The 144179-nt window shown below is 38.4% G+C and overlaps 3 long non-coding RNA genes and 1 pseudogene across 3 annotated transcripts; 2 read left to right on the top strand and 2 right to left on the bottom strand.

Moving 5' to 3' along the window:
- The first annotated feature begins 54721 nt into the window (after positions 1-54721).
- LOC143660780 (uncharacterized) lies at positions 54722-69500 on the top strand. Its single transcript, XR_013164247.1, has 3 exons — positions 54722-54752; positions 55857-55927; positions 69439-69500. It is a non-coding gene; the product is annotated as an uncharacterized LOC143660780 (long non-coding RNA).
- Positions 69501-77271: 7771 nt separating this feature from the next.
- LOC143660786 (uncharacterized) lies at positions 77272-83968 on the bottom strand. Its single transcript, XR_013164253.1, has 2 exons — positions 83900-83968; positions 77272-77671 (listed from the first exon to the last, which is right to left on the bottom strand). It is a non-coding gene; the product is annotated as an uncharacterized LOC143660786 (long non-coding RNA).
- Positions 83969-84081: 113 nt separating this feature from the next.
- Positions 84082-92168, top strand: LOC143660791 (uncharacterized). The gene is made up of 2 exons (XR_013164254.1): positions 84082-84220; positions 91636-92168. It is a non-coding gene; the product is annotated as an uncharacterized LOC143660791 (long non-coding RNA).
- A 48900-nt stretch (positions 92169-141068) lies between these two features.
- Positions 141069-141389, bottom strand: LOC143660796 (protein LLP homolog pseudogene; annotated as a pseudogene).
- Between the last annotated feature and the right edge of the window lie 2790 nt (positions 141390-144179).

Consider the following 144179-nt stretch of genomic DNA (forward strand, 5'->3'; position numbering starts at 1 on the left):
AGGCTATGGTAGTGTGCTTAACTCAGCGCCCTGAAGTATGGCTTCAAGGGACTGTGTAATAAAAGCTGTGTGTTGGGGATCTCAGGTCAACATATTGATATAGAACATTCGAGAAACTCAGAAGGGTCTGCAGTACCACTGAAAGCCATGGTGAGGCCAGTAAAGCCAGGGATAGTAGGACATGATCAAACAGAGAGGGATCACAGGCTGTACCAATAGCAGCAGATGCCTACAAAAAGATCAGTGATGTATTCTGTGACCTGGTGGTTCCTAGGCCAGAGAGCAGCCAAGAGTAGTCACCCCTCAGCAGAAAAAGCCAAGGACCATCCCAAGTGTGAATCTGGGGACACTGCTCTCCTAGGGCATCGTGAAACCATGCAAACTCCATCACCTTTTCAGAAATCCACAGGCTTTCTCAGAGAGGAGGTGGGCAGGAGAGCAATCTGAAGAAATGAGACTTTGACCTAAAAGAAACTAAACATTTACCCAAATAGACTATTTAAATTATTGTATTAGGCTAAACTTATGAGGTTGAACATAAAGAATAATGTCTTTCCTCACCTGGGAATAATAAGGAAAATCTGGCCAGTTACAGAAAAAACAAACTGTATTTTTCTGGCATATCTGCATTATAATGTTAAAAACTGAAATGACAAGTCCCAAGGAATATGTATCTCTGTGGACTAAAGGAAAAGAGTGCTTGGCAAATTAACCACCTTGTGCCTATCCTAACATCTTTCTTTAAAGAAAGGTAGAGACAATATCTTAGCATACAGCTGTATTATTTCTGGGATAGGCATGGACAGCAGAAATAATTCCAATTTCTTAACCATCTCCATTATTAATTTTCTTTAAAATGTCTGAAAATAACTGTATACTCGTGGAAAACAAATCATCTGCCTTCCAGTCAAGCCACTCAGTCCTTGCTTACGCCGTTCATTCAGAGCTTCCCTGTAAACTAAAGTATATTGGCAAAAGGGTGAAAATGATTATTTTAAGTTCCCAAGGGCTGCAGGATTTTACATATACAATCAAAAACTTGTTAAGAGGTGGGGCCCAGGATTCTGACCACTTAGTTCATTCATTCATTCCTATTTTGAGGAGAATGACCACTTAGTTCATTCATTCATTCCTATTTTGAGGAGAAAATAGTATATTCCAAAGAGTTGGGGTGAAAATGTATAAGAAATGATCTCATACTCTTGAAAGGTATTCATTCTAGGATTAAATTTTGGTTACAGGTATGCAACCAAAAACCTTAAAAGTTTTGGCATAAAAACCCAAGCATTTATTTTTCCTCACCAGTGAATCCAGAGGTGTGCAGTTGCTATCATTGGCTCCACACCTTCGAGTTCAGAATAGAAGTCTGTGCCATTCTCCTGGCCTTTTCGTCCTCATGATTTCCTGACAGATGGTACAGCTCCAGTTCTACTCATTGTCTATATTCCAGCCTGGAAGAAAGAAGAAGAGGGTAGTGTTTATTCCATGGAAAAGATTTTTTTTTTCAGAAATCCACACCTAATTTCTGCTTATAGCTCATCTGCCAGAGCTGTGTCACATCACTTATCATCAGCTGCAAGGAAGACTGTGAAATGCGGTAGTTTTTGCTTCTTTTATTTTGTTTTAAGCTGGGCACATTGCAATCGCCAACAAAATCATGACTGCCTGGGAAGAAGTGGAGGATGGATGTCAGGTAGGCATTTGGTTGTTACCCAAGTAACTTAAAACCCATGGAATATGTTATCGGTTCTGTCTAATTTTGTTTCTGAGGGCTATGGAAGATTCAGTCAGTGCACATATGCCCAAATGCAGGCTCTTTTTAAATCAAGAGTCACTGCTGGTGGATTCTGACTTTCCTAGATCATTATCTAAATATCTAACAGAAGAACGTTGAGAACTCTACATGTGTTTAGTTAAGGATGTTTGTTACATTGTGTTAATGAAGGGCCAGACAGTGGTTCTCTCCTTAAATTGCTGGTGTTGGTGGAGGTTTTTTACCTGTGCATAACTGAAACAGATTATGTTTTAAAACTTCACCTATCTGTATGCAGGCCACTGCTTTGAAAAAAAAAGAACAACTCGGTATTTTGTTTCTGTTTTACTATATATATTATTTATTTTCTCTGTCCTGATCCAAATGTAAAGCAGCACAAACATTATTTTCAAAGGCATGTGCTTATTAATGATACTTTGCAAATTATAAACCAGCTGATTACATTTCAAAACTCTGTATTTTATATTCTCCCCTCACCAAATCACCATATCAACAACTTAGCACTTTCTATTTTATGGTGCCCTTTTAAGCCAAAAAATGGCTTCAAAGTGAAAAATAGTTATTGAGGTTTTTTTTTTTTTTAACCAGCTTCAGCCTGTTCCTGCTGTAGCATTTGATGATCCAGCAAATGTGGGATTAAAACCAGAAGAAAGCAAGGATGGAGAGAAAAGGACACGAAGGGCTCTGACTGATAGTTAAGAAAGTGCAAAATCTCAGTAAAATCCATACTCATCTAGAGAATGGTCATAAAAACTCCCCCTTCCATCCATCCATCTATCCATTTATCTATCTGTTCAACAGACGTTTATTGGAGGGTAAACATTAATGAATAAGATGTAATGTTTTCGAAGAGTCTAATTCCAAATAGGGAAAATGACATAAACACACATTGCTTTTATAGAAGAAAGAGATTATTCCAGTTGGGGAAAGGGGTGAATGGCAGGGTTGAGGTGGGAGCATGGCCAGGGAAGACTTACCAGTGAGAGAAGCACCTAAGTTTAAACGTGAAATATTTTAACATATGGAGAGTGGTGGGGAGGTGGAGAGGATATTTATATTTTGGTCAGAGAGAGCAGCATGAATAAATGTCCCAAAAGATATGGTATTACACGGTATTATGGACTAATTAATTTGTCATGAGCAAAGACCTTATTAAGGGGAGTAATTTGACATAATTTATATTTACTACTTTCTTAGAAAAATCTTCCCTATCTCCAAGGTATTTGGATTCCCTTGCTCTGTCCTCCCACAAAGTCCTGTGCTTCCTCCAGTCACTAAAATATGGCTTAATAGTCTGATTGAGGCAGCGTTTAATGAGCTGCAAGTTACAATCTGAAAAACATTTTTATTTTTAGTCATTTCTTTTATCATTAATATTCATTTAGGCTTACTTACCATTTATTCTTTCTTGAGCTTTTCATTCCTTCTTGGATAACTGAGCTTCCATCTGGGATCATTTTCCTTCTGCTTGAAGAATTCCATCAAGTATTTCTTTAGCTTTCAGTTTTTTGTTTGTCTGAAAATATTTTGCTTTCATCTTCGTTTTAGAAGGATATTTTCCCAGATAAGGAATTCTAGATTGGCAGTTATTTTCTTTCAGCACTTCAAAGATGTCATTCCATTTTCTTCTGGTATCCATCATTTCTGTTGAAAAATGTGAAAAGTCAGCTGTTGGCCTCTTGTTATTCCTTTTAAGGTAATATATCTTTTTCCTTTGAGGGTTTTAAAGATATTCTCTTTGTTTTTGGCTTTTAGTAGGTTGACTATGATGTATGTAAGCATGGTTTTCTCTGTAGTTATCCTTCTTGTGGTACCACATGCCTCTCAGATTCCTGGTGTCTTTCATCAGTTTTGCAAAATTCTTGGCCAGTCACTTCTCTTTCCTAAAGGGGAACTTCAGTTACACACGTTAGGTCTCTTCTCTGTGTTTCACATGTCTCATGACATTTTCTATATTTTTTCTCCTTTTGTCTCTCTGGGTATCAATCTGGATATTCTTATTCAGATCATTAATATTGTTTTCTGCTACGTCTATGAGGTTAATCCTATTTATTGTAGTTTAAATTATTGTTACTGTATTTTAAAGTTCTGTCATTTCAATTGGATGCATTTTATAGAGTCTAATGCTGGTGAAATTCTCAACCTTTTAATCTCTTTTCTTGAAAGTATTAATGGTCTTTGTTTTTGAATCTGTGTTTGATAACTTCAGTATCTAGATCATTCACTGGTCTATTTTCATTGCCTATTTTTGTTCTTGGGCTTCAGTCATTTGATTCTTTGTACTGGTATCCCTATTAATTTTGGATTATTGTCAGATATTATGTATGAAAAATTGTAGGGGGATGTTAATTTCTTCCAATGAAATTTTCTTTTTGTAGACTGATATAGCACAAGCATGTTATCTTGATTCAGTGAGGGACCAAACTGATTTGAAGCTATTTCAGGGTTTGTGAAAATTGGTTTACTTATAATTTGTGACTATTGCTAAGGCATAGGTGTCTAAGACCTTAAATGAAATCCTATGGGTATTTACCAGGCCTTACTACCTTGACAAGCTCTAAACTATAACTATTGTCTCCCTATCACTCATGTCTAGGTCAGAGACTGGCAAATGCTTTAGGGTAAACCGCTGGCAGGATGTTGAACTTATTTTTCTCCAGACTATTGCTCTATTATATAGTGACTGTCTTTGTAGCGCTGAGGCTAATTTTTGAACTCTCAGCCAGTAAGAGGTATACAGACTTTAGAGCATCACTTTGTCTGGCTTTGATGCCCTGAGCTGTGACTCAGCAACCACTCCAGAAAGCAGAGGAGCAAATATGGACTAACTGCATTGCATTTTTCTTCTCTCTGGATCTTTAGCTCCTGACTTCTTTTGTTGCTCTAAAACACCTTCAAACCCACAATTAAGATTTGTTTGCTAAATAATTGTAAATGTGAGTGGATGAGCTAGCATACCCTTTAGAGCTAGAAAAGGAAAAAATGGCTGCTGATATCAAATGCTATGGCATTTGGCATCCTGTGCTTCCATTCTTTACTACTGGGGTGTTCTGATCAGTAAAACACCTTTACCATTCAACAGTGTTCCTAACACCTCTTGAGGTGGCTCCCATGCAACCTGAAAGAAATGAATAAAAGTTTATGCATTAGAATTCCTTTCTTTAAATTCTTTCTAATGTTTTTATTTAAAGAAAGTAATAAACGTATTGAGTTATTAGTTCAAAAAATAGGAATAAATAAGCAAAACACAATTATGGGGGCATGGCCAAGATGGTGGACTCCACATCCCCCCCCCCCCCTTTGCTCCACAGAAGCTATGAACAACAGGCAGAAGCATCTTTTTCAAAGCCCCAGAAATCAATTAAAGGACTACAGTGACAGGGTAAGTGCTGAATCAAGAAGGCTACATAAAAGCAGTAGGAACTTACTGTGCCCCAGCTGGCCCCTTCCCAACCTCTCACTAGCTTGGCCTGGCTCCCAGTGCAGATCCCTGGACTTGGTCCTGGAAGGAGTAAAGTAACCTTGTGCTCTACTGTATGTTCATATGGTGAGTCTGGCCCAATCTGTCTGGTATTGGCATGAGGGACTCACCATCCCAACACTTGCCCTGCATGAAGAAGTCAGCTCACTGAGCTATTCTACAAAATTCTCTGAGAGAGAAGTCAAGTAGTACTGCCTGGAGCAAAGGACTGCTGGCCCTAGGACAGAGTGCAGTGCCCAGGACTGTGAGAAAACTGTTTCCTAGGGAAGAGGGGATACTCAGAACTATGTAAATGGGAGAATTCCTAGGACCACATATGCATGTTCAAGACTTGTACAGAAAGGATCAGAGAGGTCTAGTATGTCTTACCTCTAGCTATTTTCTAAACTCATTATATGGATAAGCCCTGAAGGAGAGCACCTGTCAAGGTCAGTCCACAAAGACTGGGAGGGGTGTTGTCTTTTTTCCTTTTCCATCATCCTCTTCTTTTTTGTGAGCTCTTAGTGTTTGAGGAAAGCTCTGTCATAACACCAACTGGTTCAAGCTTAAGGAACAGATGTTTCAGAGTCCAAATTGCAGTGATAACACATTAAATATAAAAATGTCCAGGTTAGAACAAAAAAGTTACAGACCTACAAAGAAACAGGAAGTGATGTTTCAGGCAAAGGAGAAGATTAAAGCATTAGGAGCCATCAATTGGGGGACCACACCTGGAACATACCAGATAAAGACTTAAAGAAAAAAAAAAGGTCCTAAATATGTTCAAAGAGCTAAAGGAAAACATGGGCAAAGAACTAAAGGAAATTGGGTAAACAATAGATGAACACAGAACTATAACAAAAGAGATGGAAATTATGAAAAGAAACCAAACAGAGCTGAAGACCACAATAAGAGAAATAAAAAATTCCCTGGAAGTGTTCAAGAGCAGATTGGAGCTGGCAGAAGGAAGAGAACTTGAAGATCCAGAAGAGGACCAAAAGAAAGTATAAAGAAAAGTAAACAGAGCCTAAGGAACCTGTGAGACACCATCCAGCATATCAATGTATGCATTCTGAGAGTCCCAGAAGAAGAGAGACAAGCTCAGAAAGAATATTCAAAGAGATAATGGCTGAAAAATCCCAAACTTTACAAAAGACGGTAATATACACATCCAGGATACTCAATGAACTTGAAACAGAACAAATACAAATAGACTCATGCCATGGCATGTTATAATCAAACTATCAAATGCCAAAGATAAAAAGAAAATTCAGAAAACCTCAAGAGAGAAGCAGCATGCCATGTACAAAGGAACCTGAATAAGATTGTTGATTTTGGAAACCATCGTTCAAGAAGACAGTGAGGTGACATATTTAAAGTATTTAAAGCACAAAATTTCCAACCAAGAATTCTATATTTGGAAAAACTGTCTTCTTAAAATGAGTGAGATAAACAAAATAACCCAGATAAACAAAAGCTGAGAGAGTTTGTTACCACTAGACCGGCCCTACAAGAGATGCTAAATAGAGATTCTCAGGTTGAAAGGAAAGGACACTAGACAATAGATTGAACCCACAAAAAGAAATAAAGATCTCCAGTGAGAATAATGACATGGGTAAATATTAATGCTAATACTATTGTATTTTTCCTCTGTAACTCCACTTTGTATTTTCTACAAGATCTAAATGACAAACACAAAAAAGTAATGATAAATCAATGGTTTTGGATTCAGAATGTATAATCATGTAATTTATGAAAAGAACCACATAAAGGTGGAGGGACAGAGGGGTATAGGAACATATTTTAGGAATATGTTTTGTGTATACTATTGAAATTAAGTTGGTATCAAGGCCAATGAGTATGTTATAGATTTAGGATGTTAAATTTAAGCCCCATGGTGACTACAGAGAAAATACCAGAGAATATGCCAGTTCATAGAGACAGAAATTAGAGTACAGTTTGCCAAGGGCAGGGGATAGGGTACTAGGGAGTTAATGTATAATGGGTGTAGGGTTTCTGTTTGGGGAATAGGAAAGTTTCAGGGATTGAAGATAGTGAAGGTACTGCAACGTTGTGAATATGATTCATCCCACTGAATGGCAGGCTTGGGGTGGCTGAGATGAGAAAATGTATGTTTTATGTATGTTCCCACATTGAAAAAAAGACAGAGCAACTAAAGAGACATTGACAATTAAATACCATATATGGTCCTGGATGGAATCTAGCAAGGGAGGGGAAAAGGCTCAAAAGGAGACATTATTGGCACACATATAAAGATTGCATATAGACTATAAGATTTCTCTCTATGTTAAATTTCTTGTACTCAGTAACTGCACTGAAGTATTTAAGGAGTGTGATGTATATAACCTACTCCCAAGTGCTCAGGAAATGGTTTGATAGATCAATCAATCAACAGATAGAATGATACGGCAAATGTGGATCTGGGTATCCGGAGGGGCAGGGATGTGCTGGAGTTCTCACAGTATAGTTTATATTATTTTTCTAACTATACCGTATATTTGAAAGTAGTTGAGAATCTAGAAAATAGCACAATTGTGGTAACGAGAAAAATGAGGTTCTTCAATTTGGGATATTTTCCTTTTTCTGAAAAAGTAGATCCTATTGCTTTTAGTATCCTTCTTTGAATATAAAAGGCATGAGTTCTTATTAATTTTTTTTTTTTTAACATGGGCAGGCACCAGGAATCGAACCCAGGTCCTCTGGCATGGCAGGCAAGCATCCTTGCCTGCTGAGCCACTGTGGCCCACCCCTTATTAATTTTTAAAAGCTAGGAATTTCTGAGTTTTTATATGAAAATTCCTGAGACTTCTGCCAACTTAACTAGCACATCTAAAGTTGCAATTTATTTGGAGAATATATTTGCTACAGGCTGTTTAAACTTTTAAACAATTTTCCATCACTCTCCCATGTTGGTAGCATTCTATTTTGATCCCAAGCACTATTGCCTCAAGCAGATATGAACACAAATTCAGTTGGGCATCATTTAACATTCAGTGCTTTCTTGAAATGGTTTTATTATTCTTATAAACTATCCTGAAATGGAGATAATAATGGTTTAATTCAGCCTTGTCACTTGCTATAAACACCAGCTGCTGTAGTTGTAGATATTCCCACATGGGGAATTTTTACCAACTGTTAGAAAAATATCTTAAAAAGCACACAAAGCAATCTGGAAGTATAAAGCAAAACCACAGAATGCCTATAAAAAGGCAGAAATTTTAGGCCATCTATAGGTCACAATTTCTACTTGTTTCTGTTTCATAACTTTGGATCTTTAGTTTCTCTCTTTTTTTTAAATATCAAAATAATATTTAAACCTGGAGAACCAGACTAAAGCACAGGAGGCGAGGCTTAGAAATAACCTACATATTTCCAGGGGGAGTCAAAGATAGTTTTCAAATTTTATTACCTATGTCAAAGAATCCTCTAATGTTATATTTCTACTGATATGTAACAATAGTAAGACAGTATAAACTAAGACATAAATAAGTTTTCAATATACCTTTTGCATTTGGTTTATCTAGAATGCTAACCTAAAAAAACATGATCATAACAGTTTTCTCTTAACATATCTTATTTCCCCTCCCTCAAATATTCTTTTCCCACTCTCTGGATTCCTTATTCCATGAATGGTTCATCATTTACCCATCTTTTCAGGCCAGAAATCTAACAGTCATCCTTAACTTGCTTTGCCTCACTTCTCCCAACATATCAGCCACCAAATCCTGTTAATCTACCTTGTAAGCATCCTCTACTTCTCTATTCCCATAGCCTAAGCCATCATCTTCCAAGGATAATCACTGTAGACTGCTGCCTCGACTCCTGCTCAGTGAGTCTTTTAATGAAAAAATCCTCTCCTTAAAATACTCCAATGTATCCCCCACCCCATCGCATCTGCATAACCACCCCAAATCCTTAACGTGGCCTTTTGGGATCCAGCAGAGTTGCCGCTTCATCTTCACTTCATATTCAGTTCCTCTCTTTCAGTTCTGGCCTAGTTGTCCCTCACCTGTGCTTTCACCTCACCCTTTACTTATACCGCATTGCCGCCTGTTCTCTGGCAGGTGTCCTTCACTAGACAGAAAGTTCCATGATGCCGGGAGGTGTGTCTAATTTGTTAGTGATTTTATCCCTACTGCTGAGCACAATGCTTAGCATATCCTGGGTGCTCAGTGAAATTTGTTGAGTGCCTTTTATTATTGCTTAAGTTCTTGTATCTTATTTACCTATCATGACTTAATTTTCCCACCAAAATAAAAAAATATGATCCAAAAAAATATATATGAACATCCTCATGGAGAAAATTGAGTAAATTCTTGAAAACTGGGACTGTCTGAAACAACCAGGGGCATATTGGAGCCATACTTCTATCTATTTTTAAAAATTGTGATGAGGATAATGCTGAGTCCCATTCTAGAGCACCTTGAACTCTGACTTGCCGCCAACTCCAAGAAACAAACCAGACTTGCAACTGAATCCACACAAAGGTGTGGAAAACTTGAGTGTGGGGAGGAACCAGTTGCTGCAGTCTGTGTTCTGCCATATACATCAGAGGGATTCTGGACAAGTCACTGCTCGTCTCTCGACCCTGTTTACTCCTTCTGTAACAGGAGAATGGCGTTGATTATCAAAGCACATTTCATGAAACACTGGCACCAAGGGATGTTTTTAGGGAAAATGTTTGCACGAGCACATACATTTGGAAAATGTTGTCTTCAACCTTCAAGAAATCACTTTATTAGCACATTAAAGGTTCTCAAAATTTCTGCTGGTGAGCTACCTGTAAAAGCATGTACCTACCTTTTCTGCCAGATGCCTAATAACAACACTTATGACATGCTTTTGAAAGCACCGGATCATGTAATCTTTAATACCAACTTAATTTTTCTGTAGATATGAAAATCTATCAGGGTACCGGATGGTGGAACATGCTGGGAGAATGCGAGCATTTTAACTTCATGTTATATTGATATAAAAGTGACATGGGCAGAAATGTTAGCGGGGACATTGCTACACATTTCAAAGAAGTATTATTGGTACTGGAAATGCCTGAGAGACCATTAAAATAGAAGAATTGCTAGTGTTGGTGGTAGATGGGTGGCGAGATGGAGGAAAATGAGAGACATTTTTCCCAAGGTTACACGAGCATCAATAAAGATGTAAGTTAGGATATGGACTCACATTTTGGGAGGCCCCTATTGTTTCTGAAGCCTGAGCTATGAAATAACTCGGTGATATATCTGAAAGAGGGAGAAATGAGCAAGTGAGTTCGATCGGAGGGGATAGTAAAGAATGTAGAGAATGTTGTATATTCTTCCAGCTGGTGTGAAAAAGGCTTGGAGTTATTTAAACGTATAGACATTTACACAATGTTAATGATGATTGTGTAAATTATTACCCTCAAAACACCAATAAATTTCAACTCCAAATTGGGCTGGTGGCGCTCTGTCCAAAGAGCAAAGTTAGGATAGACAAATCCTAAAATCCTAAAAACCACGGAACATACCCTCTCTATAAAATTATATTTTGATCTATTTCTTTTCATTTTTTTTAATAATAGAAAATTTGAGACATGCCCAACAGAAGAGATAAGAATGCAATAAACTTCCTTTTACCCACAGCAACTTCATAGCCATCAAGAGAGGGCTGATTTTTTTTTTTTTTTAACATAGGCAGGCATCGGAAATCGAACCCGGGTCCTTTGGCATGGCAAGCAAGCATTCTTGCCTGCTGAGCCACCGTAGCCCACCCAGAGGGCTGATCTTGTTCATCTATTATACCATCCCTGGAAGATTTTAAAGCATATTTTGAGCATTATATGATGTTAACAGGAAATACTTCAATATGTATCTCTAAGAGATAAGCAATTTTTATAAAATATGTAAACTAACTCCATTATTATAATATTTTAAAATTAATAATTCCTTTATATTATCTAGTACCCAGTATATAAATCCTGTTATTGCCTCATAAATGTCCTTTCACAGGTGTTTTGTTTCAATCAGAATTCAAACAATGTGTATACATTGCACTTAGTTGATAATTTTCTTCCTTCTGTTTAAATTTTTAGTCATTCCCACTAAAAAAAAAAATTTTGTTTTCTTTGCCATTTATTTGTTGTAGAAATCAGATCATTTTTTCGGGTAGAATTTCCCACATTCTGGATTTCATTGACTACATTCCTGTTAATAGATCTTGAAGTTAATAGAAGCTTCAGAAAAACTGTTTTCAAAAAATTCTTCTCTCACTATATAATTTGTCCAATTGTTTTCATCTCCCTGGATTTTGGGTTCCTTTTCTGAAAAAATGGCCCTTGCCCAAGGGAGCAAAAGGTTGGAGGTGGGATCTTCGTGAGAACCTACATGATAATACCCCTACCAGCTCACACTTTCCGCCATTGATTACATTAGACTTGGTCCCAGATTACATTTTTCTATTAATTATACAATAAAATTTTTTTCTGAGCCAATTAATGATGGGCAGGGTAATAGAACTTAACTATTCCTAATTTTGATTGTCTAAATGAGAAGTTGTTTATACAGGCAAGAGAGATATTGCTGAAAATTAAACATGGGGTGGAAGACTTTGATTTAAAGATAAGCCCAAAGACATGCTACTCCACAACCCCTTCCTGGAGAACCTGAATCTCAAAATGTCATGAATCAAAGTGGCTTTTGAATCCAACCCAAGTTTATAAAGTTATTGAGAGAATAGAGACTAGAATCCAGATTTCCCGCTACTTTTAGCCAGTACTTTTTCTTTATGTTCTTACTTTATTTTTTTCTGATACACATGATAAAAAATCAGAAATTTGAGATAATAAATAAGTAGATTTTAAAAATATACCCATGTCATGAGCCAAAATTTATGTTTTATTTGCATCTAGTTTTTCCCTGTATTTTTTTCTTTGCATACATGAGAATGTATTTGTTATACAATTTTGTATTCCATTTTTTCTTACCACAAAATTTTTCCTGGTCTTTAAGTATTCTTGCATCATTTTAAATGACTTCATAGTATCTTGTCATATGTTTGTCTCATAATTACTTATTCCTTAATGTTAAATCAGTCATTTTCCTACCAATCAATAATACTATACTCTCCATGAGATTAAGCATTATGAATATGATCATTATTAGATGTGTAAATTAGTGCTAAATGGTAATTAAAACTTTTATTTGGGATGTTCGGATGTTACAGTATCATCTGATCCACATTATGCCATTTTACTTTCTGTTCATCATGGTTCCCTTTGTACAAAATATTAGTGTGCATGGATTTATTTATATGTATCATTTTAGCAATTGCCAAGGACTGTGATACCAGAATACACGAAAGCATTGTCTCTTTCCTTGGGGATAATTATCAAAAGAGGAAACTAGGGGTTGAGTCCTTAAATGGTAGGTAAAATAGAACCAGAATAGGGGATTTTGCATAGAAATCTTGAAAGATAAAAAGGGAGTGGGGGAAAAGTAAACCCTGAACTTAAAATTCTACTCCTGCATCTCTTAGGAGCTGAGGGAGAGAGGCTCATGCTATGTCATTTGCCATGAAGTTGTTATGGATAGATAAGCTGCACATATAATCATATAATTCTGTGGATGAAGGAGCAGGTTTGAGAAAGATCTATTCTGCCTAGTAATTTTTAAAAATTTCTGAAATATTTCATTCCAAAACAAATATCCAATTTATTGTGCAGGAATTGAATCTTGGATTAGAGGAGCAGACACAGAGAAAAGAAAAAATAAAGCCCTAGTGTGTATCTATGTTATCTGACGCAAAACAAAATGAATTTTTAAACATCTCCATGAAACTGGAAAAGCTAAAGCTCTTTAAAACCTTCTGATGAGGAAGGAATAAGCAGCTGCAAATATCATTCTTTTAAGGTACATAAACTCTTCTCTTCATTTCATGTGCTGTATGTATAGATTTATTTCATTGAACATAAAAAAAAGAGCACAGATTAATACTAATCTTGGTCCATCTAATCATTTTCCTCTTAAATTCATAAAATTCCCAGTTGCAAATTCTTTTTTCCAGGGTGCTCCCCGGGTAAAATAAAACTTATTATAAGTATAGGAAAAGAGAACTTTGTTTTCTTCTTCATCTTCACTGGAAGATTGTACTGTGTATATAAGGTGTTTAATGGGAAACACTGTATCAGTGAGTTCTATTGCAAATATATTTTCATTAGTCCTTAATCTAATATGATTTTAACACATTGTAAATTTATTTTGTATAATTCATACAATTTAAAAAATATTCGAGCACTTGACAGAAAATACTGCACTGTGTAAAATTATACCTTCAAAATGATGCAATAAATAAAATAATTTTCTGGTTAAAAATGTAAGGAAGAAGATTGAACCTTATTTTTATATAATTCAAGTTAAAGAATATCCTTAATGATTCTATTGACTACAGAGAAAGGTTAAGGGCTGGGAAGCAACCAGGAGTTTGACAAAATTGTAACACACCAACAAAAGTTCTAAAGCTAATGCTAGATTCTAACATAGAATTTACTTTTAATATATTTAAACATTGAAAACTTGCAATTTATAGGTTAATACATCATTTGAAAATTCCTCCCTTAATCTTCAGTAATCCGACAACTCCCCTTTCCCTTTTTTGAGGACAGGCAAGATCCTGTGCTAAACACTGATGATGAAGAGGCCACCACACCTTGTGGGTTTTATGTAAGATGTTAACTTCGGGGGAAGTGGGAGCAAGACAAATAGAGAAAAATTGTTTTATTTTGGGGGGGGAGGGGCTTTTATAAAAAGGGAATTTATTAAGTTGCAAGATTACAGTCCTAAATCTGTGAAAATGTCCAAATTAAAGCAAAGTTATAGAAATTTCCATTCTAAGGCATCCAGGAAAGATACCTTGGTTCAAGAAAGCCAGTGACGTTTAGGGGTTCTCTTTCAACAGGAAAGGCACATGGTGAACACGGCGACCATCTGCTAGCTTTATCTCCAGGCTTTTTGAAGCTCCCCCCGGGAGCGTTTTCCTTCTTTGTCTCCAAATGTCTCTAGCTGCGTGGGCTCTAAAGCTTTTTCCAAAATGGTTCCCTCTTTAAGGGCTCCAGTAAGCAACCTCACCTTGCATGGGTATAAATGCATCTCCATGGGCATCATCTAATCAAAAGTTACCACCCACAATTGACTGGGTCACATCTCCATGGAAACAATTTTAAAGCTGCCACCCAGCAATATTAAAGGAGGATTAAAGAATGTGGCTTTTCTGGGAAGCACAAAAGATTCAGTCTGGCTCATTCCACCCTTTGGATCCCCAAAAGACATGTTCTTTCCAAATGCAAAATTCATTCTTTCCATAACAATATCAGAAAGCCTTAAACCATTTTGATAACAATACAAATACAATACAAAGTCAGAAACAGTACAAAATCTCATCAAAGTTAGTTATAGTTGTGGTCTGTCCTAAGGCAAAATTCTTCTCTGACGCTGGATGAGTAAAACTCAGAACAGGTTATTTCTTGCCAACATAAAAAGATGGGACAGTCATAGGATAAATACCCCCATTTCCATAGGGGGAAGTTGGAAGTAACACAGGGATCACCAGACCCAAGCAGTTTAGAAAACCTGCAGAACAAAGACTATTAGATTTCAAACTCTGACAGTCATATATCTTTGGAGCTTTAGAAAGCAGGAGTCCTACCATTTCCAAGGGCTACACAGTAGCCTGCCTCTCTCTGAATACAACTTGGGGGACATTAGAGAGACCACCTTTTTCTCAACTCTACCATTTCTAAGCATTGGGGCTGCACCTGGGCTCTCTGCAATCTCCGGGGCACATGCTTAACCCTTCCAGGTGGTGGCAGCCAGGTTCTACCCAATTCCCAAGGAATGTGCTCCACCCTCTCCAAGGTCTGAGGCAGCACAATTCTTCCACTGCAAAGAGATGGAAGGTCCACCCTCTGCCTTTGGGGCAAATTCACCCTCTCCAAATACTTGGGTTGATTTGCTCTTCTGGTCCGAGGTTTCTTGACTTCAGACCTTAGTCTCCCTGGGTCTTCGTCTGAAGACATTCTACATTCACTTTGACCCTTTTCTGAGACTCTTACTTCAGACTTGCAGCAGTTCCATTTATAACGATCCCACAACACTCTTGTTGGCTTTCTATGCAATATGCTCGGATCATGCCCATCAGACAAAAGGAGTTTCCACAAATCCTTCCTGGATAACTTCATCTCCAATCTTGTTTTTTTCTGAAATGGCTAAATGGTTCCACATTTGGTTAAATCTTCATGTGGGGCACTATTCCTTTTCTGGAAGCACAGAATTTTCCAGACCATCAATTTTTGGTTTCTTTATACCCAAGAGTTCAGTTCTCAGCTTATCTCTTTCCTGTCTCATTTCACTATAAACTTCAAGGAGAAACCAGGCCACACTTTCCACATTTAATTTGGAAATCTCTTATGCTGAATATCCAAATTCATGGCTTTTAAAATCTGCTTTCCAGCCATAGCCACTAGTCAATTTTGCAAGAGTATCTGCCATTTTAAAACAGGATCGCCTTCCTTCCAGTTTGCACAACACATGCCTCATTTCTGTCTAAGGCCTTGTCATAGTCATCTTCAGAGCCCACATTTCTACCAACAGTCTCTTCAAAGCATTCTACGCTTTCTCTATCAAGTCTTTCAGAATCTTCCCCTTATTCATTTAAAAAGCTGTTTCAACATGTTTGGTATTTGCAAACCACAGCAGCACCCCACTTCTCTGGTACCAAAGTCTGTTCTAGTTTGCAAGCTGCTGGAAGGCAATATACCAGAAAAGGAACAGCTTTTAAAAGGGGGAATTTAAAAAATTGCAAGTTTATGGTTCTAAGGCTGTGAAAAATGTCCAAATTAAAGCGAGACTATAGAAATGTCCAATCTAAGCCATCCAGGGAAAGATGCCTTGGTTCAAGAAGGCCTATGACATTCAGAGTTTCTCTCTCAACTGAAAAGGTACATGGTGAACGTGAAGGTCTATTAGTTTTCTCTCCAGGCTTCTTGTTTCATGAAGCTCTGCTGGGGGCATTTTCCTTCTTCATCTCCAAAGGTCTCTGGCTTCAAGGGCTGTCTGTAATACATTTTTTGCAATTTTTTTTGCAAGCCTATGTGATAGGACCCCCAAGATTGTGGGGCTTTTGTTTGTTTGTTTGTTTGTTTTGAACTTTGCTCCAGAAAGAATTGGCTGCGCCCCTCTTATTAAGCTTTGCTTTGGCACTACCTTGATGCAAACCCGGGTCTTCACCCTACCAGCCTAGCTTGACACTCTCTTCTTAGCCTTGGCACCATGTGGGCCCGCTAGCCCAAAACCTCAGCTTGGTCTTCACACGTGACTCCACCCTCAGAGTGAGGCTGGGGCACCCCATGTTAGTGTGGCCCCTCCTCTGGAGTTTCTCCCCAGAGTCTTCGTCAGATGAACTGTGCCAGAGCCCTCAGTTCCAGTGCTGTCCTCTGACATACCTTGTGCGGATGTCTCGTCACTTCATCTGTTTGATTTCATCCGTTTTCTTACTCTCATGGTACTGAAGGGTTAAAAGGTATGGGCAGTTCTCTATAACATATCCTCCTTTACTGATTCTAAACATAAGGCTAAATCTTGATGAAAAACAAATATATTTTCTTTTTAAATGGGAAAGGGGTAATGTGGGTTCTCTGTGTTCATCCCTTAATGTAATATTTAAGAGTTGGGAAGGTACTGTGGACCTGGAGGAAACTGCTGCTGATGGCCTCATTTTCTCAACAAAGGAGGAAATAAATGTTGCATAATGGGTTTGATATGGGCCTTTTGTAGCACTCTGTGGAGCTTGGGTAAAGGAGAAATGCTTCCTTGAGAATTATGTTTCAAGAGACAGGTAAACTAATTTAAATAAGAAACTCTTTTCTAAATGAATTAATAGAATATCACGGCTCTGAATATAAAGATCTGTGTATAAAGTCATCACTTCATCTTTATTTTAATATTGGTACAGCTATTCTGGACTCTGTCTCTACTCATGGGTACACAGAAAGTAAAGTGAGTGGTCTGAGAACAACTGTATGGGCTGAGGGTTTCCAATTTTACGTGTGACCAACTATTATTTCAGAAATTCTCAGGAAATTCCAGGAGTGCTGGGAATGGAGAATATTCCAAAAACACCAATGTAGCATAGAAATAATTACCTGAGGACCTAACAAAAAAAAGGTTAGGCTATCCTATGTATTATAGATTGACATGGATTAATTTCTAGATTAGACAACTCTTAGAGGTATAAGAGTTGCCAGAACTATTAAACATATAGTCATCTTGATTTTTCTTCTTTATATCAGGAATATGTTCCTAAGAGTGGCAGGCATATCATGTTTATTTGTTTTACTCCCTATGCCCAATGTTTTTTGAGCCCTGATCCTTACATGTTGTAGATATCTAATACGTCTTTACTGAATGAATGAATGATACTTTACACACAGTTTCTCAGATATCCAACTTGAGAGAAGGGAGGGTGATGGTGCTGAAGGGGATATATTACTCTTCCTTCACTTTCGGCCTCCACAGTTGCAATGCCATCTTTGGGCAGCCCTTACAAGTAAGGCTACTTAGCTCTCAGAATGGATTTAACCTTCACTATAGCTATCTGATCCTTCCCTTAAGTGGGGGCTGGGGTTATGGGGCAGGCTCTGGCAATGCTTAGAATCTTAGGATTGGGGTTCTATGTGGGAAAAGGCAGGCCAGCCTGAACTACAGGTCCAGGAATGCAGAGGAATTCGCTGCTTCCTGAGTAACGAAGGAGAGGAAAGTTTGAAAAGATCCAAATGTGCCAAGTTCAAGGGTTTTTTGGAAAGAAAGAATAAAATTTGAAAGTAAGGACTGACAAAGTTGACAACAGAGAACAGGTTAGATATAGCTAGGATTCTAAAGAGGTCTTCACAGGGAATGGTGCATATGAGCATAGAAATATTTTCTAGAGCTCAGGGCCTGTGGATGGGGAGATGTTATTAAGGTGTGAGCCAAGTTTAATAGTTCTTGAGCAAAGAAAGGCAGAAACTCAACTGTAGATCCCTTTTTACTAGAAATAGTCTCTAACATATTCATTCAAGAAACATTTATTGAATTTGTAATAGGAACTAGACAATGTGTTAGGAACTAGGAATATAATGCCAAAAATACAGACAATGGCTCTAGTCTAAATTTGGAGGGAGTGTCAGGAAAGGTTTCTATGAGGAAACGACATTTAAACTGAGACTTGAAGAACCAGTTGTTTGTGGAAGGCATGTATTCCATGTAGCGGAAAGAACACTTGAGGATAGAAAGAGAGCGGAGCTTAAAGAAACCAAGTAAATAAGGCACATGATAGGTGAGGAAACTTGGTGGGCGTAGGGAACACAGATCATACAAGGTCTTGTAGGTATATTCAAAATCTTAGTTTTATTCAAAGATCTGTGTACAGTTATTGAAGGGTTTAAAATGTTTTGAGAAATAAAGATGTAATTAGATCTGCAATTAGACCTGAGACTGTTATCTAGAGAATGGATTGGAGGAGTAAAGGAAATATGTCAGAACCAATTGGGAATTTGTTTCAGCGGTCTAGGGGAGAGATACTAGCAAAATACCATTTTCATATTGTCAAAGACAAAAAGGTTTGCGCACAGTAAGCATTGGTGACAGAGTTCATCTGGAAACTTGGCCAACCTCAGTACACTTCTAGCTGTAGCTCCAGCATGTCTAGCTCTCAGAGTTTACCTTAGAGAGACACCCAGATATTATATAGAGATATTGATACAAAGATTTTTATTAGAACTGGATATGGCATGAATGTCTAGCAATATAGTAATGGTTAAATATGGGATGGTACTCTCAAACAGTGAAATTCCATGCAGTTTTTGGGAAAACAAGTCCAAGAAATATTGTTCACTTTAAAAAAAAAAAAAACAAGCTATAAAATAATATGCTATGATCCAATTTGTATATCAGTAAAAGTCATATCAACACACACATACAGGTTCATATATGCATAATTTTCAGAAAGTAAGACTTTAGATAGGTTAAAAAAAGAAATTAAAAACGATTTTTAATCCTGCTGTACTATTTGAACTTTTTAACAATAATCATTTATAAGAAAATCTAATGAAAATTTAAAAATGTGTGGAATATGAACATGGTCTTATCATAAATCTATCTATTTCCCAAGAAGTTTTTAAAGCATTTACAATTAATTCTGCTCCCTATATGCAAATCAGTACTGTATCTGGAATAATCAAGCTAGGGATTGAATGTTGGTTTCTGTGACTTCACTTATTGGAATTGCAATATTTCAGAAGAATGGCATCTTAGATAAATTAAAATTTACACCACATCTCTTGCAATGTGTTCTAGCTAGATTTCAACATGGCAGAAACTAAAAACACTTTAAGATCAAATGTTTTTTCTCATAAATATATGTATGTCATTCTACCTTTCAAAACTAAAAGATATACAAATATAAAAAAAAATCCCTCAATATAAAAGGAGACAATACTAAAGACACATTTGTGCTTTGTTCTTCCCAAAGATGAAAGAACATAAGGATAGTATAACTTGAATCTGGTCAATATCCACAGAGGATCAGACAATCTTTTAAATCCCTTCCAGATCAAACATCAATGGAATCCAAACAATGACTTTTCAAGTGGAAGAAAATATCAGACTGAGAAATTGACACAGCCCCATAATTCAGGCTGTGAAGGAAATTTGACCAGACCTGAAAGAGATTATGCTGAGGGCAAAATAGAATGTCTTATGAGCCTCCCCAAATAAATTTCTTAAGACTAGACCTACCTCTTTTCAATTACTATTGTTCTTCACCTTTTAAAGAGTGATAAAACATAATTATTGAATATTACAAGATAGAGTAACGTTTGGGGAGGACTACACGATTGTGCCATATAACCACAACTGGTTTCCCAAATTCCTGAAAATTTAATGCTTAGTTCTCACAGGCCAGTCTGAGCTGAGTCCAGCATAACACTGGGTTCTTCCCCCTTGCCTATCTCCTTTTTCCTGGTTTCAAAACTACTTTTCCAGTCCAAATCACTTCTGTTACATTTTTTGTTTGTTTGCATGGGCAGGCATCGAGAATCGAACCTGGGTCGCCAGCATGGCAGGCGAGAACTCTGCCTGCTGAGCCACCGTGGCCCACCTTCTGTTACACAGTTTGGAAAATACAGTAGAGGGTAAGCAAATAGCGATACAAGCAAACATTTTTTAATTATTCCCCCATACCTTCCAGGAGAAGTTTTTAATTTTATTTTATTACTTTATTTATTCATTTATTCTTATTAGAGAAGTTGCGGGTTTACAGAATACTTCTGCATATAATATGGGATTCCCAAATATCAACCTATTACACCTTGCGTTGGTGTGGTAAATTTGTTACAATTTATGAATGCACATTTTAATAATTATACTATTTCTATAATTGTAACTATTAACCTTAGTTAACTTCGGTTTAAGGTAGGGTTCATTGTCTAGTGCAATTCCATTGATTTTTTTTCTCCAGTTTGTATTTAATTGAGATATAATCATCCAGCATATAGTCAGTGGTTCACAGTATCATCACAAAACTGTGCAATTGTAAATCATTACAATTAATTTTTGAACATTTTCACCACTATAAAAACAATAAAAATAAGAATAATAAACATAAAAGTAAAAAAGAATAGCCGAAACATCCGATACCCCTTTCCTTCCATATTACTTATTTAATTTTTGCTTTGTGTTTTCTTACTCAGCTGTCTATCCACTGGATAAAGGGAGTGCCATTCACAAGGTTATCACACTCACATGTTCCAACCTTAAAGCTCTATAGTTATTCAATCATCCATTGATTTTTTTGAAGTTTTTTTCTATTACCGTATATACAACCTAACATTTCCCCTTTTAGCCATATTCATCTAAATATTTCAGTGTTGTTAGAGAAATTCATTTTAAGAATTTTCTATCACATTTCTCTCAACATGACAATGATAAGTGCTTTGTAGCATCATTAATAATACGAATAATAACAATAACAATATTGGGCACCACATCCTTCTCTTGTACCAACCACTGTTCTGAGGGATTTACATGTCTTAGCCTGTTTAATATTCACAGCAGCTCTTTGAGGTAAGAACAATTAGCATTCTTATTTTACATATGGGAAAATTGAGGCAGAGATAGAAGAAGTCATTTTCCCAAGGCCATTAAGCTAACAAGTGTCAGATTTTGGCTTTAAATTTCATCAAATGGCCACAGAGCCCATGTTCTTAAGCATCATCCTTCTGGGAAATCTCAACACAATTACAATGAATTTTAAAGCTCCTTTTAAATTCTTGTGATGAAAACTATCTTTTTTATCACTAAGCCTTTAAAATGTTTAATGGTATTTTGAATTTAACATCTAATTTTGGATTAAAATCATTTATATTTAATAATAATAATAATATAATAATAACAGTCATCAACTGTTGAGTGATTACTATGAACAAGAAAATGTGACAGGTCATTAGAATGACAGCTCAGTGAGGGCAGGGGCTTGTCTGGCTGGTTCACTGCTTAATCTTGAATACTTATGCATGACATACAGAAGGCATGTATGTCAACAAGCAAGTAAATGCTTGTTAATTAAAAGAATGAACAAATGCATGCTTTACATGCATTTTTTTCCTTTTAATCCTCAATATTCTCCTGAAGAAGGTATTATTAACATCGTTGCAAATGAGAAAACTTAAGATATTGGCCCAAGATTACATAGATAGTAATAATCCAGGATTCAAATACAGGTCTATCTGATTCCAATGCTTCTGCTTTTAATTAACACATCATGCAGTCATGTATCTATATAGCAAGATATAAATACATAAGGAAACAGTATATCAGAGTCTTTTTGTAAGTTTAGTACTATGACAGCTGCTTCAGTTGTAGCATTCAGGAAATGTTTAGATAAGAATTCTTCAAAGTACAGGTGGTCTCTTAGAGAAGTCTCATTGTAATTAAACAAGTTCCTTGTCCTTCTACCCTACTTCTGAATATGTTAGAGGCTATGAAGACAGAGTTGAGAGTTTATTAATCCTAATAAACTCAGCAAATGTCGATGAGATCAGATCATTTTGGGTACAAAGACATTTACAGGAATTATCTGTCCAGTTTGTATGTTCCAGTGATTCATTGAATTTTTCAGATATCTTATTTACTAATGATATTTCCTGAATTGTTTCCACTGCAGGTGAAATCTGTGAGCCTCCACCGTACCATTTTGTTCTCATGTGTTTTGGATGAGCTCAGTACATAGTTAAATTAAGTGGCTACCATTAAAATTCTCAAATATGGCTCTTTAGTCACACCCATTCATTTCACCTGCACCCACATAATTATATAAGTAATGGACACATTGATCCTTTAATTGTGACAGGTTAATTATTTTAAATGCAAGCATATTTTAAACTTATGGGAGAAGCAATTTCTCTAAGATTTTTCTTTTTTTACCAGAAATAATTATAAGGAAGAAGCGTACATGTGTGAATGCAAGGAGATGACAGATTGGAAAGAGAAAAGAGATGAAAGAGGCCAGAGGAGTGGAAACACAAAACGATGACCACTATTATATATGTTGACTTGTTGGAAAATAGAATCATGGATCCTAGAGTTGGAAGGGATCTCAAAGGACCCCTGGAGCAGAGCTGAACCTTCAGACAGGAATCAATATGCTCATTTCACAGATGAGGCAAGGAATCTCAGAAATGTGACTTCACCTGCCTAAGGCCAATAGCTAATAGGTGGTAGAGATGGCAAAGAAGTAATTATAGCAATTTCTCTTGCATTGCCCTTTCCCTTAAACTAGGCTGAAAACCTTCAGCATTATGTTATGGATTTATATTTTGGAAATTAAAAAAAGTTCCCTGTAAAAGAGTCCTAAGGAGTCAGCTACAGAGAAGCTCCCAGGTGGTTCTATTGGGAAGGGACTTTTTACTTCAAGATGCTGAAGAACCCTATGAGTATGTTTTCCATCCACTTTCAAACCTCTCTTCCCCAATAGTTGAATAGAATATAGGGATACAAGAAAAACCAATAAAGCTAGCTCAGAAAAGGAAATTTTTTGAGTGTGATGAATCTATGTCATGCATGGCTCAGGAAGGATGGGGTACTAATTTGACACCAATGAAGTGCAACAAACTCAGATGATGTAGCAAATCCAATATAAAATGGCAATGGACTCAGAGTTAAAAATAAATGGGGTAGCAGATGGGTAAAAATATTGATAGAAAAAGGTCCTCAAAAACATCATAATCTCATAGACTATTGTTCCCCTCTAGATCTCAGGTGGGAATCAGGAAAATGCATATTTGACAAACATACTAGGTAAATCTAATATGGCTAATCATTGGTTTCTATGAATTAGGACAGTGTTTTTTGAGAAATTCTATGAATTAGGACAGTGTTTCTCAAACTCTGATGAGTATACAAATCACTTGGGGATTATGTCACATGCCAATTCTGATTTAGTACAGCTGGGTAAAGCCTGAGAGTCTGCACTTGTAACAAGCTGTCAGGTGAAGCCTGTGCTGCTGGTTTGTGGAGCACACTTATAATACCAAGTATGCCATTTGGAAGGATTATGTACCCTAGAAAAGCCATGTTTTAACCCTGATCCATCTTGTGGAAGCAGCCGTTTCTTTTAATCCCTATTCAGCACTGTAGGTTGGAAACTTGATTAGATTATCTCCACGGAGGTAATCCAATTGTGGGTATTAACCTTTGATTAGAGGGAGATATGACTCCACTCATTCCTGGTGGGTCTTGATTACTTTACTGGAATCCTTTAAAAGAGGAAATATTTTTTGGAAAGAGCAGCAGAAGCAGCAGAACCTTGACAGCCTACACTGCCAGAGAGCTTTAGAGATGAAGAAAAAAAATGCCCCCGGGGGAGTTTCATGAGACAAGAGGCCTGGAGAGAAACCTAGCAGATGTTGCTGCGTTTGCCATGTGCCTTTCCAGTTGAGAGAGAAACCCTGAACGTCATCGGCCTTCTGGAACCAAGGTATCTTTCCCTGGATGCCTTAGATTAGACATTTCTATAGCCTTTGACTCGGACATTTTCACAGCTTTAGAACTATAAACTTGCAGCTTAATAATTCCCCTTTTTAAAAGCTGTTCCATTTCTGGTGTATCACATTCTGGCAGCTTGCAAACCAAAGCAGCAAGGAACTAGAATACTGATATTTAATCAAGTCAAGTTAGTATTGTTCAACATAGGAAGGATTGATGGCAATTCAATAGGTCAATCAAAAATGTCTTTCTAGTATGAAAATTATTTTCCTTTCACATATCTGTGCATCTGGTGAAAAAAAGAACAATGAAATTAATGTTAATGATATCAAGTTTTTTTGTTAACTGTTTTATTTTTAAACCAGTTAGTATTGTCTATAATATTATAGTATTGTCTATAATAACAATATTTATAAAAATAAATTTGAGTTTTAATCCTGACTCTGACCCCAGCTGTGCAAAACTTCCATCAGTAACACTTTAAAAATTAGAATTTAGAAGACTTCCAATACAATAAAATTGCCACAAGCTGTAGCCGAACATCAATGTTAGCCTGTCATTATGGGCTGTGTCATTTCTGGCTTAAATATCACCTCTTCTGTTCCCTCATAGAACCATATCAAAGTGCAACTACATAGAAGTAATGGCATTTCAATTTATTAAAAATATGTAAATAACTTTTGTTAGTAATGTAACTCAAATAAAATTGAGACCCCCCTGGCTCTTTCTCTGCATGGAATCACATTCAGCAAAAATCAGTCTGACATTCAGAAGAATTGAGAAACAATTTAATTCCCCACTTCACTTCAAAAAATAACCTATATTCAGGATTTATTAAAAATAACCTTCAAATAAGTCCTTGATCCTTATCACATACTTTCAATTTTTCCCAAACGTGACCAGATTTTCCCAACTATCTTTCCTTTTTTATGCCAGCAACTGCCACCAACTCAGACCGATGAACTCTTTTTCTCTCTTTCCCTTCTGCTTTCTGGTTCAACTTTTTCTCATGTAGGTAATTTTTTCTCTTATTAATTTTTAATCTCCCTTTTACCTGCATCCTGGGGGTGGGGTAGGGGTGTTCCAGAAGCTTTGGGGTTTCCAAAAGCTGACACAGAGAGCAAGAAGTCTTTGTTCTTAGAAATGGGGAAGAGGAGAGGGAGCAGCACTACAAAGCTTACATTTTAATTTCTTTTGTTCTTGTTATAGTAACAAATTATTTGTCTAGTACCTTGCAAGTGATCTTGACACATGGCTTGGGAACTGTCATGCTAGATCCCACTGCCATGTAAATCTTCTACAACTCTAAGGCAGTGAGAAAACCCAATGTAAATGTTTGCATTTCTCCAACCAGGTAGTTTCCAATACTCTTTAGGGAGATCAACAGTTTCCTGATCTATCAATTCACTCACTCCACACCCCACAACTCCCCCAAGACCCCCAAATTCTTAAGACAACTTTCAAAACTTGCCTAATTTTGATCTACTTTGAACTAAAGACATGCCATTCAAAACTTTTACTTTGTGAAAAAGGTCAATGACTCAATCTTTTATTTTTAGTCCATCAGCAAAAAGAATGATCCCTTTAGTTTGGAGCTGACATGACATGCCCATTGAGTAATAGTAGCAGTTGGGACCTAAACTGGAATAGTATTATTAATTTTGAAATCAGGTAATTATCCTGTTAATAAATGGGATTATTAAGAATATATTATTGGTGATTTAGCTCAATTATAAAAATGATGCATGGCTTAACATATGAATACATAAACCAGAAATTATTACTTAATGTTTCACTTAAAATTTCATAGGACTAACCAATATATAAATCATTCAATTTAATCAGTAAGGCAGACTCTCTTTATGAAATGTACACATGAAGGATTAACTAGAAATTACTATTTTAAAAGTCCAGTTCATTGTACGATAGAATTCCAGACTGAGTTTTTGATGGAAAAGTAATGCTGGCCACAAAACTTGCTTTGCAGACTTTTTACAGAAAGTTTGTTTAAAAATTCTTGAGGTTAACTGAATTGGGCACATTTCCAATAATTCTGGAGATGTGGCCCCTCTGACAGTCTGACCACTTAATCTAAACCACTTAAAAGACAGTGTTTAACAATTGTACTTTTACAAAATAATTTCAATTTTGCAATCTCTGGCCAGATTTAGAGGTATTTTTAATTCTAAAGTAGATTTTCATTCATCTCAGTAAGGGATAAACATTTACTTAAGAGCTCTGATTAGATTCAAATTTTGGAATCAGAATTTTTGAAAAGTGTAATTGCGTGTTGACTTAATTATTGTGGCTATATTCAGAGGAGAATCTGTTGTGTACATAAGCATTTTTGATCTGTGATTAATCTACATTCCCTGGATGTTATTCCCATAAGAACAGATGAATATGTACCTTCATTTAACAGCCACAGTAGCTCAGTTTTCTAAGAGACAACCACAGGGAAGACAGATGTGGAACAAGAGAACTCAGACCCAAAGAGCTGATGCAGAATCTTCCCCAGCAATAGAACCCTTCTTTTGAATCAGGCTTTTAACTCTCCCATTTTGGGTTTGCTAAACCCTATTTGCTCTAGAAGGGCATTCATAAGCCCCACCATGGGGAAAGGGATTACTATAAAACATGCTCCGTTGGACCATATATGGAACCAACTGTGAACACTTTCAAATAAGCAGATGAAATGGCAAAAATGGAGTCTCTAGGAACCTAATAATAGGCTGTCTTAAATAGGTGGGAGGGTGAAAAATCGAAGTTACAAAAGTAAACAACCATATGCTTAACACCTCACTATAAGATAAGCACATAGGTGAGAATGGTGGTTCTAAATCCTGGTAGCTATGCCCTAAGGAACGTAGAAAATATCCGATGTCCACACCCTACCTCTGGAGATGGCAGTGCGATAGGTCTGGGTGGGACCCAGACATCAGTGCATTGAAGGAGCTCCCCAGGTTCATTCTGACCTAGAGGCACGTGTGAGGAACCCTGGAGCAGAAAAATGACATTCATGAAGGAATGCTCCTCTGGCCTAAGAAGAGATATCCTGAGTAACTAGCATTTAATTGGAAGGCCGTAAAATGAGAAAAATACAAATTCAAGGCAAACTGAATTTTCCACATAGTGTCATTCATGCATTCATTTGCTCATTGAAGAACCTGCATCATGAAGATGTTGTGTGCTAGACCCCGGGCTAGGATCTGGGTGATAAGAACTTCAATAGGGCTGAGCTGCTGGCTTTTAGGGACTCTATAGTGTATAGATAGATACATAGACAACTGCAATAAGAGAAGCCAAGTTTTTCTTTTAAGAAAACATTTATTGAGCACTTATTATGTGCACAAGCCAGATATGTATATATGATTTTGAAAAACAATCTTACAATAACCCTCTAAGGTAAATATTATCCAACAATTAGTACATGATGGAGTTGGTATCCCAACCCAGGCAATCTGACCTTGGCATCTGTCCTCTTAAGATACTCTAATTCCAGAAATCCTTAAGAAAGTTCAACAGAGGAAGCATCAAGTATACCCCCACAAAGATTGTAAAATTAACTGTTCAAATCCTTGTGCATTCCTAGATGTTAGGCCACTGAGTAAGGTATCTGAGGACCACAAAAAAGTTCTGTGCACTTTGGGTATGACTATGCTAAGCCTCAAAAGCACGACAGGGAAACTGTCCTTTCAATGGGCAAGACTTGAGCTGTTTTTTGGGCACATAAAGCCTTATGGAGTTATATAACATTAAAGTTGTAAAAGACCTTGGGGATGATCTCATCTAAGTCCCTCCTCTTGATATGAACAGACTGAGGCCAGAGGTTAAATGAGTTGCTTAAGATTACTCAGCGAGCTAGCAGCGCTGGAGCAAGAACTCCAGTATTTTTCTTGGGTTTCTCTTAACAACTTGATGCTCATGGGAGGAGCCCTCTAGTGGCCACTTTGCACATGCCCACCCCACCTCCCTGGGGAGAGGTGATCGTATCAAGGATAGGAGTGACCCCCTGGTTCAATCAGAGTCTGGTTCCTGAAAATTTGGAAGTCCAGGCCAAAGAGAGATGTTTTTCCCCTCAATTTTTTTTTGGAGAAGCTGTATTTGTATAAAATATAAGCTCAGAAGTTACCCTTTGGGGATTTCCACAACAGGGAAAGCAGAACGAGAGTGATGCTAGCTGCTGTAACAGATCATCCCTGAAACCTCAATAACTTGACAGAATAGAATGGAATGTAAAAGAATTGAATTTTATTTTTCGATCATATCAAGTCCACGGTGGGGAGTGGAAAGGAGTTCATAGCAGGGGGAGGGCATGCAGGCATTGGGGGCCCAAGCTCCTTTCATCCTGCAGCTTCAGTTGTCTTCATCCTGCCAGCACAGATGGTGGGAGAGGGCAGAGAATAGCATGGGAGCTTCTTATGGGCCCGGCTTGGGAATGGTGGCCAATATTTGGCCACATGGCCACACCCATTCCTGGAAATGCAGTGTAGGTGTTTCAGAAGGAAAGGATAATGGGTTTACTGAATAACCAGCCCGTGCCTGTCACATAGAGGAAGCCAGTGACCAGAAAACAAGAAAAATGAACAGACGGGCTGAAAGGAAGAGAGGCAAGCAGGAGAGAAAATCCTGATGGCTTTCCATGTTCTGGTGTCAGTCCACTCCTGAGGCCCCACTCCATCCCTGCACCTGGGTTCCACAGACCCTCCTTTGTCCTTATGACTCCCCTGTGCTGCTTAAATGAGCTCATGTTGACCTCTATAGTTTATAAGCAAGAGAGTTCTGGCAAATATTCCCACTCAGGAGAATTATAGCAGTTTGGAAGATGCATATGTCTTCAAAATCTCCCACCCCAACTCTAGGAATGTGCTGTGAGTTTCATTTACTTATACCCATTTCCATAAAGACACTGGCAGCCTCAGCCTGGAGATCAGTATTTACAATTGTTCTAGACCCCTTCATACAGAAGCTGAAGCTGAAGTCAGCATGAAAAAAAGCAAACCAAGAGAATGAGCAAGCTGTGCCAAAAAGAGTTGGTTATTATAGCACACACATTGATTTATAGGTTCAGTTTGTCTTTACCTAAATGTCTAGTTATTTAACAGCTGTTATGAATCAGCCGGATAGAGGATTAAGGAGGGATGGGGGTGGAGGGGAGAAGCAGGTGAAAAAATGCTTTAATCTTATGCTACAATAGGGGAACAAGTTGGGTCAGGTCTCATCTAGCAATTTTGGTTCCCTCTGATGCTTCTTAAAGGGGATCATTGTTCATCTGGAAGGCGAAACAGCCTAACCCAGACCACAGGGCTGTGTTCACGTTAACCCTGCCAGGGAGGGAACTGGGCGATGCTGGGTTTGGGTTGTACATCACTGTATCACCAAATGGCTGAAACATCTGGCCCAATTAAAATAGTTCCAACTCATTTCGGCTTTAAATAGACAACTTACTCCAGAAGTTTGGATGCAGCATGAGGATTTGACAAGACATAATGTAAGGTGGCATATAGGTTACAAAACAAAAATCAAGGGAGAATTTGGTCAAGGTGTTTCCATAGCTGATTGTGTTCACTCCCAACACTAGAGTCATGAATAGTCAGAAAGAATTGACCAAATGGAGCTATCTCTTTGTAAGGATTTCTTTTACCCAACAGTTTATGAAGACGAGATAGGACTTGTTAAGAATGTCTGAAACTCTCTTAGATGAAACCAAGGCAAAGTTTTAAATCTCTGTGTGTTCTGCACACTGAGGAGAATATAAACTGGGTGCGCAGATGACTCTGTGATTTCACTGCTAGGATGGAGCCTGACAGGTCTGCCCTGGAGAAAAGATGCTGTGCCGGTCCCTAAGGGATGCCCAGCTGTGCATCCCGACTTGCTCGTGCCTTACTTAACTTGGTCTGTGCTCAGATGTTTGTGTCTCAGTCGAACCTTCAAGTAAGCATTAAACTTTCTCACAATACTACATCTTAATTCTTTCTTACTTGAGTCCTTTGATAGGTTTTCTTTCCCTTTGAAATGCTCTGTGAATCCCTACTTGGCTGTCTTACCTGAACTTTCTGAGCTGTAAACTGTGTCCCCTTTGGAGGCTGCCCACTCTCTGTGAATCAGGCCCTTCTATATGTGATTGTGAAGGAGGAAGATTTTAAATGCCACCCCTCCTCCAACACAACACACACTGCAGTAGTTTTGTTCTACCTAGAAGCCCCCCCTAAATTGGATACACCCCACCCTCGGCTCCTCACTACAACACAAGAGGCCTGTGGTGGCAAATATTTAATCACTTTTTACCAAGCGTTGAGCAGGACAAGTGTTTCAGAACAGCGTATTTAAAAAAGAGGAATACAACTACCACCCTGACATTATTACCACCACCTTTATCTGCTACATTTCAGAAGTCTCTTTACAACTAGCCAATAAAGCCATTTGCTAAAATGTTCCTATTTGCATTCTCCCAATGAGAAACCCAAGGCCTGAGAAGTGAGTGATTTTCCCAAAGCAGACACCCCACAAATCTTCTCATGCTTAGGCCCATGGCTCCTCCTTCCAGTCACCATGCCTCCACATATGGAAGGAGAGTAGCAGTCTCAGCCTTAGGAGTAGGCACTTCAAGAAGCCACCCCAAGGCCTTGGGTCTCTGAGGGAAAGAGTATGCTCATGCAGAAACATCATAAACAACAGCTGCACCTCCAATTCGGTTGTTCTCTCAAACTACAGGACCTTTGAACAGGCTGTTTTCTCTACACGGACAACTTTTCAACCCTTGTTCCCTTAAATTGGTTCACTTTCATTCTTTCTTCAAATCTCAGCACATTTAATTCCTTTTCTGACCTACTGATTAGTCTGATATGCAGCAATATCCTTTCACAGCATCAATATTCTTTCATAGCCCTATGACTCTTTTTTTTTTTTTTGGCATGGGCAGGCTCCAGGAATTGAATCTGGGTCTCCAGCATGGCAGGCGAGAATTCTGCCACTGAGCCACTGTTGTACCGCCCCATAGCACTATGACTCTTGTAATTATTTGTCCTATTCTTTTTTATTATTATCTCTCCCCTCACCAGACCACGAGACCCATAAGGGCAGGGACCGTGATTTTACTTAGCGGATACCCTATGTTAGAACTGTGTTAGAGGTATAGTAAAAGCTCAATAGATATTTTTAAATGAATGCATAAATAATTGTTTTTAGATGGGTGATATAAAGTGATTACTAACTCAGACAGAAGCACCCAGGCAAATTACATTCTGTTAAAGATTTTCACAGTGTGAATACATAGAAAAAAGGGTGCGACCAAAAAATATTTCTCACCTTGTTGCTGTTCAGTCAAAATGTTATCCCAGGTAAAGGAAGGGCGGAGGTTGGGGTGAGCTGAGGATGATTTTCCAAGGCAAGCCCCAGCACAGAGAGTCCTGCTGAGACCAGAGGGGTGCACAGGCTTCCCTCCAGCCTCCGGCATCTACGAAACCCATTAAAAAGCCTTTATTAGGCACCATGATGTCTCTTGTCTTCCGAAAGTATCTTTTTTTTTTTTATTAGAGCTAGCTGGCTAGAATATTGTTTGTGGTTTGCGCCTCCAAAGGGTGATTTGGAAATTGAATTTTTGATAATTAAACAATATTTTAAATATACTAGGGGAGTACATCTTAACTTGGGACTCTTGAAAAATGTTCACATAGTCTTTGCATCCATATGGCCATATCTCAAATGTGGTTTATGTATAAATATCTGTATTTTCGTTTTCTGGAAAGAGAGTGCTGGAGCTTAGATCTCAAAGGGATTGATAATGTCAAAGAGATTAAGAATCATTATTAGGGGATCATACTGGAAATCCTGTGGCAAATTCAATGGTAAAGCAAGGACTAATTTATCTATTACATATATATTTGTGTATTATTTTATATAGCGTCCTTAGAATCATTCTAACAATACAATATGTAGACATGTAGACATATTCATAGCTCCATGGAACTTGTATGTGCAGGGAAATAAAATAAGTCTGAGCGCTTTTCACAGGAAGTTTTTTTTATAGAAACCAGAATCCATGTGGTCTTTTTACACATCATCTTCTTATTGATGGCCCCCAAAGACATGAAATGGGAGGAAATTCTTCAGCAAGGAGGTAGTATTTGTGCTGTATCTGGAAGGAGGAAAGTCCATCAAGAGGTGAAATGGAGGAAGTGGATTTTGGAAAGCAGGATCAACATGTGTAAATGGGCCTAGAGAAAAGTGAGCGTTTGGGAATGAAAGATGTGTAGTACCTAGCGCCAGGGACGAGGTCCAAGAGAGAATAGAGGGCTGTTATTTATAACAGGACTTGGCAGCCATGAAAAAGACTTTTGCGTTTTATTTGAGGACATGGAGAGTCTTATAAAAATGTAGAAGGAAGTGACTTGATTAGATCTTGTTGGAGGAAGATCATTCTGGCCGTGGTTCAGACGGTGAGGAAAAGGGAATCAGCCTAGTATGAGAATGGCAAGTTAAATGGCTTTTACAAGAAGAGTAAGGTGAGAGATAATTGGGGGTAATAAAAGAAATGATGGAGAGAATGAAAAATTGGGGCTAAAATTTAAGAGAGAAATTCTAAAAGAACATTGACATACTTTGGTGCCGACTGAAGGGTTGAAAGGAGAGGAAGGAACTAAGGATAAGCTGAATATTTCACTGAAAGTCATAATGTTTCTACAGTCATTCTGTCATTACCACTATAAACACAACTATTAACCTCCATTAAATTTAATTTGACTACATTATCTGAATCTGATGACCACTTCTAATTTAACATGCTAGCATGTTAAGATATAAGGAAAAATAATTAAAAAAATGTTAGGTACTCTGAAAATTTCAATCATTGCAAAATCAGAAAAGAGTGTGAAAAATAGCCAAATGAGGTATTTTGAAAAAAGCAAGTTTATTTGCTCTGCAATAAGATACCTAGGAAAACATTTATAACGGAATTTATTTTGTGTTTGTTGTACCATCTAATGTGTGGTGGTTAAATGTGAAACCAATGGAATGAAAAGGCTGACTGATTTTGGAGCAGTTTGTATTAGAAGCAGTCCTTTAAAATAAGAAGTGATCATATTTTGATTAATTTAACATTCAACTTGTCTATAAGCTAGTACATCATGCAGAATGTGACATATTTTAATCAAGTTAAACTCAAGCTGCTACCAAGATTGAGGCAAAATTGTCAAATAAAAATTATAGCCAAAAATTAAACACATGGTGAACTTATTGAAGGAATAAACAAGAAAGAAATAAATTTGTTGAAAAATGAAACTCTTATCTAGAGGCAGTGAGAAAGTTAGAGGAAAATAAACTACAAATATGGCATCAGGCAGTGGTTTTCAATCCTGGCTGCACTTGGAGAACTTTTAAAAAGCACCAGTACATTAAGAAAATGAAAAGTAAAAGCTAGACTGGAAAAAATATTTATAGTGCAAAAGACTTTTATCCAGAATATAAAAACTTCTACAAACAAATAACAAAAAGACACCAGAAAAACAATTTTTTTTTAAAATGGACAAAAGACTTGGATACTTCACAAGAGAAGTATCATGAATAGCCAATTAGCACATGAAAAGAGCAATTAAAAGTAAAACCACTCTGAGGTACCATTTCATACCAGTTAAAATGGCAAAAAGTAAAAAGCAACTACACTAGTCAACAAAAGAACACGGAGAGGCTGTAACCCTAATGCATTGCTGGTGAGAGTGTAAACGTGTCTGCCAGTTTCTTAAGTTAAACCTTTGCCTCCTTATGATCTAGCAATTCCTCTCCTAAGTGTATATCCACGAGAAATGAATGCATGTGCCCTCAGAAAGATGCACAGAAAAATGTATAGAAACTTATTCATAATAGCCCCAAACTGAAAACAACAGATTTTGCCATTGATAGGAGAATGGATTAAATAGTGATATGTTCAGACAGTGCTATACTATTTAGCAATTAAAAAGTGAACAAGAATGCAACAAAATGGATGAATCTAAAATATGGAAATGAAAGAAGGCAGACACACAAAAATACATACTGCATGTTGCCATTTATATGAAGTCCAAGACCAGGAAAAACTTATTTATGGTGAAAAAAAAAAAAGAATTATGGCAGCTTATGGAGGATGAGGATTGACTGGAAGGGGGATCAGAGCTTTCTCGGGTGATGAAAATGGTTTATATCCTATAGGGGTGGTAGTTATGTCGGTGAACATATTTGTCAAAACTCACTGAATTGTTTTGATTGGTGTGTTTCATTGTGTATAAATTTTACCTCAATTGAAAAAGAAATCCAGTGGGTAATCCAGGAACATTTTAGATGTGGGTGTCTGAATGAAGTGTATAGTCACTTTTTTTTTTTTTTCCCATATGGACAGCTCAACAACAACAAAAATACCAATGGCCAGGCTTCTCCTCACATCAGTTAAGTCAGACTTCCAGTTCCTGGAAGTGGGGCCCAGGAACAGGTCTTTTCTTAAAAGCTCTCCTGATGATTCTACTCTGCTGCCAGGCCTGAGAACCACTGGTATAATGTCATTTATTTGAGAACCACTTAAATAGATCAATAGCTAGACAGATCAGTAGAAAAGGTACATAATTTAATAAGCTGTTTATATAATTTAATAAAATATTTATGCAATTTCCATGCTTAGAAATGAAGAATTGAATGGTCAAATTAAATAAAACAGAACCAGGGGGTACAAGGGTAGTTCAGTGGTAGAATTCTCACCTGCCATGCGAGAGGCCCAGCTTTGATTCCCGGCTCATGCACTCTCCCCCCTCAAAAAATCAACAAATGGTGCCAAATGAAATGTGACACGCCCCCCACAGCATTAAAAAAAAAGACAACCATTGCTCACTATGTTTGATTTTGTATATCCTGTTGGAAAAACCACATGTGAACTCACTAAAATAATGAATTTGCTTTTGCATTCCAATCTAGGTTCTGATTCAACAACTTATTCCAATTTCTGAGCTGGAGATGACTCAGAGGCTTTTAACTGAGATGAATAAAGCACATCTTTTTTTTTTTTTTTTTTTTTTTGCATGGGCAGGCACCGGGAATCGAACCCCGGTCTCTGGCATGGAAGGCAAGAACTCTGCCTGCTGAGCCACCATGGCCCACCCAAGCACATCTTTTAAAACATGCTCAGTCACAGCTAGTGTCCAGTGTTCAGGGGCATTCACAGGTGAGTTCTCCTGAACTCAGATGGTCTTTACAGAGTGCAGTGGAAACATGTTCAACATTATAAGACACAAGGCTTCAATAGTAAAATATAATTTCGTTGGTAACAACACAAAACACATCGGTTTCCTCCTTGGAAGAAAATTAATTTATATGGTAGTTGAAAGGTTTGGTTTTACTTGTCTTTTTCACATGGAGTAAACTGAAATGTATCAAAAATTCACCCACATTTTCCCTCAGTAAACACAAGACCAATTAAAAAATTCAAATTGGGGTTTGTAGTATTTTTGGTTGTACTGTTCTAATAATTTCTCAAGGTCAGTAGAATCTTCCAATTTTTAGAACTGTGAATCCATATAAATAAATCATATAGCCATAATTACTAGTAGGTATATTCCAGTAAAAAAAATCATAAGCATTATGTTTTGGGTTTTGTTTGGTTTTTTTTTTTGCATTAAAATTTTTTTTCAACTTTTTTTCTTTTGTGAAAAATAACATACATTCAAAAAAGCAATAAATTTCAAGCACATTGCAGCAATTAGGTGTAGAAAAGATTTCAGAGTTTGGTGTGGGGTGCCATTCCACAATTTTGAACATTATGTTTTTGCATTGTTGATTTATATGGCAAACGAAAAGAAAAAGATCTGCAATACTACCACCCTACAGCTAGGAGATCTCTCTAACATATACCCCACTTCTGCCTGCAATGCTCACTGAGTTTGTTACTCAAAGAGGCCCATGGGCTATTCACCATTTCCCATGCTGTTTGCACTGGCTAATGAAGAATTGTAAATAGGCCTTTTCCCCAGAAATACCATTGGCTAAAGAGAGCTGCTTCTCTGATTTAGAACAACTCTGCAGGGCCAGCCCAGCATCAGTGTTTCCCACAGGACTCACTGCGGCCTTTGATAGTCCTGAATCACAGACCCACTGCCCCCTCTGCTCATTTCTGTTTCTTACTCCCAAGAGTACGTCCACTGAACACCTAGCGTGCACTGCTGTTTCATTCCCATGATGTCCAACCTAGAATATCAACGTTCAGTGGACATTGAATTTTAGAAACTTCGTTCAGCACTTTTCATGTTGACAATTTAGTGTCTAAATTCACTAAATGTTCAGTATTCTCCCTTACTTTTCCTGTGACGGTAGGTGTGGTTATTTTTTACTTCTATCCATACCCAATGAGATCTTATTTTAGTGTCTTACACGTCAAGGCTATTTCCACATGCTCAGTGGCAGAGTCATTGCTAAACTAGAGAAACCACCATTCCTAAACAAGCCACTAACCCCCATTTGATCCACCATAGAATATAGTTGCTGTTCTTGTAAGCATTTTCCTCACTGAAGGGAGAGGTATCCAAATCAATCTTTTAGGGTTGAATCAATTATATTCCTGAATCATTGTAATAAAAAATTGCTAAACATTCATGTCTCTTTCTCACCTTAAAATGTTTGGGTTACATTGACTAAGAGGTTTTCACCTTGAATTTTCTAAACTGTCATGTGAATAACCGTTCTTCTTCTCAATGCATATTTGTTAAGGCCCAGATTAGAATAAAAAGATTCTTACTCATGTTGCTTTAATTAAAAAAAAGTCTGAATACCTAAATGTCCAGGCACAAGTTGGTACTGCCTAGAACAAGTCTGCTGTATATAATGGCATTTCTCATGAGTAAGTGTGCACTCTATAACTCATTGAGAAAACATTTGGCTGACTCAGCCCTACCTTTTGGCTAACAGAATTAGAAAGATAAAAACTGCAATAACTTCTGAGTCATCAGCTCATGGAGAAGTATGTTCTTCAATGAAGAGAAAAATAATTCCTATGGAGACCTTTTGATAATTTTTAAGCCCTGTGGAATTCCCAGACAGTCCAGATCAATTCCTGGATGTTGGAAATTAGCAGTGTCAGTTATAGACCACAAGTGCAAAAGAGCCAGTATCCTTTATTTTGATTTGATGATGGACAACACGCCTTTTCTCTCCCTCTCCTCTACTGACCTCCACCAAACACATACATGTGGATGCACACTAAATCCTATTCCTCAAAGTTACCTGTCAAATAAAGTTGAACTTCAGGTATAAAAACAAGCAAGCAATTTAAAAAGCCACCTAATATCAAAAGGCAACGCTGAATAACCCAAAGGGAAAAGGGAAACCAGGTCAACTGAGTTTATGACACATGCTCTATAACCCTGAGTCTTCCTGGTTGCATGGTCGGCAGGTCCCTGGATGAGAAGCTGCTGTTGGCTGAGATGGTCACTCTTGCTGTACATTAGTGCACATGGCTTACAGCCAGTCATGGGGCCACACGGACTCCCTGCCAGACTGGACCTCCCAAAGGCCCAGAGTCATCCCATCCAGGCTTTGACTATGAAAACATCCAGGATAAGTGAGAGAAGGGAGAACTTTTCATTTGACTTTTTTTTTTTCTCCTTAGGGGAGGTTCAGTAACCTGTACAACTCTTCATTTTATTTTTCCATTCTCTTTTTTAAAAAACGAGCAATAGGGATTAAATGCCTATTTATAGGCCAGATGCTGATTTAAGCTGGGGATGGATACAGGGTCAGTGGAGCTCAGCTCCAAGAACATTCCATATGCTTTAGTGAATTAGCCACCAATTAACCCTTCATTTATAGGGGTCCAAACAAAAATCCATCCTGGTCCTAGGGAAGCAGGCCAAACATGAGAAAACAGGGAGACTTGGGAAAGGGGGACCCTGGAGGGTACCAGGACCATCTTAAGGTGGCCGCCACCATGCAGCTTCACTGTCACAATGTGGTAATGCAGATTTGGCGCTGTCAAATTTTTCAAATTTTCTGGGAAATTAGAAACCCATATGTGTTTGTATAAAATAGCTTGGTTTTAAATGTTTGCAATGAATTGATTTTTTTAAGACCACCGTGCCTACCAACTGAACCTGTCAACCAAAGTCTCCACAGTGGCTGCAAGGCTCCACCATCAGGCCCTTGGGACCTTTCTGACCTCCTCTCTACATCTCTCCAGTCGCTGCTTGTCTCTTATTCACTCTGTCATCAGTGCACTGGCCCAACTGTTCCTTTTTAATTAATTTATTTTTAATGGATATAATTAGACTATGAAAAACAAAATAATTTGTCCCTAAATTTTCCCCAAGCAGCAAAAATAGCACAATCACTTCTGCTACTGTTACTTCTACCAATCCTGTCCCCTACCCAACCACGCCACTATTATTGTATGTGCAACTATTACTTTTAGTCCATTATGCCATTAATTGATTAACTTTACTATATCAGACAATATAGTATGATGCATATGACATTAATATCCTATTGTACAGTGCAATTATGGCCCCTTCTTAATGCAGCTCAGATGGTTTATATAACCATCACTGCTAATGAGTGAAATACTCAAGAACTCAAATCCATGACTGCTTATTCCCAAAGTATATATAATTTTCATAAAAACAGTCTCAAAATTGTAGCCATGGTAATGCCTCGTGCATATATTATAACAGGGTTTCCCCTATTCAACAGAGGTTTTTTTTTTGGTTTCAATATTACTTATTTTATTGTTTACAAACACTCCCCTTTGTCTCCTCCCCCATATGTCCTCTCCTGTAATAACCTCCAATCTGCTTTCTAACTCTATGAATTTCCTATTTCTAAACATCTATTATAAGTGATATCATACAATTTTTGTGCTTATGTGTCTTGCTTATTTCACTGAGCATAAAGTTTTCAAAGTTTTTCCATATTGCAGCATGTATCATAACTTCTTTTTTTTTTTATTATGGCAGAATAATAGTCTACCATAGACATGTACCATATTTTGTTTATCCATTCATTTGTTGATGGATACTTGGGTTGTTTGGCTGTTGTGAATAATGCTGCTCTGAACGTTCTCTTCAAGTATTGGCTGTTCTCACTCTCTTTGGGTATATACCCAGAAGTAAGATTGCTGGGTTAAATGGTAATTCCATATCTAACTACTTTCCACAGTGACTGCACCATTTTACTTTCTCACCAGTAATGTGCTAGATTCCAATTTCTCCACCATCTGTTCCTTGAACATACAATGACCTCTCCTGAAGTAGTTTTCCTCACCTGGAAGGCCTTTCCCTAAACAGTCACTTAGCTCACATCTTCACTTCCTTCAGGATTTTCTTTAAATGTCCCTTTCTCAGTGAAACCTTCTCTAACAACCTTATTTTGAGTCACATCCCTTCCCCTCACTCCCTTTCCTGTTTGATTTTGTGTTAAAGCCCAGACACACTTTATTTATTTGATTTTTTTTCTGTCTTCCCCAAAATGGAGTATAAACTTCTCCAGGGCAGAGACTTTGGTATGTTGCCCATGCCCATATCCCCAGTGCCTGGAACAGAGTCTGTCACAGTAGAAACTTGATAAATGTTTTTTGAATGAGTGAATGAATTTGCAGTTCATCTGCGGTCTGTGCACTGGGCTTCAAAATTGTGATTTCTGATTTACGCTAAAAATCTTATGGCACAATCCAAAGGAAGAAGAGATGAGGTTTGTGCACTGAACATCTGAATCTCTCACTTTCTGAGAAAGCCAAATAGTCAAATGACATCATCCATAATCTCTCAGAGTATTTCTTTCAGTTTGCACACAGAAGTAAAGCATATCCAAGAATATCAAATTTATTAACCCCATGTATTTTACTCACTCCATTTTGATTAGATGTTTACCCAGTAATGTCAAGGTCTTCGAGTTTAAGCTACTCACACTGGGTCTCCTTACCTACCATGTTGAGCTTCAGAAAAGTGGTGCCTAATATTAAGCATATTTCTTTTGCTAGTTTGGGAAATGAGAACAAAATAAATATAAATGAGGAGTGAACAAAGATTAAGCCTGAGCCCAGGGGAAAAAGCGAATTAAGTTCACAAAGATGACATTTCCTCTGAAAGCCTTATCTTGCCTCTTTGCTTTAGCCTGTATGATTCAAAATTTTGGATGCTGTTATCAAGAATTCAGCTTATAACTACCTTTCTTTCCTTCTATTCTTTGCTCAGAAAAGGTTCAGACAGGGCAATTAAGTTAAAAAATAAAATTCAGGTTGCGTGTGCTCACATTCTGTGATATAAGAACAGGCTTAACAACTAAAACTTTTAAATCTAAACGTGATCTGTATCCATAATGGGATGAAGGGCAGAGAGCAGATGGATATGTACTTAATTTCTATTATACTAGGGATGCCTTGAGGTTGAAGTATTTTTAATAGGAACAAATAAATGAAATATGCTTCATCCCTGGATACATTTTAAGGTTCATTGCCACAAGAAGTGGCACACAAACTAAATACAAGTAGTTTGATAAAGATGAGTTCATAGATGGAAATAGCTCCTTACTAATTTTATGGAAGGCAAATTATTTACATTCTTTGCCCTTTTGAAGGATGTACTGGGCAGCATTTGGTCAAGAAAACAGAAACCTCTTTAGCCATTTCAATCAGGTAGGAATATAATTTAGGGAATTACAAAACATTGGAAGGTGGGAAAATCAGGGAAACAACCAATGAAGTTAGGAACATCAGGAAGTTCTGGAGTTGGAGAAAACCTCCACCGGTTATTTCAGCCCCCTACAGCACCAAAGAGGGTGAATTGCAGGATTCCAGGAGCCACTGGCTAACCCTCAGGTCAGTTATCTGCCGAAGACCCTGTATCTGCCCACCCGCCTGCTCCAGCCGGTGCCGTCTCCTCCACCTCCCAAATCTCATGTGATTGCCCCTTATTGGAGGTGCCTACACCAGAGCAAGAAGTCTAGGAAATAGAGTCTTCAGGCTTCTAAACCCTATTGCTCCGGAAAGCTAGAAGGCAGCCAGAAGCAACGCTGAGATACCAACAATTTGGTCTAACAGTGAAGTCAGTGGGAACAGCTTTTTACTAAAATGTATTGATTTATAAAAATGAATTGATTCTTTTTAACCGTTAATTCTGTCGAAAGGTCATGCTGTACTTATACATCTCTCAGTTAGCAATCCCGCTAAGAGTGGGGTAGAGCTGAACAAAGGCTTTGGAAATCAGGAGAAAAGTAGTTGATTTACATCAAGCAGACTCAAATGTCAACCAGGCTGAGGCCTGATTCATCTGGGGGAAATTTCTATTAAAATATAGACTAGCAATTTCCTCTTCCATGATGTTGAAACCCTCCTCTCCTGTAACTCAGTTTCCTACACCAACGGGCCTGTTGCCACAGAGGTTAGGGTAGTCACGGGAAGGAAACGCTTGCTCACCTTGGCTGTGTTTGGAATAACGACTCACTGCAATCAGGTGACTCACTCTGCCTGTGTGTCAGCGGGGAGCTTGCTTCCCACCTCCCGCCGCCCCTTGCTTGCTCTGCTGCTCTTGGCTGGAGAGACCTCCCACCAGCAAGCCTGGGTCTGTGCGGCCTGGCACATGCGTCTTCCTAAAGGATGAGGCTTCCGGAGGTGGGTTGCTCTGCAGGTTGGAACCTGAAGGTGGCCACCAATTTGCATGTGATTAGAAGTCAAGGATCTGGGCTTCCACCTCCGCTCCTAAACGACACAAAGGGAAATGGGAGCATTTATTTCCCTACTCCTGTTAACGCTAAATGTATAACCTGAAAGTGTACAAGTACCGGTCTTCGTTGGTTTTACAGGAAAGATTGCTGCCAGGGGAATTCCGGAAGCTATCAGTTTCGTTTTGGTGAACTCAACAGTGTTTAGTATAGAGCAGGGCAGATCGTAGGTGCTCAGAAAGTATTTATTTCCTGATGAATATGCCACTCTGGATACAGAAACCCAGCTTAGGGTAAATAACTTTGCTTTAGGGATTCCTAGATGGGATGGACCCACAACTTCCTTTAATAAAATCCACTACCAGATTCAATATTGAGAAGAACGTGGATATAGAAGAAGAAGGGACTTTGCAACTACAAAGATGAGTTTGAGATTAGGGACCCTTGGCGAATCACTTAAGTCCTTATCAAATAGATGTATAATGATGCTAAAGGGATTTGGAGTCAGATTGGCCTGTGTTAAAAATCTCGAGGACCACTTACCAGCCATATGTCCATGGGTGGTTTAGTTCTCTAACCTTCAATTTTCTTATGTAGAATCAGAATATATAATCATCATCATAATAATGATAAGAGAAATCTTCCTGTAAAGCTTGTTGCAAGGATTAAATACAATGATACAAGCACTGTTCTAAACACAGAGTCTAGTACACAACATGCATTTAAGAAATCATAGTTATTCCCTGAATGTGCTTCCTTATCTAGAAAGAGGGAAGGATTAAAAAAAATATGCCATATTCTGCTGTAAGGGAATGTTCCAGATCAGATGAAGTAATATACGGAGAAAGTGCTTCTCAAGTGTGATTTATTAGCACCATCTAACTCCCTCTTGGCAATGAGCCCATTCCCTCTTTTACCAGAGTCTGAATGTGGGCTTGTTTCTATCTTTTCGAATAGTTTTTGACAATTTGCGAATGTATTTTACAGACCAGTGCCCAGAACGTCGATAGCACATGACTATTTCCATTAGCAATGAGTATAACAACCTGCATGGGTTTGAGGAACATAATCCTCAGGTATGTGGCCATTGAATGTTCACATCCCAGCTTTCCCCAAGTCGTGGATATTTAGGGGCACTGCAATCTATCACTGGCAGGTCTGGCTCAATCAACAGTGGGATGGTCCTAGGACTGACACCTATTCGAACCAGAGCCCTCCAGGTCTGTATAAGCAGATCGAATGCTCTGCCCTTGTTAGAGCAAAGCTTCTCCTGCCACACCTTTCCTTTTCAGGCAGCCAGTTAGCCTTTTCTGCCCTGCCCTGCTAAGAAGCAATGCTTCTGGGGAATTTGGAGAAGGAGTTGGTGTGAATGGGTTTATGTATTACCCAGATTGCCTCACTATTACTCAGACTATTGGAAAATTTCCAATCACTTCTACTCCTTTTTTCCCAGCTACCTAGGGATTTAGACTGACATCTGCTATTAAAAACTATCTGGAAAGAGCATGCCTAAGTGTTAGCTTTCGTTCAACAAACATTAGATGGAAACCATTAGTAACAAGGGGGTGTGAAATAGAAGAAAAGTCTCCTGGCTTCAGCAAGAGATTGATTTAGATTTAACCCAACTCTGCCACTATTGGCTATATGTCCCTGGGCATGTTAATTCACCTCAGAGACTCAGTTACTTATTTATAAAATAAATAGTGTGTATTTGTGTGTCTGTACATGTGCATTTTGTATATGTGCACATACATTAAAGATTCTTGACTTTATTTTCATTTTATAGATTCTTAAAGAAGGATTAGGACATATGAGAAAAGAAAAAGAAAAGTTAGATTTTACTCGATGTCTTGCTAAAACAATTTAGGGAAGCTAAACATAATAGCAGAACAAACAAAGCTAAATTATCCTACTATAACCAGCTGGATGTATTTTACGCATTATATCGTGGATCTACAAGACTTAGAAAATTGCTCACATTAATACCTACTAATGCAAGCTATTCATTATCTCTGATAATGAGCTACCTTTTTAAAAGTTATTATTATTTTTTTTTAGCTATCTGGAAATATCGGCAGCTATATGGAGGGAATTTATGTTTGGTGAGCTGTCCTAATTAAAATTCCAGCAATGGCCTTAGCTGTAGCAATACAGGCAATGTGACAAGGAGAGTGCTAGATATTGGATAGTTAATCAATAAAGATACCTGATGTAGGTTTGTATCTCAGACCCCTAAGTTTTGTGGTAAGTTTTATTTCCCTGCCTTTCCTAGGTAATTACACTGAATTTCCATATCACTTGACTGTGTAGATATGGTGAAGATTTTTAGTTCATGTTTAGTATTTTAAAAGGCTGACTTGCATAATTGGTATTCTGCCTTAAAATATCTATGATTTGCTTAACTGAATAATTTGCCTGAACTTGTCTTTTGGGGCTTCTTAGGTGAGTTGATATTTACCATTCATGACTCTGGTACTTTATGAACCTGCCTAGAAATACACCCTTTTTAAAGTCCATCCTCCCTCCCTCCCTTCCTTCCTTCCTTTCACAGTTTTTTTTTTTTTTTTCATAAAATCGTATAATGCTGGACCCAGATAGGACCATAGCAATGGTAACTACTACAGTGTTTCTCACTCTTCATTCATTTCCATACTACCTTCATGGTTTTTACCATATCCAGTTACTTAATAGTTTTCTTTAAATACAATTCTTAAAAAAATCCTTAAATATTCACTGAAGGTACATTCAAAGCAACTATTTTGAAAAATCATGGATTTAGTAAGCTAATTTTATCCTGGTAAACAATAAAAGGAACACATAAATAAAGAAACTGCATCCATGGATCACTTACGAATCCTCTCTTGTCTCATTGAGCTTTGGAAAAGACTGCTCTAGTCCAGGTGCCAGATGAGAATGCTGAGGCGCAGAGAAGTGGAAGGCTGTTTTCTAGAGGCACATAGCCACGCAGGGACACAACCAGCAGCTGAAAACTTTTCAGATCTTTTCAGACTCTTCAATCCAGGCCTTTTCCCACTGCACCACCTTGACCTATATTAATTACCTTAAGGCAGGGCTGTACGAAATAATCACCAATAAAATGTCACAGAAAAACCAGCAGTAGCAAAGCCAAAAGCAGCCCATCTTCCTCCTTGATTGTCCTCTAATAATTCTCAGGCCATCAAGGACCACACATGCTTCAAGGCAGTGGTCCTCAAACAAGGGGATTCACAAAAGATTTTCCAAGGACATGGACAGTGTGAAGGACGTTTCCAGAGCCCCGGCTGCCCGCTGAAGTATTCTCCAGGAAAGGGCCTGTGGTTAAGGCACTGCCATTTGTCATGGCCCTTCTGCCATGTTGTAGAAGAAAGTCACACTCTTCATCCATCCATCGTCTTCTGAAGCATTGCTCCAGAGCGAGAAAAAACTTCAGCAGTCAGCACAAACACTGGGATAATGCAAAATACTATACCATGCTGGTGTAGGTATGAAAGAATGTCATGTCTGGGTGACAAATCACGCATGTGTCTAATCCCTTGCTTTCCACAGAATTGAAGGAGGCCTAAACAAATTTTCAGCCAATTGATCTTTAAGCATTGTTTTGCATGGTAGGTCACTATGTCATTTTGGTATGAGACTTGGACATAGGTCCAAGAATTAAGTGTCATAACTATAATAAAAAGTGTTCCATCCCACCTAAAAATAAGACTTTTTAGCACATACCTCAATGAAAATGATAAACAAGAATGTAATTAATGCTAAAGCCTTACTCGTGATAGCAATAGGTGATTTTCATAGTAGAACCATGGTGGGCAATCCCAGACTCTATCCATCTCATTAAGAGATACAATTCCAATAAAAGTTAACTTTTTAAACATTACTTTTAATTTAATACATATTTAACAATATTTTAATATAACTATATTAAATATAATTCAATACCTTTTATAAAACATTTACTAATAATTTATAATTTTAATATAACTCAAGAGAAATTTTTTAGCATTTTTGAAAATCAAGTTAGTTTATATTTTTGCAATAAAGAAGCATAATAAGGTGATTAATAGAAGACTTTTGAGAATAAAATCATATTATAAGAATACAATTATATGACATTAGGATAAAACCTAATGAGGAAAAGAAATGAAAACTTGAGCTCAAGGAAAAAAGGAGAAAAAAAGTAAAAGGAAAGGTATACAATTTTTAATTGTTAAAGAAGGGCTTGCTTTTCATGAACTGTCATTTATTTGGATGGACAATGGTAAGGAATCAAATCACTCTGGTATTTATATTCCATAAGATGTATTTAAAAGATTATATAACAATTTTACTTTATTTTTATTTTTTGTTAGAGAAATTGTGGGTTCACAGAGCTATCATGCATAAAATACAGGATTCCTATATACCTGCCCATCATCAAAACTTGCATTGGTGAGGAAAATTTGTTACAATTGATGACAGCACTTTTTCTGGTAATTCTACTATTTTTTTAAACAATAGTTACATATGTTATGATTGATGAAAGATTATCAAAGTAGTACTATAAACTTCTGTCCAGAGTTCATGCAGGGGAATTTTTCCCCCTTGTTCCCAACTTATTATTATTATTCTTATTTCATTCATGTCTTTATTTTATGACTCATCTAAACAATTTTATTTCAAAATGTCAAATATTTACAATAAGCGGGAAACTATGTGATTTACAATTTGTGTATTTTGACTAGTTTCAGGTGTGAACCTAGGCGACAGTGTACATGGATTTTGAAAATGCTACAAGCAGAAAGCTTGAACACCATTGCTTTTAGGATTGGAATCGATTTCCTGGCTGTACGGTAGGCCGTGGAGCTGCCTGAGCTGGCCTCCCAGGAACGACCGTGCTACTGTCCAAAGGAGCAGGTTATGATCTGGAGGCTACCAGGGTTCCCCGGGAAAGACAGGGATGGAGTTGCAGACGTCAGGAGCCAGGTGAGCGGGGGTGCTGGCGGCCTTTGTGCTGCTCGGTCTGAAGTTTACAGGACAATCCAGAATCTGTTAGCAACACTGCACTGATTATAAAAAAATCTCCTTCAGCCACCCCTGTCCAATACCCCTGTATTTATCACATAAAATGGTTTTTGTCTGCTCTTTCTTATGTTAGAAAAATGATTTGAATAACAAAAACAGCAGCATGCATTAAAATGTATGCATATATAATACAAATGTGCATGTTTTAAAGTGTGTAAATATGACAATGTACAGTTATTCATAAACTTGAAGGTTTAAATTTGGTGTTGAAGTTCATGCTGAAGTTGCCTTTAAAGAAGGTTAATTCAGATCATAGCACCTCATCCTAATAATGTATATATCTAGTTCTTACAACCAGTGCTTCTCTCCCAGGGAAATAAAAATTATTTTAGCTCTATTCCAGCATCATATTTTTTTACCACCAAAAGTTTATAATTAGAGGAGATACATAAACTTTCCTTTAGGTTTCTTTTCTAATTTTTATGCTTTTTTGGGTAAAAAATTTTAAAAAATAGAGGAAAAGTAAAATGTCCCCATCTATTTAAAATGATGGGCTTTTAAATAGTTAAAAGGTATAAAAATCACTAAAAATGATCTTAATCAAATGGATATTATTCTGATTGAGTTAATAAAAACATTTCAATTCGATTATAGGATAGAGGTTGTGTTTACTTTTACCTTCAGAGCATTATGAAATATGTTTTATTCTGTCCTGTCACTCTTGGTTATGTCCACAGTAGTTGGCCCCTCTCTTTCTCTGACATCATTTATCTGCACGTTGGGAGAAATAGAACAAAAAATGCCCAAAACTAACACTTCATCAGCATATTTACCAAGTCCTACAAAGCTGAGAATCTGAAATTCAATACAATGTCAAAGCCAATACTCTCTTTAGTAATGTCCTCTTATCCTCAATAATCATAATTTTGCCATATACCACTCTGCATCTTCTACTCCTGAAACATTTTAAGAAGCCACAGAAATTATCATTATCTAAAAATCAAATAAGGGCAACTACTTCAATGTAAGAAAAAGTTGCATCTGTGCCAGATTTCTAAGGGAGTAAAAACACCATATTGCTCGAAAAATCAGAAACTTGAGAAATTCTCCTGATCAATTATGCTAAAGTACATCATATTTAAATATGAATTACTTTTGCAAAGTGAAACAAGTTTGCAAACCCCGTTGAAAAAAATTGCCAGACAAGCCTCTGAGAATTTTATTTATACTACCTACCTGGAAGATTTTTTTGAAAAACTGCATCCAACATTTTTACTGGTGCTATGAAGAAGAAATACTCCAAGACTTGCTCTGATCCATCTTGAAAAAATTCACAGGATTCATCCAAGGAATACAACAGAAAATCTTAGTGGAGAAGATGGACAGATAGGATAACATATTTTGGATTTAATCTTAGAAGAGGTGCAGCATGGTTGTCAAGTAATTTACTCAAGAGGAAGGAAGAGAAAAGTTACATCTTGCCACTTCCATAAAAATCATGCAGTGTTTCATGCTTCATTCAGTATATATAGTATATTTTGCTATGATAGTTCCAAGTTGATTAAGGTTTAATCACAACTGAGTAAGCAAGCAGGCATGAAAGCCAGAAAGAATAAGTTGTAATTGTTACTCCCTTATGCGTATCTTTACAATATTTAGGGATTTAGACTCACATTTGTGCTCTCCGCAGTTAATCTTACTGTACCTTTTCTATGGAAGGTATTTAACTTGAGATGCACAATAGAGAAACTGAAAGTGCAGAAAATATTAATTTTTATGGCCGCTCGGTTACTATCCAGTACTCTGCTAAGGTTTTCACATCAGCGAAGAAAGCCGAAGTCCCCAGATGTGTCTGGGAGAACAACTTTCTCTACCTCACACACCTTTCTCAGGACCTTAAGTCTGCTCTTAGCTTTGCTCTGAAATCAAAACCTTTGTTGCAGCTCCCTGGGGAAGAGAGGCAGGAAAGCTCTTCCTGTACCTGCTCCCCTCTCTGCACATTCAACCAGCCCAGTAACCCTCAGCTCCCCTGCACGGCCAGATACGAGCTCCTCATTGCCGGTTCGGGCAAGTCGGTCTTCAACCCATGGCTTGGCAGGCTGCAGGACAGGAGAATTTAACAAATAAAACTCTTACACTTCGCAATGGAATACTGTCTTTGAATATGAATATGAATTAGCTGAATCATTTGGATGTTTTGAATAAGTAAACAAAACACCTGCTTAAATATCTGTTTAAATATTAGCAATGAAAACAAAATATTTTTTTACCTAGTTATATCCAGGGAAAGAAGAAAACAGCGCATCCTCAGTACATTTTGACGTTGCATGTCAGATTTCAAAAAACTTTTGAATAAAACACCCAAATATGTGGTGTTTTGTTTTGGTTTGTTTCAAATACAATAAAATGATGCTCCAAAATGTTGTTTAGTTCCACAGCATAATAATAATCCAAGAGTGACCTTGGGGTACGTCCTGGGGACAGGAGGAAATGCACAGGAACACTTACATACAAAGCACACTGCTAAGAGCACAGAGCTGAGTTTTCTGTCAGATCTCTTGACTGCTCCAAACTCCTCATTGATCTTGCCTTACCAATCATGGAAAATGGGAGAAAGGGAAATTTCGCCTTTTGTAAAACAGCACAGTGTAAGACCTTTGTATGTTGTGCTGGTTTGAAAGGAAGTATGCCCCCTAAGAAAAGCCATGTTTTAATATAAATCTCATTTCTTAAAGTTAGAATAATCCCTATTCAATACTGTATATTTGAAACTGTAATGAGATCATCTCCCTGGTTGATGTGATTTAGTTAAGAATGGTTGTTAAACTGGATTAGGGGATGACATGTCTCCACCCATTTGAGTGGGTCTTGATTAGTTTCTGAAGTCCTATAAAAGAGGAAACACTTTGGAGATTCAGAGAGACTCAGAGAGAGCAGAGAATGCTGCAGCACCATGAAGCAGAGAGTCCACCAGCCAGCGACCTTTGGAGATGAAGAAGGAAAACGCCTCCTGGGGAGCTTCATGAAACAGGAAGCCAGGAGACCAAGCTAGCAGATGATACCGTATTCGCCATGTGCCTGTCCAGCCGAGAGAGAAGCCCTGACTGTGTTTGCCATGTGTCTTCTCACTTGAGAGAGAAACCCTGAACTTCATCGGCCTTCTTGAACCAAGGTATCTTTCCCTGGATGCCTTTGATTAGACATTTCTATAGACTTGTTTTAATTGGGACATTTTCTCAGCTTTAGAACTGTAAACGAGCAACTTATTAAATTCCCCTTTTGAAAAGCCATTCCATTTCTGGTATATTGCATTCTGGCAGCTAGCAAACTAGAACAGATTTACATGTGTTAGTTAGATTCAGTTGTCAATTTGGCCAGGTAAGCATACCTAATCTTGTTGCTGCGGACATAAGCCAATGGTACGTGAACCTCATCTGTTGCCAATTACATCTGCAGTCGGCTAGGAGGCGTATCTGCTGCAATGAGAGACGTTTGACTTAATTGGCTGGTGCTTAAATGAGAGAACGCAATGTAGCACAGCCTAAATAGCTTGTCGTTCCTCATCTCAGCACTAGCAGCTCAGCCCAGGCCTTTGGAGATGCAGAAAGAAATCACCCCGGGGAAAGTTGTTGGAACCCAGGGACCTGGAGAGAAAACCAGCAGAGACCATCCTGTGCCTTCCACTTAAGAAAGAACCTCAGTGGAAAGTTAGCTGCGTTTCCTCTGAAGAACCAACAAAATAAATCCCCTTTTATTAAAAGCCAATCCGTCTCTGGTGTGTTGCATTTCCAGCAGCTAGCAAACTAGAACATATGTTTAAGCGTAAACAAGATTTGACCAGTGATAAAGGAGAAAACCTGACTCCGAAAACTAAATTCAGCAGTTGACAATTTAAAAAACATACAATACATAAAGCCTACATGCCTTTTTCACTCTTGGTGAGTACGTAATTATCACATTGATGTCTTCATATATTGTACATGACAATATCTTCTTTAGGTATTATTATATTTAATAAATGTCCTTGAAGGGATTTTCTAAAAGGGTGGTTGCTGCCCAAGTCCGGTTAATTATATGTTTAAGATTCTCTTTGAAAACGCTTTTCAGTGTAGGAAGAAAACAACCCATTGGATGGAATGCCGTTGCCCTTGGTTACCCCTCTTTGGTGAGTACTCCGCCTGGGTCATTCTCTCTGCCTCTCATGCCGTCTTCCTATGCAGTCAATGTGCGGGAAATACACTGACCAGTCTAAGGCTTTCAAACACAAAGCCCTGAACTAAAAGCAGCAGGGTAAAATAAGAAAATCACTTCAAAAGGTTTCATTATTCATCAATTAAAAGAAATGGGTTGGGTTTGAAACCTGATGAGGAAGTTTCCTAATTAATTTTAATCACCTACATGCTTGTTACATTGTACAATTATTTTATTTTTAAGAACTTTTTCACAAAGTGTGGAGAGAATGAATATCTGGGGTTCTGGTTGCCAATTTGGGTAATTCACACACTTTTTAGTGCTAAATCTGAAGTAGTGTTAGTCTGCAACTTTGGATTTGGACATCTATTCCTTTTACAATTTAGAAAAATGACATTAAGTTAGAAGGAAAATGGTGTCATAAGGTAAGGCACATATTATATTTCCATCTCTTCTATCCCCTCTGGCCATGATGCCCCAATGCCTGTAGCATTATGGGGACCTAGAGACAAAGGAGGCATCAGAAATCCTCTTGAGCTGCTCCTTCCCTTTGTAGGTGAGCAAATTGAAGCCCAAGGAGCCAGTATGGGTTAGCACAAGGGCATGAGGTTTTTAGTTTGTTTTTGTTTTTTTGCATGGGCAGGCACTGGGAATTGAACCCGAGTCTCTGGCATGGCAGGTGAGAATTCTGCCATTGAACCACCGCTGCACTGCCCAGGGCATGAGGTTTTGAGTCAAACAGAGCTCTGAATTCTGCCTCAGGAACCCTGTGAACTTGGAGAAGTTGCTTAAACTTTCTAAGTCTTAGTGTTCTCCTTTGTGGAATAAGAATAATAACACTTACCTGCTAAGAATGCCCTGGAGCATTTAATTTAAATGTTATATTTGAATGCCTGGCAATCAGTTTACACTTAGTACTTTTTAGTCCTTGTCCCTTTTCAAGATAGCAAAATAAATTAGTGGCAGAAACCTGCCCTAGCTTTGAGAAAAAAAAAAGCAGACTTTTTAGCACACAATAGAAATTTTATGCTATTTCTATCACAACTTGCTGATGAGTGCCCTGTCCATTATTCTAATAGTTCTTTATGTAGGCCTTTTGAACTTGGTTTTTCTGTTAAAAACTTTCCTTCTTCAGTTGTTTCTTGGTTCCCTTCCATTGTCTCAGGGCATAGTAACACTTTCTATCTCCTTGCTCAAGGCCACAGGTCTGCGAGCTAGAATCCTGTAGGTCGAATCCCAGCCTCTGACTGTTTGTGTATGGCTGGTGAGCTAAGAAGAGGTTCAACCATTTTTAAATGGTAAAAAAAAAAAAAATTATAAGAAGAATATTATTTGCAATGTATGAAAATTATGTGAAATCCAAATTTCACTGTCCCTCACTCAAGTCTTATTGGCATATGCTTATCAGCTTTATGTCTGGATTGCAGCTGCTTTTGCACTACAGTGCTAGAGTTTAGCAGTTGTGAGAGGGACAGAATACCCTGAAAAGCTTAAAGTCTTTACTTTCTGGCCCTTTACAGAAAAATGGTGCTGACCCTCTTGAAAGCCGGACTCTCAGAAGCCAGCGCTCTTTCTCCTTTAAACTAGTCTTGTCCATTGTACTCTATATTCCTCCAATCTGCCCAAGTCTCTTCGTTTCTGCTGCCACCATCCTAGACAAGCTGCTACCGTACGTCACACACACTAGTGTGACAGCCTCCTAAATCGTCTCCTAATGTGTACCATAACCCTGCCAATCTAGTCCTCGCACCAAAAAAAAAAAAAAAAAAAAAAATGAAATGTGGTCCTACCAATTGTCTGTTTAATATCCTTGAATTCTTTCTCGTTGCTTTAAGAATAAAGTCCAAAATTCTTAACATGGCCTTCAGTGGTCCACATGATCTGGCCCCTGTCCACCACCCCTGCAGCCTTTGCAGCTTTGCCCTTCTCTCCCAGCATCCAATCACACTGGGTTTTCTTTGTCCCTGCAGTGCACCACGCCGGTTCCTGCTCAAAGTCTTAGACATACTGTTCTTAACCGTAACCACTTTACTCACCCCCTCGTTGCTAGCTACTCTTATTCACCCTTCAAATCTAGCTTAAATATGACTTCTTCATAGAAGCCTTTTCTGATTCTATACCGAACACCATTGCCCTTTGTTGTTTCTGTTGTACTCAATGCTATTCTCTCCTGACGTTTATCACCGTTTCTAATTAAACAATTAATCAATGTCTGCTCCCCCACCCCCATCTCCTCTATCCCATCCCACCAAAGACTATAAGAGTCAATAGAGTAAGGATGGTGGGTTTCCTACTAATCAAAATATTTCTAAGTATTTCTCAACGCTGGGCCTGGCACATAGTAAGTACTTAATAAGTACTTGTTGACAGAAAAAATACTCCTTCGATTGAAACCACCTATACTCCGATCTTCCCAACTTTTTCTTTAGGAAATAGCTCTTTCCCACTTTCACGTTACACTGTAAGCCTTATGAGAGTAGCACTAAGCCTATTTTCCTATGGGCTCATTCACTGTCCTATATCTAGTACATGGCGCATAGTCAGTTCTCAATAAATATTTGTTGAATCAGTGCATTAATGAAATTCCCCTTCACTTGCACGCCTCATAAAAGGGGTATATTAGTCAGAGTTCTCCAGTGAAATAGAACCAGCAGGATATTGGTTCTCCTAGTATATACAAATATATGTTATGAGATTTATTATAGGAACTGATTCACATGCCTATGGAGATTTGCAAGTCCAAATTCCATAGGACAGACAGAAAACTGGGAGCTCCAATGAAGTTTTGATGAATTCCCCAGGGGAAGTTGGCTGGCTGAATCAGAGAGAGAAATTCTTTCTGACTGCTGAAATAATCAGTTCTCTCTTTGAGGCCTTCAGCTGATTGGATGGGACTTTTCTTATTGCAGCAGACATTCTTCTTTGTTGATTTTAGATGTAATCAGTCATAGACACCATCAACTAAATAATGATTTAAATCCATGCAATGCCTTCACAGTAGCAATCAGGCCAGTGTTTGCTTGACCAATCATCTGGGTACCATAATCTAGTCAAGATGACACGTGAATTTAACCATCAAAGGGGTCATATTTTTAGTGTCCCACTGCTGACTCAAGACAAATTTTCCACCATGGTCTCAGTAACTTCCCCTCTTCTAAAGTATAATTCAATGTAAATATTTAAATTTTGAAGAGAGCTGAAATACAATTAATTCAACCCTCTTCCATTACACCAACAGATTGACTTTGATGCTACTGCTTGTGCTATTTTCTACCTACCCTCACCACAGCCATGTTTTGGCCCATGCTCCACTGCCTTCTGCATTATGGTGTGCGTGTTCAAGAGCAGAAGGTCGAATTATTCCTATACCTCTGTTTTGGGCATATTTTCAATATTGTTCTATGTAAAGTCTCTCTCTAATTTCTTTTTCCTATTTTTATCCTCAATTACTTCAGGACATAATGCACAGTCCTTTCTGCCATCTCATTTCTAGTCATCAGTGCCTATGACATCATCATCCATGATGCTGACTGTTCTGAGTGTCTGGTCTCATTGTTCATTGCCATCCCGACAGCAGTAACATGGCTCCACCTCAGAGGTCTCAGGCTCTTAAATTTCCCTCTCTGATTGTAGCCTTCTGTTCTTTCTTCTGTGCAATTCCTTCTCTGTGGTCTGCTCTTTATCCTCATTATAATTTTTCTCTTGAACTCTTTAAAGATCTCTTAATACACTAGTCTTGTGGGGCTCTTACAGCTCATCCAGCATGGTCACTTTTGGTCAGCATGTCAACATGGTAGCCATGACAATATCAGTCACCAGCCCTGGGGAAATTCATATTGTTTTCCCTCTCTACCCTCAATCCCAGGAAACGGAGACTTGGTTTATTACAAGTTCATGCTCCCTTACCTCAGCCGGGCTCTCCCTACTGCTCCTCAAGGGTATGGTGCACCATTCATTCTACTCCTGGTGCTGAGCAGTTCAACTGAACTTTCTCCCTGAGAAAGCTCCTGAACCCATGGTCCCAACAGATTCCGCGACTCCAACTTTGCTTAGAAACTGCAGGTCTTCAGGAGCTGCTTAAACATCCCCCTTTTCCCACTCAAATCTCTTTGGCTCTGTATTTTCCTTTTGCCTCTGTCTACCTCCACTACCATTTCTGACAAATTAAAGCCCTTCTTCTCCCTATGTGTCCTCTGTGTTCCTATACACAACCATTTCTAGGACTTTTCTCTAACACCTACCTCTTCAGATTTGACTTCTCCCCAGCTCTTTCTCCTTGCCTGACACATTGTTAAGTCTTGCCTAATCTACGATGACTTTCCTCAAATATTTTATCTTCAAAAGTTACTATTTCATATTTTCCTGTCTAATGTATTAAAAGAGCCTCTATTTCTCACTACCGGCTCACTCTTGACCACTACATGTTGGAGTTCAGCTTCAACTGCTTTCTGAAACTGTTCTAAGAGGAGCTGATCTCTACTCTTAGCTCATATCCCGCTCAGCCTGCCTGCAGTATTGGACACCACGATTACCTCCCTGTCCTTAATGTTTTCACCTGCCTCAGTGTGAATGACGCTGATTCTGTTTCTGACCCACTGACCACTTTTTGTCACCTCATAGTTCTCCTGTGGCCAAGTACCCTGTCTTACTTAACATCATAGGTGTTTGTTTGCCTTTCCTCATAAACCCATGGCTTTTGCAGGTTGTAAACTTTGTGAGCAGAGCTGTGCTTATTCTCCTTCAGCAGACAGAACCACAAGAGAGATAAAATAGGTAAGTTTGCCATAATATTTATTTCATTGCATGACAGAGTGGGGTTCTAGCCTTTTTAAAAGCGGGAAAGCCTTGTGGCACAGCTTCAGCATGGCATCTTATTCAAAGAAATAATTGGGCATAAATAATTACTGGAATCAATTCCAATTTGTACTGCAGACTGTGAGGAAAAAAAAAAGCCCAGGGATTTTATTTTTAATATGTAGCAGAAATTCTTTAAATCCTCTTTGCTATTTTCACTCTTAAAACCTTTTCCAAAATGGCAGCTGCTCATGAAATCACTCTCATATCCACCACCACCTTCATTATCCTTCTCCAGAACCCTCCCTCAGCTTAGCCTATGTTGTTCCCAACCTTCTCCGTCCTCTCTCTGCCTCTCACCTCAAAGCCTACTACCTTCTCTTATTTAGGCATTCTCTGAACATTTCATGGTGATCTTATTTGTTCGCTATGTGAGCTGCCCCCAACCACTCATTATCCCAATATGTATGAAAAGAGTCTATGAGTATCTAAGCCATTTTATTTCTACCTAAATCTATCTATCTATCTATCTATCTATCTATCTATCTATCTATCTATCTATCTATCTATCTATCTATCTATCCTCATCCTGGAACCTCATTCTGGAGGCTTCTTTATTCTCCAGAAACTTGTGACAAATTTGCTTCTAAAGTGTCAGTGGGCCCTTCACTAGGACTTCGTTTTTTTTTAAGTTTAATGTATATGAGCAACACTGTTCAGAGAAATGAGCAGGCAGAGGACAAGAAGCAGAACTGAAGGTCCACAAATACATCAAAAGGAGATTTCCATGGTGTGCTTTTTTGTCCAGCACATAAAATATGTATGTCCCCTAGAAAAGCCATGTTTTAATCTAAATCCCATTTCATAAAGGCAGAATAATTCCTATTCAGTACTGTACATTTGAAACTGTAATCAGATCATCTCCCTGGAAACATGATTTAATCAAGAGTGGTTGTTAAGCTGCATTAGGTGACGCCATGTCTCCACCCACTTAGGTGGGTCTTGATTAGTTTCTGGAGTCCTATAAAAGAGGAAACATTTTGGAGAAAGAAAGAGATTCAGAGAGAGCAGAGCAGAATGACATAGCCACGAGACACACAGTCCACCAGCCAGCAACCTTTGGAGATGAAGAAGGAAAATGCCTCCTGGGGAGCTTCATGAAACAGGAAGCCAGGAGAACAAACTAGCAGATCATGCCATGTTTGCCATGTGCCCTTCCAGCTGAGAGAGGAACCCTGATCATGTTCACCATGTGCCTTCTCACTTGAGAGAGAAACCCTGAACTTCATTGGTTTCTTGAACCAAGGTATCTTTCCCTGGATGCCTTAGATCGGACATTTCTATAGACTTGTTTTAATTGGGACATTTTCTTGGCCTTGGAACTGTAAACTAGCATCCGATTAAATTCCCCTTTTAAAAAAAGCCATTCTGTTTCTGATATATTGCATTCTGGCAGCTAGCAGACTAGAACACATGGGGACAACAGTGATCAACAAGTAAAGTGAATAACTGAGAGACGAATTTATGTATACAGGTATGCCACTATACGCTGTGAAGTGTGTGATAAGAAATGCATTAATAATAAAATGCTGTTTTCAAAAGTCTTATTTTTATTTCTTATAAATTAGAAAAAACTTAAGGTTATCTTTCTTACGACATCACTTATACTCAGTTGCATTCCACTGTGTTTTCTTTGGAAGAGAAATAGGCTGTCTGGGAAATAAAGCTATTAAACTGAGTACTTGGTACAACACATTGCCTGTCTTAAATCTGCTGAAGTCTATACAGTTGTTATAAATGCAAGAAAACGTAAATACAGGGCTCTGTATGATAGAGTTTGATATTTGTTAGTAAGGCAGGGCTAGAGGAAAGAATTGGACTAGCACACACCTCTCTCTTTTGAGGGGGAAACAAATTGTCAGGGCATCTGACTCACGTTCTCATTCTTCTCATACCACACCCTAACCATAGGCATATGAGCCTCGAGTTAAGGCATGGGGAAACAAACCACATCCTTTTAATTTTCTGTCTTTCTTCCTGACCAAACAAAACAGAGGTCCCGCTAGGGGCACGGTGAGGTGACCCTCCAGGCAGTGGACCAAAGCCAGACAGTGGAATCAGACAACTTCTTCGGTCAGATCTCAGGATCTAAAGTGCATCTGAGCCCAGACTAATTCCAGGCGGCATTCAGCTGAATCTCACTAAGTCCAGGATTTGTTGTTCAGTTGGATGGATATTTTCCAAAGATCACCTTGAGTGCCTTTGCCCAAGGCCCCAACTGCTCTCTATAGTCGACAACAGAATAAAAATGGAAGTAGCTAGCTTTAGGGTTTCTTCTCATGGGCAGCACCAGGAATCGAACCTGGGTCTCCAGTATGGCAGGCGAGAGCTCTACCGCTGAGCCGCCGTGGCCTGCCCACTACTTATTTTTAATTATTGCATTTAATTAATATTTGTTTTCAACAGAGGTCATATACAATAAGAAGAAAAAATGAAAATATGAGATAATCAACAAGGGTAAGGAGAAGATTGCAAATGTGATAACCATAAGAACTAATATAATTGCCAGATTAGCTCTAAAATGAGACTCAGATATTCTTGGCAGCTGAGACGAAAAGAGAACCACTATGAAGCCACATGCTTGCACCATACACAAAAGTTAATTTGAGATGAATCAAGCAAACTAAAAATATTAGGCTTTATAGGAAAAGAAAACATGGGATGTGATCTGGAAGTAGGCAAAGATTTCTTAGGCAGGACAAAGAAAATACTAACCGGAAAAAATATATATGCTTAAAGATATTTTATTAAAAAAAAACAAAAACAAAAAAATTGCTCTTGAAAAAACTCCTTTTAGATCACGAAAAGGCACAAACTATGAGAAATACTCACATTATATTTATCTAATAAAAACCTTAAAACCAGAATAAAGGATCCATACTACTCAATACTAAAAAAGGCAAACAGCCCCAAATTTTTAAAAGTGGACCAAAAACTTGAACAAAAAAGGAAGGTATATGAATGTCTATGAAGCATATGAAAAGCACTCAACATCATTAGTCATCAAGAAATTGCAAATCAAACCACACAGAGATACCGATACCATTATATACCTACTGAAATTAAAAAATTTGACACCATAAAATGATGGGGAGGATTAGAAGCTCTCATATATTGCTGATGGGTGTGTGAAATGATACATCCACTTTAGGAAGCATTAAACATACCTCCCACCTGATCTACCAACATACTTATATAAGAATGTTCATAGCAGCTTTAGTCAAAATAGCCAAAAGTCAGAGTCAACCAAATTATTCATTAAGAGAAGGATCAATAAGCGAATTTGTAGTTTATTCATACCATAGAATACTACCCAGTATAAGAGAAACAAACTACTGATACATACAGTAATGAATCTCACAAACATGCTGAGCTAAAGAAGTGAGGAGACACAAGAGAGTACGTATTCTCTGTTTCCCTTTATATGAAGTTCTACAACAAGAAAAAAATATTTTTTGGTGAAATATATCAGAATAGTAGTTTCCTGGTGGAGAGAGGGGAGATTAACCTGGAAGGGACATGAAAGAACGTTCTGGGGTGATGGAAATATTCTATATCATATAGGAGTTTGTCTTTTCTAATTACATAACATAAATTTGCGCAGATCTTAAGTGTTCAGTGTGATGAATTTTGACAAATGCACATGCCCACATAATCCAAAGTTTTTACTCAGCTATTCAATTGTTGAAATGAACAAGGTCCTCAACTACAGTTTCAAAACAAATCATAGAACAGATTTTATGTGTCTAAAGAACCACAGAGCTCTTATACATCTCCTGTCCTGGCCATTTTTTGTTCAGTTTTCAGCACATCCTGGAGGCACAACGATACCTTCTTTTAGGGTCCCTTCTTGGTTTCCTAATCTGTAGACTCTTGATCTCACCTTGAGCACCTGCAGGCTCTGCTCCATTGTGTGTCTGGGGACCGACAGCCACAACATCACCTGGAAGCTTGTTAGAAGTGAAAATTCCCAGGCTCCACTCTGGCCCTACTAAATCAGAATATCTTGGGGCTGGGGTCCAGGAATCTGTGTTTTAAGGAGCCCTCCAAGTACTGCAATGCCCATTAAAGTTTGAGAAGTGCTGCTGTATTTTAATCTGAGTGCTGTGTTAGGGAAAAGAACTCTGGGGGCAACAGCAAACCACCAGCAAAGTGTTGCAGCCTCAAGTCCTAAATAAATAAGTGAGCAAACCCTTGACTAGGAAGAACCACTTCGGAGCCAGCTGGCAGCCCCTGGGCAAGCACGAGTGTCTGGGCACAGGGAGTCCACTGTGTGACTGCCAGGACCTACCTCTCAGAAAAGCACCAGGGCTGGCCAAGAAACAAATGCCATTTCTTTCATTTCTCTCTTCTTTTTCCTGACCCAGTGGCATTGGTGACCTTCCTGCCAGATTGCATTACACGCAGGAAAGAAGGTCTAGTGTCTAGATTTGGTTCCTTAAGGGAAAAATGAATTGCTTCAGCTGGTGGAATATGTGCTTTCGAAAGGGCAAAGGGACTAGATGGCAGGAAAGCCTGAATGAGCAGCACTCACTTTGAAAGCTTTGGGTCAGAAAACTGAATAAGAAATGCCCAAGGCAGGTCGTTCACCTTGCTGGGATTTATGGTACAGGCAGGAATATTTGGAGGAAACTTAGAACCTGCCCAGGTCCTGCACCAGCCTACACATAGACCTGGAGATTTATGACTTACTTACTGCTTGGTGGTAGCCACATACCACATGTATATTAGGTTCACCAAGCTAGATCCGTATTTCCCAAATGTGGACCCAGTACATTCTCTTGATTCTTTTAACGTCTCATACCCTTTTGCATACTCAAGGCAGATGCCAGAGAAAATGGTTAAGACGCCTCAAAACATCATAAATACGTATGTGGGAATATGAAATTGCATGAGAAATGCCACCTCTCTCATAGGGTTGATAACATAAATATCACCTATTCTTCACTTGCATTGAAATAATCAACTGAGACTTCAAATAGATTGAGGGAATAAATACAAAAAAAATTTGATCTCATTTAAAATAGATCTTAAAAATAAAAGGTGAACAGTTAAGGGAAAATCAATCAGACTGAGCATTGAATCTCAGTTTAGCCGCTTCTTAGCTAAGTAGCCTTGGATAAGTTACTTACATTTTCTGAGCTTCATTTTCTCCATTTATAAAATAAAAAAATCCTCTCCCAGTTGTGTGAGGATTAAAGAATAAAATATATATAAAGTACACAGTATAGTACTGACTCCTGGCAACTATTCAATAAATAGAGAAAATAATGATGATAACAAAAGGTGAAATAAGTGACATTAGTTTGGAATGCAGAGAAGATAAATATTTATGGATACATAATTCATTTATGTAACTACATTTTATTTTTAAGAGCACCTTCTAGGAAGATGTAGGAAGGTAATAAAAGGGAATCCTATTTAATTTCCCAATACATTGCATTTTGGGTAACCAGGGAAAAATCACAGTCAAGTATTAATAAGCAAACTTACTTAAAATGATTGCAATCAGGGTAGAAGGAAAATAATAGAGCTTCTGCTTAAAAGATTTAAAATTGAAAACAGTTTCATTCACAAACAAGCCTTTATTAAGTTTGAGTTATTTTCAGTAGACAATTCCATGTGCCTATGGACCTTTTCACATTAAAAAAGACATTGGATAGACTTCATTTTTGCTGTTTTCATATATTTTCTCATTAATCAAAAGGTGAATTCGTAATTGCTTTTTTTGGTTACATTGTGTCAAATTTTTGCCTAGAGTCTGGGTTGCAGTACCCATAAGATGCTCCATCTTCCTCATCAATTTAGAGGTTTCAGTCACAAACAGAATTAACATGAAACATGAATAACTAGTATTAGTGCTTCTCCATATTTTGAAATATTCTCCATGTTTAACATAAAAGTACCTACCTAAATGAAATTAATATTTAAATAAAAATTAATTTGAACCCAGAGATATAAACAGCAAGAGCTCTTTGTTTGGTCTTTGCAATTGTTAAGAAAGAAAATGCTCAATTCCCACAACTCAGAGCCAGACCAAAAACCAACTTGGATGTGTGATCTATTATGATAAGGAGAAGTCTCTGATTACAGCTCTTACAAAACTTCAATTTTTTTCACCACAACAAGCATCACTTTTGACAGTTCTGTTCCAGAGAAGACAGAAGCTCTTACAAATTTGCTATCATTTTATCAGCCTCATTCTCTGCTTTGGAGGTCAGAGGTCCAGAGGTTATGAAGTTGGTGTGAATCTTTTAATGAGGTCCAGAGAGAGAATCTATCCTTACCTTCAGAGAAAAGCTAAGGGGGAATTTACTGCTTTTAAATATCTGGAGGATTTGTCTATTTTTCCCTATGAGACAATTGGTACAGTAGAAATTATTTTGGATTTGACATTATAAGTCATTGGTTCAAGTTCCAGATCTTTTTTTTTTTGCTAGTTTCTTGAACCCAGATGAAGTGTCTGAGTTTAAATTTCATTCGATAAAGTAGGTCATAGCAGGATCTAGTACCACTTTTAGATCTTGCATTTTGAAAGGCTCTGCTCTAGCCTTCCTGTGGTTGTGTCCTTTCTCACAAGGCTAATAGTTACAGGTACCAAAGAAAGCTGGGTCCACACAGACCCGATGCCTCCCTCTTCTAGACCATGATCTGATCCCCAGGTACCCAGAGTTCTCTGTCCCATATGGACCTGGCCGTCATCCAGAGCTGCACAGGCATCTTCCCTGGTCCATCCTCCTGAGGATACACTGCACTTCTAATGGACACACCCCAGGCCAAGGGAGTGGTAAACGGGATCTACTTGCATGGGATCCCACCTATACAACATCCCACCTATATCCCTTATGGTATAGTTCATAGCAGGGGATGGGAAGAGAAAGGAGGTAGGCTGGGACTGCCCATTTGTGTTCTTGCCTGAGGCTTCACAAGTGTATATGGACAGGTCTAGCATATCAGTCATTCTTATTATATGGTTCATTCCAAAATTAGATACTGAAAAGCCATCCTTTGTCAGATAGAGTGCTAGGTTCCATTGACACAGAGGTAAAAACGATTGTGCCTTAGAAACAGTCATAACCTAACAGGAGAAGCCCATAACTAAACACATGCTTTCAGTACCATATGTAAAGGACTATAAATCCCCACCTTTTTCTTGCCCTCTGCATCTGTTCAAATGACAATGGATTGCTGATTAACTTCAGACTCCAGTCATTGGAACCAATATTGATTGAGGTCCTTCTGGGTGGCAAAAGAGTTCCATGAGGAGAAGGTAGATAAACAAATTAGTATTACTTTGTGGACATGCCATGGGGCACAATTGTCTTTCCCATTCGGTCTGGAGGTGACATAGCAGAGAAGTCAAAAGCCCAACTCCAAAGTCATGGACACTGGGTTTGAATCCCTCTCTGCAATCCACTATGGATATGACTTCCGGCTAATAACTTCTCTAAGCTCAGTTTATTGATTTTTTAAATGGGAATAATGCTCTCTTCCTTCTATATAAAATGGAGTTACAAATGAAATAAAATTTGTAAAATACTTAGCATAGGATCTGGTATGTAGTAAACATTCTGGAATTAGTTTGTATTTAAAAACTGAAGATGTCAGATTTATATACCATTTCTTCATACACACAGAAGGTAAATTTTCTATAACTACTACCTTCTATTTTCCAATAGCTAGTGCAAAACAAAACATGATATAAGCTAAAGAAGCAGTTTCCAGATTTTACTTTCCTAGCTCTATTAGTACCACCTTCTTTGAGGATGGGGATTGGGTCTCATCTGTGTTTATTTTCTTCATAACTAGCCTGGATCCTGACACAGTATGTATTGATTCAATGGATACATGAATTAAAGAGAGATGGAAAAAATATTTTCAACATCACATTCAGTATGAGTTATTACCTACATTAAACTGGAAACGAGGCGGTGATTAGAAGTTCTCTAACTGTATATACAATAGAAGCTTTACCCCCGGAGTTAATAAACCAGAGCAATCTGAAGTCTATCCAAGAATATTTCTTAGTTGACTATTCCAGACAGAAAATTCCAATGAAGAACATTGGCAATGAATGTGTTTCTGTTTATTTCTGTATGTTGTCTTCATATACTCAGCTTCCATGGGGTCAATGAGAATTCTCTAAGAAACAGCATTTAACTGAGTTATCAGTTGAATATTTATTAAAAATATGACTAGGTGACATACTTTGCACATTTTTCTGAAGTATAGGTGTGGAAAATAAAAAGACACAAGACATAAAAATAGAAACTTCTTTTCAAGTGATTGTTTTCTTTCCCTCTCCATCCCATGGGAACATATTCCTGAAATATACTAAAAATCAATAAGAAAAGATAAACCAATATTCAAAATTAACCTTTATGTGTAACTTTTTAGTAGAAAAGCCAACTGAGTAGACTAGCTCACTTTTTTAAAATTTATTTTATTTTATTTTTTTAAATACCAAAAAACACCTAACAAATGCAAACTTTCCTATTTTGATCATTCCCTTCTACATGTATAATCAGTAATTCACAATATCACATAGTTGCATATTCATCATCACGATCATTTCTTGGAACATTTGCATCTATTCAGAAAAAGAAATAAAACGAAAACAGAAAAAAAATTTATACATATCATACTCCCCACCCCTCCCTTTCATTGATCACAGCATTTCAAACTGAATTTATTTTAACATCTGTTCCCCCATTACTTATTTTTATTCCATATGTTCTACTCATCTGTTGACAAGGTAGATAAAAGGAGCATCAGACACAAGGCCTTCACAATCACACAGTCACATTGTGAAAGCTGTATCATTATACAATCATCTTCAAGAAACATGGCTGCTGGAACACAGTTCTGCATTTTCAGGTAGTTCCCTCCAACCTCTCCATTACATCTTGAATAACAAGGTGATATCTACTTAATGCATAAAAATAGCCTCCAGGATAACCTCTTGACTCTGTTTGGAATCTCTCAGTCATTGACACTTTGTCTCATTTCACTCTTCCCCCTTTTGGTCGAGAAGGTTTTCTCAATCCCTTGATGCTGAGTCTCAGCTCAATCTAGGATTTCTGTCCCATGTTGCCAGGAAGGTCCACACCCCTGGGATCATGTCCCACTTAGACAGGGGGAGGGTGGTGAGTTTACTTGTGCTGGCTGGAGAGAGAGGCCACATCTGAGCAACAAAAGAGGTTCTCTTGGGGGTGACTCTTAGGTCTAATTTTAAGTAGGCTTGACCTATCCTTTGTGGGATTAAGTTTCATATGAACAAACCCCAAGACTGGGGGCTCAGCCTATAGCTTTGGTTGTCCCCACTGCTTGTAAGAATATCAAGAATTCAACTTGGGGAAGTTGAATTTTCCTGTTCTCACCATTCCCCGAAGGGGACTTTGCAAATACTTTTTTATTCACTGTTCAAATCACTCTGGGATTTATCGGGGCATTACTCTGGACAAACCCACAAAATCTCATGTCCTACTCAAGGCTCCATGTACTTATGGTGTTCAATTAAGCTGTCTACATAAGTTATATTAGGAAATGCACTAGTCAAAATATAAATTTTGTAACGAATAAATATTTTTTGCTTTAGTCTCACACATAAGTTGAAATTTTAAAGTATTAATTGCCATCTATTTTCAGCACCCTGCAGTAATGATATTCCTTTGTTCTCCCTCATGCAAAAACATTTTAAAAATTTGTACATTTAAACTAGCTCACTTGTATATCAGGTTAGGAAATCTGATAATGTCCCAACTTGGTTTGGTATAAAATTCCTGAGTCACACTTTTATTTTTCCTTTAGAGAGATGTAGATGTTACTCTGTGGTCTTTTAGCATTGATGTTTACCCAAGAAAAGTCTGAAAATAATGAGATTTTAACTTTTTGATGGTAAACAATGGTAGGTTTTATTTTTTCTTTCCCTTGCTTAGATGCTTGTAGATTTCTTTGTTTACTTGTAAGGCTTAAATTTTGTCATATTCTGGCATTGTTTTTATGTTATTAATTTTTCAGTTGATTAGTTTGTGATATAAATGAATATGAGGGGAACCTGAATCGAAGCTGGAGGCAAAGTAGTATATAAATAGCGTTGCAAGCTTGGAGATGGGGCCAAAGTGTGGGCGAGGTTGTTTGTTTTAACCTTATACAGTTTGTATACAGGTCTGTAGAAAGTGGTGTAAGTTCCAAACTATGCCTTGGGGAATGGACAGGCGAGTACTTGAGGCTAGCAGGGAAGTGCCTGGGAAGTAAGCGGACCCAAAAGGAGCCAGCGGGCAAAGCAGGACTCACAGGGTTGAGGAGCGGATGAGCCTCAGACCAGCGGGCCTTGGCATGCAAAGAATCAAGAGGCATCAGCAGGGCATTCTAGGTCTCAGTGGTAGATAGCTTCTGAAAAGTGCCTGAATTGCACTTCCTGGAGGTCTGGGTGGATATATGAAATAGGTGGGAGGCAAGGCAGATTTGGGTAAACACTAGGAAAAAGGGCAAAATTCTAGCTGAGACACCTGTGAAACTAGTGCCCTGAAGATGTTGGGTTTCAGGTCCCAGAATAATACCAAATCATTCTGATTGATAAGAAAGGAGCTCAGGCCTCAGCGGTGTAGTCGACAAATGGCTGATTTTCATGCCTAGCCTGAGGGAGGGAAAAACTGATGAACCACTTAGTGTAAAGAGTGGCAATTGAGGACAGTTTTTAAGTGCTGCCCTTAGAGTGGGCTTCGTGCTAAAGCGTCCTTATGTGCCTTACTGTGTAATCTTCACAACCCTGCATGAGGTGGGGATCATAATCCAAATTTAGAGATAAAAAACAATGGATTTCTTTTTTTTTTAAGATTGAACAACTTGTGAAAGTTATCACATAATCTAGTACAGGCTTATTTCTTGTCATTTGCTGCTCTGGCTAAGGATATTTTCACTTTTTGATGGTTTTATAAATATTTTAATGGAATTTCTCTAGAAGAGAGTTACTGTCTTCACGGAAGTCTCCCGTATATGTTTGGCCATGCCTGCAGTGATGTCATCCTGGCTATCTGAACCAGCATTTCTTGAACTTCAATGTATATAAGACACACCTGGGGAACTTATTAAGATCGCAGATTCCAGAGTTTCCCCAGAATTCACGTAGGTCTGGGATGAGGCCCAGGGACTGTATTTTAAACACACATCAGAGGTGAACTCATGTGCAAATACTACATGACTTTGCTTTGAGATAAACTATAATAAAACAATATTTGATTAAATATGTGATTAAAGGGGGAAATGTTAGATTGCACATATGGTAATAAAATAAAAAAAATCAATGGAACTTTGCAAACACTGAAACTTAATGGAGGTAAAAATGACATAGAAAGTAGCATTTGCTGTCACATTTAGCAATGGCCCCTCTTAAGTAAAATAAAATGGCTGCCTGCATTGCATTTTCTTAGGAGAGGTCCCCCACCCCCTTTTCAAGAGGGGCTTTTCCAGAAGACACTAACAATTGGCCTGCAGAGATTTTTCCAAGAAAGTGGAACGCTCCCTGGAGGCTTGCTGATAAGCAACACCTGGCGATAAAACTAGTTTCATTCCTGTAAAGATAGGTTATCAGAATGGACTAGCATATCTTAGTAATCAACATATACCTTCTCCCCATTTTGTAAGACTCCCCTTTGTAAAATGGTAACTTAATGTCAGCCAATCAAAACATTTCCTCCCTGCTTCTGCCTTGGCCCCGCATAACTGCCTTTTCCACTCCCTCCATTGAGCTCCCTTCTACTTCCTGAACGGGATGCTGCCTGATTCCTGAAGTTCTCAATAAAGCTGTGAGATCCTAAATTGCATGAAAAAATTTTCTTTTACCATCCCTATTCCTCCAGAATTTTTTATTACAGAATGGAAGGAATGATCACAGAACTGCCCTTGCTGCCCCTCGGGAGCTCAGGTAGGGGAGGATGTGAAAGCTGGTGAGTTGTAGGGCAAGGGAGAGTCTTGGGACGCTCTTACACGATGCTGCTTTGACTGGCAAACAATGAATCACAAGGTCAAAGTGAAAGTGTCTGGAATTTCTCCAAAGCACAACAGATAGAGGCTAACTTGAACTGGGAATATCTTTTAGCAAATTTATCTGTTTGTATTTTGTTTTTATTTTCTTATAAATCTGGGGTTAATGATAACTACTTATTAGCTTAAATAAAAACCTGGTTGTTTGTTAGGCATTTCCTTATTTTGAAATAATGAGTAATACTGGATTCATACCAGAATATGTTTATAAATTATTAAATATTTTATTTACACTAAAAGTATTTAAATTGATGATAGGAGTAGATGGCTAAATTAATACATTTCCCAACAGTGATGTCTTGTTTCTAGATACGAACCCAATCTTTTCAGGTGGACATTTCATACTTGTGCAGGCACCACAAACCCAGGCAACCTCACTTGTCCTAATAGACTCCTTCCTAAAAACTTACCGAAAGATGTTCTTCTAGAAACCCAATCATGTTGAAAACTTGCCATTTATGATAATTATATCATTGTTTTTCCTATGGAAAAAAATACCCAGTCACTAATTAATCCATCTTGGCAAATCTGGACTTAATTATATTTGTATGCATTTATGCAAATTTTGGCAGCATTTGGAACCTTACAGAATGAATGAGGACAGATAAAAAGCATCTTTGGAATGAAGAATTTTATAACAAGGAAAAATATCACATGGGACATTTTATTTGAATAAGCAACACTAAAAATAAGCACTCTTAACTTTGCAATACATTGATATTTACAAGGAGAAGACAGCTAGTACAGTCATAACGGCAAAATATAAAAATCAGTACAATACAAATTTTATATGTTTCTCATGATGGAAGACTGTACTATTATCTACAGACCAGAGCAATCCCACGGAAAAGAATACAGCCGAGAGTGCCAGGTGTCAAATTAATGAAGGACTTGAACCATCAAAGAAGGTAGGTTCCATGCATCTGGCTTTTCTTTCACAGAAACTGGCAAAACATCACTAGTTCTAATCCTACAACTGCAGAAGTTTAAAACAGGTTGAGGCAATGATATTTTATAGTCTAGCATGTAAAGAAAAACAATCATAGGTATGATATAATTGCAGGGGTAATAAAACATAAACACCATTAATGCATTAATTTTATATTTGGGTTTTTCTTTTTTCCATGGTTGGCTTACCAACTTGCAAATTCAAGTTTTTTTCATTACAAAATCATTTACATATTTTGTCATTTGTCCATCTTAATACAAACACATTGGATTTGATCATTTTTACTGGAGATTGGTATAATTGAAAATTACAGAGGATTTACAAAGGTTTTTATCAAACCTGGAGAGGGAGGGGGTGGTGCACTGGGATGTGAATAGCTGTCCTTCGGACTTCTTAGATACCTGTAAATTAATACATTCCTTCTTGTCCTCCTGAGGCCATCACTATGTTCTTTTTTTCAACTTCTATTGAAGGGCAGGCTTATTGGAAGACCACCGTGTGATCTTGGCAAGTGATTTATTAAACTCTCTAAGATTCAGTTTCCTTGCTTCTGAAATGAAGATAATAATACCTGCTTCAGAGGATTATTTAAAAGAGAAAAGACCATTCAGAAGTACTTCACACGGTTCAGGACTCAATAAATGATTGCTATCATTTTAATGCTGAAAGAGAAACGAGAGTCAGAAAGAGGTGCCTCGCTTTGATTCTGTTTTTGCAGCTCCTAGTTAATGTGGTTAGGAGCCAGCTCTTCAAAGTAAGGTTGGCTCACAGGTTCATGACATCAGCTACAGTAACAAAATGAGCTCAATCAATGGATGAGCTCAGTCATCGGATACCGATTGGAAACTACATCTCCTGTGGGGAGATGTTAAGTGTTTTCTCTGTATTTAAATAGAAGTAGGTGCTCTAATAAGAATGTCAAATAAGGTATGTATGTTATGTTAAGAATTTGTCTATAACTTTTTCTGTAACTGAGGGATACAAATAAATCTTGAGGGGCCACAGTAAAGAAGCTCCATGCTCCTGATGTACAATTATGCCAAGGCTGTAGGATGGGCCATTCTAATGCTTCTTAATTATAGGGTAGTCACACTGGGTAGTCCCAGCTCTTTGCCTCTGACCCTCCTCTCCCACCTTCAGAAATGGGCTCCACTTCACTTAAAGACTGAAAGCTGATTCATTCTTACTGTGGTCTTTGAGATACCACAGATTAACACAGATCAAGTTTAATCCTGTAAAATGCTTCATTAAAAAAACAGTCATGTGGTCAAATATGTTTCAAAAAGGTTCCATATTACAGCCTCTCTTTTGGATCTTCACACTCCATAGTAGAGTATTAAAGGCTTTGAGAGGTTCTGTTTAATCCAATTTTCCCGATATTATTTGATCTCCTTAATTGTTTCACATAACTTTATTTGATATCCAGCATAACTGTTGTCCTGCAGAGCAAACTTTGGGAAACACTAATTTAGATATAACTCCCTTGCTGTCAGAGAGGTTAAATTGTTTTTAAAACAAAGATATTATTATACCTAATTGTGTTTGAATAAATCTCTTGCAATTTTACTCACTTGAGCATTTTCCTTTCCTGGCTTCTTGTCTGTTTATCTTGGGACCCATATATCAAATGTTAGTATCTCAAATTTCCTTGAGATTAGATGAGGGAAAATAGGAGATAAAATCTTAAAATAGAGGAAGAGACCCTGATAGGATTGAAATTTTAAATATTATATATGTGCAAATATTGCTTATGCATTAGGCATAAAAGAGCATGAATCCTCCATGTACAGACCTTCCAACCGCTATGCATTGTACAAAAGGCAACCTGAGTATGAAGAATGAAAAGTCCCCACATAATCGTTCTTTAAATTCTGTGTTGGTGGAGAATCCATAAATAGCAGGGTTGTCTGAAGATCCACAATTAGCACCCTGATAATGTCAAATTTTATAGTGAATTTGGACAAGATCTGTATTCTGTTTCTCAGAAACAACTTTCAGGAACTGCCCTATATTAGCCACTTACAATTTACCCATAGATGCTACCTACTTGATGAAGACACTCATTCTTCCATCTCCTTTCAAAATGGGATATTGTATTAATTTTCCTCTGATGCTTGAGCTAAGAAGGGGCAAATTTTCCTGCTTGTCTGTACAAAATAAAGGGAAGTTCCATAGAAGTTGGTATGTGAGATAAGAGATCCCAAACTCAACACAAATTTTCATGTGGTGTCTAATGATCTAAGATGTTTCAAACGAATGCTAAAGAATCCTAAGGTAGAAAAAATATATACCAAGTCAAATTTTAAGGGATAATACAAGGGAATCAAGCAAATCCTGTTTAAATTTTTCCCCCGAGCTTCTCTGGTTTCTGACCACTTTATACCTCAGAAAAGAAGAGGGCAAAAAAAGAATTCCAGGGGAATTAACTCATAACATTCTTGAGCATTAACAGTGCATGAAACAAGACTCTCTGGAATGAGGTATCAGCTACATGTTAGCTGAACAATTTAGTAACATATCCGTTAGAACAAAGTTCAGGCAGTCTCCAAGCTGATACATTTAAAAAATGTGGCACACAATCCATCAGCTCATTTTCTAATCAAGTGATCAGAATGAAAGGTATATTCAGTTGCAGGAAGACCAAATGCAAATATGTGCACATATGAAAATATGTATGTAGCTTGTTTTTCCTGGTGTCAAAGAAACAGATGTTTTTCTTTCAACATATATTTTCAATTTCTGAGCTTTCGTCTTGGTATCTGGGCTATGATAAAATCATATTAGATGATGTATTAAGTTCTTTCCATGTTAAATTATTCCATTTTTATAACTTTATTTTCTATCCTTGTTCCCTCTTCATTGGAAAAGTAGTCATTGCCAAACACCAACGTACAGACTGGCTGCAACGAAGTCTTCTGGTGAGCATTGTAAAAAAAAACTATTGATTCTTAGGCTCCATCTCCAGAGATTCTGATTCAATAGGTCTGGAGTAAGGTTCAAAGCATTTTTCCAAAAACTCTCCAAGTGATACTCATTCTAACATGCAGCCGGGTTTGAGAACTACTGACCTAGAGTTATAGTGTTTTCATTTGGAGCCCATTGCTAAATATCTCTGAATCACTGAAGATGCTCTCAGTGCTAATAACAGAAAAACCGACTGATTTATACAAAAAGGAAATTTATACTCTCAAATAATTGGAAACTTGAGATGGAGTATCTTTCGTGTTTTGGTTCCACTTTTTTCTGATTCTCTTGGCAACTCTGCCTGCCTCTGTGAGGGGTTTTAAACCTCAGACTTTTAATAAGTCACTTTGTCCCTTGTGTTTATTTTGGAGGAGGAAAGAAAGCTTTTCAAGAGCCTCCCTTCATCCTTTCCCCTTGCCTTTTCTTGGCCAAAATTGGATCACATACTCATTTGGAAACCAGAAGTCATGGTATTACCAAGTTCAATGATTCCCAGCCTTGGTTGCACATTTGAATCACATGGGGATATTTTAAAAATTATGAATATCTAGATCTAACCCCCAGAAATTTTTATTTACTTAGTTGGGGTGTGGCCAAGGCATCCAGTGCTTTTAGTTTCCCAGGAAAGTCTAATGTACAGCCGAGTTTGGAACCTCTGTTAGATTAATTGTGTAGGGATGGAATACTGCTGAGGAGTCATCTACCATGACCACTAAAATCCCTTCAAATCCTTTAAGCAAAAGAACCTGTATTTTATGCTGGTGCTGCAGCCACTTAGAAAGATTCCAGACTTACCCAAGGTAAGAAGAACTGTAGGTGCCAGAGACACTTTTGACTCTCAGACAAGTATGCTTTCTGCCATGAAACGCCTACTTCTGCGAGTGGATGTGTAAAGGATAGGTCATGCAGAAAGCCTGGCAGCTTATCCTTGGTGTCTCCAACACCATTTACGTTTAAATGATGTCAGGGAGAACTTGCTATAGCCAGTATGGGGAAAGCAAAAAACAAAATAAATGGATATAATCAAAAGGAGTCAAACCACAAGGATGATGAAGGCAGATTAAAATCATAGGAAACTTTCACTTTCTGTTGAGGAACTATACCCCTTGTTAGCCTCACTAACAGCATGCTCTTTGATATGCATGGGGGAAAATTCTCCTTCTTTTAGAAAATATATTCTAAATCTCTTGTGGTGAAACAGGATGGTGCTATGGAAGGAAGAGACCTCTGTGAAGTGGGAAGGGAAAGATTAGATTTTTGACATGGTCTTTAAGATACGTACTTTCCCAAAAATAGTCATAGAATTTAGCAAACTGGCTTCTAACCAAGAGAAAATCATTCTGAGTTATTTACAAGCCTGAGATCACCAAGTGGATTTTCATAACTATACATTCACATTATGTTTACAACTTCGGATTTTTTTATCTTGCATTTTATAACTATTCATGTTCTCATGAATGTAAATCAAATGCCTTTCTTGATCTCTTAACTAGCAAAGACTGTCTTTGTTTGGGATTCATATAATCAAAATGCTGAAAATTATTTAGATTTAATAAAAAAAGAGAGATGTTAGAAATTCCTTAGATTAGAGTGATTTCAGCAAAGGAGTTATGAGTAAATTCTAGAAAAGAAAGAAAAAGAAATAAGATGACTACGAACTGATTAACTTATTAATAAAAATCCCTATATTAAATCTAAAACATACCCCCTTAAAACTTGAAGATGGTTTGGTGCCTCTAAATAAAATACTCTTATGTATTTAATGTTTCATATCTGATTTTTTGTTACCTTAAAGAGTTGATGCAGACTGAATATACAGTTTTGAGAATAGTTTAGATAAATTCATGATAGCTCCACTATTGGTCATTAGAGATGTTTAAAGAACTACTGTCATTACGAGGGACTTTTATTCTTTTCAAAATGTATATCATAGTGCCACTGTCAGAACCAAAAGGCTCAGTGGGCAAATGATACTCTTTTCTTTTAATTGGAGAAGTTGTAGGTTTACAGAAAAGTCATGCATAAAATACAGAGTTGTCATATATCTCCTTATTATTAACGTATTGCACTAATGTGCCATATTTGTTGCAATTCATAAAGAATATTTTTGTAATTGTACTATTAACTGTATTTATACCATTAACCATAGGTCATCATTTACAATAGAGTTCACTCTTTGTGTTGTACATTTCTATATGGTTTTTTTCTTTTTATTCCAGAAATATATACATCCTAAAATTTCCCCTTTTACCCACAATTCACATATAATATTCAGTGTTGTTAATTACATGCACAATGTTGTGCTACTATCACCACCGCCTATTACCAGACTTTAAAGTCAACCCAAACAGCTTGGGTTATCTCAAGCATTAACTCCCCATCCCTTACCTCTAACGTGGTCCCTGGTAACCTATGCTCTAGATTATGACTCTTTAACTCTATGAGTTCACTTATTCTAATTGCTTCATATCAGTAAGATCATACAATATTTGTCCTTTTGTGCCTGGCTTATTTCTCTTAACACATGTATCAAAACTTTGTTCCTTTTGTCCCGATGCCTGACCATGCAAAAAAACAAAACAAAACAAAACAAAACAAAAAAATGCAAAAAACTTTGTTCCTTTTAATGACTGAATAATACTCCATTGTATGCATATACCACATTTTATTTATCCATTCATCAGTTGATGGACACCTGTGTGGCTTCCATCTTTTGACAATTGTCAACAATGCTACTATGAATGTCGATGTGAAAATATCTGTTGGAGTCCCTATTTTCAATTCTTTTGGGTATATACTTAGAAGAGAGATTGCCAGGTCACATGGTAATTCTAAACTTAACTTTCTGGAGACCTGTCAAAATGTTTTCCATGGCAGCTGTGCCATGTTACTGTCCCACCAACAAATGAATGAGGGTATTATTTTCTAATTCTTAGAATCCTTTTTTTCTCTATGCTGTGTGGTGGGGGTCACATTACATTCTTTTCCATGTGAATATTCCATCATTGCAGTACCATTTTTTTGGAGTGCATAGACCAGGGATCAAACCTGGGTCTCCCACATGGCAGGCAAGAATGCTTACCCTGAACTACCCATGCACCCCCTTAATTCTTACATTCTTGAGGTATTCACTGATGGTCCCATGTTGAAAGCAATGTTTCCTAGAAAGGAAACCATTGACATTTGTTACCCCATCACATACTCATTCAAAACGTAACTAACATTAGCGGAGCACCAATCATGGATGCACTGGAGATACTGAGAATAGTTACTGTATTAGTTTGTTAAGGTGACAGAATGCAGTATACCAGAAATGGAACAGCTTTTAAAGAGAGAAGTTAATAAGTTTACAGTTCTAAGGCCATGAAAATGTCCAAATTAAGGCATCAACAAGAGATTACCTTCACTCAAGAAAGGCTGATGCCATCTGGAACATCTCTGTTAGCTGGGAAGGCATGTGCTTGGCATCTGCTGGTCCCTTGGTCCTGGGCTCTGTTGCTTTCAGCCTCTGTTTCCTGTGGGGGTTCCTGACTTGGCTTCTCTGGGCCTTCGCTTAGCTCTTCTGGGGCACAACTCTGGGTCCTGGCTTACTTAACATTTCATGGGAAGGCACATGGTGATGTCTGCTGGGCTTGTCCTATGTGTAGACATTTACTGTCTCTGTTGGCACTCCAAGCATCTCTAAACATCTGTGTCTCTGTCAGCTCTGAAGCAACTATTCTCCAAGTGTCAGCATGTGATGCATCTCTGTTGGCTCTGGGCTTTCTCCAAAATGTTTCCTCTTTTGAAGTATCCCAGTAAACTAATCAACGCCCATCTTGAATAGGCAGATTCACATCTCCATCAAATCAAAAGGTCACACCCACAATTGGGCGTGCCACATTTCCATGGAGATAATCAATAAAAAGTTTCTGCCCTACAGTGTTAAATCAGAATTAAAAGAAATAGTTGCCCCCACAAGATTGGATCAGGATTAAACCATGGCTTTTCTGGGGTATGTACTAGTTTCAAACAAACACAGATCCTGAGCCCAATATTGGGCTTTGGAGATAATGAGATTAGAAACACAGTCTCCAAACTTAAGAACATCCTTTCTAGGGGAAAGATAGTTAAGAAAATTATCCATGGCAATTCAGTGTGTTACATTTCATAAGATGGGTGAGCATGGGATGCTTCAGCCTAGGAGGTTGGGGTAGGGTGGGGAACGAAGAACTTTGTGGAGGGTATGATGATTGCATATGAATTAAGCAGGCAGTGAAAGGAGAAAAAGACATTTTGGTAAGAGGAGGTGTCTTAATTTGCCAAGCTTCACTGACAAATACCACATACTGGTTGGCTTAACAACAGGAATTTGTCCTACAGTTTTGAAAGCTAGAAGTCTAAAATTAAGGTATCAACAAGACTATTTTTTTATTCCCAAAGTTTGTAGCATGCTGGTGTTGCTTGCTTCAATCCTTCGAATTCCTTGACCTGCAGTCACATGATGATATCTTGACCTCTGTTCCTTTCAGTTCAGGCTGGCAGTGCGTCTGCTCATACGAAATTACAAATCCATATTGGTTTTGTGTGTGGTTTTGTGTGTGGTCGAACCATCAGACAAAAGAATCTCCTTAGCAAAAGCTGTTGAAGTAAGCCCTTGCATGAGGTGCCGTTCTCTGGGAATTCATCCCCCAGGAGCTCAGGGAGGTCCCTGATCGAGCTATTCCTGGTTTATCAGAGCTGTCTGGATAGGATAAGAATTTTTCAAATCATCAATAGCTAATTCCTTTGTTCTTAAGAGTTCAGTTCTCAGTTTAGCCCTTTCCTCTTGCAACAAGAAGGAATCAGGCCACATCTTCCACACTTAGCTTGAAAATCTCCACAGCTAAATATCCAAGTTCAGTGCTTACAAGTTCTGACTTCTATCCCATATCAGAACATATTTTTGCCAAGTTCTCTGCCACTTTCTAATAAGGATTGTACTTTCTCCAGTTTCCAATACATATTCATCATTTCTTCCTACGGCCTCACCAGAAGTACATTTAGTGCCTATATTTATCTAATATTTGGCTTACTGTGAATTATATATTCTCTAAGATGAAAGAAACTTTCTCCACAGTGCTCACTTATTTTTGAGCTCTCACCAAAAATGAGATATCCGTACCTTAATATCCATAACACTACCAAATTCTTCCAGCATCTACCCATTATTTAATTCCAAAGCTACTTCCACATTTGTAGGTATGTGCAATAGCAACACTCCACTTTCTGATACCAAAGAGTGTCTGGATTTGCCAGGCTGCTATGAAAAATTCCACACAGTGCATCACCTTAAATGACAGAATTTATTGGTTCATGGTTTCAGAGGCAGAGGTTCCAAACCTTGGTATTAGCAGCGCCATGCTTTCTCTCAGGGTTGGTAGTGTTCTGGTGTTGTCAGTCCTGTCACATGGTGATGTCCTTGGTTTCTTCTTGTAGCTTTCTCTGATTTCTCTTTATCTATATTTCTCAGTAATAGGGATTAAGGTCCACCCTGCTTCAGTTGGGCTATACCCACTAGGATCTTAGAAGGTCCTATTCACAAATGAGTCTACACCCGAAGTGATAATACATCTTCAAAGGGTTCTATTTGCTCATGACCTTGCACCCACAGGAATGTGGATTAAGATTATGGACATGTCTTTGTTGGGGTACAAAATTCAATCGACCACAGGAGGGAACATTATCTGTAAGAGAAATATAAATAGTTAAGCTTCGGGTGGAGATAAAATAACTGGGGCAGGGATGAAAAAAGCATTAGATGGGAGCCACATCAGAAAAGCCTTATAAGCCACAGAATATTTTACCTTGAAAGTGGGATCTAGAGCTTTTTACATCAGACTTCTCTTAGTTTCCCCATTTATTATGATCAAAGAGCTTAGTTTAAAAGATGTTATAGTGGAAGCACAGATGTTCCTCTTGTACACAATCATACGAGCCTGCATGTACTGAAAGTAAGGCAGAAGTGATGGGAAAGACACCTTTAATTGAGTTTTTACTGTTCGATTGTACTGTATTAGGTGCCTACACACATTATTTCTATTACCCACAGTAACCTTGCATTAAGGATTACTCCCATTTTACAGATGATGATTGAGGTACAGAGAGTTTAAATATTCCCATTGAAGGTTTACATGACCCTGGCTTCTTCTGGTGGGATGTGGGATGGAAGGCAGAATGCATTAAACTGAATCATAAAAAAAAATGCAAGGTTTTATGGTTTGTTTGTTTATGGTACATTTCTGATATGAAAAAATAATGCAAGAGAATGCTTTACCAGTGACGTACACACAGTTCAATTATCTGCAATTCAGCAAATGAATAAATGAGTCATTCTTACTCCCTTTCCCAGGCTAGAATAGAAAAAACCTTCTTAATATTTTAAAATGATGAAGGTGTCAACTTGGGATTTACCCTTTCTCCTTTTCCCATATCAGTTAATGGCACATTGGTCCCGCATCTGTTTACTCTTTAAACTGGATGATTACAATTAGAATCTTCCAGTTACTACACAGGGGGCAAATACCTTTGTTATATCATCATATAAAGCTTTGCTCTAGTAACATCTTTATAGCAGATGCATGAATGAATCGCCCAGTGTTCCCTAGGATCTTTCTGATATGACAGTTGTGCAGATTAAGTGAGAAAATATGTTTAAAGCACTTAGCACTGCATCTGACACATAGTAAATCTATAATATGTGACAGCTACTATTGTTGAGGCCCAATCAAGATATCTTCCAACTCTACCACCTCCCCTCCCCCACCTGAACACATACATACAAAGGTGTTTCATTTTAAAATAGAACCACTCAGTACATTCACTGGGTTCACAGTTGGAAGAATGAAAGGATCACACCCACAGTTTGGGCTCATCAAGACAAAATCTGTTAATAACTGAACAATAAATTTTCAATGCTCTATAAGAGAGATAGCAGTCCATATAATCTCTGATTATCCATAAATCCTCCCTTTGGTTAATAAAAGTAGTTGAACCTCAGACTCATTTCCAGATAAGGATTCCAAAACACCAAGAAGTTATATAATTTAGTCCAGGACCATAGCAATGATTGTGGGTCATTGGTCAATCTTCCTAACATACAGATCTGAGATCATCACTCACATGCTCAAATGCTTTAGATTCTCTAATGCTTATTGAATACAGTTCACTATTCTTAAACTGGCATACAAATGTCTTTAAAATTCAGCCCCAAGTTCTCTTTATAGGCTTGCATATCACCACTCTCTTCCAAGTAGCCCGAATTCAACCAAACTCAACTGTTGCCATTCCCTGTATAATCTCCACAATACAATATTTTGACACTGTTACTCATTTAATTTCCTCTGCTTGAGGTACCCTTTCCTTTCTAAATCATACCCATTTTCCAAGTTCTAGTTCCAATGTCATCTTCAGCAGAAAACTTAATATACCCAGTTGGAAGTGATCACGGTGATATAAATTCCCACAGTAGATTTCTCTATATCTCTTTTGGCAAAAGGATCTCAAAGTGGCTGGGTAGTCGCTTAAAGTTTAAAGGAAATACTCTGTGTCTACTAATGGGCACACTCTCCCTCTGGAACTGGCCCTCCAGACCAGCAGAGCCCAGAGTTGCAAGGTCAGGAAGTATAAATTACCCATGAGAATTTATAATGGTAATGAGAACCCTTCTACTTCGACACCTTCATTTACTGTTTGGAACACAACACAATATACAGGGTATTGATTTGAGGACAAACTATGTCCTGAAGCATAGCACCCATTCTTGGGTGTTATGTTCTCTAAGCTTGTGCTTAAGCTATGCCTTCAGTAGACCATTCCAGTGTTCTATCTGGTTGGCTGATTCTGGGTGGTGCAGATATGAAAGGAGCAGGGAGTTCCACGGTCATATGCCCATCACCGCACCTCTTTTGCTGTTAAGTGGTTTCTTGATTTAACGTGATGTTGTGGAAGATCCTCTACCGAATAATCCATGTACTTTCAATTACTGGTGCTGACCAAGACCATGTAATCATATTAGACCAGTAGAAGCCCTTCAAGGTAGTCTGTATTATTTCACAGGGCCTCATTCTTTGATAATTTCCTTGCTTTCTGGCACACCGTTATGTTTTAGGCTTGTCTTAAAACTTCCCCAGCCTCAACTCTAGAATCTCACTTAAATGTTAATTTAAAATTTTTGCCTTAGAAACTTTTTTTGCGCCATGAAAATTGTATTGTACACATTAAGGACTAAATATGTTGAGGGCCAAAAGTGTCCTTGACATCTCAGAGGACATTTTTTTCCCCATATCTACCTAGAGCCTAGGAAAAGACGATTTGCTGTTTGCCCATTCTGTGGAGATTTTCATTTAGTTTAGGCCATCCTTTTTATTACTGTGTAGTCAGTAGTGTACTGATAAATATTTACCAAATAACTGTGTGAGGAAAAAAAAGGGCCTTGATTTATAGCCCATGAGGATTTCTATGGTATAAATATCCCCACCATGGCTCATTTCCAGCCTCCAATATGAAATTAATCAGCTTGCAAAATTCCTGGAAACTTGCCATGATGAGCCTCCTGAACTTGACTTTATGTGGGTAAGTCACTAAAGTTATCTACTGTACAGCACCTCATGGTATGGATTAAGATCCATCCTTCCTGCTAGTTTCCAAGAGTGGAAGCTCCAGTCACAGAGCTCTATAATCCCCTTAGCACAGTTGGCAGTTTCAGTGCTCATTTCCCTTGACCCACTGGTGTTTTGGTTTTATTCTTAGCCTCAGATGATTGAGTCTTACCTTTTTCCATTCTCTTTCATTGGTTTAAAATTATGCATGTGGGTGTATTCCCATATCTCCATCCCCAGCATCACTAAATGCTTTGTACTTGGAGGATTTCAGGATTTTAAGTTCTTTTTGCTAGACCTGGCTGCCTTTAAATAACTTTCTTACAAAGTACTAATCCATAGAAATCCTAATCATGTTTTAGGCAATAATTTTAAAATATTTACCGATTGAACACATGGAGAAGTATCAATCAAAATGCTTTCTTCCATGTACCTTAACACCTGATTCTTAAAAGAATGCAAAGCATTTGTATTTAGCACCTTGCCTAAAATAAAAACACTTCAAAATATTAACATTATTATTCATGAATGGGTCTATAAGGTGCATAATAAGCTCCACATACAGTCTGAATGAGTGGTTTCAAACTTCCTCTGTTGAGCTCTTAGAGTCCCATTAATTTATTTCAGGGAATCTACAAAGGGACAAGGGGGATTGAATAGGCTCTATTTCAACTTTAACTTGCTTGAGATTTTTACTCCGATATTGGACTCCGATATTCCAAATTGTTTAAAGACCAGTTCCCTGGTGTTCTAGTTTGCTAGCTGCCAGAATACAATATACCAGAAATGGAATGGCTTTTAAAAAGGAGAATTTAATAAGTTACTAGTTTACAATTCTAAGGCCAAGAAAATGTCCCAATTAAAATAAGTCTATAGAAATGTCCAATCTAAGGCATCCAGGGAACGATACCTTGGTTCAAGAAGGCCAATGAAGTTCAGTGTTTCTCTCTTAAATGAGAAGGCACATTTAACAGTCAGGGTTTCTCTCTCATCTGGAAAGGCATGTGGTGAACACAGTGTCATCTGAGAGCTTTCTCCCCTGGCTTCCTGTTTCATGAAGTTCCCCGGGAGACATTTGCCTTCTTCATCTCCAAAGGTCACTGGCTGGTGGACTCTCTGCTTCTTGTGGCTATGTCATTCTGCTCTCTCAGAATCTCCCACATTTTACAAAATGTTTTCTCTTTTATAGGATTCCAGTAAACTAATCAAGACCTACCCAAATGGGTGGAGATATGTCTCCACCTAATCCAGTTTAACAACTACTCTTGATTGAGTCACATCTCCAGGGAGATGATCTGATTACAGTTTCAAACATACAGTACTGAAAAGGGATTAGAAGAAACGGCTGCCTGTACAAAATGGGATTAGGATTAAAACATGGCTTTTCTAGGATACATACATCATTTCAAACCAGCACACCTGGCTATTAAAAGTTTGAAAACTTCTCTTTTCATTTCATACACCATGTCTAGAGGCTCAGAGATATAGTGCCTAATAGAATTTAAGGCATGGCATAAAGAAATTGAGTTCCTCAGTTGGGTCTATATTTATTCACTTGCTCAAAGGTCATCCCACCAAACAGGAGAGAGGCAGGAAGAGCTGGCAGGAAGAACAGTAGAAAGTGGCAAAATATTTCTGGGTTCTTAGAATACTTGAAACTTTTGGATGCTGTTGTTGACAATCTGGTGCCTCATAAATCTTTTCTAAATCAGCTGAGAAGCATTTTGCCTATCTCATTTTCCTTGTTGACCTTCTTTGGAGTCACTGGCAAACTGAGACTTCATCAAAGGGAAGATAACATTATGGTAACCATTTGCAGGAGAGAAAGGGAGAAAAGAGAAAAATGGAGAGAAAGGGAGAAAAGAGAAATCCACAAGCACCTCAGATAAGCATTGACCAAATGCCTTCCAACCACTTAAGTAGCCCCTTCTCCCTGAAGTGCCTATAGATTATTATTATTATTGTTATCTTGAGTAGAGGAGTATATTTTCCAAGGCCCCAGCATTTTTTATTTTGAGTGGAATCAAGCTTACAATTAGAAAATGGGATTCGGTTGGGGTGATTTTAAACCAAAGCTCTGGTCGTCTTGTCTCCTGTAGGACATCTTAAGGCCCACTGTTGCAGCATGATTGGTAAGTGATATAATCTCCTAATGTTCCCTCTTTGCCCAACTTCTCTACACTTTCATTCTTATTGCTATTACCCTATCCAGGACTTTAGAAGATGTTTTTCCTCAAACATTTGGCACAGCTATCCTGCTATTTATACCAAAACTTACTCTTTTCAGTCCCATCAACTCAAAAGCAGTGAGAAGAATTACACAGCAAGGGGTACAATCATTTGGAAAAAGAGAAATAAATATACATGTGCTATGGGTTGAATGATGTCCCCATTAAAAAGATGTTGGAGTTCTAATTCCCAATGCTCCTTGGAATGTGACTTTATTTAGAAATTCGTTGTCATGGGTGGAATTAATTAAATTAAGGTAAGGTCATATGGGAGACAGATGGACCCCTAGTCCGACATGACTGGTATGCTTATAAGAAAAGGAAAAAATACAAACACAAGAGAGAAGACCACCATGTGAAGACAGAGGCACAGAGACTGGAGTTATGCTGCTACAGCCAAGGAACCCCCAAGATCAACCAGACGGTAGAAGAGGCAAGGAAGGATTCTCCCCCACAGGCTTCTGAGGGAGCATGGCTTTGCTGGCACCTTGATTTCTGGTCTAGCTTCCAGAACATGAGACAACAAATTTCTATTGTTTTAAGCCACCTAGTTTGTGGTACTTTGTTTCAGCAGTTCTAGGAAACTAAAACAACTTGTATGTAAGGAATTGGTATCTAAGGAATTGGTATCTGCTAAAAGTAGGGGTAACTACCACCATCATCTGAAAGTAGGAAGTGAGTTTTTCCTTTTCAGTACTGATGTTGGCCACTAAGCATCCTCCAGGTGCCAAAGCCAGAAAACTGCAAGTCCTCATTGCCTTCTTCCTCTCCCTTTCCTCCAGCATTTTATTGGGTGCCAGGTCCAATGCACTCTGCTTTGAAATATCTCCCAAACCCATCTGCTCTTCTCCTCCCTCACAGCTCTTTTCTTAGTTCAGCACCCCATTCACACAAGTTCTCTCTCTCTCTCAAGCTATTTCCACAGTTTCCTAAATCAAATCCTTCTCTGCTGTCTTTTCTCTACTTATTGTCCATATTGTCTTTGGAGTGAATTTTATTACTTATCACTCTTTCCCAAATACTCCAATGAGTCCGCAGTGACTTTCCCTGAGGATATGGTGCAACCCCGTCAGTAGGACATGTGTACCTGAATAACCTGGACTCTGTTCATATTTCCAAATACATCTCCTTTCACTTCCCCTATATACCCCATGCACCAGCCTTATGGGATTATGAGCTATTGCTTCCCAAAATTCTATGTCATCACAAACTACTCCCTCTGTTTGGAATCTCCTGTTTTATCCAACCCCCATATTTCTATTCATTCAAGTCTTGGCTCTTGAAGAATGTATGATAAGTGATAAGAAAATCTTTTCTTCTATCTCCTCCTGTACCCTCCCACCTACAGGTCCTTCTGCTCTCTGTGTTGTGCCAGATACTAGACCAGTGCTGTTAATGGAAACGTAATGTGAGCCCTATACATATTTTAAAATTTTCTGCATGCTACTTTTAAAAAGTTAGAAGAAACAGATTAATTTTATTAATGCATTAATAATATATTATATTAATCCAGTGTCTCCCTATTATCATGTTAACATGTAATCAATAAGATTATTAGAGAGATATTTTACATTTTTTCATATTAAGCCTTTGAAATCCCCTGTGTATTTAATATTCATAGCATACCTCAATTCAGTCCAGTCACATTTTAAGTGCCTCATAGCCACACATGGCTCTTAGTTTGCTGCCTAAGAATCTAGCAAACACTAGTGAGGGGAAGGGAAAGTGAGGGGTGATACAGGTTACTGCCAAGAATTCACACTCGCTGGCCCACATTTCTCCCTATGCTTTGACTTTCTAAACTAAGCGTGAGACTACCTAGAAGGGGTGAAGGTGAATGGAGGGGAAGGGGGGAAATACAGAATAAAATAAAGGTTACTATCTCTAAACTTTATCTTACCAAATGTACTTTAGTGACTAGTGCTACTGTACAGAGATGAACAATTAATAAGGTTTAAACTTTGTTATAATTATAACTAAAATCTCTGGTCATACAATCATATTTCTCATTTGAGATTCATTTCTTCATTATATGCCTCCAGACTTATAATGTATGAGTTTCTAGAAAAAGACAAAGAAGCTCTTAATCTAGTATAACTCTGACAACATAAACCTTCTTAGATCAAGAAGAAACAACTGTAGAAAGAGACAATTTTATTTATAAAATGTCAATGTTTATTAAAAAAACACTGAAAAATAGTATCTCTCATGAGTATTTCTCTAAATACTTTCCAAGACTTACTTTTAGAAGTTATACGTTGCTATTTTAAAAGACTCAAGAAAACTGAAATGGAATCCATTTGACCTGAGAAGCCCAAACCTCATTTTATGTTTCTTTCATACTCTTGCCTTTCCAACATTTCCTTTGTGGCACTCTATGTCAAAAGAGAAATTAATTCATACATTTGAAACCCTGAGAAGCACTTCAAAGCATACTTGGCACAGAGTAAGTACCCAACCTTAGCCAAGTGCTTCTCAGACATTATCTTTTTAAATTGCTACAACAATCCCACGAGGTAGTAGTATTAGTATCCATCCCCACTTCATAGAAGAGGAAGCCAAGGCTCAGAAAGAATTAGTCCATGGACATACAGCAGGTAAATGCAGGAAGCAGTGATCAATACCATGTAGCCTGACTCTAAAGTTCATGCTCTCCACCATTAAGCTCAACATTCTCCTTGGCCTTTATAACCCTAAAGTGCAAAAGGCAGAGAACACTTACCAACTCAACCTACTCAGCAGCTCTTGAATACCACCAGCTGAATATCTTTGATTAGCACAAATTGGTGGAACTGTTTCTTGATAAATGCATCTTGTTTGCTGGGTGTGATGGTTAGTTTCATGTGTCAGCTTGGCCAGGTGATGGTGCCCAGTTGTCTGGTCAAGCAAGCATTGACTGAACCGTTACTGCGAAGATATTTCATAGTTGGTTAATAAACCAGAAGTTTGGTTTATTAAAATCATCAGTCAGTTGATTGTATCTGTGGCTGATTACATCTATGATCAATTAAGGGGAGTGTCTTCCACAACTGGGGATCCAATCAGTTGAATTTAATCCAATCAGTTGAGGACTTTTCAAAGAAAGGTGATAACTTCAGCAGTCAAGAGAGAATTTTCATCTCTACTTCAGCCAACCAGCCTCTCTTGTGAAATTCATTGAACACCTTCATTGTTGTTGCCAGCCTGTGGAATTTGGACTTGTGCATTGCCAAGTTGCGTGCGACACTTTTTATAAAATCTCATATTTACAGCTATCTCTTGTTGGCTCTGTTTCCCTAGAGAGCCCTGCTTAATTCACTGGGTATGCTATTTTAATTTCCTTGCTGATGAAAAGGTCAGAAAATTCAGACTGACTTCTACTTTTAGTAATAATAACAACCTCATTCAGGCTAACCCTTTCATCCAATGGAATAGTAAACAGACAAAAACAAAACAAAACAAGCTGTATCCACTCATAGCAACATGGATGAACTGCTCAAACATAAAGTTGAGTAAAAGGAGTCAGACTTTATATAGTATTATAAGAATATATATAGTATTGCTCTATTTACATGTAAGCAAATTCAGGAATATATGTTTAGATAAGAAAACAGTAAAGAAAAGCAAGGACTTGACTATCAAAAAGTTATGGTTGTAATTCTCTTCAGGGGAGAGATAAGCTATCATGACTGGGAAGGGATCCAAAGGGGAAGTGGCAACTTTCTATTTCTTGAGCTGCGTAGTGGTTATTCAGGTGTTTGCGTTATAATAATTCATTAAGCTGACATTTAAGCTTTCTCTGGTTGTGTTATATTTAACACACACACAACAATGGAAAGAAAGTCAGGAAAGTGTTATAAATAATAGGAGTGAAGAATGCCACAATAGTGATGACATCACTACTATATCATGGTGAATAATATGAAAGTCTGAATAATAGTTTCTCAATGTGTGGTTGGGGTGAGGGTGGGGAGAGGTGCTCCTGCAGCAGACACACCAAGGGAACTTTTAAAGGTGCGAGTTCTCATGACTTCTCCCTCCTAGATCCTCCTTCACTCATTCAACAGCATTTATGGAGCACCTGCTATGCACCGAGCCCTGAAGTGCTGAGGGCACGACACCGAATGCTACAGACAAACCCATGTTCTCATGGATCGCAGTCTGGTAGGGCTGCAACAAAACCCAGAAATCTGTATCTTTACAAGATTCCTGTGTTAGGCTTAACCTGAGAACAGCTGGCCTGAGTGCTAGGCTTTCCTTAAATCTTTCAAACCACACTTTCAGAAAAACTCATAGGAATGAAGTTCAAATTTAAAGAAAGTTAATCCCTAGCACACCACAGGGAAGCCCAAACATTTTCATATAAATAGAAATTCTTTAGCCAACACAGGTCAAAAGAATAAAGATGTCTCGGGGAACACAATTTCTTTTCTAAATATCTTTCAAACTTTCAGTTCCCCCTCCCACATCTCCATCGTATGTCTTTTCAGCTTTAAAATTATTCCACTACCAGCCCCCATCGTTCTCGTCCCATTTTTTTCCCTAAACATAAATGAGACTTTGTAAACCAGTGAGTCATTAAAGGAGTAGTAAAGAAACTTCCCCGGTTTTATTTTAATTCTTTCTCCAGGACTGGGCTTGGACACCTGTAATTTCGTCTAGGTGGTCCGTGATCTTCTTGAATTCCTGAGAACAGCAATGCTCCTGTTCTCTCGTGAAGGGTCTAAGTGATGTTGAACCAACCAAACAACACCAACCAAAATGCACAAAGATATGAAGTGCTTCACTTAAAGTTCCTCATTCACCGCAAAGTGAAAAACTTCCTTGACATAAAATAGAACTGGTTTGGACTGGCGGGCCGCGGTGGCTCAGCGGGCAAAGTGCTTGCCTGCTATGCCGGAGGACCTCGGTTCGATTCCCGGCCCCAGCCCATGTAACGAAAACGGAGAAACAAAATACAATAAAACAAGAAAATGTTTAAAAGATGTTTCCCTTTCTTCCTCTCTTCCTTCCTTCTATCCTTCCTTCCTTCTCTCTGTAAAAAAAAAAAAAAAAAAAAAAAAAAAAAAAAAATAGAACTGAATGCAATCTGTGGATTTCAGGCCCTACCTCCCTTATCCAGAGAAAGCTGTTGATAGTTAGAGAAGACACATGTGATCCTGCCTGACGTCATCCTACTAATGGCAGAGCTGGAACGAAAACATTGATTCATTCCTTCATTCCTTCCTTCTTTTCACTATGTCAGGCAATTGTCTAGGCCCTGGAAATATAGCTATAAGCAAAGCAAACAAAACCACTGGCCTAATGATGCTTACTAGGAGTATTAGGAGGGAAAGGGGGAGAAGAATGACAGATAATAAATACATAAGCAGATTATTTAGGAAATTAGAATATAAAATTTTGTAATTGAAAGTTGTATGGGTTTTCACAATATGCCTAATGTCTTATATTCTCCATTATAGTATCATACAGAATAGTTTCACCACCCTAAAAATTGTACTGTGCTTCTCATATCCAACCCTCCTCACCTCCAACCCCCAAATGTCTGGCAACCACTGATCTGCTTACTGTCTCTATAGTTTTATCGTTACCAGAATGTCATGTAGTTGGTATCAAACAGCATGTAGCTTTCCAGAAGGACACATTTCACTTAGCAATATGTATTTAAGATTCATCCATGTCTTTATGTGAATTAATAATACATTACTTTTTATTGTTCAATAATATTCCATTGCATGGTTGTATCAGCATTTTTATCCATTCACATATTGAAGGGCATCTTGTTTACTTCTGATTTCTGATGGTTATGAATAAAGCTGCTATAAATATTTGCATGTCAGTTTTTGTGTGTGCTTAAGTTTTCAAATCTGTTGGGTAAATACCTAGGAGCATAATTGCTGGATTGGATGGTAAGACTATATTTAGCTCTGTAAGAAACTGCCAAACCATTCTCCGAAGTGTCTGTACCATCTGGCATTCCCACCTGCAGTGAACATGAGTTCCTGTTGCTCTGCATCCAACAAGCTCTTAAGACTCCGATTAAGCACCACTTCCCTTGAGAAGTGTTCTCCCTCACTCCTATAAAGTTGGATGCTCGAGATTGAGCTGAGCTGTTATATTACTCTGTGCTCTATTCATCTATTCCAGCATTGTAGGATGGTAAAATAAACAAATTAAATATGCCATAAGGCTAAATACAAGATGATAGCACAAACATTTTAAAAAGAATTTGATATTAGATATATATTTAAAATATCAAAGTAGGCATTAAAGGGAAAACCAAAACTTTGTTACGCTTCCTTACAAATATTTTACAATTTAATGTTATATTTACATTTATGCCTGATAGCATATAGATAGGACAAACATGATATTTTTAGCACATAATGACCCTAAAGCATCTGGATACACCTCTGTACATAGGGTCTGTCTAACTTTTTAGGCTAAGCACTCAGTGAAAGCAGAAATTGGAAGTTATCGTTGTTATCCCCAGCAGCTGGCACCGAGTGTATATCAAATAATGCTTGTTGAATATGAGCAAGAGAGAAAAGACACATAGTTTCAAGAATTGGAAATAGTGGCTAAAGAGAAATGGAAGAAAAAGAAGTATATAATGTTGAAGGGAAAAGACTGAAATTCAAGGAAGAGCCTCCTATTGAGTGATTAGACTAAAAACTTGCTTTCACCTGGTATTCAGATTCTCCTAAATTGTATAGTTTTGTCCACTCTCAACCCCAGAGCTACAGGAACAAAATCTAATGCTTTTGACTATAGTAATGAGGAAGGATTTTCTGTTGAAATAATTTTTCAATTCTACCTCCTTCCATCAACCCAGACATGTCTCTCATCAGAATATGAAGTTTTTTTGCATAATCTACTTTTTGTTCATGTTTTTTACTTCCCCAGCAAAGAGAGTTGAAAGGTTCTAATTCCAGGGAGCTCATGGAGTACAACAGAAAACAGATAACACTTTCCAGTTTAGAGAGATCAAGATTGGAGAAGGAACATCAAGAGAACAAGAAAGGGATGGGAGAAGAATGGTTTTATATGAACTAAACATGTAAAGGATTAAAAAAAAAAAGAAGCTCTATCTGGAGAGAAAGCAAACTGTAAAATAAATTTATGAGTTGGCCAAGGGTTTTTTATGCAACCCTGTAAATTTCATTCAGCAAGTTTGATCACCTATTTCTTTTTTCCATCAAGAATCTATCTCCACGGGTAATTTCAATCTAAGATTGACTGCAATCTGTGATGAAATTTGACTGAGTCTTCCTAAATAAGGAAAATAGAAGCTGAAATTAAACCTCTTTTCTGTTATTCAGAGGTCATTTATAATGACTTTGGGAATCTGAGTGCTCGCCACACGTTATAAATATCTATTTATGCACTGTGACTTACTTAGAGGGTCAGAACCATAAGGTAATTGTTTGGGCAAGATTATGCCAAACAACAGCATAAGAATATAAATTTGCCTGATTGAATTTAAAATTCCAATAAATATCTAAGCTATCCACATGATTCTTTACAATGTTAAAAACCTCAGTGTTTTACTTCTTTCAGCACTTATCCTCCTGGTAGGGTTTGCTCAAGAGCATAGCATTCTAGAATGAAAAGGAGTCTCAAAAGGTGATATGGGTTAATGGAAAATGCAGAAAAACCAGACCTGCCTCTGCTTCTAATGAGGAGGATGACACCAAGTCACTCATCTCAGGGCTACAGAATCTCTGTTAGTAAAATGAGTTAGTAAAATGTTAGTCTCTTCCTATATCAATGCCTTTGATTCCAGGTCATCATTTCTAACCATCCAAACCCAAGCAGAACAATTTTTTTTAAAATCCACAAAATGTATTTCAGAAAAGATTTCTGAGGACATGGTCTCAGAAATTCCCTGTATATCAGTAAGTTTTCTCCCTTTTCATTGGGAAATGAATAGCTCCAGGATACTTTCAGTTATGTTACCAATACAATGCTTAATTAAATTTGACTAATTCCTTTGAAGGTATTTATCCAATTGGATTAATGTTTTTCAAAGAAATACCTTACTTAACACATGGTTATTCTTACAATAAAAATCAAGTGAAAAAAACAATTTCCCTAATTTCTTTTTGAGCATTAATTTGTGTGCATTATTTGGAAAGTTGCACACCTATGCCAAATTGCCTAAGTGTATAATTTTCCAAATACCTAATATAAATGCATAGCCTATTATGAGATGGGCATACTCATTGCTAGTCATTTGAGAGAATAGAGGCATGCATACCTGCACTTCATTTAAAAAATGAAGAAACTACTCACACACAAAAGGCTGCATTTTTACCAAAACCTGAAATGAGAAAATAATAGAAGGTAAACATACCTTCTTACCACCCTATCCACACTTTTCTTCCCTAAGTCTACTGCCCAGACCTGGTTAGTCCCCAATGTCCACAATTTTGATATATGAAAAGAAGATGTTGAGAGAAAAAGATTACTGAAAAAATAAGATCAGCAAGAGAAATTAGTGAAAAATACATGAAATGCAGGAAATTCAGTTGGGAGTGGCTTTCTTGAGTGAATTGCTGTCATTTGGAAATGTAAGAGAGCAATTAAGACTGTAAAAAAGAAGTATAAATTTGCTCATTCTCTTATTTCCTCTGCTGTGCTGAAAACCTGGATGAAATGGAACAATATTTGAATTAGACAAATAGAAGATGTCTTAATGACATAGAATAAGTTTTGTCTCTTTAGCAACTAGTTAAAGTGGTTGAAGAAATTCAGTGAGATTCTTTGCTTTGATTGTTTGGAGTAGCCTTCTTAAAATTGATAACTGATTCAACCTAATTTTCTTTTCTTTATATCTCACAGATGGTGCCTGATTTCTACAGAAAGATCAGCAGCTCACTTCCACGGTGGCCTCTCTTAGAACCATCTTAACTTTTAACCTCTGTCTCCTTGGGCTTTGTTTTTAGAGTCTTAAGCTTGCTGAATCTTTTCAGCCCTTGAATCTGTTTTGAAGCCAAGCAACCCACTGAGTCCTATAAAAGAACAGGTAACTTCACAGGCAGAACCTCAGATAAAAGAGGGGAAGATGGTGTCTTCTGTTAGGAAGTAGCCAATCAGAACTCCAGTCATCTGATAAGCCTGTGTAGACAGGGCAGACAGAGAAGAAATTGGGCAGCTGCTATATAGTTTCTTGGGAGTTCAAGCTAGGTCAGAAAGATATCGGCTTAGAGCCAAGCCAGTTGCTGCTAGGACAAAAAAGGCCAAAACTTGTTGGTCTGGATGGATCAATTTATTTTGCATCTATGAAGAATCTGTTAAGAAAAAATTTGAGTCAATTATTTTACTTCAGACACTTTAAAACAGATTGACCGTGATAATTAAATTCTCAAAACATTGCTTTGTTCCCTACTGCACTTAATCCCTTGGTACAAACATTGTTCATTTCTTAATTTTTCGTTTTGAAAAGCAAAGAAAGACTTGGGCAAGGAAGAACTGTGCAACTTGCGAAAAGCACACAGTCCTAAGGCGTTTATAATTAATAATCAAGCTGCAATTTCTGTGAAAGGGAAGGGAGCCACTATTATGTTAGCATGTACAAACAGTTTGCTTTATTAAATCTGAGCTGAGCCAAGATGTTTGTCATACACTACAAGCCTTGTCAGCATTGTAGAAGCAAAAAAGTGAAAATTTACCAACGTCAGCACTGATTCACTCATGCCTCACACAGTGACTAAATTAATGAGTATTTCTATCCCTAAAGAAGAATCAGCATTAAAGAGAGATTACTGCATTTGAAAAGCATCTCAGTTGATGGATGGAAGGGGCTGGACAAGAAGTTGATTCAATTTTATTACAACAAAAATTTACTGAGCCTTCACATGTGTGAGGCATTGTAGTGGCAATAGACACCTTTATATGATACCTTCCCTCAAGCAGCTTATAGAAGATACAGTCAAATGCATGACTGTAAAGTGAGGTATTGAAATGGAAGTTAGATGGAAGCATATCATGATAAAGTCAAGAGATTATCAGACTTATTTCTGAATTCTGAGATACTAAGCTACTTGTATATAATCTGGTTGTTCCCTGAAACTTCGGGTATTTATGTGACACCAGACAATCAGAGTTAGAGCACTGAAGCTATGATAGCGGGCATTACCCCATTCAGCAATTGTTTAAAAAGCTGAAAAAGTGATTAGACTTTGTCTAGAAGTATGAATGAAGCTGATCTGAACAGGACTAAGGTAAATCAGAATACTGGGTAAAGGATGATATGGCCCATATTTTCAAACTTCAAACTCTGTGCAAGATCAAAGGGAGAGATGTTTATTTGATGCAAAATTTATACTTTGAATGGCACATTACCTAACTGAACTTGTATGGTCAGTTTTACTTCAACACCATAATTACATGGGATTTGATTGGGGTGTAAGATTTTGATGGTTTGTATAGGTTAGTGTGTTGCCCCAATATAACCCAGAGTAATTTGGGCAGAGAATAAAGAAGTATTTGCAAAGTCACCTTGGGGTACTGGGGAGAAAGGAGGAAATATTCAACTTTCCCATATGGGGAATTCCTGATATCCTCACAAGTAGTGGGGACAACCAATTCAATAGGCCGAACCCTCAAACTTGGGGCTCACTCTACGAAGCTTATTCCTGCAAAGGAGAGGCAAAGCCTATTGATAATTATGGCCAGAGAGCCTCTTTTGTTGCTCAGATGTGGCCTCTCTCTCTAAGCCAACTCAACAGGTGAACTCACTGCCCGCCCCCACCCCCAACATGGGACATGTCTCCCAGGGGTGTAAATCTCCTTGGCAACATGGAACTTGACTCCTGGGAGTGAGCCAGGACCTGGCATCATCAGAATGAGAAAGCCTTCTAGACCAAAAGTGGGAAGAGAGAAAGACAAAAGAAAGTTTCGGTGGCTGAGAGATTTTAAACAGAGTCAGGGGGTTATCCTGGAGGTTATTCTTATACATTATATAGATATCCCTTTTTAGTTTATGGTGTATTGGAGCGGTTAGAGGGAAGTACCTGAAACTGTTAAACTGTGTTCTAGTAGCCTTGATTCTTGAAGAAGACTGTATAACCATATAGTTTTTACAGTGTGACTGTGTGATTATGAAAACCTTGTGTCTGATACTCCTTTTATACAGGGTATGGACAGATGAGTAAAAAAAATAAGGATAAATAAATAAATAATAGGGAGATAAAGAGTAAAAAATCGGTAGATTGAAATACTGTGTGTCAATGAGAGGGAGGGGTAAGCGTTCTTATATATTTTTTCCCTTTATTTCCTTTCCTGGAGTGATGCAAATGTTCTAAAAATGATCAGGGTGATGAATACACAACTATGTGATGATACTGTGAGCCATTAATTGTATAATATTGTTGGACTGTACATGTCTGGATATTTCTCAATAAAAATATATTTTAAAAAAAGAGATAATCAGCCCTGAGCCACAAATGGGTCTGAGTTTGAATTATGTCTCTACCAGATATAATCAGTGTGATCCTATAAGTATCTAATCTCTCTGGATTTCAACTTTCTTATCTGCATGATGGGGATCATGAGAATCGCTTTATATGGTTGTTATAAAGATGAAATCGGATAGCATATACATATAGCACATAGCTAGGATATATTCTATTCCTTCCCTTCTCCCCAGGATTAGGAATAATTAATTCTGATGAGAAAAATCAGAGAAGGCATCACTCAGGAAGCTATGGAGATTAAGCAGAAGGCGTGATGATGTTATTTAATTCGCAGATCAGATTGATCAGAGACCCCGAGATGGTGAAGTACAAAAATGTTTGGGCAGTGTTGACTAGCCCAGAGTGACTAAATCAGACAGCATAGGGAGAAGATTTGAAACCCAGAGGAGAGGAGTAATTAGTTAAACAACTAAAGCAAAAGTTCTTTAAAAATTCACTTTCACAAGGCAATGTGGGGTCATGGGAGGTTTTTGAGGAGTGGGAGTAACGTGATTTGACATATGCTTTAGAAAAGTAACTTGGGTAGAAAACAAAGAATGACTGTGAACATTTAAGAGACTACTAAATAGCCTTTGTAAACGATGATGAATATATGCATTCAGGTCATGATGGTGAGATTGGAGATGAGGAAATGGGTATAAGAAAGGATTCTCTAGTAGAATTTGTAAAACAAAGTGAAAGCCCCTGTTTTGAAGCTGTTATGTACCCTGGGAAAAGGCCATGTTCTTTAATCCATTCTTGTGGGTGCAGACCTATTGTGGGTGGGTCCTTTTGATTAGGTTGTTTCAATTGAGATGTGACCCAACCAATTCAAGGCGGGTCTTAATCCTTAGGTGTAGTCCTTCATAAAGATAAAAGAGAGAAACACCGGGAGAGAAACACCCAGAGAGCATGAAGAGAAAAGCCCCAGGAGAACAGACCCACAAAAACTGAAAGAACCAGAATCTCAAAACAACAATACTTGGGAGAGAAGTATCTGCAGACACTAGCTATGTGCCTTCCCATATGACAGAGGAACCCCTGATGCCATCAGTTTTTCTCCAGAGAAGGTATCTTCCTCTTGATGCCTTACTTTGGACATTTCCGTAAGCTTAGAACTTTTAAATTTACAATAAATCCTCATTGTAAAAGCCAACTCATTTCTGGCATTTGCATGCTGGCAGCTTTAGCAAACTGAAACAGCTCCTTTCTTTGTGGATCAAAACTTGTGAGGTTAAGATCTGCTACACTCAGATTTTCTCCTTTTTAAAACATTAGAAATTATGAGTAATATGGCCATTATTACAGTTGACTATCATTTTTTTTTTTTAACAAAATAGATCCAGGGTCATGACATCCTTCCCATAAAATATTTGCATATTTATTCTGAAAGAGATTTTTAAATGATATGTTTAAATTCTATGTTTGCAATTCTTTGGGCAATTTGTAGTTCTCAGGCTTTTGCACATATTGGAATCACCTGGAGGTCTTGCTGAAATACAGATTGCTGTGTCTACTCCAGAGTTTCTCATTCAATAGGTATGGGGTAGCATCTGAGAATTTGTTGGTCTAGAGACTACATTTTTAGAACTTGCCCTTTGTTTAGGACCTAGCGAGCTTCACCTGAAGAAGGGCTAAAGACTTTAGGCCACTGGGTAGAATGGGAAAATTATTTCAATATCAACGCTAAGAAAAATGGTCCTCCCACTGGATCAGTAATCTGAAAATCCCCTTCAGAGTGTGTTGTACGTTTTGGTTACCAAGTTCTGTCCTTTGCCCCAATTATAAATGAGCCATATTTATTCCAGGCTCAGGACCACTTGGACAGTTAAGTTTCCACAATGAGATAGAAGGCTAAAATCCATATAAAATCCAATAACAGCATCCAGTTGTTTGGAGGGTGCTGCATTTAACAGGAAATAAAATTCCATGTGAGATTCTTTAATGGGATTCTTTCTCAATGCTTTGAAAGTACTATCTCATTGCAAAGAAAAGAATAAGAAAATGATTAAGCACACACAAAAAGTGGAGTTGTCCCTAGTTTGTCAGTTCTTAAAACATTTGAATTTGGTGTATGATGTAGAGATATGTATCAGAGATGACTATCAGCTTTTTAACTTGGTTAATAGGTGGACAGAGACATTAACCAAGATAGCAAACCCAGGAGGAAGAGCAGACTTTGGTAGGAGGGTAATGAGGTTGAATTTAAATTGTCATAGAGACTTCCAAGTAGGGATTTTCCACAGACAATATGGGTATGTGCTTTGGAGTAAAGTCAAGTTTGGGCCACAGACTTTGGGACTTGTCTGTATAAAAATAATAGTTACACCTATAGGATTTATTAGGCTTGCCCAGGAAGTGATCACAGAGAAAAATCTTAGTCCTAATTTGTTGAGAAAAGTGTGTATGTTTTTCCAAAACTAAGGGCAGAAAGCGTTTTGGTACTTGGATCATGCTACACAATTGTTTAGGCAACATTGTGGACATTTAAGTGCTCTCTTTGAGCTCTGGAAATCTTCAGCATGTCAACATTGATGTTTCACCTTAAAATTCCCCTTGGGACTAATATCAGACAAAGAAACATTGGACTAAGTAATATGATCCCTATTATGGTATTTCTCACCACATATATTTTTATATTCTTTGTTGGCTAATAGAACATTCAAATAAATATTTTTTAAACATTTATATTAATTTAATAAGACCCCAACATGCTGGATAATGTAGTGAAATCAAATCATGTTATTAGAAACAATGACTTGACTATTTTTATATCTAATGCTTTTCTACATTTTCAACCTACATACCATTAAAAGAATCATAGATTCTTTTAGTTTGAGGAGACAGTGAAGATGGCCAGATCCCAACCCTCACATTTGCAGGAGGAAAAAATATAGACCTAAGGTGGTTAACTCACGAAGGATGCTTTAAGTCATGGCAGAGTCCAGGCAAGAATCCAGATGATGACCCCCCATGTCCTTTGCCTACAGTATGCTTCCCACCCTCCTAAAGCACCCACTGTCCCAGGCCCCCCCCCCAAATCATCTCACTACATGTAGTGATTAGTCTTTAAACAGGCACACTTTCCCCCTACCTTTCCTCACTCTAAAGCTAAGGAAAACATCCTTAATCCAGAAACAAGATATGATTGATGCAACGTCACCAGGAACCATTTATATAAGTGAGTGGGATTTGGGGATTCACCTTAGCATTCTAAGTTGAAGTATAGAGAGAAAAAATTAAAACTAAGATGTATTACCCTCCAAAAAATCTATTTTTACTCAGCACTTTCCTTCTTCACTCTTAAAAAAACTTAGGCTGTGCTTGTACATAATGCCAATTAAAATCTGAAGCCAACAAAGGATTATTTTGTCCAAAGCAATGCCAAACTGATTTGACTGTTTAATTCTGACTTTATGTACTGGCACTTCAGAGAATGCATGTGTGACATATACATACTATTTAAATATATATTTATATATATGTGACATATGTCATTTAAATATATATTTATGTGTATTTATTTATAGAATTTTAAATATATACATATATATTTACTGCTTTCTCTGTCTCCTCTACAACTAATTTCTTAAGAAGGCCAGGAAAAACTAAAGAAACAAATCATTGTGTTTCCTGTACTCCCTGAGATACTGCACATGAAGAAAAAGAGAAATTTGTAGGGGATAAAACCATATAGATAATTAAATGCCCCCCACACTTGTAGTGGTGCCAAGTGAGTCACTTTGGACGGAGGCCTTCTGGCATTATGGGTACAGGGCCAACTTCCATACTGGGCTTGAACTCTGCCTACTGAAGGGGCTGCTGTGGCTGACTCAACAGTTGTGCTTATTTTTTCGAAGCACAATTTTACTTCCCAATGTAGCCATGAGTCCTTAGAACCCACCAGGAGCATGGAGGGCTTAATGGAGTGTGTGAATGGCCTTCGGAGATCAGGCATGGTTTCATCTCTTTTGCTGTTCATCACATCAATTTCCCCATTAGTATCTTCCAATTTAATATAATTGTAATGGTAATTTATCTTAAGGAGTTCAAAGGCATGTTTTCAATTACTGTGCCCATTCTCTTTCCAAGAGCTCTTCCTTTCATTTTTAGTAATAATCGACACTTAAACAGTGTATGTGGTACCAGTATTCTTATTTAATGAATACATTTGAAGATATTCGCATTCCAAGTTTTAAATCTAAGAAGAAAACCAGAGTTTTTTGTTTTATTTTATTTTATTTTTTAAGTATTATGTTACAAGTTATTGTGTCTGTTCTTTGAATCCAAGGGTATTATATTTGAGGGCATTTCATCTGTTGCTCCACCAATTGAAGTCAACATTTGGCTTGCTGTTTGTATAGAATTTAAATGCTATGCTATCAAGTCAAATTTCCCAAGGGATCTCTCTTCCCTAATAACCAGTCTGTTAGGAATCTTGTGGATCTCATTCTTTGGGGCCTCTTGGACCAGCCCTGCTTCAGTGCCTCACACAGTGACACCTTCTAGATTTGCAAACATGAAGGGAGAGAAATCTAAGGACTAGACTCATATGACATCTCAAGAGCAGGCAATGGAGCATAAACCTGAGTCATCTTGCTATCCCCACTGGTTCAGGGAGGCATCAATATCAATGTCAATTTTGATGATACAGAGCAAAGACAGGATAATCCCAGAGCCTGAATCCACTTTCCAAGAGTGATGAATCACTGCCAGTTGCACCATCTTAAATCCGGCACAGTTGGCTGATGACACGTTCCCAATCATATTTGCTCAGCACCGTACCAATTGTAGTCCTCCTGGAAACTACACACAGGTACCTGGAGCCTCAGGCTTCAAGGGAGACTCTATAAGGGAGACACAGCATTTTGTGTTTCATTAAAGATGGAGAGGAAAACTCGTGTAGAGGTGCAGGAGCACCTTCAGCTAAGTCTTCCCTCCACATGTGTGAAAACTTACGCCTCATTGCTGGCCCTAGAGTTATGGGCATGCACATCCCTTGAACCCACCTGCTAAAAGCAAGAGGAAACAGCTTCTTCCCTTTCGCCCTCCCTGTCTCCCTTCCTGCCTACATCTGGTCCAAAGTCAGTGTTAACTCATCTGAATCAAGGACAAGGAGTTAGTTGTTTTACATAAAATGATTTCCCCTGTGACTCATTTGCTCCTGAGATCATATGCATGCAATCTGTAAGGTTACTGTAAACTCTGAGCATCTGGTAATTTCCTCATATCTGAGAGGCAAACACCTATAGACCCTTAAAAAACAGAATACCTTCTGCTTTTGATAGATCATCTATGCTTTAAATATGATTGTAGAAGCATTGCAAATAGTACTAGCTAACTAAAATTTTTAAAATGTCTACTCATTACCAGAGTAGACCAGAAGTAATATAAATTCAATCACCAGAGAGCAATGTGAAGTACATTTTGTAGCTCGAATAGATTCATGACTTGGGCTGAATTATATGCCTTGTAATTTCTTCCAGCTTCACTGCACTTTCATTTTATAATTTGTCATAAATATTTTTTCTAGCATATACCTTCTCAACTTATGGTTTTGATATCCTGAATTTGCAAATCACTCAAAGGAATTTTATGGATGCATTTCCTGTTACTTTCAACCCACAACAATCATGGATAGTTGACAGTTCTACAGCCCCATTTTCCAGTTGAGGAAACTGGAGATTCAAGGTTCAAATGTTCCAATGATTTGTTAAGGGTCATAGTGCTGGCAAGTGATGGAATTGTGACAGGAAGCTTGGAGTTTGAAGACCAAGTTCCCTTTTGACCCAAGTAGTGTTCCATTCCACATTTACTCCACACATTTTTCTGTTTCTATGCCCTTGCTTATATTCATTTAACCCTTGCTTGCATAGCCTCAACTCTTTCCCAGTTCACAGATTCTCCTAAGTTCCATACTAGGTGGGAAGTACTATGCTGTATAATGAGGCTACTTGCTCTATTACAATTCTATCTTAGTTAAGGCTTAACCAAAATGTGTCTGAATGGTAGGGTGTGGGTGTGTGACTTCCGGGAGAGATGTAGTGTGGAGTAACAGCAGTCAATGCACAGTGTCCCCACATGGTACAATTCGAGCTCCAAGGGTATTCCAAATCACCTCCTCTGCAATGTGACCACATACCAAATATGCTCAACTCTGGAGATTTACTCGTTTCAGCATGGCTTCTGCAAAAAATCTCTCTCCTCTCCTCTTTTCCTTTCCCCTCCTTTTCCACCTCTTTCTTTCTCCCTTCTTTCATTTCCTCTCTGTCTCTCTTTTTTCTCCCTTTTCCTCCCTTTTTCTGACTTCTTCTTCCTCTTTCTCTCTTTCTTTCTTTCTTTCTTTCTTTCTTTCTTTCTTTCTTTCTTTCTTTCTTTCTTTCTTTCTTTCTTTCTTTCTTTCTTTCTTTCTTTCTTTCTTTCTTTCTTTCTTTCTTTCTTTCTTTCTTTCTTTCTTTCTTTCTTTCTTTCTTTCTTTCTTTCTTTCTTTCTTTCTTTCTTTCTTTCTTTCTTTCTTTCTTTCTTTCTTTCTTTCTTTCTTTCTTTCTTTCTTTCTTTCTTTCTTTCTTTCTTTCTTTCTTTCTTTCTTTCTTTCTTTCTTTCTTTCTTTCTTTCTTTCTTTCTTTCTTTCTTTCTTTCTTTCTTTCTTTCTTTCTTTCTTTCTTTCTTTCTTTCTTTCTTTCTTTCTTTCTTTCTTTCTTTCTTTCTTTCTTTCTTTCTTTCTTTCTTTCTTTCTTTCTTTCTTTCTTTCTTTCTTTCTTTCTTTCTTTCTTTCTTTCTTTCTTTCTTTCTTTCTTTCTTTCTTTCTTTCTTTCTTTCTTTCTTTCTTTCTTTCTTTCTTTCTCCTAGTGAGGCAGTTAATCTTTAATGATGACCCTGAACAATTTCATCCTTCTGTGTGTGTGCATGCTGCCCCTCCCACCAAGAGGTGAAGTTTAAGTCCCTTTACCCCAGGAAGAAATTAATGTTCTGAGACTTCTGAGCATAGGCATTAAGAAGACTAGCATGAACAACCAGCATTGACTCGAGAAGAAATAGATGACTTCAACAAACCAATCACAAGTAAAGAAATTGAATCAGTCAATAAGATGCTCCCAAAAAAGAAAAATGCAGGAGGACCAGATGGCTTCACATGTGAATTCTACCAAACATTCAAGAAAGAATTAGTACCAAAAAATTTTTGAAAATTTTTTTTCAAAAAAAAATTTTGAAGAATTTTTCAAATTCTTCAAAAAAATTGAAGAGGAGGGAAAGCTGCCTTACTCACTCTATGAAGCCTCATACCCTCATACCAATGTATCAATACCCTCATACCAAAGCCAGACAAAGATATTATAAGAAAAGAAAACTACAGACCAATCTCTCTAACGAATATAGATGCAAATATCCTCAACAAAATTCTTGCAAATTGAATCCAGCAGCACATTAAAAGAATTATGCATTGTGACCAAATAGGATTCATCCCAGGTATGCAAGGATGGCTCAACATAAGAATATCAATTTCTGTAATACACCATAACAACAAATCAAAGCAGAAAAACCACACGATCATCTCAACCGATGCAGAAAAGGCATTTGACAAAATTCAACATCCTTTCTTGTTGAAAATACTTTAAAGGATAGGAATAGAAGGGAACTTCCTCAACATGATAAACGGAATATATGAAAAACCCACAGCTTACATCATCCTCAATGGGGAAAAAGTGAAAAATTTCCCCCTAAGATCAGGAACAAGGCAAGGACCTTGTCCACTATCACCATTGTTATTCAACATTGCATTGGAAGTTCTAGGCAGAGCAATTAGACAAGAAAAAGAAATACAAGGAATCAAAATTGTAAAGGAAGAAGTAAAACCCTCACTGTTTGCAGATGATATGATACTATATGTTGAAAACCTCGAAAAATCCACAGCAAAACTGTGGTGGTTGGTGGGTAGGGAAAAGAGGGAATGCATAACAAATTTGGAATAAGAGTCTGGAAAGGGAAAATGCACAAGTGAAAAGAACAAACATCAATATTTCCAAGGATTTCAAATGCAGTTCTGAACCTCTTCCTTGTATTCTGGGTTTTGTTTAAAATAGAGAAAAATGTGGCCCATAGCACAGGTTTGCCTGGGCCTGATACGTAAAGGAATTCATCTATTCTACTTTTTTCTTTCTTTCTTTTTTTTTTTTTTTGTAATCATTCCTGGGCTTGAGAATAAAAAGGGAGCCTCAATGGAGAAAACTCACTGAATCATCCTTTTGGAGGACGGGACCAAGCAAATTACCATCTTAAATTAGTCGATTTTTGAGTTTCTGGAAAGAGCAGACTGTTTGGTACATGGGAGGCATTTGGAGCTTTTCTTTTCAACTTAACAGACCAGGGTGTCTGCCAGGCCTCTGAGTAGCTCAGGTGCAGGTAAAGTGACTCTGAAATGTACCCCAACTCTCTTCTAAAGAAGGAAAACTGGATCATCACTTGTCCAGCTATCTGTCTAAACAGAATGCCCACAAAACCTTGGATAAAACTAAGAAATGTGAAGGAAACATGTAAGTTAAAACTAGCTCAAATTCACTTGTATCTCCTCTTTATTTATTTGATCTGAGATGATTCCCACATTCACTTACCATGGCATTAAATCATTCTGGTTCTCAAGTTATTATTACGTGCTTCAAAGAGTATAATTCACAGAATTGCCAGCCCAGGCTGCACTCTGATCCACACCAAAAAAAAAAAAAGACCACAAGGAGGGAAGAAGAAAAATGACTGTTTCCTGGTAGCCCATATTTACGCAATTTTCTCCCACCACAGATTGCTTTGGCAGTCTAGACAGAGTCTTGTAAAATCCTTCCCTGATGGCATCCACATCCTTGATAAGTTCAAAATGAGGCTGCAGTAAGTATGGCTCCTCTAGCAATGTTGTACAAATCATTAGCACAGTGCCACCCCAGAGAGGCCTTTAGACTCTGGTGATTTCCTCATGAGAGGGACAGACAGATGAGGTGGCCACTGGATTATGTAAACATGCAGCAGAGAGTGCAGCTGCTAAGGAAGAAAGAAACACAAATCGGAGCATTTCATGTCTTAAAAGAAGTTTATGGGAAAGAACACAGATTAGAGAGAAGGATGGGCTATATCCAAAGAAAGAAAGATTCGGGAAATTATTTTCTCGAGGCCAGTGATGCACTCTGGAATTAATGATCCCTTAAAATACCTCTTAGTCATTTAAAATCACGTCTCCAGTGAATACTTTGGGCGATATTTCCATCAAATTTGTAGAGTAGAAAAATGTTTCTAGTTCAGGATTTGAAATTAAGTTTGTGAAAGCTGAAATTTATGATTTTTCCATTTATTCCTTTATTAGTAGTACAATAAATCACACACAAACCAACTCACATATAATAGGATAAAGAACACAAAGCAATGTTAGTCTTTCCTAATAGAAAATAACAAAATATTCAGGACACATTCAAAGCATTATCAAGCTTAACAACTCATTGAAAATTAGCTACATTTTGTAAGAAAAAGAGTCTCTGGGTCAGAAACATGAGTTACAAACCTCTGTCAGGGGTTTGACAAATGCTTTTCACTGCGTTTTTAATATTTTTTTCAATCTAGGTAAATCCCCCCATATTAAAAGTATATAAAAGGAGTAAAAAATGTTCAATTCTGTTTGTGCTTGCACTGTCTCTGCAGAGGAAAAGAATTGGAAATACTCTAACATACGCTTTTTTCCCTATGTCCTGAGATGTTTCTCAACTCTTCATCTTCTCCTTTCTCCATCCATGTATCAACTGCCTTGCTTCAGGCCCTCTTTTTCTTTCCTTGCTGGGTTATTTTAATACCTTCCTAAGCGTTCTCTTCTACAGTTCCACCCGTGACTAAAAGATAGAACTAATCATGATCTCTCCTAACATATGGCCTTTGGATGGCCTCCACACTCCTTACCATGTCCTGTAGCAGTCTCTTCCTGTTGCTTGTCCCTACCTACCTTCTGCTGGAGCCACATCTTCTACCTCTGCCTGGACCTCCAAGCCCTTTGTACCATCTAGTGTCTTGGCCAATTCCCACCTTTCCTTTAGGAACGTGCCCCACTTTGCCTGGCAGATTTCTGCTCATTCCTTAAGAACCAAGCCTCATGCCATTCTTTCTATCAGTTTGTGTGGGCTTAATGAGATCCTTTAATCAGCTAGTCCTGGCTCCACATCCCATAGCTGACCCCACGTAAAAACAGGTCATGGGCTCCTTTCCATTGACCACAACTTCTGGCTGAACACACTACTGTTAGGGACCACAAGCTCATCTCCTCCAGCTCTGTGTCTTCCCATCCTCTGACTTCCACCTCATCCCTAGGACCTTATACTTCATTTGTTTTGCTGAATCTGACCTTTGAATTCAGACCTCAACTACTATTTATATCATCTGTTTTGATTATCACCCTCTCAATTGTAGGGCTGAATATCAGACTTACTAGGCTGGCACCCTGGCCTCAGTTTACCTCAACCTCACCCAACAAAGCATTCCCACACTCCCCATGAATCTCATAAAACTATGTGTTTTATTCTTCTCCAATAGAGATCATCTTGAATTATCTCTAGGTTTTCATCAGATATAAGCTCCATAAGAGCAGTCATGGTGTCTTTTTGTTCGTTTTTTAAACATGGGCAGGCACGGGGAATTGAACCCAGGGCCTCTGGCATGGTAGTCATGGTGTCTTAATTTGCTATCCTTGGGACATAATTTAGTACTTGATATTTGGCAGTAAATGAAAGGGTGTGATCCTTCAATTTCCTATCTATCCATCTCATAGTACCTTCTTCATCAAACTACTTGGAATATATGGGTCTCCAGTAAATATTTTTGGTTAAATGAATAAGGTGATTAATACCCCTCTATATTTCTTAGCTTGTTACAATGAACAGGAATAGTGTCTTTATTTCTTAAATGAAAAAGAAAAGAGAAAAATAAATTTTTGAAAAGAAGTCCAGCATTATGAACTCACTTAAAAGACTAAATTGGGAATACTTATTTAATTAAAGATTTGTGACTATGTGGAAAAGACCACTGAAATTTTGTCCATGACAAAAAATAAATATAAAGGGCTTTCTAAACAGGTATATCAGAAACACGATGTTAAAAATAATTATTTTTCAAGCTTTTTAGAAACGTCCATTTACTTACAAAGGAATGCAGTCAAAAAGTATTTAATACTGGTTCAAAGAAAATTAATAATAACCAGCTTTAAAAGACGTAGATAACCAGTAATATTAGTAATGGATATGTCATAATTATCTGTGATAAATAACAGAAATCTAAATAATTAAAGCACCTTAACTGTCACTTTTTCCATATATTTATCACATTTACATCATTCATTCACTCAACTAAGTTTAATTGAGTGCCATTAGGCCAAGAACTGTATATAGCACATTACATGATTCACAACTCAGCATGTTTCTGATGTCACAATGGAAGGGCAAAATACACATGTGCTGTTAGGGAAGGTAGAACATAGAGGAAAAGATCATTTCTTCCTCATATCCTTTTAGACCCAGCCGGATCCCTGCTGCTGTTGTGTGCTTTCTAAAACACACAACTGAGCATGTCACTCCTGAGGAGAAGCTGGAATTCAACAGAACCAGGAAAAGAAAGGAGAAGATGCTGCTATATGCATTGCCATGTGATAGAAAAGCCAAGGAACTCTAAAGATTGCCAAACAGACAGAAGATACCAATCCTTGGGTGAAGCAAGCGTTAAGTCTCTGAAACAATGAGCCGATGAATTCTGGTTATTAAGCAAACGCACTGGATGGTATTTGTTTTAGACAAATATGAAGAAATGGTTCAGATTAAACAATGGGAACATATATGCTTACAGTTTGAGGCTGAGAAAAAGACCAAATCAAGGTATCATCAAACTGATGCTTTCTTCCTGAAGACTGTACAATTCTCAGACTGGCTGTCTGTAATTCTTGGTCCTTAGCTTGTCCCATGGCAAGACAAATCATGGCAACTCCTGGCATCTCCCTTCTCTTCTGGATTCCATTGATGTTCAGCTATTGACTGTTCTATCTGTGGCTTTCTCTCCTTTTCTGTTTGAATATCATTCTGCTTATAATGGACTTCAGTAATAGGATTAGGACCCACCCTGAATGGGCTGGGCTATGTCTGAACTGAATTAATCTCAACAAAAGGTCCTACTTACAAGGGGTCCACATCCACAGGAATGAATTCTTTTAAGAACATATTTTTTCTGGTAGTATACACAACTTCAAACCACCACACTCCACCCTCTGCACCCCAAAAAGACACATTCTTTCTATATGAAAAATACTTTCATTCCATCACAATAACCCAAAGGCTTAAACCATTTCAGAAGCAATACTTAGTACAAAGTCTCATCAAAATAGGTCATGGGTATGATCTGTCCTGGGGCATGATTCCCTTCTGTCTGTAGACATGTGAAAACTAGAAAAGAAATCATTCACTATACAATTGAAGGACAGGTATACAATCGAAGGACAGGTATACAATAAACATTTCCATTCCTGAAGGGGAAAATCAGAAGGAAGACAGGGATCTTGGGTCCCAAACAATTCCAAAACCCAGCAGGGCAGACTTCATCAGATTTCAAAGTCTGAGAGTCATCTGTGAATAGATGCTTTGACCTCCAGGCCTGTTGAAGCAGCAGCCCTACCCCTTCCAAGTTCTCATTTAGCAGCCGTGCTCTCACAGAACACTGGGGTGAAGGTGTCATCCTCTCTGAGCTCTGGGGTGGTGGCCAGATGCTCCATGAATTTCAGGGCACAGACCCCACCATTTGCAAGCATTCAGGTCGTAGCACTCTTCCCAAACAACAGGGCAAAAGTCCTGTCCTCTCTGAGCACTGGGGAAGACTCACCCTTGCAACAAACATGGCTGGGCCTGCTCTCTTGGCCCAATGAGATACCTTCAGGTCAGGCTTTGGTGTCATGTTTCTGCCCTTGAAGTCATTCTTCCTTCAGTTTGTTCCTTCTTTGTCCTGTTTAGTCCAGGCTGGCAGTGGTTCCTTTCATACAAGTTATGCAAAAAAATTGTTGGCTTTTCATGCAGTTCACAAGGGGTCCATATCATTAGACAGTAGGACTTTCCACAGATTCTTCCTGGATAACTGCACCTCCAATTCTGACTTGCATGAAAATTGCTGACTGGTTCCATGTTCAGTCAAACCTTCAGATGAAGCACAGTTACTTTCCAGGAGCTCAGAATTTTCTGAATTTTCCAATCAATCAATTTCTGGTTTCTTTGTGGACAGAAGTTTGGTTTTCACCATATCCTTTTCCTCTTGAATTTTATTATAAGTTGCAAGGAGAAACCAACTTGCATTTTCCACATTTAGCTTGGAAATCTCCTTAGCTAAATATCCAAGTTCATCACTTTCAAGTTATGCCTCCCATCCATCATCAGAACTCAATTTAGCCAAGTAATGTGCCACTTTAAAACAAGGATCACCTTTCCTCCCATTTCCAATAACATATCATTTTCTTCTAAGGCCTTGTCAGAAAGACCTTTAGCATTCATACTTCAACCAACAGTCTCTTCAAAGCAATCTAGGCTTTTTTCTATCAAGCACCTCACAATTCTTCCAGCCTCTACCCATTACCCTGTTCCAAAGCTGTTTCCACATTTTTGGAAATTTTTAGCAGTAGTACTCCACTGTCCTTGTACTAAACTCTGCTTTAGTTTCCTAGGCTTCTCAAGCAAATACCAAGAAATGGGTAAGGTTAAACAACAGGAATTTACTTTCTTACAGTTTGACACTGGGAAAAAATCCAAGACAAGGTGTCATCAGGGCAATGTTTTCTTCTTCAAGACTGTGCTGTTCTGGGGCTGGCTTATGGTGATTATTGATCCTTAGTTTGTCACATGGCAAGGCATGGGGTGGCAACTCTGGCCTTTGCCTTCTCTTTTCAGTTCTGTTGATGTTCAGCTTTTTGCTACTTCCTCTGACTTTCTCTCTCTTTCTGTCTAAATTTTATTCTGCTTAGAAAGTACTCAAATAAGAGGATTAAGATCCATCCTGATTAGGCTGGGCCACACCTTAACTGAACTCATCTCATCAAGTTCCTATGTATAATGGGTTCACACCCACAGGAATGAATTAGACTTAAGAACAACTTTTCAGGGGTACACACAGATTCAAACCACCACAGAACCTAAAAAGTATAACATTATAATTAATTTCTGTACCCTTCATGAAACACAGTGTCAGGCCCACAATGGGCACTCAACAAATATTTGGTGCACTGAAGTAAAAAACAGCAGGTGTCATGGTCAGGTACATGTGTCAACTTGGCCAAGTGGTGGTACTTGTTTGTCTGGTTGGGAGAGTGCTGGATTGACTGTTGTGATGAGGACATTTCATAGAATTAAATCATGATCATGTCAGCTGCATCCACAGCTGATTCCATTTGTAATTAGCCAAAGGGGAGTGTCTTCTGCATGAGTGATGCTTAATCTAATCACTGAAAACCTTATAAGGAGGATCCAGAAGAGACAGGCTCTCCCTGTCTCAGCTGGTGAGCCTCTCCTGTGGAGTTCGTCCAGACCCTCCATCAGAATTGTCAGCTTCACAGCCTGCCCTGCAGATTTTGGACTCTGTGTTCTCGCAGTCATGTGAGACACTTTTATAAATTTATATTTGCGAATGTTCCCTGTTGATTCTGTTTCTCTAGAGAACCCTAACTAATACATCTTGGTACCAGGAGTGATTCTTAGAAACAGAATCTTAAAAATGGGTTTTTATGAATGGTTTTCTACTCTGATTGGACTCAAAGATGCTAAGGACTCTGATTCCCATAATCAGAATGACACTCCCAATCCATGGAGTGAGTTGGCAAAAGAGATAGTCAAAATATCACCATTTGATTCTCCTAATGCTTTGCTTATACAAAGCCATGCTCTGGGAGATAATGTTTTTGACACCTTTACACAGTTTTGTAGAAATAAGAGGTATAGAGATGTTAGATACACTGGCTACATTAAGGAGTGAAAGGGATGGGCTTAAGGCTTCAAACGAGAAGCTTAAGCGCCATCTGACAGATGTAGACATTTCTATGAGTATCCTAAAGGAAAATCTTATTTCCTGTAGCTGTAGACTTGAGATCTCTGAAAATCAGACTCAAAATCTTAGTGGTAGAATAGCAACTTTGTAATGTAAACTGAAATCTCAATCTTGCATGGTGTCTGCCGTTAAAGTGAGGGCATTGACTGGAAAGGAGTGGGACCCTGAAAAATGGGATGGTGACATATGGACTGATAATAATGTCAGGGGTGAGGCTGAAACCCTAGGTCATGCTGAGTCTTCTCTAGATAACCCTGTAATAGTCTTCCCTGAGGACATAACCGCCCCACCTCCAGCCTGCCTTGAGGAGTTGGCTACCCAACCTCCTCCTGAAGGTATTAGCCCTAGAGTGATTAATCCTGTTTCACCAGATGAAACTGCAAATGAAGGCCCTGAAGCAAATGGCTTGAAAGATATTTCGAATTCTTTTCATGACCCACCCCCCACCACCCCTCATTTCTTCCAGACCTATACTAGACTAAAGTCCCAACAGGCCCTTAAAGGTGAGGTACAAAGTATCACACATGAGGAGGTACATTATACGCCAAAACAACTGTGTGTTTTCCAATTTATATAGACAGAAATCAGGGGAATATGTGGGGCAATGGATTTTAAGGGTGTGGGATAATGATGGGAGGAATATAAGGCTGGAACAGGCTGAATTTATTGATATGGGCCCACTAAGCAGAGATTCTGCATTCAATGTTATAGCTCGAGGGGTTAGAACAGGTATTAACAGTTTGTTTGGATGGTTGGTTGAAACATAGATCAAAAGGTGGCCGACATTACCTGAGGTTGAAATGCAAGAACTGCCCTGGTATAACGTAAATGAGGGGATCCAGAGTCACAGTCCCTTAATAAATTTCCAGACTTGAGACATTTTACAGACCCAGAGCCCCTTGAATGAAGGGGAAGCCAAGTCCCTCTGGGGGAGAACCCTGTTACACTGCCACATATACTGTTAATCTTCCTCCAAGCCTTCCCCAAAGAGACCAATGGCCTTTTACCAGGGTAACTGTGTGCTGGGGAAAAGGAAATGATCAGATATTTTGGGAATTATTAGACACTGGTTCAGAAGTGACGTTAATTCCAGGGGACCCAAAATGTCACTGTGGTCCACCAGTGAGAGTGGGGGCTTATGGAGGCCAGATGATCAATGGAGTTTTGGCCCAGTTCCATCTCACAGTGGGTCCAGTGGGACCCCAAACCCATTGTGTAGTTATTTCCCCTGTTCCAAAATGTATAATTTGTATAGACATACTAAGCAACTGAAAGAATCCCCACATTGGCTCTCTAACTCGTGCAGTGAGGGCTATTATGGTGGGAAAGGCCAAATGGTAGCCACTAGAACTGCCCCTACTGAGCAAAATAGTAAATCAGAAGCAATACTGGATTCCTGGAGGGATTGCAGAGATTACTGCCACTCTTAAGGACTTGAAGGATGCAGGGGTGGTGATTCCCACCACATCCCCATTCAACTCTCTTGTTTGGCCTGTGCAGAAAACAGATGGGTCTTGGAGGATGATTGGATATTTGTAAGCTCAACCAGGTGGTAACTCCAATTGCAGCTGCTGTTCCAGATGTGATATCATAGCTTGAGCAGATCAGTAGATCCCCTGGTACCTGGTATGCAGCTATTAATCTGGCAAATGCTTTTTTCTCAATAGCTATTAGTAAGGACCACCAGAAACAGTTTGCTTTCAGCTGGCAAGGTCAGCAATATACTTTCACTGTCCTACCTCAGGGTTATATCAACTCTCCAGCCTTATGTCATAATCTTGTCTGCAGGGAACTTGATCATTTCTCCCTCCTACAAGACATCACACTGGTCCATTATATTGATGATATCATGTTGATTGGGCCTAGTGAGCAAGAAGTAGTAACTACTCTAGACTTACTGGTAAGGCATTTGTGTGTCAGAGGATGGGAGATAAATCCAACAAAAATACAGGGGAATTCCACCTCAGTGAAATTTCTAGGTATCGAGTGGTGTGGGGCATGTTGAGATATCCCTTCTAAGTGAAGGATAAGTTGCTGCATCTGGCCCCTTCTATGACCAAGAAAGAGGCACAACCGCCTAGTTGGTCTTTTTGGATTTTGGTGACAACATAGTCCTCATTTGGGTGTGCTACTCTGGCCCATTTATCAACTGACCAAAAAAGCTGTTAATTTTGAACTGAAATTTTGAACTGAACAAGAGGAGGCTCTGCGAAAGGTCCAAGCTGCTGTACAATCTGCACTGTCACTTGGGCCATATGATTGAGCAGATCCAATGTGCTGGAAGTGTCAGTGGCAAATAGAGATGCTGTCTGGAGCCTCTGGCAGGCCCCTATAGGAGAATCACAATGCAGACCCTTAGGATTTTGGAGCAAAGCCTTACCAACTGCTGCAGATAACTACTCTCCTTTTGAGAAACAGCTTTTGGTCTGCTACTGGGCCTTAGTAGAGACTGAATGCTTAACCATGGACCACCAAGTTACCATAAGACCTGAATTGCCTATCATGAGCTGGGTGTTGTCTGACCCATCAAGCCACAAATTTGGGCATGCACAGCAGCACTCTATTGTAAAATGGAAATTGTATATACGAGATAGGACCTGAGCAGGTCCTGAAGGCACAAGTAAGTTACATGAAGAAGTGGCACAAATGCCCATGGTCTCCACTCCTGCCACATTACTTTCTCTTTCTCAGAACAGAGATATGACCTCTTGGGGAGTTCCTTACAGTGAATTGACTGAGAAAGAGAAAATTTGGACCTGGTTTACAGATGGTTCAGCAGGATATGCAGGTACCACCCGAAAGTGGATAGCTGCAGCACTACAACCCCCTTTTGGGGTGTCCTTGAAGGACAGTGGTGAGGGGAAATCCCCCCAGTGGGCAGAACTTCGAGCAGTGCACCTGGTTGTTCATTTTGCTTGGAAGGAAAACTGGCCTGAGGTGCATTTGTTTACTGACTCATGGACTGTTGCTAATGGTTTGGTTGGATGGTTAGGGACTTGGAAAGACCATAATTGGAAAATTCTTGACAAAGAGGTCTGGGGAAGAAGTATGTGGATAGACTTTCTGAGTGGGCTAAAAACATGAAGATATTTGTGTCCCATGTGAATGCACACCAGAGGGTGACTTCAGCAGAGGAAGGTTTTAATAATCAAGTGGATAAGATGACCCATTCTGTGGATACCAGTCAGCCTCTTTCCCCAGCAACTCCTGTCATTGTCCAATGGGCTCATGAACAAAGTGGTCATGGTGGTAGGGATGGAGGTTATGCATGGGCTCAGCAACATGAACTTCCCCTCACCAAGGCTGACTTGCTACAGCCACTGCTGAGTGCCCAATCTGCCAGCAGCAGAGACCCACACTCAGCCCCTGATATATGGTACCACTCCCTGAGATGACCAGCCAGTTACATGGTGGCAGGTTGATTACATTGCACCACTCCCTTCATGGAAGGGGCAGTGATTTGTTCTAACCGGAATAGACAAATACTCTGGATATGGGTTTGCTTTTCCTGCACACAATCCTTCTGCCATAACTACCATCTGTGGGCTTACAGAATGCCTTATCCATCATCATGGTATTCCACATAGTGTTGCTTCTGATCAAAGAACACACTTCACAGCAAATGAAGTGCAGGAATGGGCATGTGCTCATGGAATTCTCTGGTCTTTTACCATGTTCCCCATCATCCAGAAGCAGCTGGATTGATAGAATGGTGGAATGGCCTTTTGAAAACTCAATTACGGTGTTGACTAGGTGTCAATACCTTGAAAGGCTGGGGTAATGTTCTCCAGGAAGCTGTATATGCTCTGAATCAGTATCTGTTGTATGGTGCTGTTTCTCCCATAGCCAGGATTCATGGGTCCAGGAACCAAGAGGTGGAAATGGGAGTGGTACCACTCACTATTACCCCTAGTGATCCACTAGGAAATTTTTTGATTCCTGTCCCTGTGACCCTGAGGTTTGCTGGTCTACAGGTTTTAGTTCCAAAACGGGGAGTGCTTCCTCCAGGAGAAACAACAATGATTCCACTGAACTGGAAGTTAAGACTGCCACCTGATCACTTTGGGCTACTTATGCCACTGGATCAACAAGCCAAAAAGGGATTACATTACTGGTTGGGGTGATTGACCCTGACTACCAGGGGGAAGTAGGACTGCAACTACATAATGGGAGTAAAAAAGAGTTTTCTTGGAATATAAGAGATCCCCTAGCGTGTCTTTTTTTTTTTTTTTCAAATTTTATTTTATTGCTTAAGAATCATGGGGTAGAGAATTGGGTTATTATCAATACAGATTACCAGGCCCTATTCCAAAAAAAAATGATTCAGTAAGCATCAAAATATTGAATATTAAAAAACTCAGTACAATAGAACACTGAAAATCACTGGAATTGTGCATGACATTTAGCTTGTATAAAATATTTACTAGAAAATGCATTTTTAGCAAGGTAGCCCTATTTTAAAATCATTTCTAAAATTTTGTATCAATTTAAGAAATTTTGCATCTTACTGTTTTTAGGTACTTCTTGTGCTTTAATAGAAATTTTGCCACCTATGTTTATAATTATGCTGAGGTTAAAAACTGCAGACTAGTTTACTGTGGTAATCAGTTTCAAATCTCCTGGTGTATAAATTCTTACTAACACTTATGTTTTGGAATTTATAGACAACCTATTTGCAGTGACCTGTCCTTTAAGCCTTTTGATTTTTCTATTTGAAGAGCCAAAATGTTTCCAAATGCGAATCTCCTAAAGTACTTTAAATATATGGCGACCGACTAACCCTTATAATGCACCTGTGTATTTGTGTGAAACAATGATCTCTACTTTGAATGGATTGAAAATAACTGTCAAAGTCCTAATTCGGGGCATATTTTCAACTTGAAACATGGTTTCTGTCTCCTATTGCTTAGAATCATTTTGTTAAGAAGAAACCCTTAAGGATTAGTTTTAAGAAAAGCCCTCTCATTTTATGGAGTAGGAAAAGGAGGCTTAGAGAGACCAAATGACTTGTCCAAGGTCACGCCCAATGTTAGTGACCATATATATTGGACAAAAACCCATGGTTTCCAATTTAATGGCAACCCAGCTTCACCTGCTATTTCATCACCTCCTCTTTTTTGTTTTAATTCCACAATTGCCTTTCTACTTCATCCCTCTTGATTCTCGGATAAAGCTATTTTCTCTAATAGTCCTTTTTCGCTTTCCTGCCTTCGGGTTGTAGAACGTTGCAAAAGGTTTTAATCAGTAACACTTGGAGTCCACATCTAATGCAGGCCTTTTCCTTCGGCCAAAAATTTCTCTGAGAGTATCTTAATCCTGCATTCCGCTGGGGGAGGACCGGGAGGAGGGAAGTCACTGGGAGCTGACAAGTCCTTACATGTCCAAACACCCGCCCGAATCTCAGGCTGCCTAGCGTGTCTTTTAGTACTGCCATACCCTGTGATTAAAATCAATGGAAAACTGCAACAACCCAGTCTGGGCAGGACTACCAATGGCTCTCAAACTTTAGGAATGAAGGTTTGGGTCACCCCACCAGGCAAAGAACCATGGCCAGCTGAAGTATTTGCTGAGGGTAAAGGGAACAAGGAATGGGTAGTGGAAGAAGGTAGTGATAAATATGAACTTTGCCCTCGTGATCAGTAACAGAAATGAAGACTGTAATGCTGTTTTGTTCATGTTATACTATTTAAGTTGTAAGATATGAAGTTTAAGAATGAATGTTACCCAAGGATTTGCACCGTATTCTGGAGAGATTTAATGTGATTCCAGTTATACAGGACAGTTGAGTATTGTTAGGTGAAAGAAAAAAATGTGTGTTTTATTATTTTTTATTTAGAAATTAGGTATGTTTTAAAGTGGTATGTATAGTTGCCAAGTTGACAAGGGATGGACTGTCATTGTCAGGTTCATGTGTGAACTTGGCCAAGTGGTGGTACCTGTTTGTCTGGTTGGGCAAGTGCTGGCTTGTCTGTTGCAATGAGGACATTTCATAGAATTAAATCATGTCAGCTGCATCCACAGCTGATTCCATTTGTAATCAGCAAAGGGGAGTGTCTTCTGCAATGAGTGATGCTTAATCTGATCACTGGAAGACTTTAAAGGAGGATTCATAAGAGACAGGCTCTCTTCCTGCTTTGACGGGCGAGACTCTCCTGTGGGGTTCTTCCAGACCCTCCATCGGAATTGTCGGCTTCAGAGCCTGCCCTGCAGATTTTGGACTCTGCATTCCCGCGGTCACCTGAGACACTTTTATAAATTTTATATTTGCTAGTGGTCCCTGTTGATTCTGTTTCTCTAGAGAATCCTGACTAATACAGTAGGGGAAGAAAAACCAGAAAACACTTTTTTTTTTTAAAGCCAGAGAGTAAAAAATAAAAATAAAAAAAAAAGGGTGGGCCACGGAGGCTCAGCAGGCAAGGACGCTTGCCTGCCATACCAGAGGACCCGGGTTCGATTCCTGGTGCCTGCCCATGTTAAAAGAAAAAAAAAAAAAAGCCAGAGAGTAACAATCTTCAGCATTACCTGTTGTCTTCCATTAATGTAGCTAATAAAGAATTAGGACTAACCATAAAGGTCTCTAGCTCTAAGAATGCAGGAAAGTAGCTTTGCCCAAGAGGAAATATTAATAACATGAACATTATAATACTGGAAAGACTTTGTTAGTTGGGAACTATTGTCAGAAAGTCCTTTAAATCCCCCAGAAAAGAGAAAAAAGTATATAGATGCCCTCTAAAGACTTATAGGGGCTTTATTAAAAAGCTTATGATAGCTGACTATGTGCCAAATATTCTTCTAAGGACTTTATTTAGATTAGCTCTCTCAATACTCACTGCAAGCATATGTCATTAGTATTATTATCACACTCGTTTCCCAGGTAGGAAAACTGAGGCACATTGGTTGAGTAATTTGCTGATATCACATGGGTAGGAAAGCTATGATTTAAATCCAGTTGGTAAGTCTTCAGAGATTAAGCTCCTGGTCTCTCTGCCATTTTATTTCTCATTACTTCCTACAATTAGTTTATATTGCCAGGATTTCATTATGTTGGCTTGTTTGATGAAGTTTACTACAGGATATTCATCTGTTTTATGTAAGCATCAGCTCTTAAAATATTAAAATATGCCTATGGTGATTGGTAAGTAGACCTTTCCCTAAGATTCTGGAGTACCAATATGCTGTTCTGGTCCTCTTGCCCCCAGCTTTGGGACACCCTTCTCTTCATCATCCTTTGCCCCCTCAACCTTACTCTGACCCCAACAAAGTTCAGCAATACAAGAAGAAAGCCTGGCCCCTGCTCCAGGTCAAGGACCCCAGAGGTTCTGGGGTTGGTATTCATTCTATTCTGTTGTTAAACATTTTGAATATAATTCCAGGACACAACAAAGTCAACATAACGGTGAGCAAGTCAGTGAGAGGTCAGTGAGTTCCTTAACAAGCATTAGGAAAGAGTGGCAAACCTCTTCCTGTCTTTAGAGAAGCTGTTGCTTGCAGATACTGCATGGGTTTTGGATTAGCCAGAGGTGGATTTGGCTTTTGGTGCCATGGTTTACTAAATCTATGTCTTTGGACAAATTGTAGAACCTCAGTCGGTTCACATACGTATGATTCTATCTTTCCTGGCCACTATGAGGATTAAATAATAGAAAGTGCATGAAGTGCCTAATTTCATATTTTGTACATAGCTAATACTCAGAAGACATTAGGCATGCCAGATATTTTTGTTACAATATAAAGCAGAGATAGTAGTCAGGTTAAAGCATTAAATGAATTCAAAAAAGAAAAGCTGGGAGAACCATGCCTAACACATAATAAACTCTTAAAACAGATTTTATTATTATTATTGTGTTACATGCTAATTCTATTTCAAATTTGTAATTTATGTGCCATTTTTCTAGATTAAACTTTCTATTCTAAACATTTTTTTTTCTCTTAACAGAATTCTTTCTAGTCTGAAAATCTGTGAAAAAAAATACTATAGACATAGAAACCTTTTTGCCTCCTTTTTATTAGGATTCAAATCGTATATCTAATCCTAAATCATAGAAGTTTTATGTGATGTTTAGGCTTTCAGTTAGAAAGATTGCTGAAAATATTTTCAGCTCATAAAAAGCCAACCCAAATAACTCACTTATAAGATCTATCACAGACTTCTCATGTCTTAATGCTTTGAAACAGCAGTGGTAGACTCTGATATTGTGAGAAAACATCCAAAATGGAAGGATGAAACAGCATTAGTTTACATTTTATTTTTAATTAAGTTTGGCTAAAAGAAAATGAATGTTCAAAGGGAAAATCAGCCTGGGATCCTCAGAGAGAATTTTTGTTTTCTCTTCAGAGCATCTGAGGGAGAATTGTAAAGGAGTGGGAAGCAGAAGAGATTAAGGCGCTTGTCTTGTCGGTCCCCATAAGGTGAAATCTCACAGACACTTCACATCCCATGGATAACAGAAAGGAACACGAATGCCAAGAGAAAGCGATTTTCTGGCTTTAAAATGTGTTACTTACCTAGGGCTGCTGTGACAAATTACACAAACTCGGTGGCTTAAAACTGAAATTTATTCTCTTGCCGTTCGGAGGCTAGAAGACCGAGATCAGGTGTTGGCAGGTTTGGTTCCTTCAAAAGCTCTGAGGGAGAACCCGCAGCACACTTCCTTCTAGCTTCTTGTGGTTGCCAGCAATCCTTGGAGTTACATGACTCCAATTTCTGCCTCTTTCACTCGGACTTCTTCCCTCTGAGCGTGTCTGTATGTGTCCACATCTCTCCCTCTCCTTATTTGGTTGCCAGTCATTGGATTTAAGACCTGCCCTAATGCAGTTATGATCTCATTTTAACTTGATTACATCTGCAAAGATCCTATTTCCAAATAGCGTCCCACTCTGAGGTTCGGGCTGGAAGTGACTACTGGGGGGATACCGTACAACTCAATAGACATCATCTGAAAAAGACACCAGAATTGAGTCAGGTGGTAAATTCCCAGTCTTATCTCTGCCATTAACCACAACAGATTACCTTAAGTAATCTATTTCACTTCTCTGCATCTCAGAACCACCATGTGTAATGTTCCTTGATTGGACTTGGTGCTGTTTTTGAAATTCCCCTAATTTTAAGATTGCAAATATATGGGCATATGCAGGGCTTCATGTTGGCCAGAAGGTTTAATTCAATTAATTCATATTTACTAAGCACCTACTAAATGTTCTGCAATGTTGATATATGAAAACACAAAGAGAAATCGTGTCTTTTGGGAGCTCTCACTCAGGTAGAAGAGATAGTAGTGTAACTTGAGCAATCACAGGCCTGCAGGATTAAACACAGCAGATGTTGCTGGTGGGGAGAGTCTTACTTAGAGAAGTTTCCTGGTGATGCCCTTGGTGAAATTAGAGGGATGAACGTGGAGCATTTAGGCCATTCTACAATCAATAAAATTCATCTGTAAGTGAAATAGCTGCCTCTCAGTGGATGGTCTCACATGTGTCTGTGTGAAGTGACCCCTTTGTAGGTAAGGCAAACCTTTGCATGAATATTGGACATTTAAGTATTGTTGCTACTCAGCAAGTAGTTAGAGCTCTCTCCAGGCAATTTCTGCAGGGCCATATTTGTAAATAGTGGGACAAACCTCCCACTGCCACCCTAGCCTTGCTTGTATAGAACTTAGTTTTTGTCTGCTCCTTCCAAGCAGGAATAGGGTAGATCCAAACCTATTTTTAGTGAGCAGCAGTTTCTCAAATGAGCTACTGAGTAAGCCAGAGCATTGACCTCAAAGGAATACAGTCAGAACAGCAAAAAATTCACATGTGGTGTTCTGTAAAGAGCCAAAACTTCTGCAAGGACTGTACCAAGGTCACTTAAAGTTCCAAGGATGTTGTCTCTGGAACTTGAAAGAGCTAATCCCCTCCTTTGAAAGCAACCAGCCTCTTCAACCCAAACCTTGGCCACTAGCTTTGATCTCATGTTTTAAAAACAATGAATGATTGCTTGGTGATTTTTCAAGTAGATGTGTTTCTATGCAGGGCAGAAAGCTGGAACCCTGGGAGGGTGTATTGCAATCTGTCTCCTCTCAAATAGGAGACAATAACTATAATTACCACTTTTAGAGTCCTGTTATAATTTAACTTCTTGAATATCTGCAGTAAAGTTACTATTTCCTGTTACTGAGGCTCAGAAATATTAACTGACCCAAAGGCGAGAATGTGGTAGTAAGACATTGGAATATTTTTCTAGCCAGGATTTCTCCTAAACACTGGTGGACTGTTTAGTTTTCTAAGAGTGATTTCCCTATAAATGAGATATGGGTATCCAAATTCTTCTTGCAAAAGATGCACCCTTCCCTCTGTAAAGGAGTCTTCTGTGAACCAAACCCTGGAGCTGGAGCGGGGATTGATGTAGACCAGGTAGGACTGATACTTTGCAAGGCAGAAGAATCTTTGTATATTTATCATACAGTTCATTTTTCTTGCCTTTTTATGCCATTGTTCATATTTATCTGCTAATCATCTCATTAGGGATACCTTCAATTAAGAGTCAATATTCTAGCAAAGAGAGCTAGTGAATTTTTCATTGTTATTAAATTCTGAAATGGAAATATATCCTGGTAAAGCAGTAAAACAAAAAACTTTGGGCCCTGGACACAACCCAATGATACTCCAAGTAGTAGCATACTTTTCACGAGCATTCTTAAAGGGGGATGGACAAAGGTAACCACAAAGTAAAATCAAGGATATTTAAACTGAATACTACATTTGAAGTTCTTAGTTTGCATTTCCTGCAGTGGTAGTAATAAAGATATAATGAAACACCTCATTATTTAAAAATGTATTTGTATTTTTCTTTATTTTATATGGCCTACTTCTTGAAATTGCATCACTTATCTTGTCAGATATCTTTTTTCAAGAACACCTGTAACCCCCTCTTTTTTTTTGTATGCTCTATGGAGGGGTCACATTTCATTATTTTTCCATGTGAGTATCGCATTATTGCAGCATCATTTGTTGAGTTTTTGTTTGCTTGCTTGTTGGTTTGTTTTGGGAAGTGCATGGCCCGGGAATTGAACCTGGGTCTCCCACCTGGCAGGCGAGAATTCTACCACTGAACTACTCTTGCACCCCTTTGTAAACCCTTTTTTGTTTATTTTCTTCTATCAGATATTTACATTCTGCCTTTCTCCTAGTGCATATCAGGAGGCTTGCAATGCATATATAAAATGAGATAAAGTGCTGTAAGTTAAAAGTGGAATAAAAGAAATAAAAGTAGGGGAAAAAGTAAACAGAAACTGAACAAAATAAACATTTCACTGTGATCCACAAATATAACAGAATGGGGGACAAGGTAGGGAAGCAAATTACCAGTAAGATTGCCAGCACCTTAGTGAAGGAAACATGGTCACTTTTATATTTCAAAGTCCATGAGATAAAAACAGACTGCTCAGAGGCATTACATCTGTTCTTGGTACTGAGAGCAGAAATTCCCAAGAGTCTTCATAAAAGAGGTGATGTGTGATGTGGAAAATGCATTCTTGACAACAATGTTAGAATCACAGGCTCTTACTCATAAAGACCCTAGTATGGACTGATGGAATCCCACTGAAATTCAAATTATTAAGGAGAGTTCTTTGGGAATCTTTAAATTAGTTACAGTTTTCTTGTGCAGAAGAAAATGAAAGCATAGAAATTTAAGGATGGAAAGTTCTGATCCTTCCTTGGCAATGAAGACTTGCTCAGTATTCTTAGTAATGGATGGTAGTGATGATAGCCCAACATCGTGAATGTAATTAATGTCATTGAATTATATATTTGAATGTGGCAAAAGGGGAAATTTTAGGTTGTATGTATGTTACTGGAATAAAAATTTTATGATAGACATAGAACTGTACAACACAAATGATGAATACTAATAAAATCTATGGACTATAGTCAATAGTATAGTTATAATAATTCTGTTTCATGAATTGTAACAAAGGTACCACATTAACTCAAAGTATTAATAACAGGGAAAAGATTGTGTGAAGGGTGTATATAGGAATTCTCTATTTTCTGCATGATTTTTCTGTGTGCCTACAACTTCTCTAATTAAAAAAAATGTGTGCACAGTGGGAGCTCCAGTGCATCCTATGACCTAGTCTTGAAATTAAAGCAGCATCATTGCTGTCTATTCCCACTGGTTATACAGGGCTGGTCCACATTCATTGTGGGGATACTACACTAGGAAGAGGCATTCTTTGGTGGCCTGTTGTTGGAAGGAAATTATCACACAGTGTTTTGCAGATGAAAGGGATCCTTCACTTGCATTAATTTACCTGACACTCATTCTGCTCTGTAAGGTGGTGGTCTGGGGATGCTCAGCATTGAAGAAAGAACACAAAAACGGGGATCTCATGTTTTTCTGAGCTAAAGGTTCATCTACTACTATGTGCTACTCACAACTTCATTCTTTGGAGTATTTTTCTCAAGGGTATGTATCATACTTGACAGTTCAAGGAATAGGGGAAAAAGCAGAAGCAAATGACTGCTGGTATTGGCAAGAAAAGTTCAGGGAAGTGTGAGCACAGTCAATTGCCAAATATTGCATGGAGAAACACCAGGTGTGAGAGGAAGAAGTGACGGAACCAAATCTGTGAACACTGCTCACTATAGGGTCCATTTCCATAGAATTATGTGAGTCAAAAGGCATTGGCTTAAAAGAAAACCCACCAGACCAGTTATTTAGAAAAAGCTTTATTATCTCCATTTTATAGAGGAAAAAGTGAAGAACATAAATATTAAGTGACTTACCCCAAAATTGAGGCTTCTGGAGTTGGCTGAGCTCAGAATACTGGAAAAGGGCTGTGCCCCTTTATATTGCCAGGTACTAACTCCGACTATTGACTGGCAAACTTGAGGACTGGGGATTAGTTCTGAAAAGGTATTTTATTTTATTTTACTTCATCTCTCTCTTTTTAAAAAAGTATTCTAAGGAGCTCATTAGAGAAAGCCTCAGGCATTTTCACTTGCCAGTACTGACCCCAGCAAGCGTAGAGTTAAGACAGTTCTGAAAAACAAAATAACAAGTCAAATTTAGGAGATAATTCCCTAAAGGGCACATCTTCCTCAAGAAAAGGGTGGCAAGATCCAGTTCAAGTGACAGAACTCCATAATAGCCTTCAGACCACAGGGGCTGGGAACGAGAAACAGCTTCAGCCTGCCTTCCATCTCAACCTCTGTCTCAACCACACCTCTAGAAGTTTGAAAATTAAAGGCTCCACATCACTTTACACCAGTGGGGAACTGAGGGCTGACAAGCCCCAAATGCTGGGCAGCATAGGGAACCATGGGCTCCACAGGAAAACCAGACAACCTGCTGGGTCTCATCCTTGGGGAAATTTGCTACTGAATACACCCTTCTCCTGAGACCTGGGCCTGCCTTGTCAGAGAAAATCTGATTGGGGTTGATCATATCTGGGGAGACTTTCCTCAAAAAAAGATTCCAAGAAGACAAGAGCTAAAAAATTCTGTATAGTTAAATAGAAGCTGTGCTAGAAGTCTAGAATAAGTTGGACTGAATGCCAAAAAAAAAAAAAAAAAAAAACCCAGATAGAAAACAAATCCAACAAATAAGGAAATCTTAGGTAAAAGAGTGAAAATGATTTCCAGAATAAACTAATCAAGGAAACCAGTTGCCAAGACACCAACAAAAAAGTTTGAGTCATACCAGGAAAGACAAAGATATGGCCCAATCAAAGGAACAAGCTAACATTTCAGATGAGATACAGAAGTTGAAACAACTAAGTAATGCTTAATCGAACATGCTAAATCAAGCAAAAATCAAATCAACAAATTGAGGGACAATATGACAAAAGAGAAGAATACAAATAAGACATAGCATAACCATAAAGAACTCAAAAGCTTGAAAAAGACAAATGGCAGAACTTATGGGAAAAGGTACAACAGAAGAGATGAAAAACTCAATGGAGACTTCTAATAGCAGATTTGAAGACAGAAGAAAGGATTAGTGAACCAGAGGACAGAACGTCTAAAATCCTACGCACAAAAGAACAAACAGGAAAAACAATGGAAAAACATGAGCAGGGTCCCAGGGAATTAAATGACAACGTGAAGTGCATGAATATACATGTTATGGGTGCCCAGAAGGAGAAGAGAAGGAAAAGGGGCAAAGCGAACAATGGAGAAAATTATCACTGAAAATTTCCCATCTCTTATGAAAGGCATAAAATTACAGATCAAAGGAATACAGCAAAGTCCAAACAGAATAGATCCATATAAACCTACTCCAAGACATTTATTAATCAGATTGTCAATGTCAAAGACAAAGAGACTATTCTGAAAGTACCAAGGGAAAGTGAACCATCACATACAAGGGAAGATCTACAAGACTGTGCAGATTTCTCAGCAGTAATCATGGAGGCGACAAGGCAGTGGTATGATATATTTAAGATACTGAAAGACAAAGCTACCAACCAAGAATTCTATATCCATCAAAATTGTCCTTCAAAAATGAGGGGCGTTTATGCCTGCCCATGCAAAAAAAAAAAAAAAAAAAGAAAAAAGAAAAAAGAAAGAAAGAAAGAAGGAAGTTTAAAATATTTTCAGAAAAACAGTCATTCAGAGAGTTTGTGAATAAGAGACCAGCTCTACAAGAAATACTAAAGGGAGCACTGCAGGCAGATAGGAAAAGATGAGAGAGAAAGAGATCTGGAAAAGAGTGTAGAAATGAAGTAAAAAGAGAAAAGAGAAGTAAAAAGAGAAAAGTAAAAAGAGAAAAGAAATTAGATATGACATATAAAATCCAGAAGACAAAATGGTAGAAGAAAGTACTGCCTTTACAATAATAATGTAATGTTAATGGATTAAACTCCTCAATCAAAAGACATAGACTGGCAGAATGGATTTAAAAACAGGACCCATTTATATGCTGCTTACAGGAGACTCACTTTAGACCTAAGAAAAAAAATTGGTTGAAAGTAAAAGGCTAGAAGAAGATATATCATGCAACCAGGGGCTAGAAAAGAGGAGGGATAGCTATAATAATAGACAAATTAGACTTCAAATGTAAAACAATTAAGAGAGACAAAGAAAGACCCCTTGTATTAATAAAAGGAACAATTCATCAAGAAGTCATGACAATCATAAACATTTATACACCAAGCCAGAGTGCCCCCAAATACACGAGGAACACACTGACAACACTGAACGGAGAAGTAGACACCTCTGCAACAATAGTCGGAGACTTCAATTCACACTCTCATTAATGGTTAGAACAGCTAGACTGAGGATCAATAGAGGAAACAGAGATTTTAAATAATATGATAAATGAACTAGACCTGACAGACATTTACAGAACATTACACCCCATAACAGCAGGAAACACATTTTTCTCAAATCTTTATGGATCATTCTCCAGGATAGACCACATGCTGGGTCTCAAAGCAAGTCTTAATAAATTAAAAAATATTGAAATTATACAAAACGCTTTCTCAGTTCATAACGGAATGAAGGTGGAAATCAATAACAGGTGGAAAACCAGAAAATTCACAAATATATGGAGGCTAAACAACACAATCTTAAACAACTAGTGGGTCAAGGAAGATATTACAAGAGAAATCAGTAAATATCTAGAAGCAAATGAAAATGAAAACACAGCATATCAAAACTTGTGGGTGGCAGCAAAGACAGTGCTGAGGGGGAAATTTATTGCCTTAAATGACTATATTAAAATAGAGAAGAAAGAGAAAAAATTGAGGTGTTAACTGTACACGTTGAGGTACTAGAGAAAGAAAATCAAACTAATCCCAAAGCAAACAGAAGGAAAGAAATAATGAAGATTAGAGCAGAAATAAATGAAATTGAGAGTATGAAAACAATCGGGAAAATCAACAAAACCAGAAGTTGTTTCTTTGACAAAATCAATAAAATCAATGGACCATTGCTTAGGTTGACCAAAGAGAGAGAGAGAGAGAGAGAGAGAGAGAGAGAGAGAGAGAGAGGATGCAAATAAATAAAATTAGAAATGAAAGAGGAGACATAACCACTGACCCCACAAAAAGGGAGGACATAATGAAAGGATACTGTGAATAACTATATGCTAATGTACTAGAAAATGTAGATGAAATGGACAACTTCCTAGAAAGGCATGAAAAACCAACATTAACTCAAGAAGAAATAGATGACCTCAACAAGCAAATCACAAGTAAAGAGATTGAATTGGTCATCAAGAAGGCTCCAGAAAAAAGTCCTGGACCAGATGGCTTCACATTTCTACCAAGGATTCAAGAAAGTATTAGTACCAATCCTGCTCAAAATGTTTTGAAGAGGAGGGAGCACTACCTAACTCATTCTATGAAGCCAACATTACCCTAATACCAAAGCCAGACAATGATATTACAAGAAAAGAAATCACAGACTGATCTTTTTAATGAATATAGATTAAAAAATCATCAACAAATACTAGAAAATTGAATCCAACAGAACATTAAAAGAATTACACACCACGACCAAGTGGGATTTATTCCAGATATGCAGGGATGGGTCAACACAAGAAACGGAATTAATTTAATACACCACATCAATAAATCAAAGCAGAAAAACTATATGATCATCTCAATTGATGTAGAAAAGGTATATGACAAAATTTAACATCCTTTCTTGATGAAAACACTTCAAAGGATAGGAATAGAAGGGAATTTCCTCAACATCCTAAAGGGAATACATGAAAAGCCCACAGGAAACATACTCAGTGGAGAAAGACTGAAAGCTTTCCCTCTAGGATCAGGAACAAGACAAGGATGCCCACTGTCACCATTGTTATTCAACATTATGCTGGAAGTTCTAGCTCGAACATTAGACAAGAAAAAGAAATAAAGATGTCCAAAGTGGAAAGGAAGAAGTAAAACTTTTACTGCTTGCAGATAACATGATATTATATATTAAAAATCCTGAAAAATACAGCAGAGCTACTAGAGCTGATAAATGAGTGTAGCAGAGTGGCAGAGTACAAGATCAACACCCAAAATCAGTACTGTTTCTATACATTAGTAAAAAGCATTCTGAGGAGGAATTTTTTTTAATCCATTTACAATAGCAACCAAAAGATACAAATATTTGGGAATATACTTAAACAAGGCATAAAACACCTATACACAGAACACTACAAGATATTGCTAAGCGAATTGAAAGAAGTCCTAAATAAATTGAAGGACCTACTGTATTCATGAATTAGAAAACCAAATATAGCTAAGATTTCAATTCTACTTCAATTGATTTATAAAGCCAATGCAATGCGAATTAAAACCCCAAAAACTTGCTTTGCAGAAATAGAAAAACCAATAACCAAAAATTTTTTAAAGGACAGAGTGCCATGAAACACTAAAAATATCTTGAGAAAGACGAATGAAGTGGGAGGTCTCACACTACCTGACTTTCAAGCATATTACAAGCCTAGAGTGGTAAAAACAGCATGGTACAGGCATAAAGATAGATATACTGACCAATGGAATCTAATAGAGTGTTCAGAAATAGGCCATTTCATCTGTGGATAATGATCTTTTGATCAGGGGGTCAAGGCAACTCAGTGGGACAGAGCAGCCTCTTCAATAAATGGTGTTTGGAAAACTGGATACTCATAACCAAAAGAGTGAAAGAGGACCCATATCTCACGCCTGATACAAAAATTAACCAAAATGGATCAAAGACTTAAATGTTAGAGCTAAGACCATAAAACTTTCAGAAAAAAATGTAGGGAAATACAGATCTTGTGATAGGAGGTTGTTTCCTAGACCTTATCCCCAAAGCACAAGCAATGGAAAAAGAAATCAATAAATGGTGTCTCCTCAAAATTAGACACTTTTGTGCATAAAAGGACTTTTTCAGGAAGGTAAAAAGGCCACCTATACAACTGGAAACAATATTTGGGAACCATATGAGGTTAAATATGTAGAATATATGCAGTGATTCTGCAACTCAGCAGCAAAAAGAGAAGTGACCCAATTTTTAAAAATATGCAAAAACATGGACAGACACTTTCCAGAAGAAGAAATACAAATGGCTCAAAAACAGATGAAAAGATGCTCAACCTCACTGGCTATTAGAGGAATGCAAATCAAAACCACAGCAAGATATCTCACACCTACTAGAATGGCCATTGTTAAAAAAAAAATGAAATAAAATTTAAAAAAATAATAAACAGAAAACTACAAGTTCTGGAGAGGATTTCAAAAAAAAACACCTTATTCCTTTTGGTGGGAATGTAGAATGGTGCAGCCATTCTGGAAGGCAGCTTGGTGGTTCCTCGTGAAGCTAAGTATAGAATTGTCACATCATCCAGCAATCCCATTGCTAGGTATAAATTCAGAGGAATTAAAGGCAAGGAAATGAATGAACATTTATACACTGATGTTTATAGTGGCATTATTCATGATTGCCAAGAGATGGAAACTGTCCAAATGTCCATCAACAGACAAGTGGCTAAATAAACTGTGGTATAGACATACGATGGAATATACACAGCTGTAAGAGAATAAAGTCATGAAACATGTAATAACGTAGATGTACCTTGAGGACATTTTCCTGAGTGAAACTAGGCAGAAACAAAAGTACAAATACTGTATGGTCTGAATAATATGACCTAACATTAATAGGTAAACTTTGAGTTAAAATTAAGAACACAGTTATCAAGAGATAGAAAGAGCATAGAGATTGGGTATTTGATGCTGAAGGAATGCAGAAAGTTCAACAGAACTGATTGTAAAGATTCAGAAATGGGTAGGACAATACTATCTGATGGTAGCACAATATTGTTAAGTAACTAAATGAAGATGAGTGTGAGTATGGTTGAGGTAGGAGAGCAAGCGGCAGACATGCATGACACCAGAAAGAAGGATAGAAGATAAAACTGGGATGGTATAACTTAGCAATGCCTAGAGTGAACAATAAGGGTGATTAAATGTACAAATATAAGAATGTTTTTGCATGAGGGAAAACAAATTATGTCAACATTGCAAGATGTTGAAAATGGGATGGGATATAGGGGAAAAATACAATCAATGCAAACTAGGGTTTAGAGTTAACAATAACATTGAAATATGCTTCCACTGAATGTAACAAAGACAATATGCCAAAGCTAAATGTCAATGGGTGGGGGGGTGGGGAGGTGGAGGCATATGGAGGAAGGGTATGGGATTTTTTTCCAGAAGAAATGGAAATGTCCTCATATAGAATTGTGGTGGTGAAGACATGGGTGCTTGATTATACCAGGAACCACTGATTTTTTATTTAGCTTGGATTGTGTGCTGTGTGAATAAAGCTGTTTTAAAATGAACAGATAAATACTAGCACTGAGAAAGTAGGAAAGATGTACCTAGTCACTGCTGATAGGGCGGTAGAGTGGTGCAGTCCTTCTGGAGGGCAGTGTGGTAGCTGCACAGGAGGCCGTATGATCCTGCAATTCCATAGTTAGGTGAATACTTGAAGGAACTGACAGTGGGCTCACAAATGGACATTTGCACACTGGTTTTATGGCATCAGTGTTCATGACTCGCAATGGATAGAGGTGGCCTAAGGGTAAATCAACTGAGGAATGGAAGGGGGACCTGTGGACTATTCAGTGGCTGTAAGACAGAATGAATTGTGAGGCACGCAACGAGGTGGATGAACCCTGAGAACAGTATGTTGGGTGAAATAAGCCAGAAACAAAAAGACAAATAGTATAATGCCTCACTAATATGGAATATATATAATGTGCAAGCTCTGAGAATTGAATTTGAGAGCACAGGTTATCAGGTGAACATTTATTATAAAGGTTCCTAAACTGCAAGCTCTCACAGCAGTCATATCTATTCCAGAGTTGTAACTTATTTCTAAATTCTGGGAGATTCTGAGCTCTTTGTACATAACCTGGTTGTTCCCTGGAACTTTGTGTATGTGTGTGACACTTGAGGCTAAGAGCTAGAGTTCAGCAGCTATGAAAGTCAGCATTACCCCATACAGCAACTCTTAAAAACATTGAAAAAGAGACCACACTTCAGTTAGAGATATGAATGAAACTAATCTGGGTAGGGCTAAGGTAAATCAGGCTACAGGGTAAAAGAGGATATTGATATTTTAAAACTTCAACTTCTGTGTGAGACCAAAGGAAGAGATATTTATTTGGCATAAAATTTATATTTTCAGTAGAACACTACCTAATTTAACTTGTATGGTCAGCTTATTTGAACACCATAATTACAAGGAACCTTGAATGGCAAGTGAGATCTTGTTCTTTTGTATAGACTGGTGTGATGCCCCAGTACATCCCAGAGTAATCTGGGCAGAATATTAAAATGTATTTGCAAAGTTCCCTTGAGAGACTATGGAAAAAAGTAAAAATATTAAACACTTCAACCTGGGGGAATCTCTCACAAGCATTGGGAATGGCCAATTTGATGGGCCAGACCTTTGATCTTGAAACTTATCCTTGTGAAACTTATTCCTGCAGAGAAAAATTGAAGCCTACTTATGATTATGCCTAAGAGTCAACCCTAGAGAACCTCTTTTGTTGCTCAGATGTGGCCTCTCTCTCTAAGTCAACTCCACAGATGAGCTCACTGCCCTCACCTCTACAAGGGGCATGACCTCCCAGGGTGTAAATCTCCCTTGCAATGTGGGACGTGACTCCTGGGGGTGAGCCTGGCCCTGGAAACACGGGAGTGAGAAACTCATCTGGACCGAAAGGGGGAAGGAATTGAAACAAAATAAAGTTTCAGTGGCTGAGAGATTTCAAATAAATTCAAGAGGTCATTTGGAGGTTATTTTTATGCAGTATTTAGATATTCCTTTACAGTTTAGGAGGTATTGGAGTAGCTAGAAGGGAATAACTGAAACTGTTGAACTGTAATCCAATATCCTTAATTCTTGAAGATGATTGAATAGCTATAGAGCTTTTAAGATGCATTTGTGTAATGTGAAAACCTTGTGATGAAAACTCTCTTTATCCAGTGTATGGACAGATGAGCAAGAAAACATAAAAAACAAAAAATAAATAAATAATAGGGGTAGTGGGGATATGGAATGTTTTGGGTGTTCTTATTCACTTTTATTTTAAATTTCTGTTTTTATTTTTTGAATAATGAAAATTTTCAAAAATATATTGTAATGATGAATGAGCAGTTATATGAGGATACTATGAACCACTGATCGTACACTTTGGATGATTATATGGTATGTGAATACATAATGTATCTCCATTAAAAAGAAGAAGAAACAAGTTCTCAACAAACCAATTATTAGTAAAGAGATTGAATCAGCAATCAAAAACCTCCAACAAAGAAAATCCCAGGACCACATGGCTTCACAGAGGAATTCTACCAAACATTCCAAGAAGACTGAAACTCTTCCAAAAAAATTGAAGAGGAAGGAACACTACTTAAAAAACTTGTTAAAGATACTATGTCACAGTCCAGACCCAGATTTTTCAGGGTATGGGACTGAGGAGCTCTGAGACCAAAGAACCCAGTAGGCACAGAGTCAGACATAAATTTATTGAGGACTTATGAACAGAAGATGGTCTCCTGTGGTGGTGGCAGTCTGGAATGAAGAAACAGTGCTATGCAATCAAGCAAGAAGCAACAGGGCCAGTTATAAGGGTCCAATACAAAGACATGAGAATATGGGTACAATGGTGTCTCATGATTCAAGAACTTTGAGATTATAATTAGCAGGTGCCCAGGATACTCAGGGTGTAATTCTAAGACTGTAGTGCTTATAACAGCATCAGTGCATCGTGGGGAAACAGGGAAGATAATCATCGGAGAAGTTTTAGAAGGTCTGTTTAATCTATAACTAGGATAAATGGCTTGCCCATTCTTTCCCCCTCCAGGAGGCTGTCTTTCTTCTGGCCTGTGTCATGCAGGCTGCTATGTGCTTCAGACTTCATCTTTTCTCCTAAGGAAGGGGATCTCAACCCCTGGGTTCCACAATCCACCCCCATGAGCAGACTATGTTGACCATAGAATAGGCATTGCATCCATATACAACAACAGGAGACTAAACAACAAGCTATTAGACCACCACATAAAGATAGGTCAACAAAGAGGTACCGCCAAGGCCAAGAAAGAGAATTAAACTAATTGGACAGAGGGTCAATAAATAACTTATCAAAACTGTGTATGTACTTCTGTATATGATTTAATACTTGTGTGATATTTTTAGAGTGATCAGGGATACATACACAACACTGGACTTTTCTTAGGACACAAATTCCACCTTGTACCATTAAAACGTCCAAGGCCATCTTATTTTGCAATATGAATGCTCTAGTTTGCTAGCTGCCAGAATGTGATATACCAGAAACAGAACAGCTTTTAAAAGGGGGAATTTATTAAGTTGCAAATCCACAGTTCTAAGGCCATAAAAATGTCCCTATTAAAGCAAGTCTATGAAAATGTCCATTCTAAGGTATACAGGGAAAGATAGAAGATTGATGATCAGGGTTTCTCTTTCAACTGGAAAGGCACACAGCAAATATGGTGATGTCTGCTAGCTTTCTCTCCAGGCTTCTTGCTTCGTGAAGCTCCCCAAGGGGCGTTTCCCTCCTTCATCTCCAAAGGCCTCTGGCTGTGTGGGCCCTCATGGTTCTAGTGACTCTTTCATGGCTCTCCCATGTCTCTTGTGTTGTTTCCAAAATGGTTCCCTCTTTTAAAGGATTCCAGTAAACTAATCAAGACCCACCTGGAATGGGTAAGTCCCATCTCCCACTAATCAAAGGTTGGGTGTGTCATATCACCATCTTGATAACCTAATCAAGTTTCCAACCTACAGTGCTGAATAGGGATTAAAAGATACAGAAGATCAAGCAGGATGAAAACATGGCTTTTCTGGGTACATAATCCCTTCAAACCAGCACAACCACCTTGTGTAGTTCGGTGTTTTCTTCATTTAGCAGTGATATTGCCAGTCTCGATTCATTCAGTGCCTGGGCACTGTGGTTAGCTAAGGCTGCCACATGATATTCGGTGACTGGTGGGCCCTGCCAGGTACAAAGATGGCTTCTGGGTAATACCACCATGAGGTCCACTGAATTCTACAACTAGCTTTAACGATTTCCTTATTGCTGGGAATGCTAGATAGTGTCTCTTATATAGCAGTTGGGACATAGGGCTGCCCCTACATATACCATCTAGTCAAATTATAGGGCACACAGGGTCAGCCCTTAGGGGAGGAGTAAGTGCCCTGATATGCACCATGGTCATTGGAGGGGTGCTGCCACTGGAAAATGTTATCATTTTTTAATTTGACAGTGAAATTATGTAATTCTGGGGGTAGCCACCCCACATCCTTGTCTCCTAAGAATCGTTCTATGCAAATGGGGCAGTGCGGTCTATTGTTCCTGTCTCTATTGTCAGCCATCCCAGCCCATCATACAAAAATATCCTAACACAGGTCCGGGGCTTATTTACTTACTCTCACACCAGGGAATCAAAGATACTCTTGAGACTCATTATAGGATGAGAAGGGATGTGGGGGAAATTTCTTTTTCACACTTGTCAGTGCAGCATGTGATGCCAGGCCAGCATCATGTTTCACATAGTCCAATTGGCCAGGGCAACAGTCCAGGATAAGCCTATAGCACCACATGACGGCAGATCAGTGCAGACCGAACACCGCGTCTGGCTATGCATCTGGGTCACTGCCAAGGACCACTGCAGAAAGGTATTTGCAATGATGCTAGAGGTGAAAAGAAAAATGTTTACGGGAAATAATGAGAGGCAAGTCTTGCTGATCTAGTAAAATCCAAGCTAGTGTTCCAAGAGTAGATAGTAAAATACTAGGTAGGAAGTTATTATGGGGATGCTGTAGAAACCAGACCTGTTCCCCTTGTAATTTCTGAGCATCCTCTACAGTAACATCTATTACTAACTAGGCATGAGTAAAGTCCACATAGCTATTCACAATGTCCCTGTGGGGATAGAAGGTCCCGGGTTGGTGATAAAAATTTTAAGAGGCATTTTATTTTGTACAAATTGAGGCCTTATTCCAATATTCTGGGTAACTTCTATCCCCTGTGGGCTTAGGGTTCCTAACCAGTATGTCTTCATAGACCAGCACCAAAGCCAAAGGACCTCATTTTCTCCTGTTTTTATGGCCTGGCCACAAAAAATTATTATTTCCTTCCTTAGGTTGTAAGGTGACTGTGCCCATAAGTTGTATTCTCAATGGTTGGATTGGCCTGGCTGTTAAGATCTCCACTGGAGCTGGGACCACTGCTCAGTGTGTGTAATTTAGGCAGGCTAAGATCTGATAAAGTCTCTTATCATAGCTCTAAAGGCCTTCTTCATTCTTTCATTGTTCCTTTAAAAGGCCATTCATTCTTTCTATGAGACCTCCCCTGGTAGGATTATAGAATGGGTGAAATGCTCATAGTACATCATAATCTATGGTCCAACCTTGGGTCATTTGTTTGGTAAATGGGGTCCCCCTACTGTTATCTATCTGCATGAGCACCCCATAAAGGGCACTTACCTTTTCAAGACAGTGGATAGTGGCCTGTTGGTTAGCGTTACCTGTGGGGTAGGTCAATAGCAGTCTGGTAGCTGTAACCATGGCAAGTGGAAGCATATGTGGGCCCATACAAGGGTGGGAGGGGACTGATGTAGTCCACTTACCACCAGGTTACAGGAACTTGTGAGCAGCAGATATGCCCGATCTGGTGCTATAGCCGCCACAGTCACCATAAAGAGCAGGACAGGCACTCCCTGGTTATGTCTATAAATTGCAGCTGTGTAATGGGGAGTTGGAACTGCTGGGCAAATACCACAGAGTCTGATACCTGCAGTGCCCACTTTTCTGGTGAAGCCACTCTGCAGCTTTTTGAGTCTTGGTGGCACAGCTTCAGATTTGGGCAAGGGCATCTGCATCGACATTCCCTAGGTCTGTATTACTAGTCTGCGTGGAATCATGATAGATAATTGCCTTGCATCCTGGCAGGTATCCCAGATGTTTTCTCACAGCTCTTTTCTGCATACGGAGCAGCCTACGACTGTTCATTGTTCCTACTTCCTGTTTGCCATTCACATAATAAGGCCTCTGTGTACTTCCAAACTATTGTTAGTTAGTGCATTGCCTGGTTCCTACACAATTACCATCCATACAGCTGTTAACTCAGCCCATGGATTGCTTTGCACTGTGCCTGTTTCCCACCAGATGGTATCTGTGTAAAGTTGTATTACTATAGCAATCCAGGCAGAGGGAGAGCCTGCCTGTTGGCTGACCCATCAGTATACCAGCCTGACTCTGAGACAGTTCCAGTGCCTTCCACAGTGGTCACATCCATGGATGCTGTCAGTATCACATTCCTTTCTGCTTTGTCCTCCATAAATGACACAGGTTCCAGGATGATAGGCATTTCAGCAGAGAGGGCTGGTGTTGAAAACACTGCACTGCAGCAAGTAAGCTTTCCACTTTGTTATGGTGCTGAACCGTGTACTGCCAGAATGCGGTTTACTCCCTGGATGGGGAGAGCCATCTTAAGTTTGAATGATCACCTTTGCATTAACTCTTCCACTTACAACAGGGCACTGTAGGTAGCACAGAGTTGTTTTTCCAGAGGACTGTATCTCAGCTCTGCTCCTCTCATAGCTGGGACCAAAAACCTAGGTATACTCATTTAATTGTTGCCTTTGCCACAGAACTTACCCAAAGCCTATATTGGTGCTTACCACATGCGTTCACCCTTCTTAATGTCTGTGCCTGTGCTATTGCCCTTTTGCCTTTCAAAAGCAGACTGCTAGACGTCACCTCACTCCCAGTCGTGTCCTTTCCTAACTAATACATATAAGGTTTTTTGTTTGCTTGTTTGTTTGTTTTCATGGGCAGGCTCTGGGAATCGAACCCAGGTCTCTGGCATGGTAGGCAAGAATTCTGCCACCGAGCCACCATTGTACCACCCCATATAAGGGTTTTAATATCTGGGCTAGGTTGGGAAAGAATAATTTCTATATCCTAACAACCCTAGGAACGTCATTAGTTGCTTCAGTGTTTGTAATGTGGGAAAACACTGTACTTTGTCAATCACAGCAGAAGGAATAAATTTTGTCTTACTTAGCCACACGACATCCAAAAATTTGACAGGACAGACTGCACCCTGTAACTTGTCATGATTGATTGCCCATCCTCAATTTTCCAGATGGTTTCCAGATGGTTACCAATTAACCAGAATTGCTGGTTAACATGTGTGCTGATCTGAAAGGATTATGTACCCAAGAAAAGGCATGTTTTAATCCTGATACACTTGTTGAGACAGTCATTCCTTTTAATCCCTATTCAGCACAGTAGGTTGGAAACTGATTAGATTATCTCCATAGCATGTGACACATCCAATTGTGGGTATTCACTTTGTTAGAGGGAGATGTGATCCCACCCATTCCAGGTGGGTCTTGATTAGTTTACTGGACTCCTTTAAAAGAGGAGAAATTCTGGAAAAAAAAAGTTCTGGAAATCATATAAAAGTAGGCTCTGGAACCATGAGAACCCATGCAGCTAGAGACCTTTGGAGATGAAGAAGGAAAGCAGCCCTGGAAGAGCTTCATGAAACAAAAAGCCAGGAGAGAAAACAAGCAGTCATTGTCATGTTCACCATGTGCCTTTCCAGTTGAGAGAGAAACCCTTAAAGTCATGAGTCTTCTTATTTTTAACCAAGATATGTTTCCCTGGATGCCTTAGATTGGACATTTCTATAGCCTTGCTTTAATTTGGACATTTTCATGGCTTTAGAACTGTAAACTTGTAGCTTAATAAATTCCCCCTTCTAAAAGTCATTCTGTTTTTAGTATATTGCTTTCTGGCAGCTAACAAATTAGAACTGATTTTGGTACTGGAGTAGTGGGGTGCTGCTGTGATTTGGAAATAGTTAACATGTTGGAACAGTTTTTTAAATGGATAAGTGGAAGATCATGGAGGAGTTGTGAAGAACTTGATAGAGAATGTCTAGAATGCTTTGAAGAGACTAGAGGTAGAAATGTGGATTCTAAAGCTACCTCTGTCTGATAAGGCTCTAGACAGAAATGAGGTGTGTGTTATTGCAGACTAGAAGGAAGGTGAACCTTGTTTCAAAATGGCAGATAATCTAGCAAAATTAACTAGTGAATTTGGCTGGAAGATAGATTTTAAAAGCCATGAGCTTGGATATCTAGCAGAAGAGATTTTCAAATTAAATGTGGAAAGTGCAGCCTGATTTCTCCTTCCAGATTATAGCAAAATGTTACATGAATTCTTGGGTATAAAAAACAAACAAACAAACAGAAGTTGATGTTCTGGAAAATTCTGGGCTTCTAGGAAAGGAGACCCCAGAGAGTGGTGTCTCACATGAGGATTTGGCTAAATGTGGAATTAGTCAGCCATTTCAAAAAAGTCAGAATTGGAGATAGAGTTATCCAGGAAGGATTTGTGGAAACTCCTGTCTAATGGGCATGATCCAAGGTTACTACATAGAAAGCCAACAAGAATGCTGTGGGATCTGAATAAACGCAACTGCTGCCAGTCTGGACACAAAAGGACAGAAAAGGGATGAATTGGAGGAAAAATATCTTCAGAGGCAAAACTATGGAAGCTAAAGTCTGAAGTCAAGAAACCTTGGGCCAAGAAAGCAGACCCACCCAAGTACTTGGAAAGGGTGAGTTTGCCCCAAAGCAGAGGGTGGGTCTTCCACCTCCTTGCAGTGGAATAGTTGTGCCCCCTCAGACATTGGAGAGGATGGAACACATCACTGGGGATTGGGGAGAACCTGGCTGCCACCACATGGAGGGGTTGAGCGTGTGCCCTAGAGATGGCAGAGGGTTTGCTGTGGCCCCAGTATTTGGAGGGGGTGGAGCAAAGAAAAAGCTAGTCTCCCCGGTGTCTCCCAAAATTGCCTTCAGAGAGAGGCCCCCTGCTGCATAGGCCCTTGGAAAGGGTAGAACTGCCACTTTCTAAAGCCCCAAAGATAAATGACTCTCAGACGTTGAGATCTAATGGAGTTTGCCCTGCAAGTTTTCGAAATTCCTTTGGTCCTGTGACCCTTATGTTCCTTCCTATGGAAATGGGACTATTTATCCTATGACTGTCCCTTCTTTTTATGTTGGCAGCAAATAATTTGTTCTGAGTTTTACAGGTCCAAATCCAGAAGGGAATTTTGTCTTAGGATAACCATGCCTGTTGCTGACTTTGAGATTTTGTACTGTTTCTGAATTTGTATTGCATTTGTGTCATTACTGAAATGCTTTAAGGCTTTCTGATATTGTGATGGGATGAATATATTTTATATATGGGAAAATCTCTTTCTTAGGGTCCAGAGGGTGGAATGTGCCAGTTTGAAAGGATTATGTACCCTAGAAAAGCCAGGTTTTAATCCTGATCCATTTTGTGGAGACAGCTGTTTCTTTTAATCCATATTCAGCACAGTAGGTTGGAAACTTGATTACATTATATCTGCAGAGATGTGACACACGCAATTGTGTGTATTAACCTTTGATTAGAGGGAGATGTGACTCCACCCATTCCAGGTAGGCCTTCATTCATTATTAGTGGAATCCTTTAAAAGAGGAAACATTTTGGAATAAGTGAGTGAGCCATGAGAACCTTGAGAGGCCACGCAGTTAGAGACCTTTGGAGATGAAGAAGGAAAACGCCCCTGGGCAAGCTTCATGAAACAAAAATCCTGGAGAGAAAGCTAGCAGGCATTGCCATGTTCACCATGTGTCCTTCCAGTTGAGAGAGAAACCCTGAATGCCATTGGCTTCCTTGAACCAAAGTATCTTTCCCTGGATGCCTTAGTTGGGCATTTGTATAGCCTTGCTTTAATTTGTACATTTTCACAGACTTAAAACTGTAAACATGCACCTTAATAAATTCCTCCTTTTAAAAGCTGGTTTGCTTCTAGTATATTGCATTCTGGCAGCTATTAAACTAGAACAACATGATATCATTAATATATTGAAATAGAATCTGGGTTCCTTTCCAGTTAGCTAGGTCCTTCACCACCAGGCCATGGCCGATAGTTGGACTGTGCAAATAGCCTGGGGAAGCACAGTGACTGTCCATTGTTGGCTTTCCCTACAGAAAGACAAAAGTGGTTTGACTTGATTTATCTAAGAAGATACTAAAGAAAGCATTAGCAAGATCCAGTGCAAAATGATATTAACACAGCTGTGTGCTGATTTCTAAGCACTAGGCTAGTAATTTTTGGAACAGCAGTGTATAAAGGTACTGTTACCTTATTTGGCTCTTGATAATCTACGGTCATATGCTATGTTCTATCAGATTTCTGCATTGGCCATACAGGACTATTAAAAGGACTATGGGTTGGGATTATAATCCCTACTCTTTCTAATTCTCTGATTGTGGCCAAAATACCTTGGTGTCTGCCCAGAAGTTTATATTGTTTAGCAGTATAATTCTCCAGTGTGGTGGCACCTTTATAGGATTTCATTTTGCTTGCCCCATAACACTGCTGTAACTGCTCTGCATTGGAGAAGAAGTTCCCCAATGGTTATTTGTAATGTGACATTTTGAAGAAAATCAATTCCCAAAATACTTCCAGTATGGGGAGCGGGGCGGGTGGATGTACACTGTGTATATTTGGGGAAGATATCTCCCAATTTGCTTGAGTAATGTATGTTGCTTTTTAAACACTTTTTACCCCATAATCATCTCTGACCAGAATCGGATTGTGGAATGAGGCAACATTTCCACAAATTAATTTACACTTAGCTCCTGTATCCACTAAAGCGAGAACTCTTTGTTGATTGGTAGGGGATTAATGAATAGTTAACTCTATATGTGGTCTCTGATCCCCAGCAACCCTGGCTGTTGCTCTTATCTGGGGATTTTGACCTATGGCAGGGGGAAAGCAGATTGCCAAGCTTATTCTGGAGGGGCAAAAGACTCTCATGCTTAGAATGGAGGCTTGTTTACTGGTTTCTTTTCTCCTTCAGAGGCCCGAGCCTCCATCTTAGTGAACCACTCGTCTTTAGGCAACTTGTTTTATGGTTTCATTAAGAGTGCATTAGGCTTTATATTGATGGCCTCTAACTCCATATCCACAGCAATTAAGTCTGCCCACATTTATTTCCACGAAATGTGGTTTGGCCCATCATCTCCCAGGGCCTTTCCCCATTGCCCTTACTCCTGCCCCTTTTCTACATAGCTGTTCAGGTTCTCCCCAGTCTGCAATGGCTTGTACAGCCTGAGAAACAAGCTGTCCTACCAGCAGGTTCAAGACTGAGATTAAGGAGCAGGTTCAAGACAGTGATTAGGGGCTGTGTGTAAAATGGTATTTTTCATTTTGGCCAAAATGTCTTGCTACCAGGAACCATGAAGTTATTAGCATAGATAACATGTTTCTTGCTGAGCCCATTTAAGACATCTTGTAACTCATCCATAGTCCACCAGTGCGTTATGGAAAATGCCATAGTCTACCAGTGTATTATGGAGGTGTTATGGCGAATATCGCTCTCATTTAGCCACACATTCTTGCATTGGGTTATTAACCCGTCTAGGAGGGATATGGTGAAATAGCATGCAGGCACTGGCACAGAGAGGGATGGGGTGGTTATGGAAGCCAATTTGCTCATTTCCACCCCTGTCAAATAGTAGTCCTTCTACTCCAGCATCCCACAGCCTTAGTAGACAATTGGGCAGGGATTCTTTATATCATTGTCTATAGCAGTGCCTTAGGTCGCCTAATTCTGTGGCTGTATAGTCCCTTATGGTGACATGTATTTTCTGGTCTGCAGTCAAGAAAATCCCTGCCTTCCATGAGATGAGGTTACTCTGTTTTCATTTTTTTGCTGCACAAGAGTATGTTCATACGTGGAAGGCTTATTGTCTTCCACTTCCCATTTTTTTCCTCCCTCGTCTTCCTCATCAGATGAGGAGTCTATGGGGTCCCAAGCTTTTGGATCCCACCTAGAGTGGCTAGTGTTCTCCAGATTTGTACCAAAAACAGTTTATAGCCTCAAATTCTAGCATATCTACAAGCAAGATTTTCCAACTGTTCATCTACTTGGTGCAAACAGTCTGTTAAAGAATCTTTCCTCTCTGCTTGTGCCAGTACAAATCCCTCTCTAGTTTTCACTCTTCTCTTAAGTGATGGATGGTGACCTTAGCCAAGTGTTCCACTTAAATAGCAGTATGTAAAGCTCTCAGACCATTGCCCCTGAAGTCTGGCATTCTCATTTCTTTTTTTTTTTTACACACAAAATATCCTTTATTCTGAATTATAAAAAAATCAAAACTCTGAAAAGTTTCTATGTATAAAGTCCAGTGACATTATATTTCTAAGTGATGATTACATGATAACTTTCTTTAAATCTGAGTTAGCTCATCAAATTTATCGCTGTCACCTTTTTTTATCTTTACTGACTATAATTATCAAGTAGTAAGAATACATAATTACAACCATATTAATACTTGAAAGGATTTTGATACGTGGTAACACCTGGATACTGAACAGCATCTAATTAAAATATAGCTTTCATTCATCAAAGAAAATATTTTATGTAAATTCCCAAAATAAATTAAGCAGTTATATATACTGGGTATGAACTGAAGAAAAGGGCTAAGCTGAAATATGGAAACAAATAGGAAAACAATAGGAAGAATGAAATCAATGTAAACATTCTAATCAAATATTGGTTCCATGTATCATTTTTCATAAAGTTAGACTTTATGAGTCTACCAGGCCAAACCCATTGCTGCCTTCACTGCTTTTGCTTTGCTGTTCCCCTTTGCTTTCTTTCACTTTGCCTTCAGTCTTTTTCTTTGCCTCTGGTTCATCCATACTGGGCACTGTCCATACTGGTCTAGAAGACTCTTTTTGTTTCTCTTAATATCCGTCTCCATCTTCATGTTATCTTTTTCATCTTCCACTGCACATTGCATTTTCTCTGGGTAATTTTTAGGTACCAACACAGTTGCTATCTCTTGAACATCTTTCATTAAAACATCACTATCTAGTTTGAGAATTTTTTTAAGTCTGCTCAGCTCCTTTGGTGCATTCTTCTTTCTCTTTTCAGCATGCGTTTTCCTTTTCCACTTACTTTGTAAACTTTTAGACATGTTTTACAGAGAAGATTCGCAAACCACGGGCCTCAGACCTCATTTATTTTTATTCACACTTAATTGTCCTGCTATCTGCTATAAAATTGCTTACAGCCTCTCTGAAGAGCTCTGGGTGTCTGCCTACTCTTGCAGCAGTCCCCATTCATGTAGGAGGGTAGTGACTCCTCCCCACATGGGTATTACAGACCAAGCTGGGATTTTCCCTGTTGAGTCTCTCTTCCTAGAACTCATGCTTACTTCATCCAGTGGCTTTTTGGTTTCCTGGCTGGCTCATCAAACATCACAACCCAAACCAATTCTTTTATGGTGCAGGATTGAGCAGCTCCAAGACCACAGAACACAGTAGGCACAGAGTCAAACAGGAGTTTATTGAGGACTTATGAACCGGAGGAGATGGTGGCAGTCCAGAAAAAAAGAATGGTGCTACCCAATCAAGTGGGAACCATAGGACCAGCTACAGGGGTCTAATATAAAGCCATGAAAACATGGGTACAGTAAGGTCTTGTGATTCAAGAAGCTTTGAAAGTAGAATTAACATGTGTCCAGAAGGATCTTTATGGTATTCTATAGGGTATATAGTGCTTATGACAACATCAGTACATCATGGGAAAGCAGGGCAGGTAATCATCAGAGAAGTTTTAGAAGGTTTGTTTAATGTATAACGAGAATAAGTGGCTTGATTACTCTTTCCCTGACAGGGAGGCTGTTTTACTTCTGGCCTGTGCTCCAGCCATGCAGTCTGCTACAAGCTTAAGTCTTCATCTTTTCTTCTAAGGGTCTTGACCCCTGGATTGCCACATACTGCAAAAAAAGAAACCTACAGAACAATATCTTTTGTGAATATAGATGCAAATATCATCAACAAAATATTAGCAAACCAAATTCTACAGCATATTAAAATAATTATATACCACGATCAAGTCAGATTTATCCCTGGTATGCAAGGTTGGTTCAACATAAGAAAATAATGAATGTAATAAACCACATTAACAGAATGAAGGTGAAAAAACTACATGATTCTCTCAATTGATGCAGAAAAGGCATTTGACAAAATGCAACACCTTTTCTTGATACAAAGAAAAAACCTCAAAACATTAGGAATAGAAGGACATTTCCTAAGTATTGTAGAGGGCATATATAAAAAGCCCACACTAAGATTCTACCTAATGGTAAAAGACTGAAAGATTTCTCTCTAAGATTAGGAACAAAATAAGGATGCCCATTGTCATGACTATTATTCAACATTGTACTGGAAGTTCTTGCCAGAGCAATTACTCAAGAAAAATGAATTTAAAAAGAATAAATAAAACTTTTCCTATTTACGGATGATATGATCCTATATGCAGAAAACCGTGAAAAGTCCACAAGCAAATCTTCTAGAGCCATTAAATGGATTCAGAAAAGTGGGAGAGTACAAGATCAACATTTAAAAGTCAGTAGTGCAATGAACAATTGGAATAAGAAATTAAGAAAATATTTCATCCAGAACAGCAAATATATAAGAATAAATCTAACCAAGAATGTGAAGGACTTGTACACAGAAAAATACAAAACATTGCTACAAAAAATTTAAAGAAGACCTAAATAAATGGTAAACTAGTCCATGTTCCTGGATTGGAAGACTAAATATCATTAAGTTGTCAAAACTACCAAAAGAAATTTATAGATTCAATGCAATCCCAATCAGAATTCCAACAACAACATTCTTTGCAGAAATGGAAAAGCTAATCATCAAACTTCTGTGGAAGGATAAGCGGCCCAAATTGCTAAAGCCATTTTGTAAAGAAAAATGAAGTTGGAGGACCACACTTTTGATCTTAAAAATTACTGCAAAGCTGCAATAATCAAAACAGCATGGTACTGGCACAAGGACAGACAAATAGACCAATGGAATAGAACTGGGAGCACAGAAATCAACCCTCACATTTGTGGCCAACTAATTTTTGACAAGGGGACTGTGCCAGTTTGAAAGGATTATGTACACTAGAAAAGCCATGTTTTAATTCTATCCATCTTGTGGAGGCAGCCATTTCTTTTGATCTTTATTCAGCACAGTAGGTTGGAGGCTTGATTAGATTATCTCCACAGAGATGTAGTGTGCCCAATTGTGAGTATTAACTTTTGATTAGAGGGAGATGTGACTCCACCTATTCTGGGTGTGTCTTAATTAATTTAGTGGAATCCTTTAAAACAGGAAACATTTTGGAAAAAGCAAGAGAGCCACGAGAAACTTGAGAGCCCATGCAGCCAGAGCCCTTTGGAGATGAAGAAGAAAAATCCCCCTGGGGGAGCTTCATGAAACAAGAAGCTTGGAGAGAAAACTAGCAGACATCGCCATATTTGCCATGTGCCTTTTCAGTTGAGAGAGAGACCCTGAATGTTATTGACCTTCTAGAACCAAGGTATCTTTCCCTGGATGCCTTATTTTGGACATTTCTATAGCTTTGCTTTAATTTGTACATTTTCACAGCCTTAGAACTGTAAACTAGCAACTTAATAAATTCCCCTTTTTAAAAGCCAGTCTGTTTCTGGTGTATCACATTCAGCAGCTTGCAAACTAAGACAGGGCAAAGACGACTCACTGAGGAGAGAAAAGCCTTTCCAACAAATGGTGCTGGGAAAACTGGATCTCCATTTGTAAAACAAAAAAAAAGAGGACCCTCCCCGTACCCACTCCACACACAGGCAAAAATCAGCCAAAACTTGATCAATTGATCAATTGAAAGAATTGGATCCCTTTTTGAAAATGAAGTTGACGTCAACTACGCCCCAGTGGAATAGTTGTAC

Source organism: Tamandua tetradactyla, chromosome 2 (assembly GCF_023851605.1).
Source record: "Tamandua tetradactyla isolate mTamTet1 chromosome 2, mTamTet1.pri, whole genome shotgun sequence".
Lineage (NCBI taxonomy): Eukaryota > Metazoa > Chordata > Mammalia > Pilosa > Myrmecophagidae > Tamandua > Tamandua tetradactyla.